The sequence below is a fragment of the Engystomops pustulosus genome, chromosome 1 (assembly GCF_040894005.1).
Source record: "Engystomops pustulosus chromosome 1, aEngPut4.maternal, whole genome shotgun sequence".
Lineage (NCBI taxonomy): Eukaryota > Metazoa > Chordata > Amphibia > Anura > Leptodactylidae > Engystomops > Engystomops pustulosus.
Window position 1 is genome coordinate 13687639 of NC_092411.1, and position 123776 is coordinate 13811414.

The 123776-nt window shown below is 45.0% G+C and overlaps 1 protein-coding gene across 1 annotated transcript; it reads left to right on the top strand.

Annotated features, from left to right (window-relative positions):
* Window positions 1-17777: 17777 nt before the first annotated feature.
* Window positions 17778-91294, top strand: ALPK2 (alpha kinase 2). Its single transcript, XM_072133491.1, has 11 exons — window positions 17778-17834; window positions 24638-25957; window positions 43289-46052; window positions 57725-57872; window positions 61679-61806; window positions 63506-63541; window positions 68055-68329; window positions 70420-70508; window positions 76304-76521; window positions 78534-78582; window positions 85006-91294. The coding sequence occupies exons 2-11, from the start codon at window positions 24869-24871 to the stop codon at window positions 85217-85219; spliced, it is 5010 nt and encodes a 1669-aa protein (XP_071989592.1). The 5' UTR covers window positions 17778-17834; window positions 24638-24868; the 3' UTR covers window positions 85220-91294.
* Window positions 91295-123776: the final 32482 nt, after the last annotated feature.

Here is a 123776-nt window from a genome sequence, read left to right on the forward strand (position 1 = left end):
GCTTCTGTTATTGTTAGCACTTGCGATTATTTTCCCCTTTCCATCACTGTCACAGCAGGAGTCGTGGAGGGTTTTGAAGGGGGGCGCAGCCAGTCGGGGGAGGGGTTGGTCGTGGCAAGTGGGGAGTTCCTGTCCCCACGACTGCGCAATCGCAGCAGCCCGCAAATTTTAATACGTGAAAATTTGCAGGCTGCGTTGATTTCTACTGGCCCCTGCCGGATACATCAAGAGGCCGGAGTCTGTGCTGTATTGCAGAATATGATGGATTTACTGTTAATCTTGATTGTAACAAATCTACAGTCTTTCATGGTGACGTCATAGAGAGCGAGGGTCACAGCCACTGGTGACGTCATAGAGAGCGAGGGTCACAGCCACTGGTGACGTCATAGAGAGCGAGGGTCACAGCCACTGGTGACGTCATAGAGAGCGAGGGTCACAGCCACAGGTGACGTCATAGAGAGCGAGGGTCACAGCCACTGGTGATGTCATAGAGAGCGAGGGTCACAGCCACTGGTGACGTCATAGAGAGCGAGGGTCACAGCCACTGGTGATGTCATAGAGAGCGAGGGTCACAGCCACTAGTGAGGTCATAGAGAGCGAGGGTCACAGCCATTAGTGATGTCATGGAGAGCGAGGGTCACAGCCACTGGTGACATCATAGAGAGCGAGGGTCCCAGCCACTGGTGATGTCATAGAGAGCGAGGGTCACAGCCACTGGTGACGTCATAGAGAGCGAGGGTCACAGCCACTGGTGACGTCATAGAGAGCGAGGGTCACAGCCACTGGTGATGTCATAGAGAGCGAGGGTCACAGCCATTAGTGATGTCATGGAGAGCGAGGGTCACAGCCACTGGTGACGTCATAGAGAGCGAGGGTCACACCCATTAGTGATGTCATGGAGAGCGAGGGTCACAGCCACTGGTGATGTCATAGAGAGCGAGGGTCACAGCCACTGGTGATGTCATAGAGAGCGAGGGTCACAGCCATTAGTGATGTCATGGAGAGCGAGGGTCACAGCCACTGGTGACATCATAGAGAGCGAGGGTCCCAGCCACTGGTGATGTCATAGAGAGCGAGGGTCACAGCCACTGGTGATGTCATAAAGAGCGAGGGTCACAGCCACTGGTGATGTCATAGAGAGCGAGGGTCACAGCCATTAGTGATGTCATGGAGAGCGAGGGTCACAGCCACTGGTGATGTCATAGAGAGCGAGGGTCACAGCCACTGGTGACGTCATAGAGAGCGAGGGTCACAGCCACTGGTGACGTCATAGAGAGCGAGGGTCACAGCCACTGGTGACGTCATAGAGAGCGAGGGTCCCAGCCACTGGTGATGTCATAGAGAGCGAGGGTCACAGCAATTAGTGATGTCATGGAGAGCGAGGGTCACAGCCACTGGTGATGTCATAGAGAGCGAGGGTCACATCCACTGGTGATGTCATAGAGAGCGAGGGTCACATCCATTAGTGATGTCATGGAGAGCGAGGGTCACAGCCACTGGTGATGTCATAGAGAGCGAGGGTCACAGCCACTGGTGATGTCATAGAGAGCGAGGGTCACAGCCACTGGTGATGTCATAGAGAGCGAGGGTCACAGCCATTAGTGATGTCATGGAGAGCGAGGGTCACAGCCACTGGTGACGTCATAGAGAGCGAGGGTCACAGCCACTGGTGATGTCATAGAGAGCGAGGGTCCCAGCCACTGGTGATGTCATAGAGAGCGAGGGTCACAGCCACTGGTGATGTCATAAAGAGCGAGGGTCACAGCCACTGGTGATGTCATAGAGAGCGAGGGTCACAGCCACTGGTGATGTCATAGAGAGCGAGGGTCACAGCCATTAGTGATGTCATGGAGAGCGAGGGTCACAGCCACTGGTGACATCATAGAGAGCGAGGGTCACAGCCACTGGTGACGTCATAGAGAGCGAGGGTCACAGCCACTGGTGATGTCATAGAGAGCGAGGGTCACAGCAATTAGTGATGTCATGGAGAGCGAGGGTCACAGCCACTGGTGATGTCATAAAGAGCGAGGGTCACAGCCACTGGTGATGTCATAGAGAGTGAGGGTCACAGCCATTAGTGATGTCATGGAGAGCGAGGGTCACAGCCACTGGTGACGTCATAGAGAGCGAGGGTCACAGCCGCTGGTGACGTCATAGAGAGCGAGGGTCACAGCCACTGGTGACGTCATAGAGAGCGAGGGTCACAGCCACTGGTGACGTCATAGAGAGCGAGGGTCCCAGCCACTGGTGATGTCATAGAGAGCGAGGGTCACAGCAATTAGTGATGTCATGGAGAGCGAGGGTCACAGCCACTGGTGATGTCATAGAGAGCGAGGGTCACAGCCACTGGTGATGTCATAGAGAGCGAGGGTCACAGCCATTAGTGATGTCATGGAGAGCGAGGGTCACAGCCACTGGTGACGTCATAGAGAGCGAGGGTCACAGCCACTGGTGATGTCATAGAGAGCGAGGGTCACAGCCACTGGTGATGTCATAGAGAGCGAGGGTCACAGCCATTAGTGATGTCATGGAGAGCGAGGGTCACAGCCACTGGTGACGTCATAGAGAGCGAGGGTTACAGCCACTGGTGACGTCATAGAGAGCGAGGGTCACAGCCACTGGTGACGTCATAGAGAGCGAGGGTCCCAGCCACTGGTGATGTCATAGAGAGCGAGGGTCACAGCAATTAGTGATGTCATGGAGAGCGAGGGTCACAGCCACTGGTGATGTCATAGAGAGCGAGGGTCACAGCCACTGGTGATGTCGTAGAGAGCGAGGGTCACAGCCATTAGTGATGTCATGGAGAGCGAGGGTCACAGCCACTGGTGACGTCATAGAGAGCGAGGGTCACAGCCACTGGTGATGTCATAGAGAGCGAGGGTCACAGCCACTGGTGATGTCATAGAGAGCGAGGGTCACAGCCATTAGTGATGTCATGGAGAGCGAGGGTCACAGCCACTGGTGACGTCATAGAGAGCGAGGGTCACAGCCACTGGTGACGTCATAGAGAGCGAGGGTCACAGCCACTGGTGACGTCATAGAGAGCGAGGGTCACAGCCACTGGTGGCGTCATAGAGAGCGAGGGTCACAGCCACTGGTGATGTCATAGAGAGCGAGGGTCACAGCCACTGGTGACGTCATAAAGAGCGAGGGTCACAGCCACTGGTGATGTCATAGAGAGCGAGGGTCACAGCCATTAGTGATGTCATGGAGAGCGAGGGTCACAGCCACTGGTGATGTCATAGAGAGCGAGGGTCACAGCCACTGGTGACGTCATAGAGAGCGAGGGTCACAGCCACTGGTGACGTCATAGAGAGCGAGGGTCACAGCCACTGGTGACGTCATAGAGAGCGAGGGTCCCAGCCACTGGTGATGTCATAGAGAGCGAGGGTCACAGCAATTAGTGATGTCATGGAGAGCGAGGGTCACAGCCACTGGTGATGTCATAGAGAGCGAGGGTCACATCCACTGGTGATGTCATAGAGAGCGAGGGTCACAGCCATTAGTGATGTCATGGAGAGCGAGGGTCACAGCCACTGGTGATGTCATAGAGAGCGAGGGTCACAGCCACTGGTGATGTCATAGAGAGCGAGGGTCACAGCCACTGGTGATGTCATAGAGAGCGAGGGTCACAGCCATTAGTGATGTCATGGAGAGCGAGGGTCACAGCCACTGGTGACGTCATAGAGAGCGAGGGTCACAGCCACTGGTGATGTCATAGAGAGCGAGGGTCCCAGCCACTGGTGATGTCATAGAGAGCGAGGGTCACAGCCACTGGTGATGTCATAAAGAGCGAGGGTCACAGCCACTGGTTATGTCATAGAGAGCGAGGGTCACAGCCACTGGTGATGTCATAGAGAGCGAGGGTCACAGCCATTAGTGATGTCATGGAGAGCGAGGGTCACAGCCACTGGTGACATCATAGAGAGCGAGGGTCACAGCCACTGGTGACGTCATAGAGAGCGAGGGTCACAGCCACTGGTGATGTCATAGAGAGCGAGGGTCACAGCAATTAGTGATGTCATGGAGAGCGAGGGTCACAGCCACTGGTGATGTCATAAAGAGCGAGGGTCACAGCCACTGGTGATGTCATAGAGAGTGAGGGTCACAGCCATTAGTGATGTCATGGAGAGCGAGGGTCACAGCCACTGGTGACGTCATAGAGAGCGAGGGTCACAGCCGCTGGTGACGTCATAGAGAGCGAGGGTCACAGCCACTGGTGACGTCATAGAGAGCGAGGGTCACAGCCACTGGTGACGTCATAGAGAGCGAGGGTCCCAGCCACTGGTGATGTCATAGAGAGCGAGGGTCACAGCAATTAGTGATGTCATGGAGAGCGAGGGTCACAGCCACTGGTGATGTCATAGAGAGCGAGGGTCACAGCCACTGGTGATGTCATAGAGAGCGAGGGTCACAGCCATTAGTGATGTCATGGAGAGCGAGGGTCACAGCCACTGGTGATGTCATAGAGAGCGAGGGTCACAGCCACTGGTGACGTCATAGAGAGCGAGGGTCACAGCCACTGGTGACGTCATAGAGAGCGAGGGTCCCAGCCACTGGTGATGTCATAGAGAGCGAGGGTCACAGCCACTGGTGATGTCATAGAGAGCGAGGGTCACAGCCACTGGTGATGTCATAGAGAGCGAGGGTCACAGCAATTAGTGATGTCATGGAGAGCGAGGGTCACAGCCACTGGTGATGTCATAGAGAGCGAGGGTCACAGCCACTGGTGACGTCATAGAGAGCGAGGGTCCCAGCCACTGGTGATGTCATAGAGAGCGAGGGTCACAGCAATTAGTGATGTCATGGAGAGCGAGGGTCACAGCCACTGGTGATGTCATAGAGAGCGAGGGTCACAGCCACTGGTGATGTCATAGAGAGCGAGGGTCACAGCCATTAGTGATGTCATGGAGAGCGAGGGTCACAGCCACTGGTGACGTCATAGAGAGCGAGGGTCACAGCCACTGGTGACGTCATAGAGAGCGAGGGTCACAGCCACTGGTGACGTCATAGAGAGCGAGGGTCACAGCCACTGGTGGCGTCATAGAGAGCGAGGGTCACAGCCACTGGTGATGTCATAGAGAGCGAGGGTCACAGCCATTAGTGATGTCATGGAGAGCGAGGGTCACAGCCACTGGTGACGTCATAGAGAGCGAGGGTCACAGCCACTGGTGACGTCATAGAGAGCGAGGGTCACAGCCACTGGTGACGTCATAGAGAGGGTCACAGCCTGGGGGGCCCATAAGTGCCGCCATGTTGACTGTGATCGTCGGTGCCAGCACTGATCGCTTGTGTTAACGCTGATTGTTTGCTACATTATTGACATTTGATACTATTAACCTTGGTTGTTTGCTACATTATTGTTGTTTGTTACTATTTACACTAGTTGTTTGCTACACCCAGTATGTATGGACAGAGCTCAGCCATGACCCCTCTTCATAACTCCTTGCCTCCAGCCGACGTACTATTACGTTGGGATGCAGCAAGGGGTTAAAATACATCTACCAGCAGAATCAAGGATTGTAAATCAAGCCCGCTTGCATGTAGGTGTGTGCATCTTTTTTTTTTTTAGCTTTTAGCTTCTTATGCCCTTGTTTTTTTTATAAATAAAGGCTTCAAAATTATGCAAATGAGCCTGAGGGGCTCTAGATTCCAGACGGATGCAAGATTCGAATTGTGTCGCAAGACAATGCAATGCACTTACATGCACCAGGAAGAAGAAGGTGAACTCCGGGGACCTGAGCGGGGAAGCGACACATGCAGGATATCGGGCGCACGACCTTAGTGAATCGCGGAACAGGGCATTATACACGGACAATGCACTTTATGTAAACTCCTCCGGACGGGTAAGTAAATGAGCTCCAATAAGTAACATAGAGAAGGGAGGAGGTCGCATAAAGTGCAACTCTAAATTTCTTAGACCAAAACACTTGGCTACAGCGCAGCCAATTACAGTACAGAACATGAGGTCACATCGAGTTACCATTTATACCACTATACTGGGGGGAATTCATTAACACTGGAGTTGAGAACATCAGTCTTTAAAGACAAAATATACCGCCATTCCAGTGCATAAGGACTGAATAATACCGCCATACACAATGCACATATTTACTAGTGACCATACAGTGACATACCTACAACTGCATCCATTGACTTACAATATACATCCCTGATTAGTTTGATCTTCCAGGTAACTTTGTCCTCTCCAAACTTCTCTCTTTGCAAAACACAGGACAGGCATCATCCTGTATACTGCATGCTGTGCCCTCACATATATAGTATATACACCTCACACCACAACTGTCCATATGCTTTAAGGCTCCTATGAGCTTGATAGGTGTTAATGGAGCCCAGAGCCCCTCATAGTATCATAGTATATAAGGCTGGAAAAAGATGCAAGTCCATTAAGTCCAACCTTTAAGAATTAAATAAATGTTTTATCCCCATAACCCGTGATATTTTCTCTCTCCAGAAACTCACCCAGGCCTCTCCTGAACATGTACATAGAGTCGGCCATAACAATCTCCTGCGGCAGAGAGTTCCATAGTCTCAATGCTCTTACAGTAAAGAACCTTTGTCTATGGTGATGGTAGAATCGCCTCTCCTCTAGGTGTAGAGGATGCCCCCTGTCTATGGTGATGGTAGAATCGCCTCTCCTTTTGGTGTAGAGGATGCCCCCTGTCTATGGTGATGGTAGAACCTCCTCTCCTCTAGGTGTAGAGGATGCCCCCTGTCTATGGTGATGGTAGAACCACCTCTCCTCTAGGTGTAGAGGATGCCCCCTGTCTATGGTGATGGTAGAACCACCTCTCCTCTAGGTGTAGAGGATGCCCCTGTCTATGGTGATGGTAGAACCACCTCTCCTCTAGGTGTAGAGGATGCCCCCTGTCTATGGTGATGGTAGAACCTCCTCTCCTCTAGGTGTAGAGGATGCCCCCTGTCTATGGTGATGGTAGAACCTCCTCCCCTCTAGGTGTAGAGGATGTCCCCTGTCTATGGTGATGGTAGAACCTCCTCTCCTCTAGGTGTAGAGGAAGCCCCCTGTCTATGGTGATGGTAGAACCTCTTCTCCTCTAGGTGTAGAGGATGCCCCCTGTCTATGGTGATGGTAGAACCGCCTCTCCTCTAGGTGTAGAGGATGCCCTCTGTCTATGGTGATGGTAGCACCTCCTCTCCTCTAGGTGTAGAGGATGCCCCCTGTCTATGGTGATGGTAGAACCTCCTCTCCTCTAGGTGTAGAGGATGCCCCCTGTCTATGGTGATGGTAGAACCGCCTCCCCTCTAGGTGTAGAGGATGCCCCCTGTCTATGGTGATGGTAGAACCTCCTCTCCTCTAGGTGTAGAGGATGCCCCTGTCTATGGTGATGATAGAACTGCCTCTCCTCTAGGTGTAGAGGATGCCCCCTGTCTATGGTGATGTAGAACCTCCTCTCCTCTAGGTGTAGAGGATGCCCCCATGTCTATGGTGATGGTAGGACCTCCTCTCCTCTAGGTGTAGAGGATGCCCCCATGTCTATGGTGATGGTAGAACCTCCTCTACTCTAGGTGTAGAGGATGACCCCTGTCTATGGTGATGGTAGAACCTGCTCTCTTCTAGGTGTAGAGGATGCCCTCTGTCTATGGTGATGGTAGAACCTCCTCTCCTCTAGGTGTAGAGGATGCCCCCTGTCTATGGTGATGGTAGAACCTCCTCCCCTCTAGGTGTAGAGGATGCCCCCTGTCTATGGTGATGGTAGAACCTCCTCTCCTCTAGGTGTAGAGGATGCCCCCATGTCTATGGTGATGGTAGGAACTCCTCTCCTCTAGGTGTAGAGGATGCCCCCATGTCTATGGTGATGGTAGAACCTCCTCTCCTCTAGGTGTAGAGGATGACCCCTGTCTATGGTGATGGTAGAACCTGCTCTCTTCTAGGTGTAGAGGATGCCCTCTGTCTATGGTGATGGTAGAACCTCCTCTCCTCTAGGTGTAGAGGATGCCCCCTGTCTATGGTGATGGTAGAACCTCCTCCCCTCTAGGTGTAGAGGATGTCCACTGTCTATGGTGATGGTAGAACCTCCTCTCCTCTAGGTGTAGAGGATGCCCCCTGTCTATGGTGATGGTAGAACCACCTCTCCTCTAGGTGTAGAGGATGCCCCCTGTCTATGGTGATGGTAGAACAGTCTCTCCTCTAGGTGTAGAGGATGCCCTCTGTCTATGGTGATGGTAGAACCACCTCTCCTCTAGGTGTAGAGGATGCCTCCTGTCTATGGTGATGGTAGAACCTCCTCCCCTCTAGGTGTAGAGGATGCCCCCTGTCTATGGTGATGGTAGAACCTCCTCTCCTCTAGGTGTAGAGGATGCCCCTGTCTATGGTGATGGTAGAGCCGCCTCTCCTGTAGGTGTAGAGGATGCCCCCTGTCTATGGTGATGGTAGAACCACCTCTCCTCTAGGCGTAGAGGATGCCCCCTGACCATGGTGATGGCAGAACCACCTCTCCTCTAGGTGTAGAGGATGCCCCCTGTCTATGGTGATGGTAGAACCTCCTCTACTCTAGGTGTAGAGGATGCCCCCTGTCTATGGTGATGGTAGAACCTCCTCTCCTCTAGGTGTAGAGGATGCCTCCTGTCTATGGTGATGGTAGAACCGCCTCTCCGCTAGGCGTAGAGGATGCCCTCTGTCTATGGTGATGGTAGATCCTCCTCTCTTCTAGGTGTAGAGGATGCCCCCTGTCTATGGTGATGGTAGAACCTCCTCCCCTCTAGGTGTAGAGGATGCCCCCTGTCTATGGTGATGGTAGAACCACCTCTCCTCTAGGTGTAGAGGATGCCCCCTGTCTATGGTGATGGTAGAACCTCCTCTCCTCTAGGTGTAGAGGATGCCCCCATGTCTATGGTGATGGTAGGAACTCCTCTCCTCTAGGTGTAGAGGATGCCCCCATGTCTATGGTGATGGTAGAACCTCCTCTCCTCTAGGTGTAGAGGATGACCCCTGTCTATGGTGATGGTAGAACCTGCTCTCTTCTAGGTGTAGAGGATGCCCTCTGTCTATGGTGATGGTAGAACCTCCTCTCCTCTAGGTGTAGAGGATGCCCCCTGTCTATGGTGATGGTAGAACCTCCTCCCCTCTAGGTGTAGAGGATGTCCACTGTCTATGGTGATGGTAGAACCTCCTCTCCTCTAGGTGTAGAGGATGCCCCCTGTCTATGGTGATGGTAGAACCACCTCTCCTCTAGGTGTAGAGGATGCCCCCTGTCTATGGTGATGGTAGAACAGTCTCTCCTCTAGGTGTAGAGGATGCCCTCTGTCTATGGTGATGGTAGAACCACCTCTCCTCTAGGTGTAGAGGATGCCTCCTGTCTATGGTGATGGTAGAACCTCCTCCCCTCTAGGTGTAGAGGATGCCCCCTGTCTATGGTGATGGTAGAACCTCCTCTCCTCTAGGTGTAGAGGATGCCCCTGTCTATGGTGATGGTAGAGCCGCCTCTCCTGTAGGTGTAGAGGATGCCCCCTGTCTATGGTGATGGTAGAACCACCTCTCCTCTAGGCGTAGAGGATGCCCCCTGACCATGGTGATGGCAGAACCACCTCTCCTCTAGGTGTAGAGGATGCCCCCTGTCTATGGTGATGGTAGAACCTCCTCTACTCTAGGTGTAGAGGATGCCCCCTGTCTATGGTGATGGTAGAACCTCCTCTCCTCTAGGTGTAGAGGATGCCTCCTGTCTATGGTGATGGTAGAACCGCCTCTCCGCTAGGCGTAGAGGATGCCCTCTGTCTATGGTGATGGTAGATCCTCCTCTCTTCTAGGTGTAGAGGATGCCCCCTGTCTATGGTGATGGTAGAACCTCCTCCCCTCTAGGTGTAGAGGATGCCCCCTGTCTATGGTGATGGTAGAACCACCTCTCCTCTAGGTGTAGAGGATGACCCCTGTCTATGGTGATGGTAGAACCTCCTCTCCTCTAGGTGTAGAGGATGCCTCCTCTCTATGGTGATGGTAGAACCTCCTCCCCTCTAGGTGTAGAGGATGCCCCCTGTCTATGGTGATGGTAGAACCTCCTCTCCTCTAGGTGTAGAGGATGCCCCTGTCTATGGTGATGGTAGAACCACCTCTCCTCTAGGCGTAGAGGATGCCTCCTGTCTATGGTGATGGTAGAACCACCTCTCCTCTAGGCGTAGAGGATGCCTCCTGTCTATGGTGATGGTAGAACCGCCTCTCCTGTAGGTGTAGAGGATGCCCCCTGTCTATGGTGATGGTAGAACCACCTCTCCTCTAGGCGTAGAGGATGCCTCCTGTCTATGGTGATGGTAGAACCGCCTCTCCTGTAGGTGTAGAGGATGCCCTCTGTCTATGGTGATGGTAGATCCTCCTCTCTTCTAGGTGTAGAGGATGCCCCCTGTCTATGGTGATGGTAGTACCCCCTCTCCTCTAGGTGTAGAGGATGCCCCCTGTCTATGGTGATGGTAGAACAGTCTCTCCTCTAGGCGTAGAGGATGCCTCCTGTCTATGGTGATGGTAGAACCGCCTCTCCTGTAGGTGTAGAGGATGCCCCCTGTCTATGGTGATGGTAGAACCACCTCTCCTCTAGGCGTAGAGGATGCCTCCTGTCTATGGTGATGGTAGAACCGCCTCTCCTGTAGGTGTAGAGGATGCCCTCTGTCTATGGTGATGGTAGATCCTCCTCTCTTCTAGGTGTAGAGGATGCCTCCTCTCTATGGTGATGGTAGAACCTCCTCCCCTCTAGGTGTAGAGGATGCCCCCTGTCTATGGTGATGGTAGAACCTCCTCTCCTCTAGGTGTAGAGGATGCCCCTGTCTATGGTGATGGTAGAACCACCTCTCCTCTAGGCGTAGAGGATGCCTCCTGTCTATGGTGATGGTAGAACCACCTCTCCTCTAGGCGTAGAGGATGCCTCCTGTCTATGGTGATGGTAGAACCGCCTCTCCTGTAGGTGTAGAGGATGCCCTCTGTCTATGGTGATGGTAGATCCTCCTCTCTTCTAGGTGTAGAGGATGCCTCCTCTCTATGGTGATGGTAGAACCTCCTCCCCTCTAGGTGTAGAGGATGCCCCCTGTCTATGGTGATGGTAGAACCTCCTCTCCTCTAGGTGTAGAGGATGCCCCTGTCTATGGTGATGGTAGAACCACCTCTCCTCTAGGCGTAGAGGATGCCTCCTGTCTATGGTGATGGTAGAACCACCTCTCCTCTAGGCGTAGAGGATGCCTCCTGTCTATGGTGATGGTAGAACCGCCTCTCCTGTAGGTGTAGAGGATGCCCCCTGTCTATGGTGATGGTAGAACCACCTCTCCTCTAGGCGTAGAGGATGCCTCCTGTCTATGGTGATGGTAGAACCGCCTCTCCTGTAGGTGTAGAGGATGCCCTCTGTCTATGGTGATGGTAGATCCTCCTCTCTTCTAGGTGTAGAGGATGCCCCCTGTCTATGGTGATGGTAGAACCTCCTCCCCTCTAGGTGTAGAGGATGCCCCCTGTCTATGGTGATGGTAGTACCCCCTCTCCTCTAGGTGTAGAGGATGCCCCCTGTCTATGGTGATGGTAGAACAGTCTCTCCTCTAGGTGTAGAGGATGCCCTCTGTCTATGGTGATGGTAGAACCTCCTCTCCTCTAGGTGTATAGGATGCCCCCTGTCTATGGTGATGGTAGAACCTCCTCTCCTCTAGGCGTAGAGGATGCCCCCTGTCTATGGTGATGGTAGAATCGCCTCTCCTCTAGGTGTAGAGGATGCCCCCTGTCTATGGTGATGGTAGAACCTCCTCTCCTCTAGGTGTATAGGATGCCCCCTGTCTATGGTGATGGTAGAACCTCCTCTCCTCTAGGCGTAGAGGATGCCCCCTGTCTATGGTGATGGTAGAATCGCCTCTCCTCTAGGCGTAGAGGATGCCCCCTTGTCCTGGTCACAGGCCGAGGTATAAAAAGATCTTTGGAGAGATCCTTGTACTGTCCGTTCAGGTATTTGTACATTGTAATGAGGTCTCCCCTCAGTCGTCTTTTTTCTAAACTGAATAATCCCAAATTTTGTAATCTGTCAGTGTATTCTAATCCCCCCATTCCCCTAATAATCCTGGTTGCTCTCCTCTGCACCCGTTCCAGCTCTACTATATCCTTTTTATACACTGGTGCCCAAAACTGTACACAATATTCCATGTGTGGTCTGACCAGGGATTTGTATAAGGGCAAAACTATGGGGCACATTTACTTACCCGGTCCATTCGCGTTCCAGCGGCGGCTTCTCTGACGAGCGTTTGGGTCTTCCAGCGATTCATGAAGGTCTTGCGCCCGATGTCCACCAGGTGGCGCTGCTGCGCCGAAGTCCGCCGAGGTGCCCCGGAGTTCATCGTCTTCATCGTGGTGCATGTGAGTATGGCCCGTGCGACCAATTTTTTTTTTTTAAATGCGGCGGTTTTTCCGAATCCGTCGGGTTACCGTTCGGCCACGCCCCCCGATTTCCGTCGCGTGCATGCCGGCGCCGATGCGCCACAAACCGATCGCGTGCACCAAAATCCCGGGGCAATTCAGGGAAAATCGGCGCAAATCGGAAATATTCGGGTAACACGTCGGGAAAACGCGAATCGGGCCCTTAGTAAATGACCCCCTATGTCTTTATCATGAGAATCTATTCCTCTCTTGATACGTCCCATAATTTTATGTGCTTTAGCAGCAGCCGCCTGGCTCTGGTCGCTAAAATTAAGTTTACCATCCACCAATACCCCCAAGTCCTTTTCAGCTCCAGTTTTACCAAGTAATTGACCGTTTAGAACAGTGGTTCTCAACCTTTCTAATGCTGTGACCCCGCAATACAGTTCCTCATGCTGTGGTGACCCCAAACCATGCAACTCGCAGTAAAAACACAGTAAAATTGCGGCTCTGATGGCTTTAGGCGACCCCCGGTTTTGGTCGTTCGACCCCCGCTGGGGTCCCGACCCACAGGTTGAGAACCACTGGTTTAGAACATAATTATACTTTTTGTTTCCATGGCCCAAGTGCATAACTTTACATTTATCTACATTAAACCTCATCAACCATTTCTCTGCCCACTCCTCAAGCTTCCACAAATCCCTCTGTAATGCTAAACTATCGACCTCATTATTTATTACTTTACACAGCTTAGTATCATCTGCAAATATTGAAACTTGACTGTGTAAACCCACTACAAGGTCATTAATAAAAATATTAAAAAGAAGTGGCCCCAATACTGACCCCTGTGGCACTCCACTGGTAACATCAACCTAATCTGAGAATGTGCCCTTAATGACCACCCTCTGTTTTCTATCACTAAGCCAATTACTTACCCAAATACACAGATTTTCTCCTATTCCCAGCAGTCTCATTTTATATACCAACCTTTTATGTGGCATGGTGTCAAATGCCTTTGAAAAGTCCAGATATACAACATCCACAGCGTCTCCCAGATCCAGTCTGGAACTTGCCTCCTCGTAGAAACCAATCAGATTTGTCTGACAGGACCAGACTCATTTGCATAAATTTTAAAAGCCTTTTTTTGTAAAAACCAGGAGATAAGAAGCTTAAAGAAGAGCAGATCCTGCCAGAGGGGACACACACCAGTATGTCAGTGTGCTTGGTTTACAATCATTCATCCTGGTGGGAGATGTCCTTTAAATAAATCCCAATACTCACCTTTCCCCTGTGCACTTAAGCAACATAACACCATGTGAAGACATCATCAGCCCAGCATACAGCTGGATCGGGGAAAGGTAATTTTTTAAGGATTTTTTAATGTTCTTTGGCCTCGGCCCAGTCTGTTTAATACCCGCTCTGTAAAATGTGATACAGTAGGATTTAGCATATGATATGTTACAGTATATTTGGGAAGGACAGTATACAAGGACATACCGTATATTCCGCCTGTGCGGTGAAAGCCTCCGGGCAATGTTGATAAATACTTCATTGAGATTATATGACAAAGTAAACTTTCAGCATCACACAAACAAGTTTTCATGTCGCTCTCTAGTTTCCTATAGACGTAGTAATATCTACACTGCAACTCTACACCCACAGGGGCAGCAGCAAGCGCACGGTGAAGAAAGATTCATTGGGGAAAAATATGATGTTACAGATGATATTGTTATAAATAGTTCTTTACCGATATAATTCCCAGCCCCCGCAGGTAGGGGGGAATTGTCCTTTCTAGATTTCTCTTTTTTGAAATCTCACGTAAATCTATAATAGGAAATCTATAAAAAAATTTCTTTAAAGTTATAAAAAGCAGAAAAGAGTCATATTTTACCTGAGAGGAGTCAAGTTTAGAGGCTGCAGAGTGAGGATCACCCTCTATAGCACCTGGAAACATTCTGCTGGTGTCATATTAAAGATAAAAATCTCATCTAGATTAGTTAAATGGGGTATATTCTGGTGACACATCAAATGTCAGACAGGAAGAAGTATAAGGTCACCTTAAAGGGGGTTTTCCCATAAGAGAACATTTTCAAATGTAACCCCTTACTTTACAATTTTACTTAATTATATTGCTGTTTTAGCTCCTATGACTCAGTGATGGTCAGTGTAAGATTCCAGGGTGTGAGTGGGGACTCTCTAAGAGACACTTCATGATGAGATGCTGTGAGCTGACAATGTGCTTAGATTATCAGGGTCCTGGGTTTATCTACACTTTTATTTTGCTTCTAAATATTCTAATAGTATCCGACACATAGAAAGAGAGAGGAGACAGATCAGAGATGATGAGATCCATGAGATGGATATAACACACAATGACAGTCAGCACTGCTACACCTCAGCTACAGACACACTGTCAGCTCTGCTTTATGCCTCCCTCCCCCAGATAAAGAACTTATCTGCCTGTGGCTTGTACCTCTATTAATGCTGTGCTGTTATTTGCCGACAGGATGCCTCTGTGTCTCTTCTGGAATGCAGGCGTGTGGGCTGGAGGCAGGGAGCAGCTCATGCAGCATCAGACAGAACAATGGGGCACATTTACTTACCAGTCCCGTCGCGATCCCCGATCCGGAATGTCCGACGCGGATTTGGAGCTGCCGCAATCCGCTTACATAGTGCGCCCGATATCCTGCATGTGTCGCTTCCCCGCTCAGGTCCACCGGAGTTCACCTTCTTCTTCCCGGTGCATGTAAGTGCTGATCTTGCGTCACAATTTGAATTTTAAATCCCGTGGTTTGTCCATATCAGTCGGGTTTTCCGACGGCCACGCCCCCTGATTTGTGTCGCATGAAAGTGCTGGGACTGGCAGGATGGTGGGGCCATAAGTCCTATTTAACTGCCCTATAAAGAATAGGACTTCCTGAAAGTCGTTCCAGAAGTCAGCGAAGCGCAGGAGGAAAGTCCAAACACTAGGTAGGGATATTGTGTACTGATGTATAGGAAAGACAAAGCTGAACTACGAGCAGGAGCAGAGGAGAGCGACACAGATTAGAATGGAGGGGATTAGAGTACAAGGACGGGTTATCAAAGTCAAAGTTACATCTAATTACAATGTAGAGATACAAGAATGCACAGTACAGGGATCATTCTAAGGTTCTTCTTATCCCTCAAGTCACTACCCTGACAAGGGGGCGCCCACTACACCCAGAGGAAAGACCCCTCACCATTGTCATAATATTAATAAATCTTTATATAGTGGCGTCATATTCCCCGGCGTTGTACAGTTCATGGGAGACAAACAAAATGAGACATTACAGAGCAATAACATTGTTACATGAAACAGTAGAGTCCTGCTCACAAGAGCTTACAATCTACGAGTAAGATGGGGTGGTGACAGGAGGTGACACTGCTCGTACAGTGATCCTGCCTGAGTTGTCACTAGCTGCTATCCATATGTACAGAATCCATATGATATGAGCCCTCAGTGCATCGAGTATAGTGATAGAAGTCACCTGAGCGGAAAGCCATCCTTACATAAAGAAAGTACCTCTGACCCATGCCATCAGTCAGGCTGTGTTCACACACATCTAAAATCTTCTAAAATCAAGCATTAAAATTATGGCTAATGAGCCAGCTTCACACTGTCTCCCCCTCCCCACTGCTTCCCCAGCACTTTTCCCCTGCCTCTGCCTTTTGTAATCTCACACAGTAGGAGGGGGGAAGTGCTTGTGCACTGTGTAACAGCCTGTGAAGTTACAGCATGAAGTGGCCCTGGTAACACCCCCCACTGGCTCATTAGCATATTTATTGATTTTAGAAGGAAGGAGGCCATGGATAACAGATATAAGAAGGTACCACAGTCCCGGTGCCTGGATCTATGAGTAATGTCCCTGGTTTATCAGGATGGATTTTGATGGGAGATTTCCTTTAACCCCTTATCCTGACGTATCTGACGTATCTGTAGGTGACATGTCGGGTAAGGGTATACAGGTATATGGGCTGAGCCCACTCCTATATAGCGGGTGTTAGCTGCATTATGTCGTCAATTTTGGTCCGGCTGGTGCCCCCTGTGATATCCTTGGTGGGCCTCAGTCAGTTGCTATGGCATCCAGGACCCTAACACAAGGTTTCATGGCTGTCATAACAGAATCTGTAAGGGGGTGTTTACACATGGCATTAATGCATGATTTTTCAACCGCATCACAACAGCTCAGAAGAGTTGCCTAATAAGATTGCTGTCAACATTGTATTTACAAAACACATGTGTTAACTCAATGTTAACATATTTGTTAACATCGTGCAAATATTTATGTTTGTAAACGCAATGTTGACAGCAATGTATTCAGACAAATCTCCTCTTTTCAGCTTTCTGATGCGTTTGAAAACAAATGCCACATGTCACGTACCCTAAAAGAGCTTGATGTCAGCAGACTCTTTTGACAGATCTAGTAAATTATGATGTGCTGCAATACTGTGGTGTTGAAGTATATTGTATAAGTGATCAGACCCCCTAGGGTTAAAATACCCTAGTGAGTCTAGAAAAAAAAAACGTAATTTTTTTTTTGAAATATTTTTAAAAAAAACCTTTCGTTAGAACTGATATAATAATAAATGACAAAAATGATAATCATGCAGCGTCCTTAAAAGTCCCCCTAAATGTCCAAAATGACACTTATTTGTTTTTTTTTGCATCACATATGATTGCATCAAAATGTCAAATAGTCCCCAAAATGGTAGCCATAAAAACGTCATCATGTCCCACAAAAAAACGACACCTTATACAGCTCCACACGCCAAAGTATGAAAAACTTATTGGAGTCAGAACATGTCAACATGACGACATTTTTTTTTTGTATAAAAGGTTTTAATTTTTAAAAAATTATTAAAACAGAAAAAAAACCCCATAAATTTGGTATCCACATACTCGCACTGACCCAAAGTATAAAGTGGAGGTGTCATTTGGAAAGCACAATAAAAGCTGTAAAATCGGAACCCGCAAGAAAATGGCGCGTAGTGTTTTTTTCGTCCAGTTCACTGCTTTTGGAATTTTATCAGCACATGGCACGGAATATAAAATACTGCCACTAGGAAGTAAAATTGGTTACGCAAAAAACAAGCCCTTACAGAGCTCCATACATGGAAAAATAAAAATAAAAAACTATGGATTTTTAAAGAAGGGGAGTGAAAAACGGAAACGTGAAATCGAAAAAAGGGGCATCGGATGTTAAGGGGGCTCCGTGCTCCGTTCCCACTTGTGGAAAAATATTGCCTCAATTTCTGGCGCCGCTCCAAGATCTTATTTACTAATCATAGTGAAATTCTCCTAATGTTGCAGTGGTGCGCGGCGGGTAAGCTTACACTGGCAGGGCGCGCATGCTGCCGGTGTCACTTACATTTACTTGGCAAATAGATAAAAATAGATGAAGGGGAGACATTAAAGGTGCGGGCGGCATCAGGAGCTTTTCATCAGCTTCTTCCCGGTTATAAGGTAAGACATAAGGAGCCTGAGTGATTGTGCTTGGCAGGTGCCCCCCTGTCCGCTGCCAGCCTCTCCATAGTGGTCATTATTACAGGGGGGCATGTAATCCGCTCATTCTGCTGCGGGGCTGCTACAATATCTGCTGCAGGTGCCCCCTGCCCGCTGCCAGCCCCTCCATAGTGGTCATTATTACAGGGGGGCATGTAATCCGCTCATTCTGCTGTGCCGCTGCTACAATATCTGCTGCAGGTGCCCCCCTGCCCGCTGCCAGCCTCTCCATAGTGGTCATTATTACAGGGGGACATGTAATCCGCTCATTCTGCTGCAGATACAATGACACTCACAAATACAATTCATTCTCTGTGCATGGGTGCTGCCAAGGGGATAACTGTATGGGATGCTATAGTCATGGAATTCTATGTACAGGCCGTCCCTTACTTAAGAACACCCGACTTACAGACGACCCCTAGTTACAAACGGACCTCTGGATGTTGGTAATTACTGTACTTTATCCTTAGGCTACAATAATCAGCTGTAACAGTTATCACAGGCGTCTGTAATGAAGATTTAGTGTTAATCCTGATTCTTAGGACAATCCAACATTTTTAAAATCCAATTGTCACAGAGACCAAAAAAATTCTGGCTGGGATTACAATGATAAAATATAAAGTTCTGACTTACATACAAATTCAACTTAAGAACAGACCTACATGACCTATCTTGTACGTAACCCAGGGACTGCCTGTGTATTCATTTCTGCATCTTATAATAAAAATCCTTTAAAGGAAATCCACCATCACAATCCATCCTGATAAACCAGGGACATTACTCATAGATCCAGGCACCGGGACTGTGGGATCTTCTTCTATTTGCTATCCATGGCCTCCTTCCTTCTAAAATCAACCTTTATAATTATGCTAATAAGCACTATGGGCTCTAGGGGGGGTTACCAGAGCCACTCCGTGCCTTGGCTTCACTTCTGTTACATTGTCACCCCCTCCCCCTGCTTCCCCCAGCACTTTCCCCCTCTGCCTGATGCAATCTCACACAGTGGAAGGGGGAAATGCTCCAGCAAAGTGTAACAGCCTGTGAAGCTACAGCACAGAGTGGGTGTTCCCCTCTTCGTGTTTTTTTTTCTCCGTACTCACAGACAAGTCATGAATAAGAGCGGGTGAACTGCTCGAAACGCGTAGACATTTTATTGCTGTACTCCTGGATGTCACCTAAGCGCAAATAAAGGATATTACTTCACAGGATCTCCATGAGCTGGATCTGCATTTCTATGTGAACCATGCTCGAGGAGACTGTGCATACAGAGGCTGGTGAGCTGGAACATAATTTTTCTGTTACTTACAGCACAAAGGGGCCCTGTTAACACCCCCCAGAGCCCTTCTGACTCATTAGCATCATTTTTAAAATATATTTTAGAAGGAAGGAGCCACTCTGTGCTTTAGCTTCACAGGCTGTTACAATGTCTCCCACTCTCCCATCTGCTCTGCCAGCCCTTCCCCCTGTCTCTACCTGCTGCAATCTCGCACAGTTGGAGGGGGTAAGTGCTCCTGTACTGCGTAACAGCCTGGGAAACTACACCATGAAGTGGTAACATCAATAGGGATCCTTCTGTCTCATTTGCATAATTATAAAAGTTGATTTTAGAAGGAAGGAGGCCACGGATAACAAATATAAGAAGATACCACAGTCCCGGTGCCTGGATCTATGGGTAATGTCCCTGGTTTATCAGGATGGAATGTGTTTACTTTGTACTTTGGGTCAGTACACTTTTGTTAATACAGACTTTGTTCTTGTTACTGATCTTGTTATATTTTAAAAAATGTTTACTTTTTAAATTTTCAGCTTGTCAGCTACATTTTATTTTTTCCAAAGTTTGGGAGCTGTGTGAGGATTTGTGTTTTGAGAGGCGAGCTATAGTTTTTATTGGTTCAATTTTACTGTGGGTTTAACTTTTTAAAATACTTTTTGTTTAGTCTTGTTCTGGCAAGGTTTTATAAAAACACAATTCTCGACTTTTTTTAACCCCTTCCCGCTAAGACCTTTTTTTTTTTGTTTTTGTTTTTGTTTTTGCGATTCTTTTTGACCCCTTCCCGCCAAGACCCTTTTTTTGTTTTTGCGTTTCCATTTTTTACTCCTCACCTTCAAAAATGTATTGCTTTTTTTTATTTTTCCATGTAAAGAGCTGTATGAGGGCTTATTTTTTGCATAACAAATTGCATTTGTGCCGTATTCTTGTAGACTTGGATTTTAAGGCTTTCACTGTGCGCCCCAAATGTCTACTTTGGGTCGGTGCGATCACAGGGATACCAAATTTATATAGGTTTTATAATGTTTTCATGCATTTACAAAAAAAACCTCTTCATTTTTCATCTTCTGACACTAATAACTTTTTCATACATGAGTGCAGGGAGCTGTGGGTTGTGTCATTTTTTGTGACTTTTGATGATGTTTTCAATGCTACAATTTGAAGGACTGTACGGCCTTTTGATCACTTTTTATAGATTTTTTTATATTTTTCAAAATGGCAAATAAGCAGTATTTTCGACTTTTGGCGCTATTTATTGTTATGGAGTTAAAGGCCGGGAATAACCGTTATTATATTTTGATAGGTCAGACATTTTGGGAGGTTTATGATTTTTACTGTTTATTAATATTTATATGAGCTTTAGGGAAAGGAGGCAATTTGAATTTTTAGATTTCTTTAATATATATTTTTTTCTGCTTTTTTTTATTTTAACTATTTTTCAGACCCCCTAGGGTACTTTAACCCTAGGTTGTCTGATTGATCCTACCATATACTGTAATACTACAGTATGGCAGTATATGGGGATTTTCCTCATCATTTATTACAATGTGCAAATCGCACATTGTAATGAATGGGTTAAAACTAGACAGCCTTGCGTCTTGGTAAGACCCGAGGCTGTCATGGCAACCCCGTCACACGGGGGAGCGATTGAATCTAAGATGGCGGCTGCCTCGCGCCGACCAGGATTTACCACCCACCTTGTATGGAGAGGGCTCAGCCACCGCCGACCAGGATTTAAATGCCTCCTAGAGCATGTAAAAGGGTTAACACCGGCGATTGGTGCCAGTACCGGCCGCGGGTGTTACTGGTGGGTGTTTGCTGCAATATGCAGCAAACGCCCACCTTGTATGGAGAGGGCTCATCCTGCGATCCCTCTCCATACACCCGCAGCCGATATGTGACGTAGTAGTACGTCACATGTCTGTAAGGGGTTAATGCTGTTTTTAAAAAAAAAATAACAGAGAATGAGATAAAGGGTAAACTAAAGATGTTGGCCACTCTTGTACATAAGTTGCCCATGTGCCTTTACTTCCTTAATAATAATCTCTGAATGTTCAAGTAATTAAGAGCATTATGCATGTCCCTGCGTCTTTCCTCCCCCAACATGGGAGAGGGAGGTGCGGGGAGTACATAATTAGCTGCCCGGAGCACTGGACATCTTGTCCCTGCGCTCCGGGCGGCAAATTATAAGTTTTTGTTTCCCGTGTCTAGAATAGCAACAGACTGCGCCGTGATCAAAATAAGGAGGAGCGGAGGTGAGTATTTGCAGGGTTTTTTATGTTTTTGCAGTGGTTGAGTTCCTTTAAGTACCCCATCCAGCTTCTTGTATGCAGGACTTCCAGGTTTCAGCCATCCCCTAAACTGATTTGGAAGTCCCACAGAAGTCAAATGGTACATAGGACAGAGCTGGGACCTGCCTCATTGATCTGTCTCAATGACTTCTGTGGGACCTCTGAATCCTAGATGTTCTACTAGCACAAAGCGGGATGAGGGACCTGCTGTCTATGGGTTCTTGGCCAGGTGACCCCCCCCTCCCAAATATCATACATTTATTCACTATCCAGTTTGTAGGGGATAAATGTAAAGATTGATGTACCGTAACCATTTTTATACCCGGAATATATAATCTTTTCATTGTTGAATTTTTGACTTTTTTATTATTTATCAATATACATGTACAGGGTTTTGGTTTTTTTGGGGATCCCCATTCTTTCTTCCTATCCTTTGTAGGCACTTCCACTGCCACCTTTGCAATCAGTGGCTTCAGTGGTCAAGCTCTGTTTAACTGTGATTGGACATTGGTGGTCACATGACAGCTGTTGCTTTGATCACGTGCTCGTTTGGATCAGTAGAACTTTATTGTAAATGTGGAGCACGCTGTACCAGTCCAGTCCTGACAGCACACACAAGACCCCCAGGTCCAGCGCTGTTATTCTACAGGGTGTAATATGACAGCAGTGCCCCATTAAAACAGGGCGAGTACAGTAGCCATCAAAGTGTTAATGTCTCAATTGACTTTGCTGGAGTTTTGTGGAAGAATCTAGTGTGATGTTACCGGCTGAAAAGGTTAACAATGTGGATGGTAGCCGTGTGCCAGGGCTGATAATACCCCAGTGACTGATTTATGGGGGAATACATATCAATCGATGCTGACATGGCACCGCCACGGGGTCCGCACTAATCCCAGGAATCATCTCTGCCCTTTGTTTTACATTTATTCAAGGGTCAGAAATTTGGGATTCTCCTGTGCGCTAATGTAACATATTAAACAGGGCTCCCACCCTTTATAGACACTTGGACCTGGCTACATCTACTACCTTTCCCATTTCTGAAACCGAACCCAAAGCCATAGTTGCTCACTGTAGAAGTTGATTCCAGACCACCTAATACTACTGTAGCAATCTGTCATACAGTACTGCCTCCCAAAATCCTTCCCAGGTCCTGCTGTTCTGAAGAAATGTTGACCAATGTTGGTTACTAAATGGTTCTTACTAAATTGGGGCAATACAGTTAGGCACCTTAGGAATGGGGAAGCTCCAGCACACAGTCAATCTTCACCGCATCCTAACTGAGGCTGCTAATCCAGCTCCCCACAGGAAGGTGACAGTGATGTCACAGTACAGGGATAATACACACAGTGATGCCACAGTACAGGGATAATACACACAGTGATGTCACAGTACAGGGAAAATACACACAGTGATGTCACAGTACATGGATAATACACACAGTGATGCCACAGTACAGGCATAATACACACAGCGATGTCACAGTACAGGGATAATACACACAGTGATGTCACAGTACAGGGATAATACACACAGTGATGTCACAGTACAGGGATAATACACACAAGGATGTCACAGTACAGGGATAATACACACAGTGATGTCACAGTACAGGGGTACTACACACAGTGATGTCACAGTACAGGGATAATACACACAGTGATGTCACAGTACAGGGATAATACACACAGTGAGGTCATAGTACAGAGATAATACACACAGTGATGTCACAGTACAGGATAATACACACAGTGATGTCACAGTACAGGGATAATACACACCGTGATGTCACAGTACAGGGATAATACACACAGTGATGTCACAGTACAAGGATAATACACACAGTGATGTCACAGTACAGGGGTACTACACACAGTGATGTCACAGTACAGGGGTACTACACACAGTGATGTCACAGTACAGGGATAATACACACAGTGATGTCACAGTACAGGGATAATACACACAGTGATGTCACAGTACAGGGATGATACACACAGTGATGTCACAGTACAGGGATAATACACACAGTGATGTCCCAGTACAGGGATAATACACACAGTAATGTCACAGTACAGGGATAATACACACAGTGATGTCACAGTACAGGGATAATACACACAGTGATGTCACAGTACATGGATAATACACACAGTGATGTCACAGTACAGGGATAATACACACAGTGATGTCACAGTACAGGGATGATACACACCGTGATGTCACAGTACAGGGATAATACACACAGTGATGTCCCAGTACAGGGATAATACACACAGTAATGTCACAGTACAGGGATAATACACACAGTGATGTCACAGTACAGGGATAATACACACAGTGATGTCACAGTACATGGATAATACACACAGTGATGTCAGAGTACAGGGATAATACACACAGTGATGTCACAGTACAGGGATAATACACACAGTGATGCCACAGTGCAGAGATAATACACACAGTGATGTCACAGTACAGGGATAATACACAGTGATGCCACAGTACAGAGATAATACACACATTGATGTCACAGTACAGGGATAATACACACAGTGATGTCACAGTGCAGAGATAATACACACAGTGATGTCACAGTACAGGGATAATACACAGTGATGCCACAGTACAGAGATAATACACACATTGATGTCACAGTACACAGATAATACACACAGTGATATCACAGTATAGGGGTACTACACACAGTGATGTCACAGTACAGGGATAATACACACAGTGATGTCACAGTACAGGGATAATACACACAGTGATGTCCCAGTACAGGGATAATACACACAGTAATGTCACAGTACAGAGATAATACACACAGTGATGTCACAGTACAGAGATAATACACACAGTGATGTCACAGTACAGGGATAATACACACAGTGATGTCACAGTACAGAGATAATACACACAGTGATGTCACAGTACAGGGATAATACACACAGTGATGTCACAGTACAGGGATAATACACACAGTGATGTCACAGTACAGGGATAATACACACAGTGATGTCACAGTACAGGGATAATACACACAGTGATGTCACAGTACAGGGATAATACACACAGTGATGTCACAGTACAGGGATAATACACACAGTGATGTCACAGTACAGGTATAAGTAGTTTTTTTCGATCTTTATATATTATTTTTCTATTAGATAGTAATTGTTACTATTTTTCTTTTTCTTTAGATATGAAGACCAGAACTAAAAATATTAGCATTCAAATTCCGTTGGTTTAGCAGCGTCTGCCCCACCGGTCATAGCAGGGAGGACATATTTATTCCCATGCATCCCATACATCATAGCATTGACTTTCCATTGGATCCTTTATGACGACTAATAAGTGAGATAGAATTTATACAGACCTTTCCTGGCACCAAACCTGGTCCTGAATAAAGCTTTGAAGTCTTTGAAGCCGCCATGGGCGCAGGCGAAAGTTTATTTATCGTGGAGAAAAATGACGCCATTCCTGAACATTCCAAATCAAGGACTAAGCCTGAACAATCGGATTTTACGCAAACACGTGGCGCGCATATAAAAGCGAATCAAAATGGCGTCCTGAAAATACATTTCAAGCCTTTGTGTAGGGTCAGGTGCCACACGGGGAGCCTTGAACATCTCTACTGCATGTGGCACGGCTCTAAATATTGTTGTAGAGCCTCAGAGCCAAAGTTGGGCGTCCATCGGACTATGGGAGAAGACTTTTTCGATGACTGTCTCAACTATTTGGAATGCTCTGATGTCATGATGGATTATGAGAGGGGAATGTGGCAGCATGTTCCTCTAGGCAATGAGCCTCTCTTTTTACTGGAAAGTGACCAGGATGATGAGACAAAAGTAAGCTGGGATTGCCTAAACGAGTGTGGTGGGACTGCTCATGAAGGATCGGGTGACACTTTATCTATGGATGGCTTAGCCACTCTCTGTGTCAGTCACTCACAGCCACCAAGACTAGATGTAAAAGGAGACTTCCCCGGAGACAATCTAAAAGCACTGCAACCAGAGATGGTGATTACAGCTGGACATCAGGAGGACAATTCTTCTAGTTTGAACCGAAAAGAACGATGTAAACTTCCTCTATCCGCCATCCAGGATGAAAGAGCCGGGATCGACGAGGACAACATGGAAAATCGACTCCGAGGAGATGTATCAACGTGTATCAAAGCGAAAACCAACAAACCCTACATGGAACTTTATCTGGTCAATGTATTAGACAAAGGTGCCCTCACCATGACCGAGGAGTCAACAGAGGACCCTACAATAGAGGACTTCTCCAAATATAAAGGGGTATCGGACCAGGGCGAAACTGAAGGTCCAGGGACTTCAGAAACTGTAGAAGAATGGGAGGATGACCATCATTCTATGAAGGACAGTTCTGAAGATGACAATCTTCAAGTTGAAGACCTGATCCAGGAGGAGCCATCAAATGTCCAAACAGAAACTTCCATCATTGTTATAGAAGACATGGATACAGAAGGTCCAGTGGACCGGAGAGTGGATCATACTCAGGTAAACAGTCTGGGAACAAAAAAGTGCAGGACTCTGACGTGAGATTTTAGTTAAAGAACTAAACTTGTTCCTCAGCTCTGTGATCCTCATACTAATATGTTGTGACAAACTCAGCGCTGCTACATCTGTGTTTGTGTGGGTCGGTTTATCTGCTGCTGACAATCTAGGAATTCCCATGATAGCGTTTAGGCAGTAAAGTGAGTGGCAGCCCCTGCTGTTCAGGGAAAAACGGATTTGGAGGAGCCACTTGGGATAAACATTGAGAATTCCTAATTATAGGAAACGGCTGATAATAGGAGGGATAGACCTGGGGAGCTACGACAGCTGGACCAACAAATGGGCCCCTGCGTGCGCTCATTTTATGGTGTATACATTTTTAACCTCTTCAGTAGAGAAAAACTTCTGGCTGGGAATTTTAGCCGTGCCTTACAGTGGAAAATGTTTTTGGGGAACATAAAAGTGGACGCCTCGTCTTTCCTTTTGTAGTCTAAATATTTGCGTTCTTCGTGTCGTAAACCGTCTACTGGAGCTTTAGATGTATGCAGTCTGGTTTGTGGTGTTCCTCTGTTATTCAGATTGGAAAAGATATGAATACACAGGTTCATGTTAAAGGGATCCATAGAAAAGGTTCAGTTCGTGGTCAGTGGTGGGCGGAATAGTCAAAGCTGGAAGTCGGCAGCTCCGTCCATAGGGGGGGCATTCATTATTGGCTTTCCGGTTTTTTTTATCGTTTTTTTCCTTTGTGCACAATGGGGCAGATTTACTTACCCGGTCCAGTCGCGATCCTCTCCGACGAGGATTCGGGTCTGCCGGGATTCACTAAGGTCCGTGCCCCCGATATCCAGCAGGTGTCGCTGCTGCGCCGAGGTCCGCCGGAGTTCACCTGCTTCGTCCCGGTGCATGTGAGTGCTGATCTTGCAACACAAATTCTTTTTTAAATTTCGCTGTTTTTCCAAATGCGTTGGGTTGTCCGACGGCCACGCCCCCCACTTTCTGTCATGTGAAAGCCGTCGGCGATGTGCCTAAATCTGATCTCGTGCGCCAAAATCCCGGGGCAATTTGGCGCAAATCAGAAATTGTCGGGGAAACCCGACAAAAGTGCGCGATTCGGACCCTTAATAAATGAGCCCCAATATTTTTCCTTTTCCGACAATCACACCATTTTTTTACATTTTTGGTCACTCGATTTGGCTGCAGCTTGATAATTCCAACACTTTTCATGTGCTACTAGGTTCCCAACACTTTTTTTGGCGCAAAAAAAAGATGAGCTAAAAACTACCAAGTTCTACTTCACCTTCATCAGTGTGGAGACAGTCCAGAGCCCTTCCGGTCGTGCCCCAGTTTATTAAGGCAATGCGTTATGATCGAACATCACTGAGTAATTTTATGCACGAGTCGTCGCCAAAAAAACGGAACCTGCGCCACAATTGGTGAATGCCCCCTATAGCGTTTGCCCCGTCTGTCCGTGCAGGAGCAGATCTCATCCACTTCTATGGGAGCGGTGCCTGCAGGCTCATATCCAGTGCACATATCCATATGGAGCGGCTGCACCCACCTCTGACCCGGGGGTATAACAGCTGATCCGCAAGGGTGGCAGGTGTCACATCTCCACTGATCCACTACTAATGTCCTATCCTAAGGAAAGCTGTAAAAGTTTAGGTAAACCCCTTTAACAGTTAGAGGTGAGTTTTTTTTATGGAAACTCTTTATATAACCCATCTGTACAAGTATTTCCATATTACCAGGAGGAATAACAGAAGATTTGCGCTGTGCTGATATCTAATGCTCCGGAAGCATTTCATATAGATTGCAAATATGTATGTGATCCGACATGTCAGGGGAGCTGAGGGTCCACTTCAAGGTGCAGAACATAGGGGCACATTTATTATTGGTTTTGCACCTTTTTTTGTTGGGAAATCCTAGGGCTTTCTATTTTGCGCCCGTTCTAACACATTTACAGAGTGTCCGCGCCACAGAAACCTCATTTTTCCGACACTCATGACTTTGTTTTATTTTTTGCCGCTCATATTTTTGGCCGCAGCTTTTGAATCTTGACACTTTTCCTGCAGTTTTTGTTTCCCGCAACTTTTTTTGGAGCATTTTTATGGGTTCATAGTCAGATCAGTAGAAGCAAGTTCCCCCCAACTTCTAAACCCTTCATGAATGTGGAATTTTCATTTCTGATGCTAATTTGTTCATCTAATGGAGCGCCAAATTCATAATGGCCGTGCACCACAATATAACATTACAGCGCAAAGCACCACTTGCCAAAAAACAACACCCTGGGTAAAAAATAATAAATTCCCCCCATTGTACCTATATACCTACATACAGCGCATTCACAGGCAATATGCAGGGTACACACAGACCAATGGTCATAATGGGTAGCATTTATTACTTTTGGAGCTACCGGTTGTTTTTTGGCGCACGATTTTAGCATTACAATGTTATATTGTGGCCGTAATGTTGTCGGTGCTCCGTTAGATGAATAAATGAGTGTTACACTACATTCACGAAGGAGTTTAGGAGTTTGTAGTTTTGTTTTTTGTTGGTCTGATCATGCACCAAAAAGTTGAGGGTAAGTGTTGGGGTTCAAAACCTGAGCCCAAAAAGGTTGGAAAATAGAGGTTTTGGTGTGGCCGATACTCTGTCAATGTGTTGGAACAGGCGCCAAATAAAAAGCGCCTACACAAAAAGGAGCAGCAGAACCATTAATAAATGTGCCCCGATGTCTGCATGCAGTCAGTCACACATAGGGGCACATTAACTTACTTACTTCACTAAGATTGTGCGCCCGATATTCTGCATGTGTCACTTCCCCGCTCAGGTCCCCGGAGTTCACCTTCTTCTTCCTGGTACAAGTGCATTGTCTTGCAAGTTAAATCCCAGGCTCAGTCTGAATCAGATTGTCCGATAGCACGCCCCCCGATTTCTGTTCGCGTACGACACAATCCCCTTCTAAATACCTGTTGTGCGATTCCCGAAAACGACAAAAACCCGACGGAAATGCGGCCACAGGACCCTTAGTAAATAAGCCCCATAGACCACATACAATACAGCGCACACACAGCCCATACGCCATGCACACATTGTCCACATAGTTAGATACAGAGCACAGACACAACTGACTCTCGATTCCTATTCCAAATGTGGCGAAATTGGTGAAAAAGCGCATTCGTGCCATTTTCTTGTTGGTTTGTTTTTTATGGCTTTCGCTGTGTGCCCCGAAATAAATAAAACCTTTTATACAAAAAAAAAATTTCTTCTTTTCGCTATCTTCTGGCGCTGATAACATTTTCGCACTTCAGTATATGGAGCTGTGTGTGGTGTCACTATTCTCCAGTATGAGCTGACGTTGTTTTTGCTACCATTTCAGGGACTGTACAAGCTTTTGAACACTTTTTCTTGATTCTTTGGTTGCAAAATGGTGAAGGGCCCGATTCGCGCTTTCCCAACGTGTTACCCGAATATTTCCGATTTGCGCTGATTTCCCCTGTTTTGCCCCGGGATTTTGGCACACGCGATCGGATTGTGGCGCATCGGCATGCACGCGATGGTAATCGGGGGGCGTGGCCGAACGAAAACCAGATGGAGAAACTGCCGCATTTAAAAAAAAAAGTGTCGCTGGACACGCGCTTATCTTCACCAAGAATAGGATCGTGAACTCCGGTGGGCCTCGGCGGACTTCAGCGCAGCAGCGACACCTGGTGGACGTCGGAGGAACTGCCTTAGTGAATCGCTGGAAGACTCGAATCCACCGCAGAGAACGCGCCGCTGGATTAAAAGTATCTCACACGCTTAGTTGGTCAGTTTTCAGGATGTGACACAGTAGCACCTATTTTTTTTTTTTTGGCGCATTTGCTGTTGTGACACAATTGTGGTGCATCTCAGAAATAAATACGGTGCCCCTTTAAGTGCACAGTATCAAAAAGTGTCAGACAAAGTGCAACTGCGATACAATTGTGGTGCATGACCATGACAAATACATGTACAAGCTTAAAGACACTTTTCTTCATGCATTATATATGGACAAAAAACTGGCACAGACATAACTGGCACAGATTTCTAGCACCCGTTCTTCATGAATCTGGCGCCCCCTGTAGGTCACCACTTTTTTGGTGCACCTTTGACATGGGGGCGTGCGACACATTTCTGACGGTCTTTGCATGATACATGTGGTGCACGGTCCGACTGAGCACCGGGACACCCCCCTTCATTGCAGAAAAGTGTTTCGCGTGAAAAATAGTGTAGCGTGCGCCAAAATGTGTCTCGGACACTTCTTAAATACATGAATGTGGTGCAAATCAGTTAATAAATATGGGCCACTGTGTCAGACTAGATACCTCTGTATCTAAGCATCAGTGATTGATATATAAGTACCAGGCATGGGGCCTTCATGTATACGGAATATACAGAAACCTGCATTGATCCATCAAGAACAGTTTACGCTATGAATATCAGCCATGGTGCCCCATAACTACTAGTTACATGTGCCAGACATATATACCCCACAACAGTGTTCCAGGCAGCTTTACATCCAATTAAAGTTCTTAAATGTTGAAATCTGAAAACAGGAAATATCTTATATAAACTAAGACTCATATAAAAGGCACTTGTCTTCAGGCTTTTAACATAGGGGCGCAGTCTACACCCCATATCTGTGACCCATATGACTGCAAAATAAAAAAAAATGTAAATCTATCCTCCAAATGTCCGGATGAGATTTCAGCCTTCCAGGACCAGTGTCCATGCCAGGGACTGTCAGCACTGAAAGTGTTACAGCCAAGTCCATGGAAGACTGTGAGAGTCTGGGGAGAACAGGTGCAAGACGGAACGGCAAATGCAACTTTTATGAGGGTCAACGGAGGCTAAAGATCCGCCCTGGAAATACCGGGGATGGAAGTGTTTTTTCCATTATACAAGTATATCAAAACAGTATAGGTGATGGGTTTATTTATTTACCAGTGCTCTTCAGGGGTTAATTCCTCGTGCAGGGGTGTCAGGGGACCCCAGCATCTGGGTATTGTGTGTGTATATATGCTGTATATGTGTGTGATGTTTATATACTGTATGTGTGTTTAAGCTGTCTGTTTGTATATGGTATTTTATGTTTGTGTGTATTTTTGGATGTGTATGTATACGTGATTTGTATTTGTTGTATGTCTTTGCATCTGATGCTCGGGTGTATTCGGTATGACGCAGTCCAGAACTACAGAAGATAACAAGCTGATAACCGTAATCCGAACAAGCACACACAAGGTGGTTGGCTGTGGCAATGATTCTATTGTGTAGTAGGAATTTACACTACATTCACACGACCGTATGGGGGACGTATATACGTCCCCCATAGATGGCAATGGGTGCACGGCACACGTGCGGCATCGTACCCGGGAAAAAGATAGGACATGTCCTATCTTTTCCCGTAATACAGCGTCGTGCGCCATGTATCCCTTTGGAGAGGGGCGCTCACCTCCTCCTCCTCTCCCCGTGCGCTGCCGTTGCCCGCTATGTTACGGTACGGTGGGCAACAGCAGTGTGAAAGCAACCTCAGGAGTAACTGTTCCTTGATCCAGTGATGCGTGGAAATAGTAGCCCGGGTGGCTCTGCTGCATGGGCAGCAATCTATGTGCAGAGATCAAAAGAGAAATAAGAACAGCCTAGCAATCCAGAGAGAGAGAATTAATAGAATAGGAGCTCCAGGGGCGTCACTAGGTGGAAAGATTTGGGGCACAGGCCCCGGATCTTTTTTCCTGTGCCCCGGATGTCTGTGAGCAGGGACATGAGAGCGGGAGCAGAGAGGAGCAGTCATCACAGAGGCCCCGCCCCCAGCTCTGCCGGAGACTCCTGCTTCAGGCTTATAGTAGGGGCAGTGAGGGGAAACAGGTCCCGTCATCCCCAGAGCACAGGAACCTTCTCCTCCAGCTTCTTATACCCCTTCCACAGGCTGTCACATCTCCTCTCTGCTGCAGCCCATCCCCCAGCAGCTCCTCACACAAGCCCTGACTATGTGTGTGCAGGCTCCAGTGTCGGAGGGTGAGGGAGGAGGCTGCAGCCATTACCTCAGCCCTGCCTGCTGCACCACACAGCATTCCTCTTCATAAAACATAGTAAGTGGTTTATAGGAGGATCCCCACAATGTAGTCCATGTATATAGTGTATGTGTGTGTTCATCTATATACACAGTTTAGTATTCAGATGTTTCTGTATATTTATGAGTGAACTTGTATGTAGGGTGTATAATGCCTTGTGCACACAATGGGTGTCATTTACTAAGGGCCCGATTCGCGTTTTCCCCGATGTGTTACCCAAATATTTCCGATTTGCGCCGATTTTCCCTGAATTGCCCCGGGATTTTGGCACACGCGATCGGATTGTGGCGCATCGGCGCTGGCATGCACGCGACAGAAATCGGGGGGCGTGGCCGAACGAAAACCCGATGGATTCGAAAAAACCGCCGCATTTAATAACCGAAAATGTGTCGCTTGGGAAGTGCTTACCTTCACCTGGTCCGGCTCGGTGTATTCCGGCACGATCAGATGCATTTCAGCGCAGCAGCGCCACCTGGTCGACGGCGGAGGAACTGCCATCATAAATCCCGTCCGGACCCGAATCCTGTTCAGAGAACGCGCCGCTGGATCGCGAATGGGCCGGGTAAGTAAATCTGCCCCAATGTGTAATGTTACTGTGAGCTTCATTCTTTTTTCAATCACCATGTAAAGTCCCAGCCCCATTACTTTCAGTGGTCTCCAGTACATATGCCTGCTGTGTGCAGCGTGTGTCATGCCATGAACATGCAGGTGTATATTGCAGCAAACACCCATCAATCAATCAATGCTGGCACCTATCGCGGGTGTTAACCCTTTACATGGCACCGGTTAAGCTGTGACATGCGCTGCTATCTTGGCTGGGATCACCGCTCCCTGTAACATCATCAGGTATCAATGATCTGTCTCCATGACAGCCTCAGGTCTTTATTAGATCTGAGAATTTGTCATTCATGCAGATCTGTTACAATGTACCAGTGAACATTGTAACAAATCATGTTCAAATATGCCATATACTGCTATACTGTAGTATGGCGGTATATGATGATATCGGCAAGACCAACTAGGGTTAAAGAAGTCTAAAAAATAGTAAAAAACAAATAAGTTCTAATCGGCCCCCTTTCCCAAGAACGGATATAAGATACAGTAAAAGTCACAAACATGTCAGGTATTGCAACGTCCCAAAACACCATTTGTTTGCCATTTTGCAAATAAAAAGTGATGAAAAAGTCATACAGTCCCACAAATGGTATCAATGTATATGTCATCACCCCCTGCAAAAAATGACACCTGATGCAGTTCTGTATGCCACAGAATGGAAATGTTATTAGTGTCAGAATATGTCAAGTTGAAGAAATCTTTTTTGTACAAAAGGTTTTCTAAAGTTTATTAAAACCTAACAAAACATGTATAATTTGGAATCCCCATAATTTCACCGACCCAAAGCAAAAAGGGGAGGCATGGTTAGGTAAAATCCGTATAACAGAGCCCACGAGAAAATGGTGCAAAAGCATTTTTTTTGTTGAAGTTCACTGCATTTGGAATGTTTCTCCTGCTTTCCAGTACACGGCATGGAAAATTCAGAGATCCAGAGATGAGTAATGTGACGGTGCACAGTGCTGTCAGCTCCTTGCTCCACTACAAACCCTACAACGCTGCACAATGGGGATGAGAGCTCTGCAGGGGGAGATAAAGTCATTACATCGCGTCTCCTGGAGGAGGTGCCTTAAAGTGGGTCGAATTTCTGCTTTCTGTCTGGCTGGGGATATGGGTCCCAGAGGTGGAACCCAACCTATCATGTATTAATGACATATCCTGTGCATATGTTATAAATACTAGAGAATACCCTACCCTTTTAAGTTTTGGGGCCACAATGACTGGATATAAGAAATGGGGAGATCTTTCTATAGCTGCATATGATAAAATGTGTTATTTTATGCAGCAAAAGCATGTGGGGGTATTCTGTATGAGGGGATGCTGCAGAGAATTTGAAACGTGCGACTTAGGGCCCGTGCCCCGGATCTTTTATAACCCTAGCAACGCCCCTGAGGAGCTCCAGGACACCAACCAATAGCCAATCTGGGATCTTGCAGGAAAGATAACAAATGTTGCAACATAACATAAACATCACTTCTTAACTCTTCAGTAAGTAGGTATGACATAGTACAGGTGTCCACACTACATTTGAGCAGTAGATTGCAGCAAAAGACAGCTATAGAAAAATTACCTGTAAAACCAAGGAAACTCCAGCCTTAAAGGGGAAGAAAGTTTAAAGGTGGCATTTCAGAGCTGGCCAAACCCTCTCTAGCTGACCAGAAAACTAACTGGAGCTAAATTTTGTGATGATCTATTCTGTTGGACCATATAGGACCCCCAAGGATCATGAGTATACAGCAGCACGACTCACATGGACTTGCTGCCCAATTCATCTGAATGGCTATCTGAGCGTAGCACTTGCTACTTGGATGATGACAAGGAAAAGTTTGGATTGGAAGGGGAACATCATTAATTAAAGTGTGTGTCCTGAGATATCCAGTGACTGTGGGTGTCAGATGTGTCTAGCAAGTTGTCACATGTATCATGTTCTTACAGGACAATTCAGTGTTTATTGATATCTTAATCAGACAACAGAGTCTCCTTGAAGCCAAACAAGTAATCTGAGTGGATGGGATAATCCTTGTATGGAGCCAAATACACAAACAAATGTTATTCACAACTAATACACATATAAACCTGTATTACCATCACTTTTCTGTTTTCGATCTTGACTATTGTACTTTGTACTACATGTCCTGTACTGCCCCCTACCTGTACTACATGTCTTGAACTGCTCTCTACCTGTGCTACATGTACTGTACTGCCCCCTACCTGTACTACATGTCCTGTACTGCCCTCTACCTGTACTACATGTCCTGTACTGCCCTCTACCTGTACTACATGTACTGTACTGCTCTCTACCTGTACTACATGTCCTGTACTGCCCCCTACCTGTACTACATGTACTGTACTGCCCCCTACCTGTACTGCATGTCCTGTACTGCCCTCTACCTGTACTACATGTACTGTACTGCCCCCTACCTGTACTACATGTCCTGTACTGCCCTCTACCTGTACTACATGTACTGTACTGCTCTCTACCTGTACTACATGTACTGTACTGCTCTCTACCTGTACTACATGTACTGTACTGCCCTCTACCTGTACTACATGTACTGTACTGCTCTCTACCTGTACTACATGTCCTGTACTGCCCCCTACCTGTACTACATGTCCTGTACTGCCCTCTACCTGTACTACATGTACTGTACTGCTCTCTACCTGTACTACATGTACTGTACTGCTCTCTACCTGTACTACATGTACTGTACTGCCCTCTACCTGTACTACATGTACTGTACTGCTCTCTACCTGTACTACATGTCCTGTACTGCCCCCTACCTGTACTACATGTCCTGTACTGCCCTCTATCTGTACTACATGTACTGTACTGCTCTCTACCTGTACTACATGTCCTGTACTGCCCCCTACCTGTACTACATGTCCTGTACTGCCCTGTACCTGTACTACATGTCCTGTACTGCCCTGTACCTGTACTACATGTACTGTACTGCCCTCTACCTGTACTGTATGTCCTGTACTGCCCCCTACCTGTACTACATGTCCTGTACTGCCCTCTACCTGTACTACATGTACTGTACTGCCCTCTACCTGTACTACATGCCCTGTACTGCCCTCTACCTGTACTACATGTCCTGTACTGCCCTCTATCTGTACTACATGTACTGTACTGCTCTCTACCTGTACTACATGTCCTGTACTGCTCTCTACCTGTACTGCATGCCCTATACTGCCCTCTACCTGTAGTACATGTCCTGTACTGCTCTCTACCTGTACTGCATGTCCTGTACTGCCCTTTACCTGTAGTACATGCCCTGCACTGCCCTCTACCTGTACTGCATGTACTGTACAGCTCTCTACCTGTACTACATGTCCTGTACTGCTCTCTACCTGTACTGCATGTACTGTACAGCTCTCTACCTGTACTACATGTCCTGTACTGCTATATACCTGTGCTACATGACCTGTACTGCTCTCTACCTGTACTACATGCACTGTACTGCCCTCTACCTGTACTACATGCCCTGCACTGCCCTCTACCTGTACTACATTTCCTGTACTGCCCTTTACCTGTACTACATGTACTGCACTGCCCTCTACCTGTACTACATGCCCTGCACTGCCCTCTACCTGTACTACATATCCTGTACTGCCCTCTACCTGTACTACATGTACTGTACTGGCCTCTACCTGTACTACATGTACTGTACTGGCCTCTACCTGTACTACATGCCCTGTACTGCCCTCTACCTGTACTACATGCCCTGTACTGCCCTCTACCTGTACTACATATCCTGTACTGCCCTCTACCTGTACTGCATGTCCTGAACTGGCCTCTACCTGTAGTACATGTCCTGTACTGCTCTCTACCTGTACTGCATGTCCTGTACTGCCCTCTACCTGTAGTACATGTCCTGTACTGCTCTCTACCTGTACTGCATGTACTGTACTGCTCTCTACCTGTACTACATGTACTGTACTGCCCTCTACCTGTACTACATGTCCTGTACTGCCCTCTACCTGTACTGCATGTCCTGTACTGCCCTCTACCTGTACTACATGTCTTGAACTGCCCTTTCCCTTTACTACATGCCCTGCACTGCCCTCTACCTGTACTACATATCCTGTACTGCCCTCTACCTGTACTGCATGTCCTGTACTGCCCTCTACCTGTACTACATGTCTTGAACTGCCCTCTACCTGTACTACATGTACTGTGCTGCTCTCTACCTGTACTACATGTCCTGTACTGCTCTCTACCTGTACTACATGTACTGCACTGCTCTCTACTACCTGTACTACATGTCCTGTACTGCCTCCCACCTGTACTACATGTACTGTACTGCCCCCTACCTGTACTACATGTACTGTACTGCCCTCTACCTGTACTACATGTCCTGTCCTGCCCCCTACCTGTACTACATGTCCTGTCCTGCCCCCTACCTGTACTACATGTCCTGTACTGCCCCGTACCTGTACTGCATGTCCTGAACTGGCCTCTACCTGTACTACATGTCCTGTACTGCCCTCTACCTGTACTACATGTACTGTACTGCTCTCTACCTGTACTACATGTCCTGAACTGGCCTCTACCTGTACTACATGTCCTGTACTGCCCCCTACCTGTACTACATGTACTGTACTGCTCTCTACCTGTATTACATGTACTGCACTGCCCTCTACCTGTACTACATGTCCTGTACTGCTCTCCACCTGTACTACATGCCCTCTACTGCCCTCTACCTGTAATACATGTACTGTACTGCCGTCTACCTGTACTACATGTCCTGTACTGCTCTCTACCTGTACTACATGTACTGTACTGCCCCCTACCTGTACTACATGTCCTGAACTGTCCCCCTATCTCTACTACATGTCCTGTACTGCCCTCTACCTGTACTACATGTCCTGTACTGCCCCCTACCTGTACTACATGTACTGTACTGCCCTCTACCTGTACTGCATGTCCTGTACTGCCCCCTACATGTACTGTACTGCCCTCTACCTGTACTGCATGTCCATAACTGGCCTCTACCTGTACTACATGTCCTGTACTGCCCCTTCTCTGTACTACATGTCCTGTACTGCCCCCTACATGTACTACATGTACTGTACTGCCCTCTACCTGTACTGCATGTCCTGAACTGGCCTCTACCTCTACTACATGTCCTGTACTGCCCTCTACCTGTACTACATGTCCTGTACTGCTCTCTACCTGTACTACATGTTCTGTACTGCTCTCTACCTGTACTACATGTACTGTACTGCCCTCTACCTGTACTACATGTCCTGTACTGCCCCCTACATGTACTGTACTGCCCTCTACCTGTACAACATGTCCTGAACTGGCCTCTACCTGTACTACATGTACTGTACTGCCCCCTATAACTGTACTACATGTACTGTGCTGCTCTCTACCTATACTACATGTCCTGTACTGCCCTCTACCTGTACTTCTTGCCTGAACTGGCCTCTACCTGTACTACATGTACTGTACTGCTCTCTACCTGTACTACATGTACTGTACTGCTCTCTACCTGTGCTTCATGTACTGTACTGCTCTCTACCTGTGCTTCATGTACTGTACTGCCCCCTACCTGTACTACATGTACTGTACTGCCCTCTACCTGTACTACATGTCCATTACTGCCCCCTACATGTACTGTACTGCCCTCTACCTGTACTGCATGTCCTGAACTGGCCTTTACCTGTACTACATGTACTGTACTGCCCCCTACCTGTACTACATGTCCTGTACTGCCCTCTACCTGTTCTACATGTCCTGTACTGCCCTCTACCTGTACTACATGCCCTATACTGCCCTCTGCCTGTACTACATGCCCTGTACTGCCCTCTACCTGTACTACATGCCCTGTACTGCCCTCCACCTGTACTACATGCCCTGTACTGCCCTCTACCTTTACTACATGTACTGTACTGCCCTCTACCTGTACTACATGTACTGTACTGCCATCTACCTGTACTACATGTACTGTACTGCTCTCTACCTGTATTACATGTCCTGTACTGCCCTCTACCACTACTAAAGGTACTATACTGCTCCCTACATGTACTGCAATTCTCTGATGTGTCCTTTCTGATCACCATTCTTTCTTCTTGCATTGAGTCACAATATAAAATCCCAGTGCAGAACTCCACTAAAGGCAGGAGCAGACCTTACGCCACCAATTTATAAATTCTCCCCCATTGCATTTCTATTATTCCTCATAGTCTTGTGTTTTCCATTGTCAAACCTCAGATGTTTCAGCCAGTGGAGCAGATTGTAAATTGCTTTATACCGGCTTTAAAGAGAACCTGTCATCAGCTTTTACTTCTCTAAACTACTACTCACCTCAGGTAGGAGAGGAAATGTCCTTTCTAGAATTCCCTCTTTTATGTGAAAACTCACCTTTTACATATAAGAATTTTGCCCCAACTTAAGGCAAATATGACTCTTCTCCCTCATTTTCACATGATACGAGCCAAGTTTAATGGCTGCAGGGGGAGTGTCATGTCAGAAGCTCCGATCTTCTGTTCCGTAGGACCTAGATACATGCTGCAGGTGTCATATTAAAGTTAAGACTCTCATATTTCTAATTACATCAGGCTTTTGATTTTGTGAGCTGCAAAATATGATACAGATAGCTAAAAATATAGTTCGAAATGCAACGTTCCTGCCTAATATTTAACTGCCTGTAGGTCCAGTTCTGTCGCTCACAGAATCATAAGCCTCAGATCAATGTAATCTGAACAATGAGATTCTTATCTTTAAAATGACACTAGCAGCATGTTTCTTAGTGCTTTAGAACCCAAGATAGGGGCTTCTGCAGTGACAATGACCCTGCAACTATTAAACTTGACTCATCTCATGTGAAAATGAGCCATATTTGGCTGACTTCGGGAGAGATTTTTTTAAAAGAGGGAAAAACCCGGTAAGTGCTTCCTTTCAAGATTAGACACATAGGGGGTCATTTTCTAAGGGCCCGATTTGCGTTTTCCCGACGTGTTACCCGAATGTTTCCGATTTGCGCTGATTTTCCCTGTACTGCCCCCGGATTTTGGCGCACGCGATCGAATTGTGGCGCATCGGCGCTGGCATGCACGCAACGGAAATCGGGGGGCGTGGCCGAACGAAAACCCGATGGATTCGTAAAAACCGCCGCATTTACAAAAAAAAAAGTGTAGCGGAGCTTGCACTTACCTTCACTAGGAATAGGCCGGTGAACTTGAGTGCGTTCCGATGCTCTTCAGCGCAGCAGCGCCACCTGGTGGACGTCGGAGGAACTTAATGAATCCCAGCCGAATCCGACCCGAATCCACTGCAGAGAACGCGCCACTGGATCGCAAATGGACCGGGTAAGTAAACTGCCCCATAGGAGTGGTGCAGAATCTGCCCCCCCCCCCCCCAATTGCAGAGAGGTCAATACAGCAGGTACGACCTCTTATAACCCAACCATTACCCAAACTTAGACGTTTGCAGTTTTATGTATTATTCTCTCCTACCTATAGAACTGCTGTGTCTCTTTTTAGTTTTGTTCTGATTTTCTATTCATGAACTTTCTCTGTTCTATTCAATAAACAGTTAAAAAGAGATTTTGTATCTTTTCACAGTAATTCAATTTACAAAATACAAAAAAGTCATTTCAAGCCTCGGTGATCGACAAGCAAAACTTATAATACAGAGCGTCTCCTCTCGGCTGAAACTGATGAGGATCTCTGGTGTGATGAATGCGTTGGTGATCATTAACATACTTTGTTTTAAAGTTTTAAGAACTAATCAAACTTTTCATTTTTCAGGGAATTATCATGTAAATTATAACCAACACATAAAAATTGGGATATAAAACCGATTTAGAGACTTTCCAACAAAAAAAAAAACCTCAATATAATGGGGCAGATTTACTTACCCCGTCCATTCGCGATCCAGCGGCGCGTTCTCTGCGGTGGATTCGGGTCTTCCGGCGATTCACTAAGGCAGTTCCTCCGACGTCCACCAGGTGTCGCTGCTGCGCTGAAGTTTCCCAAGGTCCGCCGGAATGCACCATCCTATACCTGGTGAAGGTAAGCGCGCGTCCCGCAACACTTTTTTTTTTTAAATGCTGCGGTTTTTCCGAATCCGTCGGGTTTTCGTTCGGCCACGCCCCCCAATTTCTGTCGCGTGCATGCCAGCGCCGATGCGGCACAATCCGATCGCGTGCGCCAAATACCCGGGGAATACAGGGAAAATCGGCGCAAATCTGAAATATTCGGGTAACACGTCGGGAAAACGCGAATCGGGCCCTTAGTAAATGACCCCCAATAATGTGTAATGCTCCCTTTTGACCTGCGGAGGCACTGCACAAAATTGAACAGTATTACATCTGATCACTAAGGTCCCGGTGGATCGTACAAACTTTATATAATTGTTTGATGTCTGTTTGCTTCATAGCTTTTATGAATTTTCTGATCCCTATCACCTCTGTCTGTTTATAAGATTTTATGTGTGCTCAAAAATGTTTTCTATAAAGATAATCTACCATCAAAATCCGTCATGTTAAACCAGGGACACGCACTCATAGATTCGGGCGCCGTGACTGTGGTAATCTTCTTATATTTGTTATCCATGGCCTCCTTCCTTCTAAAATCAACTTCTAAAATTATGCTTATCAGCCAGAAGGGTTCTGGGGGTGTCACCAGAGCTCTTCTGTGCTGTAGCTTCACAGGCTTTTACAATGTGCAGGAACACTTCCTCCCACAGACTGCGTAAAAGGACCACAGGCAGAGGGAGAGGGAAGTTCAACAGCCTGTGAAGCTTCAGCGCAGATCCTATAGATCCAGGCACCATGACTGTGGTAATCTTGTATTTGTAATCTCTGGCCTCCTTCCTTCTAAAATCAACTTTTAAACACATGCTAATGAGCCACATGGGCTCTCAGGGGCATTACCAGAGCCCCTCCATGCTGTAGATTCATGGGCTGTTACACTGTGCAGGAGCACTTCCTCTTCCCACAGTGTGAGAATACATCAGGCAGGGGGAGAGGGAAGTGCTGAGAGAGCAGAAGGACTGTGAGACAGTGTAACAGCCTATGAAGCTACAACACAGAAGGGTTCTGGTAAAGCATTTTTGCTAGTTAACATAATTTTAAAAGTTGATTTTAGAAGTAAGGAGGCCATGGATAACAAATATAAGAAGATTACCACAGTCACGGTGCCTGGATCAATGAGTAAGTGTGGATTTTGGTGGTAGATTTTCTTTAACCCCTTCCCGCGTTGCGCCGTACTATTACGTGCAACTGGTGCGGGTGCATGGAGAGGGCTCTCCGGCTGAGCCCTCTCCATAGCTGGCACCGATTGCGGGAGTTATCCCGTCCATCGCCACCATCTTGGTGCAGATTGTCGCTCCCCGTGACGTCATAGTGATGTCATATTGACTTCTATTGGAGACTGATGGGTCCAGAACTGCAGCTTAAAAATATCTTGAGGTGTGGATTTTGTTGCAAAATTTTACAACAATTTCCTACCAGGTACATTTTTGTCAAAATCCACTTTCCCCGGGCCTCAGTGGGAGCCCAATGGGCTCTATATGGCCTCTACAGATTATGCTACTAATACAGGTCATGAGGGACAAAATCTCCATAAGAAACCCTTATGTGCAGATTTGTATGTAAAATTTGATACAGATTTTCTATTGGTGAACTAATCTCCCTGGCCAATCACAGCCATGGCTTGTTGCATCATTTGGTGCGATTGGTTGTTTGGCCGCCAATCCGGCAATATGTTTGGGTCTGATACAGCCAAACACCGCCCCGAAACCCAACCATTGGTTCCGCTCATCTCTAATTACGACAATTGGTTACAGGTAAATTTTAGACCTGGACCCAGCCTCCTTCCTTCTAAAATCAACTTTTAAAAAGGGTTTACCAGAGACCTTCTGTGTTGAAACTTCACAGGCTGTTACACTGCCTCACACTCCTCCTGCTCTCTGATCACTTTTTCCTCCCATTATATATGGTTGCCGGAGTTAGTGGTCAAACTTTGAAGGGGTTTTCCCATGAGACAAAGTAGGCCCTATTCACAAGATAGGGCCTAACTTGTTGATCAGGGTCCGATGGGGTCCGACTGGAGTACATCGGACCATCGTACTTGTGATCTGATTTTCTTTTTAGACAAGGACACCGGATAGAACCTAACTTGCTGATCTGTGGGGGTCTCAATGGTAAGACCCCCACAGATCACGAGAACGGGGTACCCCGATGTACCCTGGTCGGACATCTCGTGGGACCCCATCCGACCCCCATTCTCATGATCTGCTTTTCCTTGTAGACAAGGACAAAGGATAGGACCTAACTTGCTGATCGGAGGGGGGGGGGGTCTCAGTGGTAAGACCCCCAAAGATTACGGGAACGGGGTACCCCGATGTACCCTAGTCGGACACCTCGTGGAACCCCATCCAACCCCCATTCTCGTGATCCCACTACTGATCATCAAGTTAGGTCCTTTCCTGTGGATTGGGCCTTACTTGTTTTGTGGGAAAACCCCTTTAAGGGTTGTTTATTACACTTTCTGTAGAGGCGAATGCAAATTACATCATTCAAGTAAAACATATGAAATAAACAGTATAGTAAAGAAATCAATAATAACAGAATATTCGCTAATCAATGGTTTCTGGTTTTTTTTTTTTGCTTTTTAGCTGATACATTTTTTGAAAGAAAACATCCAACAGCTGGATAGTTGTGATGAACAAGCTGCCGAAAACCCAACGACTGAGGACCATGACGACTCCCAGCAATTAGAAGAGACTAAAATATCCCCATCAGATTCTGGAGATGTCACTGAGTGTATACATGGAAGTTCCCAAATTCTCAACGGTGAACTTGAAATATCAGATACTGAGGACAATGAACATATTACAGAGAGAGAATCAGAACTTGTGGAAAATGAATCGGAAATTTGGGATAGTGATACATTCATTTTGGATATTGAATCAAAAATTTTGGATGATGCCGAGAAAATTGGGGAAAATGAATCGCACATTTTGGAAAATGCTTCACAAATTGAAGAAAATGTATGCGAAAATTTTGATTATGAACCAGAAGTCGAGGAAAACGAATCAAATATTTCTGACCACCGGTCACAACTTGAGGAAAATGAATCCGACATTTCGGACCACCAGTCACAACTTGAGGAAAATGAATCCGACATTTCGGACCACCAGTCACAACTTGAGGAAAATGAATCCGACAGTAAACCTGTGCAGAAGGATTCACACATTTTGGATCAGGAAAAGCAAATTACGGAAAATGATTCCCAAATTTTGGTAAATGAGACACAATCTGAAGGAAATGATTCAGAAACTTTGGATTATGAACCAAAAATCGAGGAAAAGGAATCAAACATTGTGGGCTATCCATCACAATTTGAGGAAAATGAAGCTTTAGGCAGTGAATCAGAACTTGTACAGAATGAATCACAAATTTTCGATGATGAAGAACAAATTGTGGATTACGTATCACACATTCTGGAAGACGAGTCACAATTTAATGGAAATGAATCAGACATTTTGGATTGTGAATCAAACACCGAGGGCAATGCATTAAACATTCTGGATTACGAGTCGCAAATTGATGAAAAGGAATCACAAATTTTAGACAGCGAATCGGATGTTGTCAACAACGAATCCCAAATTTGGGAAAATGAATCAGACCTTTTGTATTGTGAATGCGAAACTGTGGCAGATGAATCAAACATCTTGGGCTGTGAGTCACACATTTTGGAAAATGAATCAGAATTTGTAGACTGTGAATCAGAACTTGCGCAGAATAAATCACAAATTGGGGGAGAAGAAATGCAAATTTTGAACCACGAATTGCAAAGTTTTCAAGATGGATCACAAATCGCAAAGGAGTCACAATTTGATGGAAATAAATTGAAAATTTTGGACAACGAATCACAAATAGCTGAAAATGTATTAGAGGGTTTGGACAGGGAATCACAATGTTTTCAGAATGAATTCGAAAATTTGCAAAGTGGGTTACAGATTTTGGATTATGAATCACGAGTCGTGGAGAAGGAATCACGAGTCGTGGAAAATGAATCAGACACAGTGGACACCGATTCAGAAATTGTGAATGAAGAATCTTACTTTTTATGCAATGATTCACCACAAAATGTCGAAAATGATTCACAGATTTCGGACAATGAATTGCAAATTGTGGAAAATTATTTGCTAGTTGTGGATACCAATCCTAAAGTCCCAAAAGACACATTTTCAGACAACGAATCAAACATTTTAAGCAGTGAATCCAAATTTGTGGATAATGTTGAAGCACAACGTGTGAACGATGAATCACAAATCCTTGATAGTAGATCACAAACTACAAGTAATGAATCACGACTCGAGGGCAATGGACAAGAAATTTTAGACTTGAAACCACAACCTGAGGACGATGCGTTACAAATGTTGGATATTGCTGCAAAAACTGTCATCATTGGAGCACAAATTCTAGCTGATGGGTCACTTTTTGAGGATATCGGGTCTCCGGCCGTTATCATTGAAGCACATTTTATTGATGACGGATCACCGGATGAGGAGGTCACATCAGACAATATGGACATCGGAACACAGACTCTGGTTCCAGAATCTAAATTTGTGGATAATAGTGATATTCGTGACCAAAAACTGGATTGTACCAACGAACAAGAATGCGAAATCGTAAAGATTTTTGGAAGCGCTCATTTAGTGGACCCCATCTTAAGACTTCATCATGATACTAACATGTGCAAGGATCAATCAAGGGATTTTAGTCTTGATAACACAAGTGTAGAAGACATCAAAGGAGCTTGTGGATCTTCGGTAGATGAAAACATGTTGGATCACACGGATAAAATTAATATCACGAAGGAAGCCAACCAGCATTCCAACCCGCTTAGCTGTTATAAGGAGGATCATAAAATTAGGGAGACATTTCTTACGGAAAATTACCAAGGAGATGTTGTCGAAATACTCTTGGATGGTTGTGTTCAGAAGAACGAAAGCCTCGTGAAGACCACGCCCGAAGTCCACAATAATATAACTGAAATAGAAAAAGCACATTCGCTGCATGTCAAGGATTACATTCCAAATTCCAATGAACAGTCACAAGTGTGCAGAGACCCTCATACAATTAGAGCAGGAGGAGGAGGCGGTGGCGGTGGTGGGTCTGGCCAAGCTCTCACGACTAGTAGAGGAGCCAGCTGCTCAACACAGTTCATTGGATCTACAAATCTGCGTGAAAAGACTTCAGATACCAAAATGGTGAAGAAAAAATTCAAGCCAAGTGGGAAAGATTCCATCAAGGACAAGAAGAAGGAACCTGAGAAACTGAATGTCAATGAGGTCTTCACCCCTGACGAGGAAAAGAGGCTGAAAAGGGAAAACAGCATTGAGGGAACGGTGGTCAAAGACAGCAAAAGAGGTAAGAAAAGTGACTCTGTATACTAGTAGGTATCCTAACCAGGGAAATATGTGACTTACGGTGATGCCACAACCACACGAGACGTCACAAAGTTCTTCACTTTGATACTTTGATAAAGTTTTAAGGTGATATGTGACTGATTTTGAGACGATGGAAGGAGAGGTGGATCTATCTCATAAACACAACCTTTGGTCACCTCACGCTCGTAACTCTATTACTTATAGTGTTCTATAGATCTAAGAACTGGAACCTACTAGACTACTATGGGTTCATACAATCTCTTGAATTAGGTTTTATATGAAGACTTTTGGTCAAAAGATTTATGAAGAACACGTCTTAGTTAGTACATGTTCTCGAGAAGCATTGCTGTAGAGACGAATAAGTTACCATCTAGGGAACCATACGGTAATGTGATATAGCACCGTAGTGTTAATGCACAGGGTTCACAAACATATATGGGGGCAGGGTCTGTTACACAATGTTATTGGTTACATAAGTAATTTGGGGTCTATGGAATCCTACATATTGTCACATATCCAGTTGTTCCACCATAAGATACATGTGTGCAAGTCTTAAGTCAACCAGTCGAAACGTTTCCACCAGTTAGAACCAATTGGTGAATGTTGTATCAAGTCCAAAAACTTTTATGATATCAGAGTGACACATCTTCTTGTTAACTTCTGATTGGCTCTAGTCAGAGAGTGGAGTAAGATGTGTTGGGGCACCGCCATCCCGAATTCTAATGTCTTACTATTCACTCCCATTAATGTCATATTCTTCTCCATTCCCACCGTAACTAAAAGTAAATAAAATGTACTGATTCTTTCTAAAAAAGATAAAATAAAATTTTGCCAAACCACAATGTAGATGTCACCCGACCCCCGCAGAATGCACTGCCTCAGTTGGAGCAGTTCTTCAAGCTATGGCCTCTGCGTAAAAGGGGCAACGTTTTACATAATTAGCCCATGTGCCTTTACTGTCTTAATGAGAATCCTTGAATGTTTGTCAAGTGATTCACCAGTCCTGGTGCTTACTTTTGTGCTGTGTGCAGACTCTCTGTGATTCCTGGTTTACATGTCTGAGCTCTGCTGAATAGGAGGAGCTGCAGCAGGAGAGTTATGACTCATCCTGCTCCCTTCGCCTCTCCTCTTCCTGTCTCTGTCAGTGAGGAAAAGAAAGATACAGTGGGAGATGCCATGAGAAAGGCCTAGATCAGTGATAGAGAGGAAGCTGTGTATGCACGCAGAGGGCAGCATGGTGAGAACAGCGAAAGGCTGAAACTCTCAAAGGAGGCAAAGACACAGGTACATGCAGAGACACGTTTAATGGAAGAGTGGCCAACCCCTTTAACTTTGGTGCTAATGACAGCTGGAATCAATGGGATTCGACACTCAAGATCTGATACTTATGAACTAAGCAATGGAATCTGAGGTGCAGTACCAGACACTTACCACTGACAAAAGTGGCGCTGTTTCTGAAAATAAATGCTTAATTCATTAAAATTTTATGTTATTCAATCACCTAGCCATAGAAAATTAGACTCTTCAGTCTCCTCCCTTCAGACAATTTGTCGCTGCGTCCTGCATGTATTCCATGCACATGATCCCTAGTGTTGCATTACTTTACAGCCAAACCTCTAGGGACGGCATACAGTATATATAGATGCTATTTTCAGAGCTGCAACTAAAAGGTAATATGAGACCCTGTCCTTGTCTCTGGAGCTTTCTCTGACTCATCCAGAACTTCAGAGAAGTTCATCACTGACTGGGACTATGTAATCTTTTAAAGGGAAAGTTAAAGACAAAGGGGACCTTATAGTACTGGCAATGAACTATGTCGGCCATTATTGACCCATTATTGACTCATGATACCCTTCATGAGAAATCTAAGGGAGTCAATACCAGACCCGTGGTGTTACAAGAAACCAGTGGGTTCTGGTGCAAACTTTGTTTCGAGACTCCATATACCTAAACTCTTTTGGCCACCCCCATTCCACACATAAATGCCACACAAACACACACATACTCATTCCCCATATATATACTGTCCAGCAGCAGCCCTATATATTAACATGGTGTGGAGAAGCCTCCCCTCATTCATGAAATGTCCAGCAGCCTCCCCTCATTTATGAAATGCTCAGCAGCCTCCCCTCATTTATGAAATGTTCAGCAGCCTCCCCTCATTCATGAAATGTCATGCAGTGTTCACAGGCAGAGTGCACAGCAGTGTCTGTGCCCGTGCTACTGCATGGTACGCCGGAAGAAGTAGAGGAAGCCGGACAACAGGGGGTAAGTACTGAGTTTACTATTTTATACAACGGCCCTGTGACTGTTAATTTGTTATCTATGCTTATTTAGGGGAGCCTGCTTCTGGTCATTTTATTGAGTGGAGGCTGCTGCTGGTCATTTTATTGAGTGGAGGCTGCTGCTGGTCATTTTATTGAGTGGAGGCTGCTGCTGGTCATTTTATTGAGTGGAGGCTGCTGCTGGTCATTTTATTGAGTGGAGGCTGCTGCTGGTCATTTTATTGAGTGGAGGCTGCTGCTGGTCATTTTATTGAGTGGATGCTGCTGCTGGTCATTTTATTGAGTGGAGGCTGCTGCTGGTCATTTTATTGAGTGGAGGCTGCTGCTGGTCATTTTATTGAGTGGAGGCTGCTGCTGGTTATTTTATTGAATGGAGGCTGCTGCTGGTTATTTTATTGAGTGGAGGCTGCTACTGGTCATTTTATTGGGAGGAGGCTGCTCCTGATTATTTATTGAGTGGAGGCTGCTACTGTTTAATTTATTGGGTGGAGGCTGCTGCTGGTTATTTTATTGAGTGGAGGCTGCTGCTGGTTATTTTATTGAGTGGAGGCTGCTACTGGTCATTTTATTGGGAGGAGGCTGCTCCTGATTATTTTATTGAGTGGAGGCTGCTACTGGTTAATTTATTGGGTGGAGGCTGCTGCTGGTTATTTTATTGAGTGGAGGCTGCTACTGGTCATTTTACTGAGTGGAGGCTGCTGCTGGTCACTTTATTGGGGAGGCTGCTACTGGTCATTTTATTGGGTGGAGGCTGCTCCTGATTATTTTATTGAATGGAGGCTGCTGCTGGTTATTTTATTGAGTGGAGGCTGCTACTGGTCATTTTATTGAGTGGAGGCTGCTGCTGGTCATTTTATTGTGTGGAGGCTGCTGCTGGTCATTTTATTGTGTGGAGGCTGCTGGTCATTTTATTGTGTGGAGGCTGCTGCTGGTCATTTTATTGAGTGGAGGCTGCTGCTGGTCACTTTATTGAGTGGAGGCTGCTACTGGTTAATTTATTGGGTGGAGGCTGCTGCTGATTATTTTATTGAATGGAGGCTGCTGCTGGTTATTTTATTGAGTGGAGCCTGCTACTGGTTAATTTATTGGGTGGAGGCTGCTGCTGGTTATTTTATTGAGTGGAGGCTGCTACTGGTCATTTTACTGAGTGGAGGCTGCTGCTGGTCACTTTATTGGGGAGGCTGCCACTGGTCATTTTATTGGGTGGAGGCTGCTCCTGATTATTTTATTGAATGGAGGCTGCTGCTGGTTATTTTATTGAGTGGAGGCTGCTACTGGTCATTTTATTGAGTGGAGGCTGCTGCTGGTTATTTTATTGAGTGGAGGCTGCTACTGGTCATTTTATTGAGTGGAGGCTGCTGCTGGTCATTTTATTGTGTGGAGGCTGCTGCTGGTCATTTTATTGTGTGGAGGCTGCTGGTCATTTTATTGTGTGGAGGCTGCTGCTGGTCATTTTATTGAGTGGAGGCTGCTGCTGGTCATTTTATTGAGTGGAGGCTGCTGCTGGTCATTTTATTGAGTGGAGGCTGCTACTGGTTAATTTATTGGGTGGAGGCTGCTGCTGATTATTTTATTGAATGGAGGCTGCTGCTGGTTATTTTATTGAGTGGAGCCTGCTGCTGGCTATTTTATTGAGTGGAGGCTGCTGCTGGTCATTTTACTGAGTGGAGGCTGCTGCTGGTCACTTTATTAGGGAGGCTGCTGCTGTTCATTTTATTGAGTGGAGGCTGCTACTGGTCATTTTATTGAGTGGAGGCTGCTGCTGGTTATTTTATTGGGAGGAGGCTGCTCCTGATTATTTTATTGAGTGGAGGCTGCTACTGGTTAATTTATTGGGTGGAGGCTGCTGCTGATTATTTTATTGAGTGGAGGCTGCTGCTGGTTATTTTATTGAGTGGAGGCTGCTACTGGTCATTTTATTGAGTGGAGACTGCTACTGGTCATTTTATTGAGTGGAGGCTGCTGCTAGACATTTTATTGAGTGGAGGCTGCTGCTGGTCATTTTTATTGAGTGGAGGCTGCTACTGGTCATTTTATTGGGAGGAGGCTGCTACTGGTCATTTTATTGAGTGGAGGCTGCTACTGGTCATTTTATTGAGTGGAGGCTGCTACTGGTCATTTTATTGAGTGGAGGCTGCTGCTGGTCATTTTATTGAGTGGAGGCTACTGCTGGTCATTTTATTGAGTGGAGGCTGCTACTGGCTATTTTATTGAGTGGAGGCTGCTGCTGGTCATTTTATTGAGTGGAGGCTGCTGCTGGTCATTTTATTGAGTGGAGGCTGCTACTGGTCATTTTATTGAGTGGAGGCTGCTGCTGGTCATTTTATTGAGTGGATGCTGCTGCTGGTCATTTTATTGAGTGGATGCTGCTGCTGGTCATTTTATTGAGTGGAGGCTGCTGCTGGTCATTTTATTGAGTGGATGCTGCTACTGGTCATTTTATTGAGTGGAGGCTGCTGCTAGACATTTTATTGAGTGGAGGCTGCTGCTGGTCATTTTATTGAGTGGATGCTGCTGCTGGTCATTTTATTGAGTGGAGGCTGCTACTGGTCATTTTATTGAGTGGAGGCTGCTGCTGGTCATTTTATTGAGTGGAGGCTGCTGCTGGTCATTTTATTGAGTGGAGGCTGCTGCTGGTCATTTTATTGGGTGGAAGCTGCTGCTGGTCATTTTATTGAGTGGAGGCTGCTGCTGGTCATTTTATTGGGTGGAAGCTGCTGCTGGTCATTTTATTGAGTGGAGGCTGCTGCTGGTCATTTTATTGAGTGGAGGCTGCTACTGGTCATTTTATTGAGTGGAGGCTGCTGCTGGTCATTTTATTGGGTGGAAGCTGCTGCTGGTCATTTTATTGAGTGGAGGCTGCTGCTGATTATTTTATTGAGTGGAGGCTGCTGCTGATTATTTTATTGAGTGGAGGCTGCTGCTAGACATTTCATTGAATGGAGGCTGCTGCTGGTCACTACGTACAGTATAAGGTGTATGAGTATGGTGAGTACATGTCTGTGTAGCATATATGTTCATTCTCAAGTATAATGTGCGGGACTGATGTGGCAGAGCAATTTTAGGTATTTTGGGGGCCCCAATCCAAATTTGCATTGGGGCCCATTGATATCTTGTTACCCCACTGGTGGGGACATTGTATTTAGGTAGGTTTAATATTTTCCGTGCTGTGATAAGCATTGTGACAATAAGTGTGACCACCAGGTTTAGGGTCTCCATAACTCAAGCTAGTGACTTCTTTATGACATGTTGTGAAATTAGGCCCTGACAACGGGTCCAAGCAGAGATGGAGCCACAAGTAATGTTACTATGTGTCACTATTTTCCATTGGAGATCACATGTAGGAGGTGGCCATTACTCGTAGGGGTTGACCGCTTGCCTGGGGCAAATTTTGACAAATTTATAACAATTTTATATTGGAATTTAACACACATTATCATAGTTATCAAATTGAGAATGAAACTATGACTTTCATTAAAGTTTTCAGAGTGTGGAGCAAAGAACAGGACATTGACCTCAATGATGGTCCGGGATGCGGGGGATGGGGAGATGTTAGACAATAGCAATCATTACAACAAAGAGGAGGGAGCGGCTGAACCCGAACCTGGAATGAAGCCCTTGAGCCCCCTAATGGGACAGGTTTCCGGGTCACTATAGGACATAATAACAAGTGACAACTAATTAGCAATGGGTAATTTTATAATAGCGGACCATGGCCGGATGCCAGACGACACTGTATATGGTCTTGTTATTCCACCAATGGAATGTCAGTAGCCTCATGCCGGGAACCCGATGGAAAATTCAGATTGTCCAATGACAAATGTCTTCTAATGTGTACAAATATATAGCAATAACAGACATGTCACCATAGACGGGGACAAACATTATCCCATCTCCAGCTACAATCACATAACCGGGAGAGAACCTCATCTTCTGACCCATCATTACATCACTACTGACAATAGATGATGTCACAGCTTATCTCCTCCCCCTCCCTGTACAATGTCCTCTATATAGATAACACTGACCCATCATTACATTACTACTGACAATAGATGATGTCACAGCTTATCTCCTCCCCCTCCCTGTACAATGTCCTCTATATAGATAACACTGACCCATCATTACATCACTACTGACAATAGATGATGTCACAGCTTATCTCCTCCCCCTCCCTGTACAATGACCTCTATATAGATAACACTGACCCATCATTACATCACTACTGACAATACACGATGTCACAGCTTATCTCCTCCCCCTCCCTGTACAATGACCTCTATATAGATAACACTGACCCATCATTACATCACTACTGACAATAGATGATGTCACAGCTTATCTCCTCCCCCTCCCTGTACAATGACCTCTATATAGATAACACTGACCCATCATTACATCACTACTGACAATAGATGATGTCACAGCTTATCTCCTCCTCCTCCCTGTACAACGACCTCTATATAGATAACACTGACCCATCATTACATCACTACTGACAATAGATGATGTCACAGCTTATCTCCTCCCCCTCCCTGTACAATGACCTCTATATAGATAACACTGACCCATCATTACATCACTAATGACAGATGATGGCACAGCTTATCTCCTCCCCTTCCTGTATAATGACCTCTATATAGATAACACTGACCCATCATTACATCACTACTGACAATAGATGATGTCACAGCTTATCCCCTCCCCCCTCCCTGTACAATGACCTCTATATAGATAACACTGACCCATTATTACATCACTACTGACAATACACGATGTCACAGCTTATCTCCTCCTCCTCCCTGTACAATGACCTCTATATAGATAACACTGACCCATCATTACATCACTACTGACAATAGATGATGTCACAGCTTATCTCCTCCCCCTCCCTGTACAATGACCTCTATATAGATAACACTGACCCATCATTGCATCACTACTGACAATAGATGATGTCACAGCTTATCTCCTCCCCCTCCCTGTACAATGACCTCTATATAGATAACACTGACCCATCATTACATCACTACTGACAATAGATGATGTCACAGCTTATCTCCTCCCCCTCCCTGTACAATGACCTCTATATAGATAACACTGACCCATCATTACATCGCTACTGACAATAGATGATGTCACAGCTTATCCCCTCCCCCCTCCCTGTACAATGACCTCTATATAGATAACACTGACCCATCATTACATCACTACTGACAATAGATGATGTCACAGCTTATCTCCTCCCCCTCCCTGTACAATGACCTCTATATAGATAACACTGACCTATCATTACATCACTACTGACAATAGATGATGTCACAGCTTATCTCCTCCTCCTCCCTGTACAATAACCTCTATATAGATAACACTGACCAATCATTACATCACTACTGACAATAGATGATGTCACAGCTTATCTCCTCCCCCTCCCTGTACAATGACCTCTATATAGATAACACTGACCCATCATTACATCACTACTGACAATAGATGATGTCACAGCTTATCTCCTCCCCCTCCCTGTACAATGACCTCTATATAGATAACACTGACCCATCATTACATAACTACTGATAATAGATGATGTCACAGCTTATCTCCTCCACCTCCCTGTACAATGACCTCTATATAGATAACACTGACCCATCATTACATCACTACTGACAATAGATGATGTCACAGCTTATCTCCTCCCCCTCCCTGTACAATGACCCCTATATAGATAACACTGACCCATCATTACATCACTACTGACAATAGATGATGTCACAGCTTATCTCCTCCTCCTCCCTGTACAATGACCTCTATATAGATAACACTGACCCATCATTACATCACTACTGACAATAGATGATGTCACAGCTTATCTCCTCCTCCTCCCTGTACAACGACCTCTATATAGATAACACTGACCCATCATTACATCACTACTGACAATAGATGATGTCACAGCTTATCTCCTCCCCCTCCCTGTACAATGACCTCTATATAGATAACACTGACCCATCATTACATCACTAATGACAGATGATGGCACAGCTTATCTCCTCCCCTTCCTGTATAATGACCTCTATATAGATAACACTGACCCATCATTACATCACTACTGACAATAGATGATGTCACAGCTTATCTCCTCCCCCTCCCTGTACAATGACCTCTATATAGATAACACTGACCCATCATTACATCACTACTGACAATAGATGATGTCACAGCTTATCCCCTCCCCCTCCCTGTACAATGACCTCTATATAGATAACACTGACCCATCATTACATCACTACTGACAATAGATTATGTCACAGCTTATCTCCTTCCCCTCCCTGTACAATGACCTCTATATAGATAACACTGACCCATCATTACATCACTACTGACAATAGATGATGTCACATCTTATCTCTTCCCCCCTCCTGTACAATGACCTCTATATAGATAACACTGACCCATCATTACATCACTACTGACAATAGATGATGTCACAGCTTATCTCCTCCCCCTCCCTGTACAATGACCTCTATATAGATAACACTGACCCATCATTACATCACTACTGACAATAGATTATGTCACATCTTATCTCCTCCCCCTCCCTGTACAATAACCTCTATATAGATAACATTGACCCATCATTACATCATTACTGACAATAGATGATGTCACAGCTTATCTCCTCCTCCTCCCTGTACAATGACCTCTATATAGATAACACTGACCCATCATTACATCACTACTGACAATAGATGATGTCACATCTTATCTCTTCCCCCCTCCTGTACAATGACCTCTATATAGATACCACTGACCCATCATTACATCACTACTGACAATAGATGATGTCACAGCTTATCCCCTCCTCCTCCCTGTACAATGACCTCTATATAGATAACACTGACCCATCATTACATCACTACTGACAATAGATGATGTCACAGCTTATCTCCTCCCCTTCTCTGTACAATGACCGCTATATAGATAACACTGACCCATCATTACATCACTACTGACAATAGATGATGTCACAGCTTATCCCCCCCCCCTCCCTGTACAATGACCTCTATATAGATAACACTGACCCATCATTACATCGCTACTGACAATAGATGATGTCACAGCTTATCTCCTCCCCCTCCTCCCTGTACAATGACCTCTATATAGATAACACTGACCCATCATTACATCAGTACTGACAATAGATGATGTCACAGCTTATCTCCTCCTCCTCCCTGTACAATGACCTCTATATAGATAACACTGACCCATCATTACATCACTACTGACAATAGATGATGTCACAGCTTATCCCCCCCCCCCTCCCTGTACAATGACCTCTATATAGATAACACTGACCCATCATTACATCGCTACTGACAATAGATGATGTAACAGCTTATCTCCTCCCCCTCCTCCCTGTACAATGACCTCTATATAGATAACACTGACCCATCATTACATCAGTACTGACAATAGATGATGTCACAGCTTATCTCCTCCTCCTCCCTGTACAATGACCTCTATATAGATAACACTGACCCATCATTACATCACTACTGACAATAGATGATGTCACAGCTTATCTCCTCCTCCCTGTACAATGACCTCTATATAGATAACACTGACCCATCATTACATCGCTACTGACAATAGATGATGTCACAGCTTATCTCCTCCCCCCTCCCTGTACAATGACCTCTACATAGATAACACTGACCCATCATTACATCACTACTGACAATAGATGATGTCACAGCTTATCTCCTCCTCCTCCCTGTACAATGACCTCTATATAGATAACACTGACCCATCATTACATCACTACTGACAATAGATGATGTCACAGCTTATCTCCTCCTCCCTGTACAATGACCTCTATATAGATACCACTGACCCATCATTACATCACTACTGACAATAGATGATGTCACAGCTTATCTCCTCCTCCTCCCTGTACAATGACCTCTATATAGATAACACTGACCTATCATTACATCACTACTGACAATAGATGATGTCACAGCTTATCTCCTCCCCCTCCCTGTACAATGACCTCTATATAGATAACACTGACCAATCATTACATCACTACTGACAATAGATGATGTCACAGCTTATCCCCTCCTCCTCCCTGTACAATGACCTCTATATAGATAACACTGACCCATCATTACATCACTACTGACAATAGATGATGTCACAGCTTATCCCCTCCTCCTCCCTGTACAATGACCTCTATATAGATAACACTGACCCATCATTACTGATATACAGTGGATATACATCACTACTAATACATCTCTGTAGATGGAAAAATACACAAAAAAAAAGTTAGGTTACAAACCCAGCAGGACCAATATAAACAGCAGGGGATAGAAAGAGTTTGGACTATTATTTTCTTAAATGTGATGATCCAGGTCTGACTTCATGGCCCCATCTGGCGCTGGCAGGAGGTAGACAACAACAAATGGAGATACATTCATTACATCTGCGCTGAGTATAAAGCAGCCAAGTGTACAATGTGTCTACTGCTAATAAACCGCTGACTCAGCAACACGACATAAGTCATTACAGAGCAGAACATCTTACGCCCTGTATAGACAAGTGTTACAGCCAGAGGGGGCGCACAATGGCATGTCAGTGCTTAGTTTACAGTCCTTCATCCTGGGGGTAGAGCTACAGCCAGAGGGGGCACACACCAGCATGTCAGTGGTTGGTTTACAGTCCTTAATCCTGGGGGTAGAGCTACAGCCAGAGGGGGCCCACACCGGCAAGTCAGTGCCTGGTTTACAGTCCTTCATCCTGGGGGTAGAGCTACAGCCAGAGGGGGCACACATGAGCATCTCAGTGCTTGGTTTACAGTCCTTCATCCTGGGGGTAGAGTTACATCCAGAGGGGGCACACACCAGCATGTCAGTGGTTGGTTTACAGTCCTTCATCCTGGGGGTAGAGCTACAGCCAGAGGGGGCCCACACCGGCAAGTCAGTGCCTGGTTTACAGTCCTTCATCCTGGGGGTAGAGCTACAGCCAGAGGGGGCACACACCAGCATGTCAGTGCTTGGTTTACAATCTTTCATCCTGGGGGTAGAGCTACAGCAGGAGGGGGCACACATCAGCATGTCAGTGCTTGGTTTACAATTTTTCATCCTGGGGGGTAGAGCTACAGCAGGAGGGGGCACACACCAGCATGTCAGTGCTTGGTTTACAATCTTTCATCCTGGGGGTAGATGTTCTTTACCCATCATTATGTTTTCAGTGTTGTCTTTTAAAATCCTCTGTGCTGCTTTGAGCATATGATAAGATATGCAGACGTGTATAAGCTATAATTCAGCAAGATAATGTAATAACTTTCTCTCTGTGTCTGCAGCTCCCCAGTTATTACACAGCATCCAAGCCGACCTCTTCCCTGATCATTCTGGAAACTTAAAATTATACTGTCACTTTGGGGAGATCCATGCGGATGCAACTATAACATGGACGAAGGATTCCAAATTACTGGCCAGACTGCACAGGAGGTAAGAATCACTGCCAGGATTCAGACGATAAGTGCTAAAAAACTTCGGATTTTTTAAAAATTTTTTTTAGATTTTAAAAAAATTTTCAACTAAATTTAATATTACTAATATTTGTATCCATGGCAAAGCCGGATGATCATCTATATTACTTGAATACGTAAACCGCCTTAATTATGTACAAAAATCCAAAAACAAGAATAATCCAAGCACTTAATAATCCAATAATATGATGCCAAGTGATGCTTTTATTTACATGGCCCTGTGGATAGGGTCTAACTTGAATTCATGGAAAACTAATATAATAATAATAATTGGTTATTCCCTTTGTTGAGTGGTTTTGCTGAAAAAACTATTATAACATTTAGGACCTTGGGAAAGCTGGGTCAGGCTGGCTGCCAAGATCAACACATTAGACACTGAGCTTGTAAGTACAAATGGAGGTTAGTCAAGACATGACTAATCAACCTGAGCTGGATCACTCATACATAGCAGCTGGGGGATGGTGCAGCAATTGATTATTCTGTCTGGCAGGGAGAAGAGTGATTGCATCATCATCTGCTGCAGAGAAAAACTCACCTGCTATGAGAAGTAGGAAAGCAAGCACTGAAGGAGCCATCGAAGCTTCATTATCATAATGTTATATCTGTTTTATCAGCAAAACCACTCAGCTCAGGGATTAACCGAGATATGATCCTGCATCAGTGTAGCTACAGCATTCTCAAGGTGTGTCTGCGTCATAATGCAAGAAATCAAATGGTAGGTTTCCTTTAAATCACACTCAAAATTATAGCACACTTCATATTAATTAATGCCCCCCTCTATGTTAAAGGTGCACCAAAAAAAAGTTGGGGCACTCGGGGTCCCCAGAATTATAAAGAACAAGTGCCACAATTCATGAATCTGGGACATAGTGCAGTTTTTCATCGATTTCGATAAATGTGGCCCATTGTATTCTTTGGGTGGATTTCTTCATTTTAGGCAGGGTTCCATCAAACACAATCATGACGAACCAGGGACACTTACTAATAGATCCAGACATTGTGACTATTATAATCTTCTTATATTTGTTATCCATGGCCTCATTCCTTCTAAAATCAACTTTTATAAATATGCCAATGAACCTTAAGGACTCTGGGGGTGTTACCAGAGCCCCTCCGAACTATAGATTCATAGACCGATACACTGAGCAGAACATGTTCCAACCAACCCCCTGCTCTCTCCCTCCTCTCACTTCCTGGTAGCTAGCAGTAGCAGGAAGTGCAGAGGGAGTCCTGCTCTACTCAATGTAACAGCATGTGAAGCTACAACGTGGAAAGGCTCTGGTAACAACCCCTAGAGCCCTTCTTGCTCATTAGCATAATTATAAAAGTTGATTTTAGAAGGATAACAAATATAGGAAGATACCACAGTCACGGTGCCTGGATCTATGAGTAATGTCCCTGGTTTATCATGATGGTAGATTTCCTATAAATGTGGCTTCCAGTCTCTAAATGACTTTTGGATGTACAAATAGTCAGTGACCGATGAGATATAATGAACGCCGTGATTACTAGTCATGGAGGATTGACACATAAGTCAGTGGATAGTAATAGCCTGGACAGTAAGTGACAGCAGTGGCCGCCAGTGACTGCATCATATCACGTTATACAAGCGGTCAGGCGAGGGTTACATCATATGTCAGCAGGGTTTGGGATGGGAGGAGCTTATTTAACGACACTTGATTGACGGATCAGCAGGATGCTAATGAAACCCAATAGTCAAGATGGGTCAAGCATCTGCAGCTTCTCAGGGACATCCGATGCCCTCCTTCTCCTCACATCACCCCATGTCAGGTCAATACTCCCATCTCCCACAGGAGAAGGAATCATCATCAAAGGGTTTAGACTTACTAAAATAAATTACTAAAATTATCAAATAAATTAATAACGTTATCTATTATCCATTTATAATTAGAGGAATTTTCCAGGATTTTGATATTGTACCTTTGTGCATCTTGTTAGTAGCAACAGGAAGGTGAAATATAAATTTATGCAACTTCCCCCACCGGGGCCTAGCCTTTTCTTGGGGCCGGGAGGCAGCCGGGGGCCCAGAATAGCGGAGTGGCTGGCGGTTGCGGCCTAGGGTGCGCTGATTTCACGGTGGTTGGTATGGGGACCGGAGGGCTGTCCTACAGCCTGGCAGCTCTCCAGCAGGTGGTGTGTGCAAGAAATATGGATGTACTGGCTCTCCATGGGGCAACCCCTGAGTGTCTGTAAGAAATGTCCCTGGGTAATGGATGGGGAAGCCCATAGTGGTTACAGCCATATCCAGGGATCAGACGGAGGCAAACATTGTGCAAATCAACACACGGTTCTTTATTGAACAGCAGACAATGGTCAGAAACGGTTAACAGCAGATTCTTTATGCTGGAAAGGTCATGGAGAGTTGGTCCGCAGGAAAGGTGCAGCAGCCTGATAGCAGGTGCAGGCTGGGCTGGTTCAGATGGAACTGAGTCCAAGTGGTGAAAGCATCAGTTCTGGGCTTAAGTCTCCAGACTTGCGCTGGGTGCCAGGCAGTAGGCCTGAGGCACTAGAAGTTCCTGGGATTAATGGCTGTGGCAGCACTGAAGCACACTTTGGCTCCTGACTGACAGAACAGACAGACCATGAGGTTTGACTCTCTGCTCCGACTCTGCAGACTGACCATGTGCTCTCACCCAGCAGTAGTCTTTATAATCCCTGGTCAGGTGGTAGCACCTCTCCAATCACCTTCCAGCTTTCATAACAGACAGATCATTCCATAATTACATACACCAGTTAACTGTATCTACAGCCCTAACAGCTCCTGACCAGGAGAGGGTGCTATTCGCAACTACCAGCCTGCCTATGCATTGGCAGGGGCGTTGCATTTATATTCCAGGATTTTAGTTTCCTCCAGTGCACTGGGATTGTATCCTCACACTGCTGTGCTCTTTGTTCCCTGCAGCCAGTGTAAGGTATTGTCCCTCCCTGGATAGACATGTAATCATACCTTCGTGTATGTTATTAGTAGCAGCAGGACTGTGATATATGGTTTTATACTCCAGGATGGTAGCTTCTCCTAGAGCACTGGGAGTGTTTCCTCACACTGCTGCGCTCTTAGCTGTGTCTCCATTGCTCTGAGTGACTGCTGTAATATTCAACCAGAGACATACTACAGATTTTACTCAGAGCAAAGGAGGGGCTGTAAAGCAGCTTAAAGCTTATGTACATTGTATTACAGTATTTATAGGCAATATAGGACACAGGATTTGTGGGTATGTGACGCTTTTATGTTTACTGTGACATCACTATATCATCATCACTTCATACAATCTTCCCAAAATTAATCTCCAGAAATCCTAGCTGCCTGCAAAGGGGCCTTTAGGGACCCAGATGTGTCCCGGATTACTGAAATACTAATTTAATAGTTAATGCTTAAATTCAATATTTCATAAAAAACAAAAAAAAGACTGAAAGGACAGATTTGCACAATTTGGTCATGTATCTATGTCAGTAGTGGATTATAATACAGGTGGTTTGGGCAGTAGCCCGGGGCCCAAACCTTCTAGGGGGCCCATGGCCACCCAAACCTTCCATCAACTTTTGTACTGAGAAGCTCCTAGTACACATCGACACAAAAGTCATTCCAGCACCTTTGAAGGTCCTCCAAAGCTCCTGAAACCACAGATTGGAAGCAGCAGAAGGGACTCATCCTTCATTCCCCAAGAAGCTGATTCTAGTACCAGATGTAGGGAGCGATTCCAGACTTGTAGGAAATGTTACAGAATCTCCTCTTTTTATTTCTAGCTCTAAAGACGATTCTCCGGTATCTCTCGCTATAGTGCAGACCAGTAAGAAAGACCAAGGGCTCTACAACTGCACCCTGAAGAATGCGCACGGGAAAGTGTCCACCGAATTTCACCTGACGGAAGAAGGTAATGGTCCAGAGACATTGGGGACGTTCTATGTCTATGTCTGATATGTCAGATTCATTAATAAATGGGATTATTTATCATTGGTTTTCATGTAGTTTTTGGCTTTAAAAAAAAGTCTCAAAAAAGTCACACTGAGGTTATTTCACTGCTGAAAAGTCTCACCTCTTTATTAATCTGATGTAAACCTAGAACTGCTGCTGGTACAACACCGTACAAAGCCGGAGTCATGATTTGGGACTTTTGTAAAAAGTCTCATAGTTACTCGAGTCTCCTGCTGGTATATGTGCTGGAAAATTTTTATGCATTTTGAGACATTATGGGGATTTTTGAAATGATAAATAACATACTGGGGCTCATTTACTAAGGGTCAGAATCGTGCACTTTCGTCAGGTTTCCCGACGATTTCCAATTTGCGCTGAATTGCCCTGGGATTTTGGCGCATCGGCGCCGGCTTGCATGCAACGGAAATCGGGGGCGTGGCCATCGGAAAACAACGGATTCGGAAAAACCGTGGTATTTTTTAAAAAAATTGCGTCGCTTGAAACGCACTTACATGCACCAGGAGGAAGATGGTGAACTCCGGCGGACCTTGGCGCAATAGACACCTGCTGGACATCGGGCGCAGACCTTAGTGAATCCCGGCAGAACCCGAATCCACGTCGGACAGCGTGCCGCAGGATCGCGAATGGACCAGGTAAGTAAATGAGCCCCACTATGTTCTTACGGTCTACTTTCGTTGATCTACAATATTTTTTTCAAAAAGTCCCAAAAAAGTCTCAAAATGCATAAAAAGTCCCAGCACATAGACCAGCAAGGACTGTGTGACTTTTTATGGGACTTTTTGCAATAGTTATGAATCTGGCTTTGCACGATGTTGCACTAGGAGTAGTTCTATGTTTACGCCAGATTAGTGAAGAGGCAGAAATAGACTTTATAGCAATGAAAATTCCCCAAAAAAACCTCAATGACACTTTTTTGAGACTTTTTTTAAGCCAAGAAAGCCCAGGAAAATCAATGATAAATAACCCCCCCCATTGAGTGTAATCTATGGCAAGTATGAGGGAATACTTTGATATGACATGAACTTGCACTGATCCGTGTGTCATCAAGAAATCCGTGACCACAAAACATCTGTTGTCTCCCCTGGCTTCTGTAATACTACAACTCTCATCATGACAATCATTGAGTATCATACCTTGTGTGATAGCCGCTGCGCTTCCAATTAATTTGGTGTTTGTTTTTCTAAAATTCGTGCTCCCGTTCAAAAGTTATTGTCCCGGTAACTTTATTGTGAATTAGCACCTACAGCCAAGGGGGTGGTCACCTTTAGAGACACACCCCCCTGGCAAATAAAAGGTCACCTCCCCCTCAGCGCTAATTCACACAGAACTTTTCCATGCCCATATCTTTTGAATGAGTGGACAGATTTTTATAAAACAAACACCAAACTGATCAGGAGTGCAGAGGCGATCACGTGAGGAAGCGATCACATGAGGGGCGATCACATGAGGGGGGCAATCACATGAGGGGGGCAATCACATGAGGGGGGCGATCACATGAGGGGGGCAATCACATGAGGGGTGTCATTCAGTATTTTGTACTTGGCGACTGTTCCTCTTCTACAATAGCAGTGGAGGGACTGACCGCGGACTACACTATTATACGACGTCGGGGACTAATCCTTCTTTTCTCGTTACAGTGTTGGATCAGCTGACGCGCAGTCAGGAAGTAGAAGGTAAATAATCTTACAATAATTTCCGTATATATAGAGTACATCCAGATGCTGGGATTGTGGCCAGAGATTGATTCCCTGTCCGCCATCGCTGGGTGACCATGTGACTTGCTGACGCCCCATAGCGCCATTGTCCTCTGCATTGTGGTCCGGTGGCCGGTTGCAGGGGTGTCCTACCTTGCACTGCTTTTGGTCGGTACAAACCATTGCATACAGAGGACGTCCCGTTTTGAGGATGCCCCGGTCAGGTCGTCTACTTAACACAATCTACCCTGTGTCGTAGCGGTTCAGACCCTTCCGCTTGCCCATTTATCCTGCTGTTAACACATCAACTTTAATAAGTGACTGGTGCGTTGTCCCTAAAATATCCCACCCCTGACAGGAGCCATTGTCACACAGCAGCTTCGGCCATTAGGACACACCGGAAATTCTGGGACTGTCTCACAAAACACAGGACAGTTGTTGGGAGCAATGCTTGCTGCTAGTCCCTACTTATCTTTCTATCTGGGTGACCACCATCGTATACTAACAGGGGTGTAACTAGGAGAGGCCGGGCCCCATAGCAGACTTCTGAATGGGGCCCCACTTACCCCATTAAATAATATATATATACAATGTATATATGGTGTATATATATATTGTATGTATATATTATTTAAAGGGGTAAGTGGCGTCTCCTAGTTACACCCCTGTTAGTATACGACGGCATACATACATACCGTATACAAAGACATGCAGCATATACACATCACATATACACACAAACAGCATATTCACACTCAATGCCCCAGATGCCGGGCCCCCCTGACACTGTGGGCCCCATAGCAGCTGCTATGGCTGATACCCCTGTAGTTACCCCCCTGTGTATAAGGCTGTATGAGGTTACTTATATACAAGCAATCATAGGAAATGTTCTTTGCTATACAGGAGACTGCCTCTCTATCTGGTTGGAGTTTCAACAGGGAGGGGCTAGACCCGATCACACATGCTTTTCAACAGAATCGAGCGCTGGAGCGTTCCTCTATGTATCTGGATTGCATTTTGAAATGCATCCAGACGGAGTGTGTGAACGCAGCCTTAGGAGCTGATCTATCTATATGTCATCTAGGACTGAAGCTTTGGGGGATGTTTGTTTGTGTGTGACTGGGCCTCCATCTGCCGCGTGAAACTTAATTAAGATTTCTAATTGATTCCAATCATCTCCCAGGGTTGCGTCTAAGTGAACTGAGGTTAATGGATCTGGTGCTTATTAGTTTAGTAGCCACTTATAGAAATGGAAATTGAATTCTGGGTATTTGATCTTTAGATAATTAATTATTACAGTATGTGATTTATTTTAGATGCCAGAAATGAAAGGGATGGGGGATATTTTTGATATTTGTGATAGGTCAATCAGTAATAATTTTGCTGCTTCCCGTAAGGTGAGTTGCAGTAACCCAGCTCAGCCACTACACAGAGGACGGAGCCTTCTGCTTCCAGCCTTTCCCAAAGGATCGGGCATCAGTATAAAACATACGTGAAACATTCAGCAACTGTCTTCTGTGCACCAGCCATGACTAAGTTGAGCCTGTTGCCTCAGGTAGCATCTTCTGCAGAAAGATGGGGCAGCAGCATGAGGGATATAGTCACCTGCTATAAAGCAGGACCTGACACTTAAAAATTGTTTCTCTTCACACCTGATGTCAGTGTAACCCTGAATCGAGAACCCACCTACTAAACAAAACGCGGAGGGCAGAGGGGGGTTTCATCTATAGTTCAACTAAGACAGCAGAGATTTTAGAGGATAGATGTTTGTCTTCAGGAAGTAGAATCGTTTGTCATGGGTGCTCCTGTAACCCATGTCCCGGATTGTAGGCGCACCTGAGCTGGCCGTCCGTCTGTCCTGATAAATTGCCGGCCCCTTCTTCCCGGTGCATGTAAGTGCTGATCTTGCGACACATTTCTAATTGTTAAATCCTGCGCGTTGTCCGAATCCGTCGGGTTGTTCGACGGCCCACCCCCTGATTTCTGCCGTGTGCAAGCTGGCACCGATGCACCAAAATCCGATCGCATGCGCCAAAATCCTGGGGCAATTCGTCGCAAAACGGAAATCGTTGGGAAACCCGACGAAAATGCGCTCCACGGACCCTTAGTAAATGAGCCCCTCTCTCTCTGCCTTCTGACTCTGTAGCTCACCTTGGCTGCCACCACGAGCAAACTTGTGCATGTGGAGCGACCTGGTGGTATCCGGCCACAGCAAGTCCAACCTGCTTTGCGCCGGGCTCTGGTGCCACTCAGGTGTCGGCTTGTGTCATCGCTCACGGTGGTCCAGTGGGTCCACTACCCCTGGAACCTGACATCATTTTAGCTAGAGAATGTTAGATCTATTAATTAGCTAAATCTCTGTGTCTTACTACAGTCAGGACAAAGCGGCTCCTGCTGCAGCCAGTTATCTTCCCCCCTGACACAGTGAGACAGTCCTGCTTCACTTCATCATACATATATTTTTGGACTCTCATTTCTTTCAAAACTTCCAAAACTTCTCCATAGACATTGATTACATTACATTAGATTTCTTTCAATGGTGGGCAGTCTCAGATCGCAGAACTCAGATTTGTGGCGATCCATTCATTGCCAGGACAGCATTACATTCCGGGGACTATATTTTTTTGTGGTGGAAATTCCCCTTTAATGTTGTAAGGGTTTTGGATTAGCAGAAAATCACCTAATCTTCCTTCCAAACATGAAACCTTAAGTCCTCATAGAGTTGTATTAGCGCTGGAGTCACGGAGGCTGCGCTATGTGATGATGTCTGAAACATCCAGCAATCCAGAAAATCTGATAATCCGGCTCTAATCCAGGACACACAGAAATGACTGGAATATTCCAGGGAGAATCCGTCTGCTGCCGGAATATGCCGAGTCCGGGGGTGATCAGTGTAGATGTTGGGAGAGAAGTAGCAGAGGACATTTTACAAGGTGACGGATGACGATCTCTGCCAGACACATCTGATAACTTGTCCCGGATTATAATTTCTCCATAAGTGAGATAGAGCCCCCCGGATACATTATTATTATTAGCTTTCATCTTCCAGGCTCTATATATAGAAGCCCCCGCTACGTGTCTCCAGACGTGGACAGAATGTACTCCTGGACACCTCAACTATTTGCTCCGTTTAATTTTCCAAAAATTAGTCATTCGCGGTAACGGCACGACCCCGGTGATGAGCCTACAATTATATATATAATGGTATCTTGTATAGTGACTTCCCATTATATTCCATGGTGAATTTAAAGGGATTGTCCAGATAACTATATCTCTTTACATAAATAACGTCATTAGTCTCTATGTGGCCATGTTTGATATCACATCTTCGCTCAGGGGCGTAACAACAGTGGCATATGGGGTATTGGGTGTGTATTGGGTGTATGCTGTATGAGTATGTGGTGTGTATGTGTGTATATGGTGTTGTGTAAATGTGTGTATTTGCCGTATGTGATTGTATATGTGTATATACTGCATGGGTGTATATGGTATTGTATGTATGTGGTTTGTGTATAATGTATATATATTTATGCTGTATGTGTGTATATGTGATGTGTGTATAATGTATGTATATTTATGCTGTAAGTGTCTATATGTGGTGTGTATAATGTATGTACATTTATGCTGTATGTGTGTATATGTGATGTGTGTGTATAATGTATGTAAATTTATGCTGTATGTGTGTATATGTGGTGTGTGTATAATGTATGTATATTTATGCTGTATGTGTGTATATGTGGTGTGTCCGTCAGCTTTATTCTATGGGAAATATAGCAGTAATGGGGTTGTAGAGGGTAGATTTCCTTTAAGGGTCTGGAAACTCTGCACCAAATTCAATATCAAAATCTGCGAATTGTGTTTTGGTGATGTAGAGTTTAGCAAAATCTATAGGACAAAGAAAAATCCTGCATAAATTGCTATTTCAAGTATAATTACTTCTAAGACATGTCAGAAGAGAATCTGTCAGCAAGTACAAAATACCGATGGACATATTTCACTGTTGTCGCTGCTCCTATGATCAATTTGGTGTTTGTTTTATGTAAATCCGTCCACCCGTTCAAAAGTTATGACCCCTAGAAGTTTACATGTGAATTTAACCTTTTATCTAGAGACACGCCCCTGAGCAAATAGGTTACCGCCCCCGAAGCTAATAGGCGCTGACTCACATGTGATTTTCCAGAGGCCATATCTTTTGAATGGGTGGACGGATTTGAAAAAAACAAACACCAAATAAATCAGTGGCATGGCGGCGTCACATGAGGTTTGTCATTCAACATTTTGTACATGGGGGGGGGGATCTTTCTTGCTATCCATGTGCAGAGAGCTCTTCCTAATGTGAAGGGGTCCTATAGACTCAATTAAAGTTATGCATGAAACGCTTTTATGGAACATGTGGCAAGTCTATAATGGAGAAGTAGCACCATATATAACTTGGTCCGGATATTTCCAGAAGCTTCTTCCTATAGTCACTCATCATCCTCTGTCTTTCTAGGTGGAGAAGAGATTGAGTTTAACCAGCTCTTCTTCAGGGAAGATTTCATCAGCGACATGTACTTTGGAGGGAATCTTCATGGGAGGATCGCTACAGAAGACCTGCACTTTGGAGAAGGAGTCCACCGGAAAGCCTTTCGGAGCAAAGTCATGTGTGGACTGTTTCCTGTCTTTAACCCTGGACATTTGTGTGTCCTTAAAGTGCACAATGCCATAGCCTACGGGACGAAAAACAACGACGAACTGGTTCAAAAGAACTACAAGCTCGCTGTGCAGGTAACTAAGACACCGAGGGACGGGGCCGGAGCCAGCACTGGGCACACCTGGGCAAGTGCCAGGGCCCAGAGGTGCTGGGGGGGGGCCCACATACGGCTGTATATAAGCAATGCATGAGGGTAAGGGTGTTTTTAGATAAATAACCATGAGGGACTGTTTGGCATGATAAACTAGGGAATATTTAGGGAACAGGAGACTGTTTTTGTTTCTGAATTTTAATGCCTCCATGGGAGTTCACTGCAAAAGGGCCCACTGAGTCTCTGTCACCCAGGGGTCTACTGAAACCTGGAGCCGGCCCTGCCGAGGGAGAATAGAAGTAGAACATAGGATACGTCTGGTAGAAACGGATTTAATCCATGCGGATCTGCTTTCCTCTTCAACTATGGAAATGGCCAAGGTGTGAGGTTTAGCCAAGTGGGTGGGGCTTAAACAATTTCTTACTGCAGACACTGTATGGGTGGAGGTTCCTACTGCAGCCAGTTATCTTCCAGCCTGATACAGGACATAGAGGAAGAGGGGGGCATGGATGAAGGCTCCATCTAATGATTCTCAATCTGGTTGTGTTGTTAAATATGGCGTAATGCAATCGCAACAGAGCAGTTGATAGTAAGTCATACGCACCAAACTTTTTTTTAAAAAATCTTCTTATATTTGTTAATTCTTACATTTGAAATCCTAAAAAAAAAAACAATTAAAATTACGTTAATCAACAAGATTAATGTAAATTTGGGGGGCGTTACCAGATCCCCTACACGCTGTAGCTTTATAGACTGTAACACTGTCTCTCCCTCTGTCTTGTCCCCTTGTTCTGTCCAATGTAATCTCACACAGTGGGAGGGGGAAGTGCTTGTGAAGCTGCAGCATGGAGGGGCTCTGGTAACTACCTCATTAGCATAATGTTAACAGTTGATTTTAGAAGGGAGGAGCACGTGGATAACAAATATAAGAGGATAGCACAGTCACGGTGCCTGGATCTATGCGTACTTGGTTATTTATGCTTTATTTTGATGGTAGGATTCGTTTGAAAAAAAAAGAAAGAAATTCCTATATAATGTTTCCATTTGAGTCGTCCAGACTATAATTGAAGAAGCTCTGTCTGCCTCTCTCACAGAAGGAAGTCCCAGCATAATACACGCAGCCCTGGGGTTAGGTACAGGATAGGTTCTGTAGGTTTGTTCTTAAGTTGAATTTGTATGTAAGTTGGAACTGTTAGATTTTGTAAGTGTTACTCCAGTATTTTTTTTTGTCCTATTTTGGGATGTCATGGGAACAAGGATCAACAATAAAGCTTCATTGGAAACACCTTTTGATAACTCTTACGATGACCATTGTGGGGCTAAAGTTAAGTAAATTACCAGCATCCACAGAGCATCACCAGGGGTCACAGTCTGTAACTAGGGGCCGTCTTCAGTCGGAGACCTTTCTAATAGATTGGTACCAGTTAGCCCCATCTAACCAAATCATATCTCACCTCGTAACAACTGTGCAGCCAGTATTGGCCAAAACACACAAATCACAGGAAAATGATGATTATTATTATTATTATATGCCCGTTTATATTTGCTGTGTGATCGTATGATTAAAGGAAAGCTACCATTTGATTTGATGCATTATGAAGCAAAAATACCTTGAGCCTGCTGTAGCTACACTGATGCTTCAGCACGTGAGTTTTTCTCTGCAGGAGAGGAGGATGTAATCCCTGGATATGCATGAAGGCAGAATAATCAATTGCTGCACCATCCCCCAGCTGCTATGTATGAGTGATCCAGCTCAGGTTGATTAGTGATGTCTTGACTAACATCCATTTGTTATTACAAGCTCAGTGTTTAATGTGTTGATCTAGGCAGCCAGCCTGACCCAGCTTTCCCAAGCTCCTGAATGTTATAATTGTTTTTTCAGCAAAACCACTCAGCCTAGGGATTAAGATATGATTCTGCATCAGTGTAGCTACACCATTCTCAAGGTATGTTTGGTTCATAATGTATCAAATCAAATGGTAGCTTTCCTTTAAGCCCCCGGCTGTGTAATTTACTGTATGTAGAAAATCTTCAAGAATAATTAAGTCTGATAGTTATTACTTCGCTTTGCAGGAATGTTATGTACAAAACACTGCCCGCGAATATGCCAAGATTTACGCAGCAGAAGCCGAACAGCTGGAGGAGTTTGGGAAAGTTCCAGAGTAAGTGATAGCCTAATCATGACTATAATGACAGCTTGTCCACACACCAAGTATTCCTGAGCCCCGACCAGTACAGAAATAACAATAATGTGGAAGGAGAGCTGACCCGTGCAATTCTGCAAACTTCTGCGGGGCCTCTGGATGGGAAAGGTCTTCCTTAGACATGTTTAGGCAGGCTCCTTTCTAATATTTATCTGTGCTACTGAATGCATATCCTAGTAATTTCAATTTTTAGCTATTTATCTAAGCTAGAAAGAAAGGGGCCCCACTGTAAACTTTTTAATGCACCCATAGCGGCCAGCACAGACCCATCCTTCAGAGTGGTAGACCTTCATTTCGGAAAAAATCAATTTACAAAATTCTGGCGGCACAAAGCTACCACTAGAGGGAGCTCTCTGCATCTATATGTATACAGGTCCTATTGAACATAAAGGAGCATTGAGATCACATATTTTTATGGTATTGCCACCAGATATGCCATAAATTTTGCCATCCAAGCATCTGAATTTTGCAGGATTGTCCAGTGAAATGAGCCACAAGGGGAAAGGGCCCTGTGACATTTGAGAAAAAGTTAGCATTTTGATCCATTTTGTCGGCGTTGCCAGGAAGGTCGGGGTTGACAGTGTCAGCTCACCTGGTTATGTCAGAGGTCACCTGTTTTTGGTGCTCTCATTCAGTCATTATTGAAATGCACCTATCCCAAGACATCCTGGGAATCCCCAAATTCTTTCCAGCAGAGAGCACAGTGCAAGGATGCGCCCAGTCAGTGAAAATACCAGCAGCTCAACCGTGATTATTTCTGCTTCTCATTATGAGTTTGAAACCCAAAACACATGTGAAATTTGGAGTATTTTCCCAGAACGTCTCCACTACTCAATGATAAAAATTTCACAACAGATCCGGGTGTCACCTCCAGGACTAGGTATGATAGAGGTCACCTCCAGGACCAGGTATGATAGAGGTCACCTCCAGGACCAGGTATGATAGAGGTCACCTCCAGGACCAGGTAGGATAGAGGTCACCTCCAGGACCAGGTAGGATAGAGGTCGCCTCCAGGACCAGGTAGGATAGAGGTCACCTCCAGGACTAGGTATGATAGAGGTCACCTCCAGGACCAGGTACTATAGAGGTCACCTCCAGGACCAGGTATGATGGAGGTCACCTCCAGGACCAGGTAGGATAGAGGTCACCTCCAGGACCAGGTATGATAGAGGTCACCTCCAGGACCAGGTATGATAGAGGTCACCTCCAGGACCAGGTATGATAGAGGTCACCTCCAGGACCAGGTATGATAGAGGTCACCTCCAGGACCAGGTATGATAGAGGTCACCTCCAGGACCAGGTATGATAGAGGTCACCTCCAGGACCAGGTATGATAGAGTTCACCTCCAGGACCAGGTATGATAGAGGTCACCTCCAGGACCAGGTATGATAGAGGTCACCTCCAGGACCAGGTAAGATAGAGGTCACCTCCAGGACCAGGTATGATAGAGGTCACCTCCAGGACCAGGTATGATAGAGGTCACCTCCAGGACCAGGTATGATAGAGGTCACCTCCAGGACCAGGTATGATAGAGGTGACCTCCAATACCATGTATGATGGAGGTGACCTCCAGGACCAGTTATGATAGAGGTCACCTCCAGGACCAGGTATGATAGAGGTCACCTCCAGGACCAGGTATGATAGAGGTCACCTCCAGGACCAGGTATGATAGAGGTCACCTCCAGGACCAGGTATGATAGAGGTAGCGCCACATTCATTGATTTGACTTCCATAGACATGAATCGTGGACCAGCCACATCTCCATTCACTAGGGTTGGATCAGAAATCAGGGGGTTGGGACCATTAGAGACGTTCTGTATCTGCAGGTCTCAGAGATACTGGAGGAACTGAGTTTATGATGTGCCCTAAATGTCTGTAATGAGAGGATCCCTTTAATATTAGAAGTTTCAGTCCCTGTTCCGCTCATTCTTTCTACTTGAAGATTTAAACTTTGTTTCGTTTTAGTTTCTTTCTGTCTCTGATATATAAGCTCCCGGCTTTAGGGAATCTAAAAGACACATAGCGATACATGACGATTCCTGAGGCTCCGGCTCCCTTTAATATAGTGACCCCTTGATCCGTGCGCACAGTAGCCATGTTTTCATTCGCGGCTGCTCGGGGTAAGGACTTTCTGTAGTGGAAGGAGATGTTTTTTATTTTGCGGAGGGATCATGGAAGATTTTCTGTTCTTAGATGTCAGATTGGAAAAGGTTGGTTGAAATTGAGTCTGTGTGTGAGCGGCCGGGGGGAGCGGCACCTGCGACTGTCTGTCAGCAACATGAAGCTACTCGAAATCGCAGCGAAGCGCTGGAATGCATTTCTGACATTTCACTGGATGATCCGGAGGGCGAAGCAGAATCCCCCTCTATCATCTACATCTAATGCCGCATCTTTCATTTTATCCTCCCGTTACTTTTGTTCCCCCACTTTTACTGTGGCCTCCTGTCCTCCTACCCTCTCTCTTTCATACTGTGGCCCTCTGTCCTCTTTCATACTGTGGCCACCTGTCCTCTCACATACTGTGGCCCCCATCCTCTTTCATACTGTGGCCCCCTGTCCTCTCGCATACTGTGGCCCCCTGTCCTCTCGCATACTGTGGCCCCCTGTCCTCTTTCATACTGTGGCCCCCTGTCCTCTTTCATACTGTGGCCCCCTGTCCTCTCTCATGCTGTGGCCCCCTGTCCTCCCTCATACTGTGGCCCCCTGTCCTCCCTCATACTGTGGCCCCCTGTCCTCCCTCATACTGTGGCCCCCTGTCATCTCTCATGCTGTGGCCCCCTGTCCTCCCTCATACTGTGGCCCCCTGTCCTCCCTCATATTGTGGCCCCCTGTCCTCTCTCATACTGTGGCCCCCTGTCCTCCCTCATACTGTGGCCCCCTGTCCTCCCTCATATTGTGGCCCCCTGTCCTCTCTCATACTGTGGCCCCCTGTCCTCCCTCATACTGTGGTTCCCTGTCCTCTCCCATACTGTGGCCCCTGTCCTCTTTTATACGTCCACATCTGTAGTCCACGATTTATGGCGCTCCAGTAAAAGAAAGGGTTGTTACAATTCAATCCACAAGCTGGGCCCCAGTACATAATCCTGCTATAATGTATCACTTATATTGCTAATATCACATAGAGGTGACACCATATGGGCACACTAAGGCCGGCGGCACACGTGGCGTTTTGAACCCCAGTTTTATAAGCAGTCCTATAAAAATGCGTCCGTTTTTTATAGGTTTTCCCAATTATCATAATTAAAACTGGTCAAAAACGGGTGCGTTTTTTAAACGGACTGCTTAAAAAACGGCCCAAAAACGATTTCAAAACGCTGCGTGTGCCGCCGGCCTAAAGCTCCTGGCCCTGGGTTTGGCACCCTTTGCCTCTCCCCAAATTGAATCCTGGTTCTATCCTATGTAAAGAGCCTATAGCAGTGGTGGCGAACCTATGGCACTGGTGCCAGAGGCGGCACTCCAAGCCCTTTCTGTGGGCACCCAGGCCATCGCCCCAGCACCAGACAGAACTCTAAGAATCTTCCTGCAGTTCCAAGCAACTTAAAAGATGCTGCTTTCAGTCATATATTTAAGTGATACTTACTTCGCTACTTAGGACTGTAGGAAGAGGGAGGATGAGTAGACAGGACCAAATTATCTTTGGAGAACCTTCTGCTGGCCCCACAATTCTGTGTACAGAGGGACACTGACAAGAAGCTAAAATGATGCAAATTTTCCATCTTGTCCTCAGGAGGCCAATATGATCGAACGTTGTTGAAGAAGAGGGAGCAATAAGTTACTGCTTTAATTTTTGGTTGGCACCTGGCAATAAATAAGGGGGGGTTTGGGTTGCAGTTTGGGCACTCGGCCGCTGAAAGGTTCGCCATCACTGGCCTATAGAATCCACTTTGATGCTTTTTACCTGTGTTGATAGATTGTAACAAAATCAGGATCAGGATAAGAGAGAGATTCATCTATCTAATGCATCTACAATTGTCTAGACTGGATGTAATTGTACCAAACCCTGATATCCCAGAGTTTTTTATTTTGCGCCTCTTCCACCTGTTGGTTTTCAGACGCTCGGACCTCCCTAAAGTTGGGCGCCAGATAACAGACCTAGCGAAACAAGTTAATAAATTCCTGCACATTAAGTTTATACTTGTAGGTATTTGATATTGATTATCAGATCCCGGGAAATCTGTCACATTCAGCCGTCTCTGTAACAGTGTAACAGTACAATATTGGAAGCAAACAGCGCCACTTCCTTTGTAGTGGCCATGCAAGAGTACTACACTGAAAAGGGTGCTAAGCTGCAGTACTGCGGTATGGCCACTACACGGTGTATGGAGCTCTTGCTCCAGCTGAATGGTAAAAGCATCTAATCCTTGTAGATGAGCGGTTGCTACAATTGCATCAAATCTAATCAACATTAGTTACAACCTCTTTCTCTCCTGCAGTTTGTTACAATGTATCAATGCAATGTGTACTGTGTCGGACCCTCATAAATCTGATATTGATCACCTATTGAACTGGATTAACGCTGGGGGTAACGGACCCCCAGTAATCATAAAATGATGGTAGGAGTTATCCCCTTTAAATGTTACTATCCAATGAGTCGAAAGAACCAACTAGAAGATTCTGGAGAGACGTAGTGTGATTTCTGGGGGCAGTACCATAGTACATCCTGCAGGTGTCACAGTCTCCATTCTGCAGCCGCACATTCCCCGAATTTATGAGCCACTTTGTGCGATTCTTATTCATCTCATCTTCCAGATTCCACATTAAAAAATCAGGAATATAATTCTATGTCAGTGTATTCTGTGTAGAGGAAGCAAATCACAGGATCAGAGAGCTGTCAATCATCTGTGTGCTGAAACAGCTGCAGGCGAGGATAATACCTTGTTTGTGCGCTGATACATTGTAACGAACAGGTAGGCGCGGATTGAGACCACCATGGGTCCTGGGCTGTATGAATATTATAGCCCCTACAAGTCTGGAATCACTTCCTACATCTGGTACTAGAATCAGCTTCATGGGGAATGGAGGACGTGTCCCTTCTGCTGCTTTCAATCTGCAGTTTCAGGACCCTTTTTAGGACCTTTAAAGGTCCTGAAATAGCTGTTGTGTACATGTGCTTTAAGAGCATTAAGAAATGTATGAAGATTTCGTGGGTAAAGGTCCTTCTTAATATAAAATTGGTTTGGGTTGTTTGGGTGGCCATGGGCCCCCTAGAAGGTTTGGGCCCCGGGCTACCGCCCCAACCACCTATATTATAGTCCACTACTGCAAACAGGACAGGAAGGAGAATCCTGCAGCTAACAAAAGATTTTTTAGTCTGGATGCAACTGTAACAAATCTTCAGATTCAAGTAGCATTTGTACAGCTGTAATTTTAACCAGGATGATCTTATTCACTGACAGCAAGCGGTTTTATTAATACAAAACTGGGGGATTCAGTATAAAGAACCTTCGACACATGGCACAGTCAGGTCATTCTTTTTCATTTGGATTAAAGGGACAAATATCCCAGACACAAACCCCACCCCTGAATATGTTAGCCACACCTCCTTGACTGTTTAATATTATGATATGATGCTCACAACTAGTCATATATTAGTTTTGCATAGCCTCCCAACTTTTAGGATGCCTATAGAGGGTCAGAAAGTTTCATCTCACAAGCTCCGCCCTTGCTCCAAACTCCACCCCTTAGTAAATTTACTTAATTTTTAATTTTTTTTTTAAACTTTAATCATGGCCCTAATTTTTTTCAATTTCAGAATTATCCCTATTTTTCTCATCCATCGCCCCGCAAACAACATCCCATACGCCACCGTGGAGGAGGAGCTGATAGGAGACTTTGTGAAGTATTCCATCAAAGACGGGAAGGAGATCAATGTACTGAGGAAAGACTCTGAAGCGGGACAGAAGTGCTGCACCTTCCAGCACTGGGTGTATGAGAGGACCAATGGGAACTTGCTCGTCACAGACATGCAAGGTGAGATTGTGTGCATGCAGTTTTACTGTACACTGTAAAGTGAGATGCTTTGATGTGCTAATGTGCTGACATCTAGTGGACAATATGAATACTGCAGTATTATCTGTTGCCACAAGGGGAGTAAAGCACTGATAGTCAAATCTGAGTTGGAGTTGGTGGGTGGTGCTATTGGGCAAGAATGGGTGCACTGGACTCTGTGACCACTCCCACGGGGCGACTAAATGCTAATTTGCATATGAATAACATTTACTTTTTTGGGGATATTTCTCTGCTTTGGCGCCAAAGATTACATCCAAATCATGGAGGACACTTTAGCCATAAGTGTTTATATGTGTCCCTTTAAGAATTGATCATCTTATTGATGATCTACCCCCCCCCCTCCCCCACTTGGGGGGGTCTTCCAGGCTTCTTGGAATCCGCCTGTACTGGACGTGCTATATATCTTAATTCAGTGCAATGAGTGATCTGGCAGCCAGTCCAAACTATTCACAGCCGGGGGAACATTGTGATATGAGTTTGAAGAAACCACTGGCACCAGACGCCTCATAACCGCTCCGCCATCTGTCTGCTGTTACATGTGACGAGCAGAATTAATTTCATAAATTACAGAATGTTTAGGTCTTCTGCCAGACAGAAAGATCAGACACCTGCGCACTGACTGATAGACGATACGGACAAGAGGTGCTCGTGTAATATTGTACAGCACAACACAGGCCACAGGCCATCCACCCTGCTAAACCAGGGACATTACTCATAGATCCAGGCACCGGGACTGTGGTATCTTCTTATATTTCTTATCCATGGTCTCCTTCCTTCTACAATCAACTTTAAAATTATTCTATTGAGCCTGAAGCGTTCTATGAGGTGTTACCAGAGTCCTTCCGTGCTGTAGCTTCACGGGCTGTTACACTGTGCAGGAGTGCGTTCTTCTCCGGTGGCCCCCTACCTTTCTCCTCTTCCTCATGGCGCTGGAGCAGTCACAGCACCGCCTCCTCCTCTGATATACCGAAACGTTGCTTAAAGAATTTTTGGATTGCTACACTTTTGCCTAAATAAAGAAAATCACGGACGGCTGTGATAGGCATTAAGCAAGGGTCTGTGCCGCACGTGATCGGATTTTGGCGCAGCTGCGCTGCATTCATGGGATGGAAATCAGGGGCAGGCCATCGGATGATCCGACTGATTCGGACGGAGCGCGGGATTTAACTTTCAAATTGTGTCGCATCCAATGCACTTCCATGCACCAGGAATAAGAAGGTGAACTCCGGCGGACCTGAGCGGGGAAGCGACACATGCTGGATATTGGACGCACGATCTTAGTGAATCGCGGCAGATGTGTATTGGAGTCGCACAATGCACTTTTGAGGAACTTCGTCGGAGAGGTTAGTAAATGTGCCCCATCGGGGCAGATTTACTTACCCGTCCCTGGCGCGTTCCCCGATGTGCATTGTCTGACGAGAATGCACATCTGCCACGATTCACTAAGATCGTGCGTCCGATATCCTGCATGTGTCGCTTCCCCGCTCAGGTCCGCCGGAGTTCACCTTCTTCTTCCTGGTGCATGTAAGTGCATTGTCCGTGTATAATGCGATGTGCGGGGAGTCACTAAGATCGTGCGCCCGATATCCTGCATGTGTCGCTTCCCCGCTCAGGTCCCCGGAGTTCACCTTCTTCTTTCTGGTGCATGTAAGTGCATTGGATGCGACACAATTTTAAAGTTAAATCCCGCGCTGAGTCCGATCATCCGACACAATCCCCTTCTAAATGCGTGTCCCAATGTGGCCGCAGGACCCTTAGTAAATAAGCCCCATTGTGTCTATATAACACCCTAAACTGTGACATTGCAATAATATGTCAACAATGTATCAATGACACAAGTGGTTCTCATACTGCAGGGGTCTGTCCCCTTCCTAGGACATATATTGATAGACCAGCAGAGGTTTGCGCTGGTAACATGATGTAACATGCAAGGGAAATTGGTTAATAGAAAATTCTCTTTTTCCATCCCGCAGGTGTCGGAATGAAGCTGACCGATGTTGGCATAGCAACCATGGGCAAGGGGTGAGTGAGTAATGATGGGTAATCGTTCTGCTCTGCGGATCTCCTCTGTCATGTACATCCATGCACCGGAGGGACTACATGTAACCAGCAGCAGGGTCCCTATGGCTGAGGGTGCATGTCACCTATGTCTGGGGGTGTCCATACTAGCATTGCCTCTGCCTGTGTTGTAGCTTTTATCCAGATTTCATTAGATCTCCTCAATATTTTATCAGGAGGCTATAGTAAGACATTAGTATCATTGCAATAATATATGTTACATGTCCTCATACTACCATATAGAAACCATATAATGCCCTCACTATGCCACACACAAACATTGGCCGCATATAAAGTCTACAGTACTGCCCCGCTGTGCCCCCAAATATACAGCAGCTCAAATAATACTGCCAACTAGTGTCTAAAATAATACTACAATACCAGAACCCATCTAACAAAGCTTTACAATGCTCAAAGAATGTAATTGATGGCTAAACAAGACAGTAGCCGATTCTTACAACACCACAACACAGACTACCACATCCAATACTACTGTACAGTATCCAAATAATACCACCATACAATACTCACAAAATACCACCAGACAATGACCAAACACTACAATACAGCACCCAATAATAACATCATGCAACATTCTAATAAAACCACCAAATAATGACTTAATCCTACCATACAGTACCCAAATAATACCTCTATACAGTGCCCTAATAACAAATAATACCTCTATACAGTGCCCTAATAACAAATAATGCAGCTATACAGTAGCCAAGTGAAACCACCATACCGTGCACTAATAATACCACCAGATAGAGGCCAAACAATACTACGATTTAGTATCCAATAATACCGCCAATTTATGACTGTACTGTGATGGAACCATACAGCGTTCTAACAATACCACCAAGTGACCGTCCACTACTGTTATACAATAGCTGCAAAATAACACCGCCATACATTGCCATAATGATACCATCAAATAGAGACCAAACAATGCCACTATAAAGTATCCAATAATGCCGCAATACAGTGCACTCTGACAATACCACAAATAATGCTACTATATGTACCTACATAATACTCCCATACTGTGCTCAAAAAAGTACCACCAGATAATGACCAAGCACTACTGTGCAGTAACCAATTATGTCATACAGTGCTCTAATAATACCACTAATTCATTATTTGATCCTACCATACAGTACCCAAATACTACCACTATACAGAACACTAACAGTGATTAGTGACCAAATAATACAGATATACAGTAGCCAAATGATACTACCATACAGTGTACTAATAATGCCACCTAATAGAGACTAAACCATAACTATTCATTATCCAATTAATGACCCACCCTACCGTACAAAGCCCAAATAATACCACCATACAGTGTTCTAACCATACCACCAGAGACCATACAATACTACTATACAACAGTACCCAAATAATACCTCCATACAGTGTTCCAACAATACCACCAGAGACCATACAATACTACTATACAACACTACCCAAATAATACCACCATACAGTGTTCTAACAATACCACCAAACAGAGACCATACAATACTACTATACAACACTACCCAAATAATACCACCATACAGTGTTCTAACAATACCACCAAACAGAGACCATACAATACTACTATACAGCAGTACCCAAATAATACCACCATATAGTGTTCTAACAATACCACCAAACAGAGACCATACAATACTACTATAAAGCAGTACCCAAATAATACCAGCATACAGTGTTCTAACAATACCACCAGAGACCATACAATACTACTATACAGCAGTACCCAAATAATACCACCATACAGTGTTCTAACACCAGAGACCATACAATACTACTATACAGCAGTACCCAAATAATACCACCATACAGTGTTCTAACCATACCACCAGAGACCAAACAATACTACTATACAACAGTACCCAAATAATACCACCATACAGTGTTCTAACACCAGAGACCATACAATACTACTATACAGCAGTACCCAAATAATACCACCATACAGTGTTCTAACCATACCACCAGAGACCATACAATACTACTATACAGCAGTACCCAAATAATACCACCATACAGTGTTCTAACCATACCACCAGAGACCATACAATACTACTATACAGCAGTACCCAAATAATACCACCATACAGTGTTCTAACCATACCACCAGAGACCATACAATACTACTATACAGCAGTACCCAAATAATACCACCATACAGTGTTCCAACAATACCACCAGAGACCATACAATACTACTATACAACACTACCCAAATAATACCACCATACAGTGTTCTAACAATACCACCAAACAGAGACCATACAATACTACTATACAACACTACCCAAATAATACCACCATACAGTGTTCTAACAATACCACCAAACAGAGACCATACAATACTACTATACAGCAGTACCCAAATAATACCACCATATAGTGTTCTAACAATACCACCAAACAGAGACCATACAATACTACTATAAAGCAGTACCCAAATAATACCACCATACAGTGTTCTAACAATACCACCAGAGACCATACAATACTACTATACAGCAGTACCCAAATAATACCACCATACAGTGTTCTAACACCAGAGACCATACAATACTACTATACAGCAGTACCCAAATAATACCACCATACAGTGTTCTAACCATACCACCAGAGACCATACAATACTACTATACAACACTACCCAAATAATACCACCATACAGTGTTCCAACAATACCACCAGAGACCATACAATACTACTATACAACACTACCCAAATAATACCACCATACAGTGTTCTAACCATACCACCAGAGACCATACAATACTACTATACAGCAGTACCCAAATAATACCTCCATACAGTGTTCTAACCATACCACCAGAGACCATACAATACTACTATACAACACTACCCAAATAATACCACCATACAGTGTTCCAACAATACCACCAGAGACCATACAATACTACTATACAACACTACCCAAATAATACCACCATACAGTGTTCTAACCATACCACCAGAGACCATACAATACTACTATACAGCAGTACCCAAATAACACCCCCATACAGTGCTCTTATTATATCATCAATGAGAGCCCAAACAAACCTAATATGCATTAACCAAATAATACCCCCATATAATGCTCAAAAATACTGCTATATAGTCCTTATCATACCACTCTATGGTTGTGGAGTGAAAACACTGCATCAAGAGTAACTTTTATTTCAGTTGGAGATATTTGAAGAATATACAGTAATATCTGTGACAGGCTCCTGGAAGTTAATTAGGTCCCATAAAATATAACAATAATGTCTCGTAACCTTTAAAGGAGACAGAAGTCCTAGCAGGCGGTAGGTAACGTCTGGCGGTAGAAGGTCTGTCTCCGCTCTGTGTCATGTGATGGGAGCAGGCGGGGTACCGGCCGCTGGAGGCCAGAGACCCAAGTGCCCCGCTCAGCGCCCCCTGGAGGATTCCCACTGTAATCACAGGCTCTACAGAAAGGAAAGTTCAGTTCCTTCGAGACGTCTTGTCTTTATCGAGCCATCGCTCACAGCTCTCATTATGTTCTCATCCTCCCTGTCAGGAGGTTGGATTCACTTTTTACAATCAGAGATGTATCATTCTAAATCTGGAAAATCGTGACTCTCCTAACGGCGCATTAATGCGGAGAACATTTCTTACTTCTTCCACAAATCTTCACCACGTTCATTGGAGTAAAGTTATTAAAACCTCTTCTCGATAACATCCATGGGGTGAATCACTGACAACACTCGGGTTTGTTTTCTATTGGAAATCACATTGGAAGACCAAGATCTCATTTTGTATTCTAGAATTAATTTGTATCTATATCGGGGGTTGGTCAAAGAGCAGTAAAGGGTTAAAGTGTGTCTCCCTGCTCCCGGATCACTCCAGAAGTAACACCAACGCTGTGTAGGGCGGTTTATACGCTTTCCAGATCCAGGCAGTCCCAGGGTTACATACAAGATAGGTTCCATAGGTTTGTACTTAATTTGAATTTGTATGTAAGTTGGAACTGTATATTTTATAATTGTAGATCCAGACAATTTTTTTTTTAAGTTTAAAATTGTTTTGTTGTAATGGGACAATAAAGCTTCATTACAGACACCTTACAGCTGATCATTGCAGTCTGAGACTATAGTAACATCCAGAGAGGTCACCAGAGGTCACAGTGGGCAGAGGGGTCTGTCTTTAACTAGGGGTCGTCTGTAAGTCGGGTGTCCTTAAGTTGGGAACCGCCTGAATACCTTTCCTGTTTCCCAGTGAACCGCAGTCCACTCTGCTGCCCCGTACCCTATAGCTACACACTTGGACCTACGTGAGATGATGCCGGATGTAATGTAATTAATGACAACATCCATGGAGGCTCAGCATAGAAAGGGAGATTGGTGATTGCTGGGAGTCTGACAGATGTAGGACCCCAGAGTCCACCAGGACATGGGTCCCCAAGAACACCACGTGAAAACAACAATGGTGTCTATGGATGATTTCATTATGGTTATCAAGGTATTGATTGTGTCAAGTAATTTCCCCTTGCTCTACATCAGACAATGTGGCAATGTAAATATCTCTGGTGGTCGAGAACAATTAAACAGAACATGGTGGCCTAGATCAGTCACAGGGTCAACGTAAGCATTCCTGGTGATCTAGAGCAGTCAAGGGATCAATGTACATGTTACAGGTGCTCTGGAACAGTAAATGTGTCAATGTAAACACCCTTGGTGGTCTAGAAAAGTTACAGGGGCTATATAATCATCCCTGATGGTCTAGAACAGTCTTGGGGCCTATGTAAGCATCCTTGTTGGCCGAGAATAGCCAGTGGGGTTAATGTAAGCATTCCTGGTGATCTAGAGCAGTCAGGGGATCAGCGTATACATTACTGGTGCTCTGGAACAGTTTATGTGTCAATGTAAACATTCTTGGTGGTCTAGAACAGTTACAGGGGCTATGTAATCATCCCTGATGGTCTAGAACAGTCTGGTGGCCTATGTAAGCATCCTTGTTGGCCGAGAATAGTTAGGGGGGTTAATGTAAGCATCTTTGGTGGTCTAGAACAGTTAAACGTTTTATGCAATCATCCAAGGTGGTCATGAGAAGTAAATGGGCCAATGTTATCATCCCTGGTGATCTAGAGCAGTCAACATATGCATTTCTGGTGCTCTAGAACACTTCATGTGTCAATGTAAGCATCTAAGGTGGTCTAGAACAGACTAGGGGCCTACTTAAGCATCTCTGGTGGCCAAGAACAGTCAGGGGGGTCAATTTAAGCATTTCTGGTAGCCTAAACGGTCAGTACAGGGTCAATGTATTCTGATGGTCCAGGGCAGTGGAGGAGTTGTTAGCATCCCTGGTGGTCTATGTAGTGAAGAAGGTGTTGGATATTAGGTTTCTCATCTCATCTCATTTTATATTTAAAAAATTGTTTAATTACGCAAAAATATAACCAACCTATAGTATCAATTTCCAGTCGGTTTGGTTGAGCCGTGTCTGTGGCTGTTAGAGGATGATCCATTCTTCTAAATTCCAGTTTTGTTTAGGTAAACATAAAAACTATAATCACATCAGCATCCACGACTCAGGATATCCTGTAATACTACATTTCTCCTCTAGTGGCCGCCACCAGCTGCTTGCTGGGAGTGGCCTGAGCAGGATCCAGAACGATCAGATGATTTTTGCTCCATACAAACAGATATTTCCATTATACCAACATCCAAACTCTCATAGAACTTTTTGAAACACACCCCTGTCCAATGTAGGAATGCCACTACTTAAAATTTCCAAAAATACCTCACTTTTTATTTTCATAAACTTTCCCTTAATTAGATATTATATTATACCCTCTGTATTTTATACCCTGTAGCCATAATCAGCAACGTGGTACATAAATGCCATTTCCATACTATCCTCTCTCTCTCTCTCTCATATATATATAACACAACAGCACAAACATTATACTATGACATGCTAATACACACTCCAAACATTCACATTTTCAGAAGCAATTTAAGCCCCACCCATGCCTTGCTTGGGAACGCCCATGAGGAGCCAGGTGATCCACTTTTATGCAAACTTGTGCAAGACTTGCCAAATTTGCCCTCACTTTAATTGGAAAATTGGGATGTATTCTTTAGGAAAAAGCTAGAGAATAAATGGAAGAATACAATAATAAGTGTAGCATTGTATTTTGATGTCCTTCAAAATATTTTGGCTCATAGTGTGGAACTCCCTCTCTTTGTGAGCTGTGATAGATATGACTTTGGAGCTGAGCACATGCCCCCTAGGATCTTATGTGCCCCATAATCTAGGAGGACATCCCCAGTATCTTGACCCATGTTCTGGAACCCTTTCATGACCTCGATGTTTCATTACATTTCAGATACAAAGGATTTAAAGGAAACTGCTCCATCTCGTTCATCGATCAGTTCAAGGCCTTGCACCAGTGCAACAAGTACTGCGAGATACTCGGATTAAAATCCTTAAGACCCAACCCTCCAAAGCAGAAGAAGCCGAATCCCCTTAAAGAAACAGCCCAACCAAATCCGTCCACCTCTAGGAAGAATCGCCAGAGCACAAAGTCCAAGAAGACATAGCGGTGCGTCTGGCCGGACATTGTCGTCCACTGGACTGTCCTGTACTATGTGACTTTCCATTTCCTGCAGGACGCGGATGACATGGAGAGGACACTTATCAATGCAGCGACTACATGGACGTAGTGCTGGCTGCTGTACTATTATAATGAGTATTATGCACTGATCTATGTTATAGATAGACTAAGGATATAGGAACATGAATGTGTCTAGTGACTGTATGATAAGTAGTGTCCACATACTGATCTGTAGATAGTGACTGTATGGTAAGTAGTGTCCACATACTGATCTGTAGATAGTGACTGTATGGTAAGTAGTGTCCTCATACTGATCTGTAGATAGTGACTGTATGGTAAGTAGTGTCTTCATACTGATTTACAAGGTGAGTTAAAAATCCTAGCATACCCCTCACTTCAGAAATGAAAGGGACAATGACATATTTGATACCCCGTAAAGTAATGGCCGAGGGGCTCTTTCTTTCAGGCCATCTCGAAAACCACGAAAATGGAATCAAGGGATTTTTATTCCAATATGAAGGTGGTCATGTAACATATCAAAGAAGAATTGTATCAAATCGATTGTCGCAATCAGATCTGTAATATTTCTTGAAGGTTTGAAAGTTGCAACAACAACCAGGAACGTTCCCTGTGATGCACAGCTATGGGGCACATTCACTTACGCAACCGCTAGAGTGCATTGTCCGTGTATAATGCACTGTGCTGCGTTTCACTAAGATTGTGCGCCCAATATCCTGCATGTGTCGCTTCCCCGCTCAGGTCCCCGGAGTTCACCTTCTTCTTCCTGGTGCATGTACACTCACCGGCCACTTTATTAGGTCCACCATGCTAGTAACAGGTTGGACCCCCTTTTGCCTTCAGAACTGCCTCAATTCTCCGTGGCATAGATACAACAAGGTGCTGGAAGCTCCTCAGAGATTTTGGTCCATATTGACATGATGGCATCACACAGTTGCCGCAGATTTGTCGGCTGCACATCCATGATGCGAATCTCCCGTTCCACCACATCCCAAAGATGCTCTATTGGATTGAGATCTGGTGACTGTGGAGGCCATTTGTGTCCAGTGACCTCATTGTCATGTTCAAGAAACCAGTCTGAGATGATTCCAGCTTTATGACATTATCCTGCTGAAAGTAGCCATCAGATGTTACAGGGTACATTGTGCTCATAAAGGGATGGACATGGGCAGCAACAATACTCAGGTAGGCTGTGGCGTTGTACCAAGGGGCCCAAAGACACCATGACACCACCAGCACCAGCCTGACCCGCTGATACAAGGCAGGATGGATCCATGCTTTCATGTTGTTGACGCCAAATTCTGACCCTACCATCCGAATGTCGCAGCAGAAATCGAGACTCATCAGACCAGGCAACGTTTTTCCAATCTTCTACTGTCCAATTTCGATGAGCTTGTGCAAATTGTAGCCTCAGTTTCCTGTTCTTAGCTGAAAGGAGTGGCACCCGGTGTGGTCTTCTGCTGCTGTAGCCCATCTGCCTCAGAGTTGGACGTACTGTGCGTTCAGAGATGCTCTTCTGCCTACCTTGGTTGTAACGGGTGGCGATTTGAGTCACTGTTGCCTTTCTATCAGCTCGAACCAGTCTGCCCATTCTCCTCTGACCTCTGGCATCAACAAGGCATTTCCGCCCACAGAACTGCTGCTCACTGGATGTTTTTTCTTTTTCGTACCATTCTCTGTAAACCCTAGAGATGGTTGTGCGTGAAAATCCCAGTAGATCAGCAGTTTCTGAAATACTCAGACCAGCCCTTCTGGCACCAACACCCATGCCACGTTCAAAGGCCTCAAATCACCTTTCTTCCCCATACTGATGCTCGGTTTGAACTGCAGGAGATTGTCTTGACCTGTCTACATGCCTAAATGCACTGAGTTGCCGCCATGTGATTGGCTGATTAGAAATTAAGTGTTAACGAGCAGTTGGACAGGTGTACCTAATAAAGTGGCCGGTGAGTGTAAGTGCATTGTCCTGCAACACAATTTGAAAGTTAAATCCCGCGCTAAGTACGAATCAGTCGGATTGTCTGACAGCACCCCCCTCCCCATTTCTGTTGCATAGAAGCCAGCGGAGCTGCGCCAAAATCCGATGACATGCAACACAATCCGATCGCAGATACCTGTTACATACTTGTCAAAGCTGCATAAATTCCGAAAAACAGTCCGACAAAAGTGCGATCCAAGACCCATAAAAAACGAGCCTGTATGGGGCTTATTTACTACGGGTCCTGTGACCGCATTTCCATCAGGTTTTCCAACGTTTTCGGGGATCCCACCCCTGGGACAGGTATTTAGTAGGTGATTGTGTCGCACCCGATCGGATCATGCCGGCTTTCATGCGACACAAATCGGGCTGACGGATTCGGACAAACCACGGATTCGGACAAACCTTGGGATTTAAGTTAAAAATTGTTTCGCAAGCCATACACTTACATACACCGGGAGGAAGATGGTGAACTCCGGCGGACCTGAGCGGGGAAGCGACACATTCAGCAAATCGGGCGCATGATCTTCTTGAATCACGGCACAGTGCATTGTCAATGCACTTTTGGGATCTCCTCTGGATCGGGAAAGTAAATCTGCCCCATTGTGTTGTTGCGTGATGTGTTGTCCATGGTGCTGAACATAGAAATAAAGGCCCTGGATCCATTTATTAAAAACCTGCGTGACAATCTCTGGAGAATCTCGATTTATGAGACAATTCTTCTGTTTGATGCTGAATTTTACAAGTTTTTACCTTCCCAATGGAAAAACTTGTCCTTTATCCAATATGGCGGCCTTCAAGATGGCTGCCGGGTTCCAGTTATGGCATTAAGATAGTCCCTCCTCACCCATTACATGCTGGAGGGCTCAGATATGTCATTTTGTCATTTTTCTGGGACATTTGACTCGCTCTGTATAGCCAGTGACTGTATGATATGTAGTGCTCGACACGCATGTATAGCCATGATGATTGTTGGTGACAAATTCCATGTTAGGATATATTTTAATGGTTTTATAGAAGAAAAGGTCTCTCATGTCTATTCCTCTAATGATAGAGCACCCTCAGTCCTTGGAGTATAGAGAAAGAGGTCCCTCAGTCCTGGTACTGGAGTGATAGAGCTCCCTCAGTCCTGGTACTAGAGTGATAGAGCACCCTCAGTCATGTTGTTGGAGTGAAGGAGCTCCCTCAGTCCTGGTACTAGAGTGATAGAGCACCCGCAGTCCTGGTACTGTAGTGAAGGAGCTCCCTCAGTCCTGATACTGGAGTGATGGAGCTCCCTCAGTCCTGATACTGGAGTGATAGAGCTCCCTCAATCCTGGTACTAGAGTGATAGAGCTCCATCAGTCCTGATACTAGAGTGATAGAGCACCCTCAGTCCTGGTCCTGGAGGGATAGAGCTCCCTTATTCATGTTACTGTAGTGAAGGAGCTCCCTCAGTCCTGGTACTGGAGTGATAGAGCACCCTCAGTCCTGGTACTGGAGTGATAGTGCACCCTCAGTCCTGGTACTGTAGTGAAGGAGCTCCCTCAGTCCTGATACTGGAGTGATAGAGCTCCCTCATTCCTGGTACTAGAGTGATAGAGCACCCTCAGTCCTGGTACTAGAGTGATAGAGCACCCTCAGTCCTGGTACTAGAGTGATAGAGCACCCTCAGTCCTGGTACTAGAGTGATAGAGCACCCTCAGTCCTGGTACTGGAGTGATAGAGCACTCTCAGTCCTGGTACTAGAGTGATAGAGCTCCCTCAGTCCTGGTACTAGAGTGATAGAGCACCCTCAGTCCTGGTACTAGAGTGATAGAGCATCCTCAGTCCTGGTACTAGAGTGATAGAGCACCCTCAGTCCTGGTACTAGAGTGATAGAGCACCCTCAGTCCTGGTACTAGAGTGATAGAGCACCCTCAGTCCTGGTACTAGAGTGATAGAGCACTCTCAGTCCTGGTACTAGAGTGATAGAGCACCCTCAGTCCTGGTACTAGAGTGATAGAGCACCCTCAGTCCTGGTACTAGAGTGATAGAGCTCCCTCAGTCCTGGTACTAGAGTGATAGAGCTCCCTCAGTCCTGGTACTAGAGTGATAGAGCTCCCTCAGTCCTGATACTGAAATTATAGAATCGGCCACTCCCATACAAGGAGCTAGAAAGGATATAGTAATTGAAAGGTAACAATTAGCTAAGTCTGTATACACCCGTGATGGATACAGGGGATAACAATGATTACACTGTGTGTAATGACTGTAGTCCACATCATAGTATGTAGAGGGATGAAGGTGACGCACCTATTTATTACGACAAATGCAGGCTGCACAGGGTGTGAATCTTCCATAGTAATTATGCAATAGCCTATAGCTCCGCAACATTGTTTATAGAGACATAGCGCCACACATAAGGTTGTGGCTACGGTTGGTACTGCACCCACGTCCCATTGACTTGAATTGGAGCACTGTAGCCTTTACATGATGAAGGATTGGGGTGTTGGGTCAGATCTATAGGTGTTCATTGTAATAGTGACAAGCCATACGTTTCGATTGATGTGAGTCTGGATACTGAGAGCCTGATCAGTTGTTAAAATAAAGGGGTCGATGGACTTTGTTTTAGCTATTGGGGGGAATATGCACCTGGAGCCCCACTAATTAAAACAAATAGAAATTATACATACCCTTTAAGAGAGAGAGAGAGAGAGAGAGACGCTACAGTGCACATATCTCTGGAGGACCCATCATATCTGTGTAATAAATGAATAACCCACTGATTTAAGAGGCAACATTGTAATACCTGACTTCTCCTGTGGTGGCACTGCAGGGAAACTTAACACTTGGAGTCAGGTTCCTCCATCGATCACTGCTGATTGCTGAGGATCTCAGTAACAGCACAACCTATGATCTGCTTAGACCTTTCTAAAAGAAATGTATTGGAAATTGGAGACACATTTATTTTTTCCATTTTATCTAGAAAATCATTTTTATCAGGTTTCATCTCTGGTAACCGAGCTCTAAATTGTAATATTTTAAGAATTTCTAATATAATTTCCGTAGGCCTCAATTATTAAGACTGTCATGGAACCAATCAGAGCTCAGCTTTCATTTTTCCAAAGATGAGCTCTGATTGGTGGTAATTGTTTTTTTTAAAATGAGCCTATCTACACCTATCTACACTGGCGCCCCCTTTTGGTTTCTAGTAAATTCCGTTCTGTGCCCAGTTCCTGACCCTCTGGCCGCTCCTTTGTACAGCCGGGTTCTTTACAAGCATTTTCTGTAACAAAATTGGAGTCAAGTTGTCCGGTGTAAATGATATCCCCATGGCACAGGACACACTCCTGTACACCGGGCTCCCAAAATACACTCAGCAGGTTCTTTTAAAGGGCAAACAAAAGTCAACAACAGCTGCGGACAGATAAATCACGAGTCGGGGGTCTGAGGACGTGCAACCTGCGCATCCAATCAGCATGTGACAATCAAAGGGTCTTAAAACATGTTCTTAAAATTGTTGAAATTAAGTATTTTATAAAACTTTAATTTAAAAGTTCTCCCCCCTCCCTCCACATGTAAGTAACTTAAATTGTCAATTTACAATTGTTCCTCTACATCACTAGCAACATTTCCCATTCCATCCCCGTTTCCCACTTCCTGTTCCGGTGATGATGTCATAATGATGCAATAACCGATTACTATTACAATCAGTGATTGGCTGCTGCCCAAATTGTGACATCATCATTATTCTAGGACCCACCCACTGGAGTCATTGGGGTAAAGACCTGTAAAGAACAACCCAAAATTAGGAGGAGGACGACTGTACACTGGACACAACTGTGCCAAACGCTCAGCTCTGAGAACCTCTAGAGAATTTTTCAGATCTTGGTAAATAATTGGAATACATTATCTTTACTGTATCTATGTCTGTGGCTTCTCTTTGCATTGTATTGAATATATATATATTATGCAATGGGTATTATGTAGTACTGTAGATGTCTCGTCTATGTCCTTGGCCCCTCCCCTATCCTCCGTCCTATTCCGTCCTGTGTACGTTATATTGATTGTTACACTAAAGTTTACAAATGTTGCGCTTGATTTCATTGGATATTATGTGAAATAAAAGAAAACTTTTGCAAATCAAAAACTTTCTCCAAAAGGATTCATGTCTTCAGAGGTCAAACAATCTGCACAAAGCTCCATGTCCTCTTCATAGTTACATTATCAGTTTATCTGTGCATGTCTTGGCCACTAGAGGGAGCTCAGGAGCTTAGATCACATCAGCTAATAATTATTTGGAAAACATTACAATCCTTCATATCATGATGGTCATCAGACCGTGACAAGGGGTACGGTGTTTGAACAGCCTACCCAAAATGAGCTTTTGCATAGGGGCTTATGGGTGGTCCCATTGGTGAGACTATTGTATGTATGCAATCAGCAAAAATTAGTCCAGGGAGTTCCAGGACTCCTTATGTGATGACAGGGACCTCATACTACTGGCCACGGGCTAGGACCTCAGAAATTTAGAACAACTTCACTGCGTTCACTCTCAGTACACTGGGAAAAGCAATGTTCAGTGTTCCAGGACCGCAGATAGGTGGACTGGAACCTGATACAGCTTTCCATAGCCAGGGACCTCATGGAGCCATTGTATTGGTTTTTCAGACTTATCCTACTTATTCTTTGGTACAGTGGCGTACCGACCGCGGTCACCATTGAGACCGGGCCCATCGGACGGGGGGGGCCCGGGCGACCGTCTCAATGGTGACCGCAGTCGGTACGCCACTGGCAGTCGGGCAAGAGCCTCCATCCGTCCAGACAGGAAGCTCCTGCCCGTCAATAAATAGTGCTGGATGCGGTCGGAAGCGTCCGCTCGAGCACTGTAACTGGAGCGATGTGGCCGGAAAACCACCCCGGTGCACATCGCTCCATGAACTAGGATGCGCGGCCGCATCTGTTAGACCTGTGATCCAACTAACGATGCTGATCACTTTTTCTAGTCCTTGAAAGATTCAGGCTAAGGACCTAGACTCATCCTACTTCTGCTTTGCTAGATTCCGCAAGGTAACCAAAAATAGTAGACAACCTATCCCATCAAGGTCCCTGACTGCAGCTACTACCTAGAATCATCCTACACAGAACTTGTGCTTTACTAGGTCCTGTGTTGTGACTAAGAGAAGCAGACCCTGTATAAATCCAAGGTCTCTGCAGTACCAGGTCCTGCTCCCCATACCCTGGGTCCTAGAACCTTGACCTTGAACAGTGGCTTTTCTTTTATCAAACTTTCTGGTCCATAGAACGGTCAGTGGGACAAACTGGGTTAAGTGGGTTCAGTGGGACAACTCCAGGAAGCAAATTGCATATCCCTACAAATTTCCAAGCTTTAGGCTGCAGATTCAGGTCATGCTCCCTATAGACTTAGTCCTGGAACCCTGACCTGCCCAAGGACAATGTTTTTTTTGGTTCCATGGAAGGTTCTGGGGGACAACGCCAGCAAGCCCTCTGCCTACCCCCTCCAAGGTCCCTGGTCCCAAGGTCCCAAGCCAGCAGTGCCTCGTCTTGAACATCTGGCCCCATTAATCTGAAACTTGGGCTTCACCGGAGGCCTCTGTAATTTGCTGGTCCACAGAACGTAGAACACAGGACTATAGAATCCGACAAATAACAAACGATGGAAACTTTTGCTCAGTGAATATTGGCGCTTGCACAGTGTGACAGACACTCAGCGGTGGCACAATGTATCATTGCTTCAAGTTTCAGAACAGAAGTTGAATACATTTCAATATTTAATTCCTGAAGATTAATATTGTGTGTCAGTAAATGATGAAATCATATCCATGATGACTCTATTACGGAGTTCACATGTGGAGACTGTGCGGAGCCGCTGGAAATGAGTTTTTCTTGAGCTCCATTATCACCAGGATCTTCTAAGCAATCGCCTCTAAGATTCTGGACAGAAATTCAATTTCCTCCTCCACCTAATAGACTGGGACATGTGTAATGGGATTAGATGGATTTTCTGAGCTCTGATGAAGAAGATCCTGCAGCTCGGGGAATGTGAGAGTCCTGGAGCCAAGTGACATGTGCTGCCGGGTCTTGGATTGTAAACAGTTTTGACTTAAGAAGACACCAGTGGAAAAAGTGAATCAAAGGAAGCAATTAGGGTTACAAGAACACGGAGCTGTAGCCGGGATGAGCTTGTCACTTGTCACAATGTGTTCTGGGAAGTTTTATTCAACTACATTGTCTTAAAGGGGCTTTCTAAAAAAAAAAATCTGCAACTTTTTTCATATACTTTGTGTCCTTGTTTACATTGAGATTGAAAATTCAGGCACTTCTCACAGCCGAGAGTTTGCTACAGTTCTATCCAGTCCATATTACATCAATATTGTCGATAATGGGCAATGTCTGATCTCTTCCCCTCCTCCTGCAGACTCTGTTGGGAGTCCCCTCCCCTTTTTGTAATTTGCTGCCATGAATCATGTGACCTCTACACCTCCTCCTGCAGACTCTGCTGGGAGTCCCCTCCCCTCTCTATAATTTGCTGCAATGAAGCATGTGACCTCTTCCCCTCCTCCTGCAGACTCTGTTGGGAGTCCCCTCCCCTTTCTGTAATTTGCTGCCATGAATCATGTGACCTCTACACCTCCTCCTGCAGACTCTGCTGGGAGTCCCCTCCCCTCTCTGTAATTTGCTGCCATGAATCATGTGACCTCTACACCTCCTCCTGCAGACTCTGCAGGGAGTCCCCTCCCCTCTCTGTAATTTGCTGCCATGAATCATGTGACCTCTACACCTCCTCCTGCAGACTCTTTTGGGAGTCCCCTCCCCTTTCTGTAATTTGCTGCCATGAAGCATGTGACCTCTACACCTCCTCCTGCAGACTCTGCTGGGAGTCCCCTCCCCTCTCTGTAATTTGCTGCCATGAAGCATGTGACCTCTACACCTCCTCCTGCAGACTCTTTTGGGAGTCCCCTCCCCTTTCTGTAATTTGCTGCCATGAAGCATGTGACTTCTACACCTCCTCCTGCAGACTCTGTTGGGAGTCCCCTCCCCTCTCTGTAATTTGCTGCCATGAATCATGTGACCTCTACACCTCCCCCTGCAGACTCTTTTGGGAGTCCCCTCCCCTTTCTGTAATTTGCTGCCATGAAGCATGTGACCTCTACACCTCCCCCTGCAGACTCTGTTGGGAGTCCCCTCCCCTTTCTGTAATTTGCTGCCATGAAGCATGTGACTTCTACACCTCCTCCTGCAGACTCTGTTGGGAGTCCCCTCCCCTCTCTGTAATTTGCTGCCATGAATCATGTGACCTCTACACCTCCTCCTGCAGACTCTGTTGGGAGTCCCCTCCCCTCTCTGTAATTTGCTGCCATGAATCATGTGACCTCTACACCTCCTCCTGCAGACTCTGTTGGGAATCCCCTCCCCTTTCTGCAATTTGCTGCCATAAAGCATGTGACCTCTACACCTCCCCCTGCAGACTCTTTTGGGAGTCCCCTCCCCTTTCTGTAATTTGCTGCCATGAAGCATGTGACCTCTACACCTCCTCCTGCAGACTCTGCTGGGAGTCCCCTCCCCTCTCTGCAATTTGCTCCATGAAGCATGTGACCTCTACACCTCCTCCTGCAGACTCTGTTGGGAGTCCCCTCCCCTTTCTGTAATTTGCTGCCATGAAGCATGTGACCTCTACACCTCCTCCTGCAGACTCTGTTGGGAGTCCCCTCCCCTCTCTGTAATTTGCTGCCATGAAGCATGTGACCTCTACACCTCCTCATGTAGACTCTGTTGGGAATCCTCTCCCCTCTCTACAATTTGCTGCCATGAAGTATGTGATCTCTTCACCTCCTCCTGCAGACTCTGCTGGTTCTCTCCCATCTCTGTGCACTTATGCTGGGGGTATCTGATCACTATAATAACTCTGATCACTATGACAGTGGATCCTTTCTGTGGCATCTACACCTGACCCAGCAGACTGTGCTGGTTCCCTCCCTTAGCTCTACATTTATACAGGGAATAAGATTCTCCTGTCTCAACAAACGGTTGCTGGGAAGTTGCGGATCTCTACACAACCTTTTTGCTGCCTGAGGCAGAAAATTAAAATGCTGCCCCCTCCTCCCCACACCCTGATCCCCTGCAATAGTGGGCCCACTGAATTTAAAGATAAAAAGCAGCTGCATCCTTATCAGAAAATGCTGAGAGCATCCCCTCATCACCAGATCACTGGACTGACACTACACAGGCTGATGCTGCCTAACACACTAGTGGTCAGTCAGTGACACTATCACTAGTAGCTTTTGGTGGCTACTTACAGAGTTGCCACAAAAAGCTACCAGCGATAACACAACCATTAGTGGCGTCTAGTACCTCACAGGTGATCATCCGCTCCGTCAAGAAGAGGACTTCATCATTACTTCTCCCCTCTGTGACTTATCATGGTTGATATATTTTCAGCTCCATGTAGAACATCTCCACACTGTGCCCCTAAAAATACCACAGTCACCTATAGTGTCAATATGGATGACAATATCACACGTGTGTTATGGCAATAGTAATAATTGTTAACAAAAAACCTGTTACAAAACTAATATGTGTTTGGTGAGGTGTTTAAAAATATATCATGTGATGGTAGCCTCATTTATTTATTGCACCTGGGGAGTGAAGCCCCCACCCCCAGTATATAGCATTTCATAAAGAAGAACCCTCCCCCCCCAGTATATAGGTAGCAAGCACACTGAAGCCCCCCTCTCACCAGTCTATAGGTACCCAGCACACTGAAGCCCTCCTCGCGACCCCCCCCCCCAGTATATAGGTACCCAGCACACTGAAGCCCCCTCTCACCAGTCTATAGGTACCCAGCACACTGAAGCCCTCCTCGCGACCCCCCCCCCAGTATATAGGTACCCAGCACACTGAAGCCCCCTCTCACCAGTCTATAGGTACCCAGCACACTGAAGCCCTCCTCGCGACCCCCCCCCAGTATATAGGTACCCAGCACACTGAAGCCCCCTCTCACCAGTCTATAGGTACCCAGCACACTGAAGCCCTCCTCTCACCAGTATATAGGTATCCAGCACACTACAGCTCCCCCCGTAAAAAGGTAACCAGCATTGTAACTCTTGGAGCGGCTCTGTAGCTACTGGGGGGTAGTGTGGCTGCTGGATGGGCACTTTGGCTACTGAATGGGCACTGTGGCTACTGGGGGGTAGTATGGGTACACTATGGCTCCTGAATGGGAAGTTTGACTACTGTGAGAGGGAATGTGACACACTGGGGGGCAGTGGGGGGCACTGTGGCTGTTTGATGGGCAGTTTGGCTCCTGAATGGGCACTATGGCTACTGGGGGCAGTGTAGAAGTTCTGGGTGAGTGCTGGGTGGGGCATATGGCTGCTGAAGGGGGAACTGGAACTATTGACTACTGTGGGGGCATTGAAAATTGGCTACTGTGAGGTGCACTGTGACTATATTGGCTACTGTGAGGTGTACTGTGACTATATTGGCTACTGTGGTGGACACTGTGACTATATTGGCTACTGTGTGGTGCACTGTGACTATATTGGCTACTGTGGGGGACATTGTGACTATATTGGCTACTGTGGGAGACACTGTGACTATATTGGCTACTGTGAGGGGCACTGTGACTATATTGGCTACTGAGAGGTGCACTGTGACTATATTGGCTACTGTGAGGTGCACTATGACTATATTGGCTACTGTGGGGGACACTGTGATTATATTGATCCCCACAGTAGCCAATATTCCTATAATATTCCCATTTCATCCATGTATTGATTCACTTGGATTTTTGTTCTTCTCAGCTGAATAGGAAAGTTGCTGGAATTCCAGTGAAACAATCTGTCATGGTTTGGGTCATGGTTTGGGTCATGGTTTGGGTCATGGTTTGGGTCATGGTTTGGGTCATGGTTTGGGTCATGGTCTGGGCCATGGTTTGGGTCGCTCACAGCCTTTATATACGCCTCCGCTTCTCCCTACTCATCACCGACGGCTTTGAAATTAAATAATTTCCCTTCAAATATAAAAGAACAATTCAGGCGGCCGTGACCCTGCAGTGATTCATTAAGATAAATATTTTCTTCTTCTTCTCTTTGTACAGAAATTCCAGCTACTGAGGAAAGTATTGCAAAAAAACTGCATCCTTCATAGTATCAGCTGGGGTATGAAACGTTATTCCATGTGACCTCTAGGGGGCATCACACAACTGCACTGTACTGTGTCCCCCCAGCTTCACCCTAATGCAGTCTATAAATGAGTGCAACAAAATGTTATATAAGCTGTTCAGGAAAGTGATAAAAACATCACAGTTTATTTTTCCACAAACAGCGCCGCACCTTTCTACAGGTTGTGTGTGGTATTACAACTCAGCATTATTCTCTTGCATGGAGAATCACACAATACTATGATTATTTAACTGCGTTACACTCCTGCACTGCCCAAATAGCAAGTTGTATTCAGGAATCCCTAGAGCTCCCTCTACTGGCAGCTGAAGGTAATGGGATTTTTAGCCACTGAAATAGAAAAATGTGAACAGTATAAAAACAGAGAAAGCAACAAGCACCAGGCAGATGTTATTATACAGGTGAGTACAGGTCCAGACCGGGCAGATGTTATTATACAGGTGAGTACAGGTCCAGACCGGGCAGATGTTATTATACAGGTGAGTACAGGTCCAGACCGGGCAGATGTTATTATACAGGTGAGTACAGGTCCAGACCGGGCAGATGTTATTATACAGGTGAGTACAGGTCCAGACCGGGCAGATGTTATTATACAGGTGAGTACAGGTCCAGACCGGGCAGATGTTATTATACAGGTGAGTACAGGTCCAGACCGGGCAGATGTTATTATACAGGTGAGTACAGGTCCAAACCGGGCAGATGTTATTATACAGGTGAGTACAGGTCCAAACCGGGCAGATGTTATTATTATGCTGTTACAGCCTGTAATATTGCCCATGCTGTTATTGGTCTTGTATTGTACATTCAGTCTGCAATGATATGTTCATACTCATGTTATGCATGCTGCCACCCAGTGGTCAAAGTTTTTATTGTTGGATAATTTGCTTGCTGTATCTTTAAGCTAGCTATCCCATCATGCACTGTTACCCAGCTTCTCCTCCTCTTTCTGTGACATCACTTCCTCCTTCTTCATGCTGTCCTCCATTTGTGACTGTAGCAGACATGTTCATCTTCACTGTGCAGTAGCAATGTGTTTTGACCGCATGGCATGTCATTTCTAAGGTAAAGGCATTAAACTGAACCTAAAGCACATCCATTGCATCCTCCCTTCATGCAAATGGCAACGCTGTGGAATGAATGTCAGTGAGTTCTACTATCTACCATCCAGTTTATACGGAGACTGCACTCACAACCTATCAGGGTCTTCTCCAGCGTATATCTGTGGCAGAATAGTCAAAACACAGCTGAATCTGCAGTTCCTGCAAGATCCACACATAGTCTGCAAGCAAGCAAATAGAGCTGCCGCCATCTTAGCAGCACGTGGCTTCCTCACCATTGTGAACAAGCTGCAACCCCACCTTAAAGAGACAGTACCACATTGACAAGGATTAACATGTCTACAAAAGGCTCTATAAAATCCTCTGTCACTGCACCTAGCAAAGTGCACCCTGTTACCAGACCCACAGATGTGCAAGATACAGAGTTTGTGTTCCAGGAAGAACAAATTGTACGATCTAAGCGTGTTACCAAACCCACACAAAAGATCAGAGAGAACTTTGAAGTAATTAAGGAAGAGTTCTGTGATAATCTTGATGATTTATGGCAAAGAATTGAACACTGTGTAGCAGCCATCTCACGCTATGACAGTGACGCAGCCAAATTAGGCACAACATTAAATCGCTTATCTACCACCTATGATCGCTACCAGCGGCTGTGTGCAAAGTACATCACATTCCTGAGTAACACCGAATTTGATGATGCCACAGCAGAGCTAGCCAAGAGAGAGACTTTACTTCATACACAGGATACCATAGTGAAAGATGCCAAAAATAAGGCAGAAGTTCGCATTGCACACTTGCAAGAAGTAAGATCTCAACGGTCCACTTCAACCAAACATACACTATCATCTTCCAGAACCTCCCGCTCCAGTAGGTCTGCATTACACGACAAGATTATAGAAATCCGTGCTGATGCAGAGGAAGCTAGTGTCAGAAGTTCATTTGCCAAGAAAGAAGCAGAAATGGTGAAAAGACAAGCGGAGGCAGAAGCCCAACTGAAAATTCTCCAAATGGAAAAGGAGGAAGCAGCCGCCTTAGCCAAGCTAAAAGTTCTTGAGCAAGCATTAGTCCAAGTTACTGACCATGACTGCTCCATCCCTGCAGAAGTGGAAGACCCAGATGACCGCACTGCCAACTATGTGCTAAAACAATCATCTCCAGCACAATTTCAAACCTACCACACGGCCATGCCTGTAAAGTATGAGATGACGCCAGCTACCCAGAACAAGGTAATTTCTAGCATCACTCGAGTGGATCATCCTGAGACTAAAGTGCCGCTTAACCCTTATGCTACCTCATTTCATCCTGATTCATCTCAGCCCCATATGGCAGAGAATCTACATGCCCCAGGGATATGGCAAGGTAATCTGGTGACACAAGGTGGGAGATCAGATATGTCGGACTTTGCCAGATATATGATGCGCAGAGAACTGATAAACATTAGTCTCTCAAAATTTGACGACCATGCGGAAAACTATAGAGCCTGGAAATCCACCTTTGAAGCAGTTATCAATGATCTTAACCTCACTGCCAAGGAAGAGCTCGACTTGCTAGTTAAGTGGCTAGGCCCAGATTCTGCAGAACGTGTAAAGACATTGAGAGCAGTTCATGTGGGCCACTCGCAGGAAGGTCTTGCTGCAGCATGGGAAAGACTTGAGCAAACTTATGGCAGTTCTGAAGCCATAGAAAGTGCCTTATTTAAGAGACTTCATATCTTCCCAAAGATTACCAACAAGGACAACCGCAAGCTTCAAGACCTAAGCGACCTATTAAAGGAATTGGAGTTAGCCAAAACAGATCCACGTCTGTCAGGACTGAGTTACCTTGATACGGCTCACGGTGTTAACCCAATAGTGTCCAAGCTACCATATGGCATGCAAGAAAAATGGGCAGATCTGGGCTCCAGGTACAAAAGAGAACACAATGTGTCTTTTCCACCCTTCTCCTACTTTTCCAGATTCATCAGCGACCAAGCTCGGAAGAAGAATGATCCCAGCTTTGACTTCACAGAATCTACTCTACCAGCTTCATCATCATGCTCAAGGTATGAAAACCAAACAAGCAAACGTAGAGACTTAAGAGGAACAGTGTCTGTTAGGAAGACAGACGTACCATTGACTGCATCCTACAACACTAGACATGACGCTCCTGTCCATAAAGACAAAGACCCTAACCGTATGTGCCCCATACACAAAAGACCTCATCCACTGAAAGAATGTCGTGGGCTTAGGGCAAAGACTTTGCAAGAACGCAGAGACATGCTCAAGGAACTAGGAGTATGTTACAAGTGTTGTGCTTCTTCAAACCATTTCGCTAAAGACTGTAAGGCTGTCATCAAGTGTACTGAATGCGGTAGTGACAAACATGTTGTAGCCATGCATCCTACCCCTTCTCCTGACAACCCACAAATTCAAGCAGCATCTAAGGCCCTCACAGTGCATGGCGGGGAGCCACCAGCTCAAGTTTCAGCTACTACCACTGTCTCCTCCTCCTGCATGGAAGTATGTGGCAAGGAAAATGGTTCCAAGTGCTGTGCCAAAGTGTGTCTGGTGAGTGTCTACCCAGAAGGGCAACCTGAAAGGGCCATCAGGATGTATGCCATAATAGACGAACAAAGCAACAGGTCTCTAGCAAAACCCAAGTTCTTTGAAATCTTCGGTATAAAGGGAGAAGCAATTCCATACACCCTTAACACTTGTTCTGGACAAGTAGAGACCCTCGGCAGAAGAGCCACTGGATACATTATTTCTCCAATTAACAGGAATATCCACATATCCCTACCAACGTTAATTGAATGTGACCAGATACCTGATGACAGAGAGGAAATTCCTACTCCTGAAGCTGCTTATCATCATTCCCACTTGAGACACCTGGCTAAAGAGATCCATCCGATGGACTTGAATGCTGACATCCTTCTCTTGCTCGGGAGAGACATTCTGAGAGTTCATAAGGTACGTCAACAATGCAATGGCCCAGATGATGCCCCATATGCACAAAGACTTGATCTAGGCTGGGTAATCATTGGCAATGTGTGTTCGGATAAGAATCTTAGACCATCTCAAGTGAACTCCTTCAAAACCTTTGTGCTCAATAATGGTCGCACAACTCACTTTAGGCCATGTCCTCATCATTATGAGGTAAAGGAGCATCTTTCTAACTTTCATAAGGCACCAGACATCATTCTTACACCTTATGATGACTTAGGAGGATCAGTGTTTCGCACAACACAAGATGACAACAGAGTAGCTTCGTCCATAGAAGATAAAGAGTTTATCAAAATAATGGACAGTGAATGCTTCAAGGATCAATCTAACCATTGGGTTGCACCCTTACCCTTTCGGGCTGAAAGAGCCAGGCTTCCTAACAATCGGGAACAAGCATTATCCAGATTCATCTCCTTGCAACGTACGTTAAGGAACAAGCCTGAGATGAAAAGTCACTTTGTTGCCTTTATGGAAAGGATATTTTGCAAGGACCACGCAGAGCCAGCTCCACCTTTGCAAGAACATGAAGAATGCTGGTATCTTCCTTCTTTTGGAGTATATCACCCACGAAAACCGAACCAGATCAGGGTGGTATTTGACTCCAGTGCCAAGCATCATGGTATGTCCCTGAATGACGTTCTCCTAACGGGTCCAAACCTGACCAACAACTTGGTAGGAGTGCTTATGCGATTCAGAAAGGAATCAGTTGCCATTACTGCTGACATTGAGCAAATGTTCCATTGTTTCATTGTACGAGAAGACCACAGAAATTACCTCAGGTTTCTATGGCACAGAGACAATGACACTAGCAAAGAAATGATTGAATACCGTATGAAGGTGCACGTGTTCGGTAACAGTCCTTCACCTGCTGTTGCTACATATGGCCTACGAAGGACTGCTTCTGATGGTGAGTCAGAGTTTGGCAAAGACGCTCGTGACTTTGTCGAGAGAGACTTCTACGTGGACGACGCGCTCAAGTCCTTGCCCACAGCAGAAGTGGCCGTAGATCTGCTAAAAAGGACACAAGGTATGTTATCTAAAGCTTGTTTGAGGTTACACAAAATTGCCTCCAACAGTACTGCTGTCATGAAAGCCTTTCAGCCCAGTGATCATGCAACAGATTTCAGAGACTTGAACCTAGGCATAGACATCCCTCCAGTTCAGAGAAGTCTGGGTTTGAGATGGGACTTGTTAAATGATTCTCTTGGCTTCCAGGTCAATTGTACAGACAAACCGTTCACTAAACGTGGAGTCCTCTCAGTGGTGAACAGCCTATATGATCCACTGGGATTTGTTGCACCCTTGACTGTACAGGGAAAATTCCTACTAAGACAGCTCTCAGAGACTACCAAGGACTGGGATGCTCCACTGCCCCATGACAAGCAGAGAAAGTGGGAGTCCTGGAAAGAATCCCTTCATGCCTTAGACAGGGTTCACATACCACGTTGCTACACTAAAGCATCTCTCATCACAAGCCAGAGAAGGGAAGTCCACATATTCTCAGATGCATCGACTGAGGCCATCGCAGCTGTTGCCTACCTGAAGGTAATTGACAATTCCAATAACGTTCATGTTGGATTTCTGTTCGGAAAAGCTAAACTAGCCCCTAAACCTGAGCACACCATCCCAAGACTTGAACTGTGTGGCGCAGTACTTGCTGCAGAAATTGCAGACTTTATACATCATGAGCTTGATATTCATGTGGATGACGTTCAGTTCTACACTGACAGCAAAGTTGTCCTAGGTTATATAAACAATCAGACTAAACGCTTCTATGTCTATGTCAGTAACCGCATAGAAAGGATTAGAAAATCCTCCAACACTGAACAATGGCACTATGTGTCATCTAACCTCAACCCTGCAGATTGTGCCACCAGACCATCGTCTGTTAGCGCCTTTGCCAAGTCTTCTTGGTTGACAGGTCCAGAGTTCTTGCTGAAGGAGAATAAAAAAGCATCTGACGAAGACGTCTTCAGTCTCCAAGATCCTGACAACGATCCTGAGATACGTTCTGAAGTGAGTACCCTCATCACCAAGACTGAAAGGAGGTCCGGCTTGAACTGTCACCGATTTGAGCGCTTTTCCAGATGGCTAAAACTTGTACGCACCATTGCAAGGTTAGTTCACATTGCACAGTGTTTTCATACCAGTAACGATAGCACTGAATGTCGTGGTTGGCACATGTGTCGCAAGCCTCTCTCTGCAGAAGACATTACACTAAGTGAGATGTTAGTGATACGTAATGTACAGGAGAGTGCTTTTCATAATGAACTGAAATGTCTTCGTGACAGACAGGACATTCCAAAAAGCAGCCCACTCATCAACATGAAACCAGTGGTTGATGATCATGGTATGCTGAGGGTTGGTGGCCGCCTGAACAAGGCCAAGTTAGGAGTGTGTGAAAAGAATCCTCTTATTCTTCCTGGCCATCACCATGTTACTACATTGCTCATACGGCATCATCACGAAAGGGTCAAGCACCAGGGCAGACATTTTACCGAGGGTGCTTTAAGAGCCGCAGGCCTGTGGATATTAGGAGCGAAAAGGCGGATTGCTCACATAATTCACAACTGTGTTCCATGTCGCAAGTCAAGAGGGAAATTGCAACAACAGCAAATGTCGGACTTGCCAGTTGACAGGACGAGCACTGAGCCACCGTTTACCTATGTTGGTCTGGATGTTTTTGGGCCATGGGCAGTGTCTGCACGCCGAACCAGAGGTGGTCATGCTGAGAGCAAACGATGGGCAGTGTTGTTTACATGCATGAGTGTACGTGCTATACACATTGAAGTTATAGAGTCCATGGACACTTCCAGTTTTATCAATGCTTTAAGACGTTTTCTTGCCATCAGAGGACCAGTAAAACAACTGAGATCTGACTGTGGGACCAACTTTACCGGTGCCTGCCGAGAATTGCAGATAGATTCTAAGCCAGTTCAAAATTACTTGGCCAACAACGGTTGTACGTGGGTCTTTAACCCTCCACACGCCTCTCATATGGGTGGTTCATGGGAAAGAATGATAGGCATCACCCGTAATATATTGGACTCCATGTTCAGAGACTTAAACTCCTCAAGACTCACCCATGAAACCTTAACCACCTTCCTGGCTGAGGTGTCAGCTATTGTCAACTCCAGGCCTCTTGTCCCTTTATCTACAGACCCTGAATCTCCTGTTCTTCTCACTCCAGCAACTCTCCTCACTCAGAAACTCGGATCTGTTCCTAGTCCACCTGAAGAGCTTTCATCTGGTAACATCTATCAGAAACGGTGGAAACATGTTCAGCATTTGGCCAATTGCTTCTGGAGCAGATGGAAAAAGGAGTATTTGGCTCTTCTTCAAGGACGAAGAAAGTGGCAGCAGGTCAAACCAAACTTGCAAGTGGGAGATCTTGTCCTGATGAAGGACCAGAAAGTGGAAAGGAATTCTTGGCCCATGGGGCTCATCTCTAAAATCTTTCCTAGTGAGGATGGTAAGGTTCGTAAGGTGGAAGTTACCACCATACGTCAAGGAGTCCCCAAGACATTCATTAGGCCTATATCTGAGACTGTCCTCTTGATACCAGGAATAAGTCAAGCAGAAGGGACAATGCAAGTACATTGACTCAGTCGCTCAACGCAGAACTATGCCAGGGACAGCGGCTTGCTGCGAGCTGGATTATCTACCATTGAACTGTTCCTGATCAGCAGTTTTCCAGTTATTGTTGTTTGATTATTTGCATTTTGTTTGCAGGGTTCAGAATCATCATTCTAAACCAAAGGACATTTACATAATGTTTGATCTATATATGTAGTGAAATCCAGGGATTTCAGACGGGGAGTATGCTGTTACAGCCTGTAATATTGCCCATGCTGTTATTGGTCTTGTATTGTACATTCAGTCTGCAATGATATGTTCATACTCATGTTATGCATGCTGCCACCCAGTGGTCAAAGTTTTTATTGTTGGATAATTTGCTTGCTGTATCTTTAAGCTAGCTATCCCATCATGCACTGTTACCCAGCTTCTCCTCCTCTTTCTGTGACATCACTTCCTCCTTCTTCATGCTGTCCTCCATTTGTGACTGTAGCAGACATGTTCATCTTCACTGTGCAGTAGCAATGTGTTTTGACCGCATGGCATGTCATTTCTAAGGTAAAGGCATTAAACTGAACCTAAAGCACATCCATTGCATCCTCCCTTCATGCAAATGGCAACGCTGTGGAATGAATGTCAGTGAGTTCTACTATCTACCATCCAGTTTATACGGAGACTGCACTCACAACCTATCAGGGTCTTCTCCAGCGTATATCTGTGGCAGAATAATTATACAGGTGAGTACAGGTCCAGACCGGGCAGATGTTGTTATACAGGTGAGTACAGGTCCAGACCGGGCAGATGTTATTACACAGGTGAGTACAGGTCCAGACCGGGCAGATGTTATTATACAGGTGAGTACAGGTCCAGACCGGGCAGATGTTGTTATACAGGTGAGTACAGGTCCAGACCGGGCAGATGTTATTACACAGGTGAGTACAGGTCCAGACCGGGCAGATGTTGTTATACAGGTGAGTACAGGTCCAGACCGGGCAGATGTTGTTATACAGGTGAGTACAGGTCCAGACCGGGCAGATGTTATTACACAGGTGAGTACAGGTCCAGACCGGGCAGATGTTATTATACAGGTGAGTACAGGTCCAGACCGGGCATATGTTGTTATACAGGTGAATACAGGTCCAAACTGGGCAGAGATAACAGAGATTCTAGAAGCTTTGTCCTAATTATTTGTCTGTTTACACTAAAAGTTTAATTTTTTTTTTTTTAGTTTTTTTTTTGTTTTTCTCTACTTAGATCCCTGAGGACCTGCTCCATATCTATTTGTCATTAGAAGACGCCCCTATGCAAGTCAAAAGCAAGTGAATGAAATGATCCCCACCCCGGCTGCTGTACAGGCAGATATAAAGATGTATCTATCAGTGAGAGGTGAGAGCCCAGACCTCTCCAGGAATCTTTGTTTCCGCTGTCAGGAGATGATTAGATCTGCGGCTTCTAATGTGATACGAAACAATTCCTGCCGCGACCCGTCTGTCCAATTTATATTTCTACAGAACATTTCCTGAGAGATTCTGTACAAAGTCTCTTCCAACTACTACTCATTACTTCCATTTATTATCTATCTCTTTTCTCTGTATCTGCCTATTCATCTCTTTTATCTATCCCACAAGTATTTAGCACAGTAACATGTCATATATCTATCTATCTGCAATGCCCCTGCCAATGCATAGGCAGGCTGGTAGTTGCGAATAGCGCCCTCTCCAGGTTAGGAGCTGTCAGAGGGAGTCATGAAGCCTCTAGTAAGTCTCTAGCACTGGGTCATTATGTAATTGCCGCTGTAGCCTATGCCTGAACAGGCAATAGTTAAGTGGGCGTATGATGTTATCCAATGAGTTGGCTGTATTGTAAACTGGAGTGTGATTGGAGAGGTGCTACCACCTGACCAGAGTTCCACGACCACTCCGGTACCAGAATCTGCTGTTGATCGTTTAGGCCCGTTGCCTACTACCTGTTGTTCAATACAGAACCGTGAGTTGATTTGCACAACGTTGCCTACGTCTGATCCCTGGATACGGCTGTTACCACCACGGGCTCCCCATCCATTACCCAGAGACTTATCTTACAGACACTTAGGGGTTGCCCCAGGGAAAACCAGTACATCAGCCTCTCCCTCCATATTTCTTGAACACACCACCTGCTGGAGACCTGCCAGGCTGTAGGACAGCCCTCCGGTCCCCATACCAAGCACCGTGACATGAGCGTGCCCAAGGCTGCAACTGCCAGCCACTCTGGTATGCTGGGCCCCGGCTGCGTCCTGTCCTCTGCAGTTTTCTTCCCAGATGTGACAGACATATTCCCAAGTAGGATAAAAGTTGGGGGATCCCTGCCCTAAAAATAAGGGACGGTCCCAGTGCTGGGATGTGCCATTGTCCATATGGGGATATCCCTTTAATAACAGAATATCTAAATATAATCTCCCTTTCTCCTCCACATTCGGTCACTTATTATTGTCCTGTTAGTGATCATCTCTTTGTTTTAACTTTGACTGTTTTGTATTAAAACCTAAAAATATCCCTTCGGTCCTTGTGACTGTGGTGCATTTGCCCTATTGTCTATTTATATTTGGCTACTTTTTATCTGTGGTACTTTTCCAGATGACCCAGACCCCATCCCCCGCTCATGTTTGTACAATGACACTGACAACCCCCTAACTTTCTAAAAGTGGAAAGAAGGACAAAAGTTGTAGACCCCAAATAGTGAAAAATAAGTAAATGTTGCTTGTAATGCAAAAGTCACCCCTTAGTAACACTTGTACATTGTTGTTTAATCTGTTTATAAAGATATTCCTTATTCCGGTCTGTATAGTGTGTGTCTATGCAGAATAAATATGTCTCTGTGTTTGGTTATATAAATCTGACCAGAGAGTTCTAACCCTGCCTGGCAATAGTATTCTATAAGCAATATCTTCTAACAGAACACTTTATCAGCCTCTGCTCAGCATTTTTGTACTGAGCAGTGACTGAAAAGCTGTTCTGTTAGAAGATACCGTTCATAGCATATTATAGCTAATCTCAGTGTAGAAAGCATTCGAGTGAGTTAAAACTAGTTAGAATTATATAAACAAATGCAGGGAGAACTCCTCTAAGCCCAATTCACACACAATACTGCATTGAAGAAGGGAATTTCTTACCAACAGAAATGTAATGTGTTACTTAGGGAGAACTTTACAGCTTGTCTGTTCCTCTGACTGGGCCTTCATATAACCTAGCACCCAGCTTTCCCACTTACATTTATCCTGCAGTACATGTGACACATGCCTGATGGTGGACAAATATGGACTGTATCACTGGTACAAGGTCTCGGGCGACTGAAGAAGCCTGATGTGACCTAATATGGGTGACATTGGAGGTACAGAAGTCTCCATCATAAACAGCTTATATTTGGAATATTCGGCTTTTTTTCTTTCAATCTAATACATTTTCAGCCTCTCTTTTAGTTGAGGACTATGTTGTCTTTGTGAAATATTAATAAAGCTGCACAAATTGGAAAGATTCTCTGGGATGTGTCCAAACTAAATGAATTATTAGAATTAAAGGGCAAATCTCCTCCCATGTTCCCATCACATTTACATTCATTACGAGGCTGTCGCTGTGTATATTCAGGATCAGTGAGAAATCGAGTTATCTCATCGCCCGACCGGGCTTATACGGCTGAGAGAAGAGAGACATTCCACGTATCAGATTGTGAATGATTGCGGATACAAAAAGATACAAAAACATCGGAAGTGCAGAGAACATAGCGGGGCTTAAAGGGATGACATTGTAATGTGAGGGCAGGAAGCTCTGTCCCCATTGACATGAATGGAAGTTGCAGAGGTTAAGCATAAAAACGCTTTTAATGCTTGTGGATGTCTAGTATTCCTGACACAAAGCTCCAAATCCTCAGCGAGATGTAGTTTTTTGACAAAACATTCTGCATAATAGAATGTTCTATTAGAGGAGGTTTGTTGTATGACTACACCGATGTCTGAGGGGGATACTGTGCAGAATTACAGGGGTGCAGCAGGAGACCAGCACTGGGGGATCCCCTCCAGGAGAAGCCCCTGCTGAGGAGGTCACTGGGTGCAGGGTGTCACACACCTGGGTGCTGCTGTGAGGGGCAGGGGGTGGAGACGATTTGCAGGTAGGCGCAGGCATTATTGCAGTTCTACGCCAGGTCTGGTCTGGAGATCTATTAGGAGGTGGGGTCATCTGATAGATCAGACGGGGTCAGAGGGGCGGAGAGAGGGTCATCCTAGAAATATCTCACTGTTTGCATTTACAGGAAGACTGTAATAGACATGAGGAAGACTTGTAGCCGATAAGTTATATGTTTTCCTCTATGCTGAGTCTAAGATGTGTAATCAGACCATTGTGTATGTTGTTGTTAGTAGCAGCAGGACTGTGAAATTTATATTTATATTCCAGGATTGTAGATGGACTTGAAGCACTCTGGTGCATTTCTCTGAGCTGTTTCCCAGACCCTCCCCTCTGCTCTAATAGTAAGAGTAGCAGGGTTTGGGCTTGGAGTTTGGGAGCAGTTTTAATGCAGAGAGCAAAAAACACAGCTGTGTGAGGACACCCATCCTGTTCTCCCAGTCCAGCTACAATTCTGAAATATAAATGAATTTTGTTTTCACTGTCCTTCTGCTACTAACAACTTACACAAAGGTCTGTTTATACATCTCTGGCTTAAATTTTTATGGCCAAAACTGCTGGTAGACTCCCTAAACAGAGTTATGGGTCACCCACAGATCTGATCGTCCTCCATGCTCATCCCTTGAAAACCAAACACAGTAAATTCTGGAATAGTAAATATTTTCTGATTGTTCTACATTTCTATATAATCCGGAGGTGACATTGAGTCCATTTGTTCCGTGTATTATTCCGGCTGAGCACAATACTGCGTCATTCTCCTACACAGAGAAGACGCGCTGCCTCGTGTACAAAGACGTAAAGACGTCAATCAGGGGTAAAGATCAAGATGAAGTAAACCTTGAGATAGAAAGCGAACATCCCGGACTACGTGCGCGGGCGCATTCATCTCACAGCTCAGGTATAGAGCGTCCGTATAGAACAGCCGGAGAAGTCTGGATTTATTACATGGTGTTTTGCTCAAAAACAATATAGCAGCAATATTTGTGTACAGTATGGCGGTACTACATGCTCCTGGTATCATTTATTAGGCGCTTATATACTGTATATGGTAAAGACATGGGCTCTGCGGCTGGTGCACCATATACCTGTGCAGAATTGGTCTCTATCACTGTACGGTTACTGTATGGCGGTAATATTGAGCACTTACACTACCATGGTAACATTGTTCAGCCATTACATACAGAAGTGGTAACATTGTTGCTCCTGTTGTGTTATTCATTGGTCTTGTATTAGTATATGTAAGGCTGGATTCACACGACCGGTGCCCGCCGTACCGTAGCACGGCGGGCACACGGCAGCGCGCGGGGAGAGGAGGAGGGGGAGAGCGCTGCTCACCCCCGCCCCTCTCCATAGGGATATATGGCGCACGGCGCCGTATGCCCTGAAAAAATAGGACATGTCCTATTTTTTCACGGGGCACGGAGCAGTACGGTGCCGCACGTGTGCGGCACCGTACCGCTCCCGTAGGGCGCCGTGCGCCCATTGCCGTCTATGGGGGACGTATATCGGCCGTATATACGTCGGCCGTATATACGTCCCCCTTGCGGTAGTGTGAATGCAGCCTTAGTGGTAACATACTGGGGCAGATGTATTATCGTATCTGCGCCTAAAAAATTCTGGGATCTTTGTTTTTTTCTGGGCGCAGAATTGTTGCGGAGCATTTATAATGAGTTTGTGCCAGAAAGAACAGATGTTTTCGACTATCCTGACTCCTCTGTCATTTTTGGGGGCAAGTGGGCGTGGCCTAACTTTTCCACATTATCCGTCACACTTATGTGTATTTTGTCTGCATTTTTAGGCGCAATTTTTGGCGCACAATAGACCAGGAAAAAAATGGCCAGAGAGCAAAATCAAGGAGCAGTCCATGTAAGATTTTGACGCACATTTCATTGATGTCGGCATTTTTATTACCGTCTACCCACTATTTACTTACAGCTGTGCGCCACTTAAATACATCGGGCTGTGCTTTCTGGAGACTGACCTCCGATGTCGAAAGTCGTGCTTGCCCCAGAATTAGTAAATCCCCCCCACTGTATGTCTTTTGTATAGGATGTTTCTATTCGCTAACATGTTACGGTAGCATTGTGGACTATATTTAGGTCTGGTTTAGTGTATAGCTGATAATATCGGTCATATATAGGGTTTCATTCCGTAACAGTATGGTGGTATTATTCAGTAACAGTATGGTGGTATTATTCAGTAACAGTATGGTGGTATCATTCCGTAACAGTATGGTGGTATTATTCAGTAACAGTATGGTGGTATTATTCCGTAACAGTATGGTGGTATTATTCCGTAACAGTATGGTGGTATCATTCCGTAACAGTATGGTGGTATTATTCAGTAACAGTATGGTGGTATCATTCCGTAACAGTATGGTGGTATTATTCAGTAACAGTATGGTGGTATTATTCCGTAACAGTATGGTGGTATTATTCCGTAACAGTATGGTGGTATCATTCCGTAACAGTATGGTGGTATTATTCAGTAACAGTATGGTGGTATCATTCCGTAACAGTATGGTGGTATTATTCAGTAACAGTATGGTGGTATTATTCCGTAACAGTATGGTGGTATTATTCAGTAACAGTATGGTGGTATTATTCCGTAACAGTATGGTGGTATTATTTAGTAACAGTATGGTGGTATTATTCAGTAACATTATGGTGGTATTAATCAGTAACAGCATGGTGGTATTATTCAGTAACAGTATGGTGGTATTATTCAGTAACAGTATGGTGGTATTATTCAGTAACAGTATGGTGGTATTATTCAGTAACAGCATGGTGGTATTATTCAGTAACAGTATGGTGGTATTATTCAGTAACAGCATGGTGGTATTATTCAGTAACAGTATGGTGGTATTATTCAGTAACAGTATGGTGGTATTATTCAGTAATAGTCTGGTGGTACTGTATGAACCTGTCACGGGGCCGGGGTAGTTGTATAACAATACAAGTCATTGAATAGAGGTCATTATTCAGCGATAGATAAGGAGAAATGTGAGAAAGTGATCCAAAGATTTTTTTTTTTCGTTACAGAAATAAGGAGGGAGAGAGGTAAATGAAAAGGGGGGCATTGTGATGATGTGGGCTACAAAATTGATGGTGATTATAAAGGAACAGGATACAGGGGCGTTATTGGTGTGGGGAGTTACACAAGGGGGTGGGGTTACAAGGGTGATCTTGTGACCTGAAAAATTTCTGTGGCACATTGCTGTCCCTCTTTTGACATCCTGAAATTTGGTAGGTGGGATATGACGGATTTTCAGAGGATATTACGTTGTGTAAGTTGAGAGAATCCCTGCAGTCACAGTGCACTGTCCCCCCTGCAGTCACAGTGCACTGTCCCCAGGGCCGGCTCCAGGTTTTAGGGGGCCCCTGGGCGACAGAGCCTTAGTGGGCCCCTCCATGGGCCGCCCTCCAGTGACCACACTGCCCCACCTCCCCTGCGGACACACTGACCCCCTCACCCCCCTGCGGACACACTGAACCCCGTCTCCCCCTGCGGACACACTGACCCCCACCTCCGGACACACTGAACCCCCTCTTATAGCGACACTGGTACAATTGATCCGGGGGCCCGAGTGGGCCCCTCCAGTAGAGTGCTGGCGCCGGGCCTGACTGTCCCCCCTGCAGCCACAGTGCACTGTCCCCCCTGCAGTCACAGTGCACTGTCCCCCCTGCAGTCACAGTGCACTGTCCCCCCTGCAGTCACAGTGCACTGTCCCCCCTGCAGTCACAGTGCACTGTCCCCCCTGCAGTCACAGTGCACTGTCCCCCCTGCAGCCACAGTGCACTGTCCCCCCTGCCGGGCTCAGTCCTGTCATGTGACTTATAACATAGTGATGACATCATCACAGCTCCTTCACTCACTCCCCCTCGCTGGTAGAAATGGCCCTCGTCTTGTTTTGTTTTTTTTAAATATCTTTCTTGTGAGATTATTTCCACATTTTGACTATTGGGCCCCAGCAAAATATATTAAATTAATGAAAATAAAGAAATGACAGAAAACAATGAGGAGGAGGGAAATGGGTTTTTATTTAACAGTCAATAACTTTACAGCAAACTTTGCAGAGAGAAATGCATCTCTGGCAACTTTTTTCTTACCTTAAAATCTCTTCAAGGGTCACATGATTGTGTTACCTACAAACTGATCTACAATCTGGACTGAATGAATCAGTATTTTTCAGCCCCCCCCCCCCCAAAAAAAAACCCCCCATGTACTAAAAGAATGTTTGTGTAATGTAGCCCAAGATCACATCCACATCTCATTTCTTTGCCTCCATTGTAAAGAAATATAGGGAGGATTCCCCACATGTCCTTATAACAGAGGGTAGCAATGTATAGCATATAGTGGGAGGAGTGAACATCAGCCATAGGCCATGATTGGCTACTTCTGATGTTTTGGAACGTAACATTCCAAATTTAAACGGGTACATCACTTGATAAACACCCACAGCGTACACTCAGCTGAAGCCGGGGATGGAGGCCATAAGGAGGCCATTAAGCAACACATTGGGGCTTAATTACTAAGAGTCCTATGGCCGCACTTTCCTCGGATTTTCCAATGTTTTCTGGGATTGTTACGCAGGGACCGGTATTTAGAAGGGGATTTTGGCGCATGCGATCAGATTTTGCCACATTTGCGACGACTTTCATCATTACAGATGAGTACTTAATGTATATAATGCCGTAGATCAGTGGTTCTCAACCTGTGGGTCGCGACCCCAGTGGGGGTCAAATGACCAAAACTCAGGGGTCACCAAAAGACATCAAAGGCCACGATTTTATTGCGTTTTTGCAGAGAATCACATGGTTTGGGGTCACCGCAACATGAGTAACCGTATTGCGGGGTCACAGTATTACAAAGGTTGAGAACCGCTGTCGTAGATGATCCTGCTGATATTTCAGGAGCGGCAAATAGAGAGGCTGCTGGAGGTAATTATACATTTCATCACACTACTGATTAGCACTTCCTTATAATATCCTATATGTGTAATGACCTCTAGTGCAGATCCTACTAATTTGTTTTGGGTAAACAGTGCAAAGTTGGGGTAGAAGGCCTGACCACCATTAACCAATAGCAACTGTTCTACATTAAGCCCACATCAGAGTGAGCAAGGTGGATTACCACCGCCACCTTCTAGTAATTTATAACCTTGTGTCTTATTATCATATTTTAATATTATTGTTTACTGTTTAATATTTAAACCTGTCGCATAGAGCAGGCAGGCATCCTGATCGGCTAGTCGCCCAGAACCTTCTACAAGGGAGAACCTAAAGTGAATTAAAGGGGTTTCTTGGTCTTGTATTGAGAGTCAGAGCATTAGTGGGTATAGTGTGGTGTTCCAGAAGTGATGCGGTGGACCAAGACTGTAATCCAAGGAGAGCCCTTATAGGTGTGCGGCCCCCTTCTTACTGCCTCCATGTTAGCTCCCTGTCACAGTCAGGAGAGGGTCTGACCACCCATCTAGGCCTCCGCATCAAGTCCTCTCCCGTCAGTACAGGTAAGTACTTCTCCGGCTCCCTGTTAGGCCCTGGTGGGCAGGTTGTATATGATCCTGCTGACGTTTCTGTGCCTCATGTACATTATTTTACTTTTTCTCTTCTGTTCTTCAGAATTTTCCAGGCCCAGTTCCCCTGTACGCAGGGTGATGGCCTAGTGAAGCCCCACAGGGTGGCCGTGAGATGGCGTCACTGTAGCTAAATAGTGTGATAATGGCGTTTGATAGCTTTGACACAAACACCATTGTCACACTCCACAGCTCCAGTAGCAGAGTCCAGATATTAGGTGGGTACGGGGGGGGGGGGGGGGGGGGGGGCTCTGACACCATCACATCCTACAAGAGAGAGATATAGGACATGATCAGTACAACATATCCAACACATGTACAATCCGTCTATCACATACCATATCATATAGAGCTATGACCGTGCAACTGTGAGGCCGAATGGGACACAAATACAGTAATATACAATGGAAATTATATATATTATCCTGTATAGAGAGTAAGTAGAGGACCCTTAAAATTAAATGGCCTTTGCCATTTCTACAAAATTTCTTTAAGTTACAGAAAGATACTACTACTCCTATCCTGTATATATGGGCACAGCACAGTACTACTACTCCTATCCTGTATATATGGACACAGCACAGTGCTACTACTACTATCCTGTATATATGGGCACAGCTCAGTACTACTACACCTATCCTGTATATATGGGCACAGCACAGTACTACTACTCCTATCCTGTATATATGGAGACAGTACAGTGCTACTACTACTATCCTGTATATATGGGCACAGCACAGTACTACTACTCCTATCCTGTATATATGGGCACAGCACAGTACTACTACTCCTATCCTGTATATATGGGCACAGCACAGTACTACTACTCCCATCCTGTATATATGGGCACAGTACATTACTACTACTCCTATCCTGTATGTATGGGCACAGCACAGTACTACTACTACTATCCTGTATATATGAGCACAGCACAGTACTACTACTCCTTTACTATTTATATGGGCACAGCACAGTACTACTACTCCTATCCTGTATACATGGGCACAGCACAGTACTACTACTCCTATCCTGTATATATGGGCACAGCACAGTACTACTACTCCCATCCTGTATATATGGGCACAGTACATTACTACTACTCCTATCCTGTATGTATGGGCACAGCACAGTACTACTACTACTATCCTGTATATATGAGCACAGCACAGTACTACTACTCCTTTACTATTTATATGGGCACAGCACAGTACTACTACTCCTATCCTGTATACATGGGCACAGCACAGTACTACTACTCCTATCCTGTATATATGAGCATGACACAGTATTACTACTCCTATCCTGTATATATGGGCACAGCACAGTACTACTACCCCTATCCTGTATACATGGACACAGCACAGTACTACTACTCCTATCCTGTATATATGGGCACAGCACAGTACTACTACTCCTATCCTATATATATGGGCACAGTACAGTACTATTACTCCTATCCTGTATATATGGGCACAGCACAGTACTACTACTCCTATCCTTTATATATGGGCACAGCACAATACTACTACTCCTATCCTGTACATATGGGCACAGTAAAGTACTACTACTCCTATCCTGTATATATGGGCACAGCACAGTACTACTACTACTCCTATCCTGTATATATGGGTACAGCACAGTACTACTACTCCTATCCTGTATATATGGACACAGCACAGTACTACTACTCCTATCCTGTATATATGAGCACAGCACAGTACTACTACTCCTATCCTGTACATATGGGCACAGCACAGTACTACTACTCCTATCCTGTATATATGGAGACAGTACAGTGCTACTACTACTATCCTGTATATATGGGCACAGTACTACTACTCCTATCCTGTATATATAGGCACAGTACTACTACTCCTATCCTGTATATATGGGCACAGCACAGTACTACTACTCCTATCCTGTATATATGGGCACAGCACAGTACTACTACTCCTATCCTGTATATATGGGTACAGCACAGTACTACTACTCCTATCCTGTATATATGGACACAGCACAGTACTACTACTCCTATCCTGTATATATGAGCACAGCACAGTACTACTACTCCTATCCTGTACATATGGGCACAGCACAGTACTACTACTCCTATCCTGTATATATGGAGACAGTACAGTGCTACTACTACTATCCTGTATATATGGGCACAGCACAGTACTACTACTCCTATCCTGTATATATGGGCACAGTACTACTACTCCTATCCTGTATATATGGGCACAGCACAGTACTAATACTCCTATCCTGTATATATGGGCACAGCACAGTACTACTACTCCTATCCTGTATATATGGGCACAGCACAGTACTACTACTCCTATCCTGTACATATGGGCACAGTACAGTACTACTACTCCTATCCTGTATATATGGAGACAGTACAGTGCTACTACTACTATCCTGTATATATGGGCACAGCACAGTACTACTACTCCTATCCTGTATATATGGCACAGCACAGTACTACTACTCCTATCCTGTATATATGGGCACAGCACAGTACTACTACTCCTATCCTGTACATATGGGCACAGTACAGTACTACTACTCCTATCCTGTATATATGGAGACAGTACAGTGCTACTACTACTATCCTGTATATATGGGCACAGCACAGTACTACTACTCCTATCCTGTATATATGGCACAGCACAGTACTACTACTCCTATCCTGTATATATGGGCACAGCACAGTACTACTACTCCTATCCTGTATATATGGGCACAGCACAGCACTACTACTCCTATCCTGTATATATGGGCACAGCACAGTACTACTACTCCTATCCTGTATATATGAACACAGCACAGTACTACTACTCCTATCCTGTATATATGGGCACAGCACAGTACTTCTACTCCTATCCTGTATATATGGACACAGCACAGTACTACTACTCCTATCCTGTATATATGGGCACAGCACAGTACTACTACTCCTATCCTGTATATATGGGCACAGTACAGTACTACTACTCCTATCCTGTATATATGGGCACAGTACAGTACTACTACTCCCATCCTGTATATATCAGCACAGTACTACTACTCCTATCCTGTATATATGGGCAAAGCAAAGTACTACTACTCCTATCCTGTATATATGGGCAAAGCAAAGTACTACTACTCCTATCCTGTATGTATGGGCACAGCACAGTACTACTACTCCTATCCTGTATATATGGGCACAGCACAGTACTACTACTCCTATCCTGTATATATGAGCACAGCACAGTACTACTACTCCTATCCTGTATCTATGAGCACAGCACAGTACTACTACTCCTATCCTGTATATATGGGCACAGCACAGTACTACTACTCCTATCCTGTATATATGAGCACAGCACAGTACTACTACTCCTATCCTATCTATTTAGCACTGACCTATTATAACATGCAGTGATATATATCCTTTCCCCTGAAATCAGTTTATATAATATTATAGACAGCAGGGGGCGCTATACGCTACCAGTGATCCTTAGATGATTATGAGCTTATTCTCCGGGAGGTGAAGCTTTATTGCTTTTATTAAGTTTGGTTCCTTCCAGAAATCCTTTGTTAAGAAATCCCTGACCTTTGTGGTGCGCTGCGGGCGCTGTACTCATCCCGGGGCTCTGCGCTTCTATACACCAACGTTTTATTAGTTTATTCGCTTTGTGTGAAAATGGAAGAGAACTTTCTGTCTGATTTAGAACATCTTCTATATCAGTTTATTGTCTCTTCAGGCTCAGATGTCCCATAGTTAATCCCTTCTAGTCCCCCATACACATGCATGCCTGGCAGCGGCCGGTCTCAATGGAAATTCACCTTACTGCCCCTTCCTGTGCACAATGGGGGTCATTTACTAAGGCATTTTCCCGACGTGTTACCCGAATATTTCCGATTTTCGCCGATTTTCCCTGTATTGCCCCGGGATTTTGCCGCACGCGATCGGATTTTGGCGCACCGGCGCTGGCATGCACGCGACGGAAATCGGGGGCGTGGCCGGACGAAAACCCGACGGATTCGGAAAAACCGCCGCATTTTTTTTAAAAAAAATGTGTCGCGGTGCTTGCACTTACCTTCACTCAGCCCGGCCTCGGTGTATTCCAGTGCGTTCCAGGGAACTTCAGCGCAGCAGCGCCACCTGGTGGACGTCGGAGGAACTGACCCGTATGCAGCTCAGAGAACACGCCGCTGGATCGCGAATGGACCGGGTAAGTAAATCTGCCCCAATATCTACCATATAGCCACATACATCAGACAGTTTATGGGTTAAACTCATTGATAATGTATCTATAAATCAGACCCTCAGTATCAGATTCAACCCCCGGCAGCCGATACACAGAGAATAGATCAGGAAGCAGACAGCGCCGCTCTCTGTATAGTGGCTGCGCCAAGAACTGCAGCTTAGCTTCCATTAAAATGAATGAGAGATGATCCGTAAAACCTGAAGAATGTTCAGGGGGAGGGTCTTGTGATTGATGTAATAGCAAAAAACAAAAAAAAATTCAAAAACAAAACAAAAAAACCCAATGAGGGTAAAAATCTTACTATTCAGGTGTCTACACAGTGGCATTTGCATTAGTATTTGTTGTACACATAAGACAGATACAAAACGTTACATTGTGGCATTTCTCTGTGTTGGATTCCACTTCTGATATTGGATTTCATAGACTGATGCAAAATACTGATCAAATACTGACCGTGTGCATATCTGGACTGAGACAATGCAGAGCTGTACAGCCGTCACACAATAGAGAATTCATGCATCATATTCATAGGTTTTAGGTTATAACATGCACTTTTTACAAAGAAAATCTTTTGCTAAAAATTGCTTATGTCTTATAGTTCAAAGATCAGGAGGATCCCGCACTGCCAGCCCCTCCGGACCGATGTCCTGGATCACCCAATCTCTGGGAGAGCATAGCCTCAGGCCGCGTTCACACGTTGCGCTTTGGTTGCATTTATAACACATTAGAACAGCTGAGGAAAGGGGATTTGCCTAATTACATTACTATTTACATTTGTTAACGACATGTTAACGTGTGAGTTGACATTGCGTTAACAATGCGTTTTGTAAAGGCAAATGTTAACAGTAATGTCATTAGGCAAATCCCCTCTCCTCAGCTGTTGTAATACATCTCAAAACGCAATGAAAACGCAACCAAAGTGCAACGTGTGACTGCACCCTCAGCCTCTGTGCGGCTCTTGCCCCCTCTCCCAGCCGCCCCGACATGAGTATTGCTGCAGGACCTAGAGTGACTGGTCACATGCCTCCTGCGTCACTGCAAGGTCCTTAAACTTTTTCATGCCGCCAAGGGACTGGGTCAGAGATGAAGTTACAATGTATAAAGAAGAGCTGTGTGTGTGTGTGTATGTAGCAGTGCTGAGTGTGTTCATATAAGGGAATGTATGTAGCATACGTGAGCAAGTAAATGTAGCAAGAGGTGTGTGAGTGAATGGTTGTAGTTGAGCTATGTGGGAAAGCATGAATGTAGCAGAGCGATGTATGAGTGAATGGATGGATGTAGCAGAGCGATGTATGAGTGAATGGATGGATGTAGCAGAGCGATGTATGAGTGAATGGATGGATGTAGCAGAGCGGTGTATGAGTGAATGGATGGATGCAGCAGAGTAATGTATGAGTGAATGGATGGATGTAGAAGAGCGATGTATGAGTGAATAGATGGATGTATTGGAACTACTCTGCTACATCCATTTTTCTTTCTTTCCTGGCGTGTCTCAGAGGTGCAAAACCAGAATTTATATTATTTATGCTATATTATCTCACGCTTTGACTGACATTTCTCATTGTAGAGGTGTAACGGGCCGACCTCTCTGATCAGCGGCGCATGCTTGTGTATATATATTGTATTCCGGGGCACCCGTGATGCTTTGGTAATAGTGATGTGCGGATCCGTTAAAATGTAAAAAATCTGTTCTGGTCCAGGTTCGATCCTGGGCTTAACTCTTCAAATGCTGCTGGCGTTTAAATTACCTCCATTATAGGGAGGGTCGTCATATGCAAGCGCCGGCGCACACAGCTCTATCAATTGAAATACTGCGGCTTTTGAACTGAACCCGGATCTGTACTTCAAATGAAGTTCAGAGTCAGGTCAGGAGGCAAAGTAACCAGTGGCATTTAAACAGTTAATGCCCACAATTGGTGTCAGCACTTTTGAGCTAAACCTGGACCTGAACTTCTAAGGGGCAGATAAGACCACCATGGGCCCTGGGCTGTATCATGGCCCCTACAAGTCTGGAATCACATCCTACATCTGGTCCTAGAAGCTTCTTGGGGAATGGAGGATCCGTCCCTTCAACTGCTTTCACTCTGTGGTTTCAGGACCTCTGGAGGACCTTCAAAGGTCCTGAAATGCCTCTTGTGTACATGTGTATTTAGAGCAGGAACAGATGTACAAGGATATAATGGGAGAAGGTCCTTCTCAGTATATAATTTGGTGGGTGTTTTGGGTGGCCATGGGCCCCCTAGAAGGCTTGGGTCCCGGGGCGACCACCCAAACTACCTATATTATAATCCACTACTGATTTCCACTACTTATTTCTAATGAACTTCTAATGAGGATCGGGGTAAGGTCCGGGGTACCCAAACCTGCAAAGTTTGGTACGAACCCAAACTTAATGGTTCGGTTCTGCTCAACACTAATTAATGTGCATTGCGGCTTCTGGTATCACTGCTCTGTATAGGACGGGTTCAGAACCCGACATAAAGTGGGGACATTATGTGATGTGTCTGATCAAATGGAAATGACCTTTTAATCCAGAGGCCAAAAATGTAAAAAAAAAAAAATAAATTTTAAATATCAAATAATACTGTAATGTAAAAATTAACAAAAAAATATAAATGTAAAAATTAAAAGTTCACTTTGAACTCGGATTTGGATCTCTAAACAAGGAAAGAAAAATTGGACCTGATTGTGGACCCAATTAGATTTTTCCCAAGTCCTAACGACCCTATAGCACCTGCTGCACATGACATCTCGTGGTCACTGATGACGCCCAGGACTGGACGCTCAGCACTTCATGTTCTCTCCTTGCACGGTTTAGCGGATCCGATCATCACTAATACCAAATCATCGAACCCGACATAAAGCGGCGACATGATGTGATGTGTCTGATCAAATGGAAATTATCTTTTAATCCAGAGGCCAAAAGTGTAAAAAAATTTAAAAAAAAGAAAAAAAGAAAATCAAATCAAATAATAATGTAAAAATTAACAAAAAAATTTTAAAAATAATAAAAAAAATAATAGAAAGATAATAGATACAAATGTATATATGTCATATCTGTGCATAATAATAATTAATAATAATTCTTTATTTATGTAGCGCACACAGATTACATACTATATATATATATATATACATATAGATGCTAAAATAATATGTCTAATAAGTAAATTCATAAACCATAATTTACTAAATATAATATCACAAAAAAATCCAAAGATTTCTTTAAAACAATTCCAACAAAACAATTGGAGATTCGGCTCTTACCTCGCTCCCCGTGACCGTGTAACGTGTAAGTGACGCTGATCTGGGACCCTGGTGACAAGTGTAATATACAGGAATAGCTCCGTCTCCCTTTATGCAAAGCTGAACTCAAAGTAAACAATCCCCGATCTCCCTGATAAGTCACATTAAAATATTGATTAACAGAGCGGCTCCTGCATTCCGCTGGACGGAGCCACCGCTGCTCAAATAATGGCATTTTTTGAAAAAAAAAAAAAATTTTTTTTTAACCTCAAAACCAAAGCCCAACTTTGTAGGATAATTAACTTTCAATGGCTGCTGGTATTTATTTATTTTAAATCTGTAATAAAAAAAAATAAAATGTTTATATATATATATATATATATATATATATTCTGGTTTTGAACCTCTGAGACACGCCAGGAAATTAAAAAAATAAAAAATAAAAATATATATACATATATTTTATTTTTTCATTTTTTTATTGTGTGTGTATATATATATATATATATATATATATATATATATATATATATATATATATATATATATATTATTTCATTTTTAATTTTATTATATATTATATATTTATTTATATATATTTTTCTTTTTTTTCCTGGCGTGTCTCAGAGGTGCAAAACCAAAATATTCTTTTTCTTTATTTTATTTTTTTTAAATTATAGACAAAAAAAAAAAAGAAACTACTAGCAGCCATTGAGAGTTAATTACCCAACAAAGTTGGGCTTTAGTTTTGGGGCTATAAAAAAAAAAAATTAATTGCCATTATTTATATATATACATATGTGTGTGTGTTTATTGTACTTTTATATTTCTATCTACAATATTTGTTATTTTTGCATTGATGTTCCATGGATATTCCGTGGATATTCCGTGTTAGGGATCATAATGACCTATAAGGATAAATCATCAGTATCAGATCCAAGTACAATCTCTTCTACATAGTGACAGGTCCAAGACCATCCATTACCCAGTGTGACTCCTGATTACATATTTATATCTATGTTTTACAGTTTATTTTTAGTTTCATCTATTTATTTTAATGCGATCTCATTCCTAATTAATCAAATCCAATCACGGCTATAATTTCTTCCAGTTCCATCTATTTCCTTAGGCGAGTAGTAATGTTATACGGAGTGATAACTCCATGTGTGCCGTGTATTCCAGGAAGCTTCATGCAAGGAGAGAACATGAAGTGCTGAACGTCCAGTCCTGGGCGGCATCAGTGACCACGAGACGTCTCCGCACATTGTCATCTGCAGCAGGTGCTATAGGGATGTTTACTTCCCTAAAAAAGATCTAATTGGGTCCAAAAGCAATTTTTCTTTGTTTAGAGATCCAAATTGGCTTGTACAAAGAGTTAAAAGTGAACTTTTTTGCGCCACCACTAGAGGGAGCTTACTAAGTAATGTTTATACAGTGAATTCCATCATAAAAAACTATGGTCCACAATTATCAAAAGTAGTGCAAGTTCACCTGTGTAGTATGCAGGGGGCGCCGGATTCAGGAATTGTGGCGCA

Bases quoted from the DNA above. Each gene is read 5' to 3' on its own strand.
- ALPK2 (XM_072133491.1), top strand. From the start codon at position 24,869: ATGGGCGCAGGCGAAAGTTTATTTATCGTGGAGAAAAATGACGCCATT. The intron at 57,873-61,678 runs GTAAGAATCACT...TTTTATTTCTAG, and splicing joins CTGGCCAGACTGCACAGGAG to CTCTAAAGACGATTCTCCGG. The intron at 68,330-70,419 runs GTAACTAAGACA...TTCGCTTTGCAG, and splicing joins ACTACAAGCTCGCTGTGCAG to GAATGTTATGTACAAAACAC.